The sequence below is a fragment of the Antechinus flavipes genome, chromosome 2 (assembly GCF_016432865.1).
Source record: "Antechinus flavipes isolate AdamAnt ecotype Samford, QLD, Australia chromosome 2, AdamAnt_v2, whole genome shotgun sequence".
Lineage (NCBI taxonomy): Eukaryota > Metazoa > Chordata > Mammalia > Dasyuromorphia > Dasyuridae > Antechinus > Antechinus flavipes.
The window spans coordinates 536,164,002-536,308,180 of NC_067399.1; the positions used below are offsets into that span (position 1 = coordinate 536,164,002).

The window sequence follows — 144,179 nt, forward strand, 5'->3', positions numbered from 1 at the left end:
GGCTCTGCGTGGGTCACTTGTCTACCTGTCTTATTGAGCTGTATGAAACTGTACTGAGACATTCCACACTCACCTCAGGTGTCTCTCCCCACATCCATCCGCCCTCCGAACCAATCGCTGTCAAAATGGCAAACATTAAACGCCTCCTGAATTCGAGGCGCGGGGCTCGGCGCCGGGGTAGGCCAAGAAAAGCTGGACAAGAGCCCCCGGGCTAATGGGGGACAACGTGCAAACTACGGACTGATATAACGCAGACAGCACAAATTGGAGAGCATTGATAGAGGCCCTAGCATGAAGGGGGGCGGGAAAAGCTTATGGGAGAAGCTTATAACTGGGAAGCCAAGAAGCTGAGCTGCTCTTTCTTTCTTTCCCTCAGGAAGAGCATTCTAGTCATGGGGGATAGTCAGAGAAAATGCCCAGAGCCCAAAGATAGAGGATCGTGGTGGAGACGGGGTCAGATAGACAGCAGAGGGGCAAGGGGAGTGTGAGGTTGAAGAAGACTGGGGTAGGGAGCATGTTGTGAAGGAGGTTTTCTATTTGGTCTTGAGCTGCGGGCCTCACGGAGACACTTGCATTTTAGGAAAATCATTTTACCGCTGAATGGAGGATGAACTGGAGTGGGGAGAGCCCCACTAGCAGGCTACTGCATAATGGAGGAGTGAAGGGATGTCTTCACCGAGGTGATGGCAGTGTCAGAGGAAAGAAAAGGGCCTATGTTGAGGTGACACCGGAAGTGCGGGCAGTAATAGGGAAGTCAAGAAGAGGGCAGGTTTGGGGGCAAAGATGATTTTGGACAAGTTGAGATGTAAGATGTCTGTTGCTCATTCAGTGAGGTGCCCAGTAAGCAGTTGGAGATGAGAATAAAAGTGGTCAGAGGTTGGAGCTAGATAAGTAGAACTGATATCATCAGTAGAAAGATGGCAATTAAATCCAGGGGAGCTAATGAGATCACCAAGTGAAGTAGTGTAGATAGAGCAAAGCTTCTTAGACTGTGGGTGGAAACTGCATTTGGGGTCACATAACTGAATGGGAAGTCAAGAAAATTTATCAACAGCCAAAATTTCTGAATGCAATGACCAAAAATTAATTCAAAATCAACACATAATGAATCCAAGTTATTTCTGTCAGTTCTTGCCTGTGTTGCCTCACTACAGACTTGGTTCTGAACATACCACATAAACACTGCATTGCTCTTGCATAAATGCTGTCAGAAACACCTTCACTCAGATTCAAGATAGGGTCATTTAAGTTTTTCTCAGTGAAAAGGAGTCGAGGTGAAAAAAGTTTTAAAAGCCCTGGTTTAGGGAGGAGGAAAAAAAGAGACCCAGAACAGAGCCCTAGGCCCATTCAAGAAGAATAACAGGAGTGACCTGGATAAAGATCAAGTAATGGAGATTGAAAAGGAGATCAGATAGGAGAACCAGGAGAGGGTGGTGCCACAAGAGCCCAAAGAGAAGAAAATGACTGATAATGTCACAGGACTGAGAAGTTTGAAATTGATTGAGAAAGAACCATTCTAATTGGCAATTAAGAAATCGTTGGTAACTTTAGATAGACCAATTTCACTTGGATGATAAGGTCAGAAACCAGTCTACAGAGAATTAAGGAAATTGGTCAATAAACACTAAATATTACGTGTCTACTGTGTTCCAAGTACGGTGCTAAATCCTAGGGATAGATAATCCCTGCTCTCAAGGAGCTAATAATTTATTGGGAGAGGATTACACATAAAAAGGGGAAGGAGAGGCAGCAATTTAGAGCAGTAGATAGAACACTGATGCTGGTCAGGAGAATCTGGGTTCAAATCTGAGGTCAGACACTTAATAATTCCTAACACTGTGACCCTGAGCAGATCACTTAACCCTAATTACCTCAGCAAAAAAAAAAGGGGAAATGGGAGGAAATGATAAATTGACTGTGGCCTTGGACACTCCCTTCAAATAGAGACTCTGAGAAGAGCTCTCTAATATCTACCCTCCAATTCTCTCCATTCAGTGGCTGTGTGGAGCCCCAGGGGCAGGGGGCCTGAGGAGATGGAGGCTCCAGAATTGATGTGATCTTTCAGGATAATGAATTTCTGGAAACCACATCCAGGAAAGCAGACTAGTAAAGTCAGGTAGGAAATGATGAAATGGATGCCCTGGGGACCTTTAAATGGTCCCCATGGATTGCTTAAGCAAAGATTTTTTGAAGACAAGATAGACTAGAACATGTTTGATACTAGGAGGGAAGCAGCCAGTAGAAAGAGATTGAAGACAATAAAAAGGGTTAATCTGTTGGAGAAGATGGGATGGAATGGGGTTACTTATTCAAGTAGAAGGGCTAATCTTGGCAAGGATAAAGGCCAACTTTTCATATGAAATGTGAAAGATTGAAGACTTTTTAGTGATATGAGATGAAGCGGAGCAAATAGCTTACCGCTAATGGCTTCAACTTTTTCAATAAAGTAGGAGGTAAGATTCTCAGCCAAGAGAGTGAGGGACTAGAGAGCCAAGGAAGGTTTGAGAAGGTATGAAAAGGTTTGGAAGAGCCATCCTTTGTTGTGAGAGGGATAGTAAATTAGTTAAGAAGCTTTTATACCTCCTAAACCTTGAAGCAGTGAGGGCCAAGTTGGGATGGTATAACCTACCATGTTGTAGTTCCAGCTTTCTGATTTACTATCCTTGTGACTTTGGGCAAGTTCCTTAATCTCTATAGGCCTCAGTTTCCTAATCTATAAAATGAAGAGATTATAAAAATGAGCATGCTGAGATTAATAAATCCTGATTTAGAGGGAAAGAAGAAGGCCAGGACAGAGCCCTGGAGATCACCCATGAGTACCAGGAAGAACCTGGATAAAAATCCAATAAAGGAGACTAAGAAGGAAATGTTAGAGAAGAGGAGAATCAGGAGATAATGCTGCCCCAAAAACCCAGGGAGAAGAGGGTATCAAGGAAAAAAGGGGGATTGACAGTGTCACAGAATTGAGAGGTGTTTTATAGAAGGGAAATTGTTTCACATGAATGTACATAATGTCTGAGTGAGGACCAGGCTTTGTCATGAAAGGTATATTTCTCAGACACATTTTCTACTTTCTATTACATTTTCAATGTCAGTTAACTATGTAATGGAGATAGTATTGTCCCTAGTACCTCTTGCTTATGACTGTTATAAGGAAGGCAATGAGGGGCTACAGCAGGTAAAATACTGGCCTTCAAAATAGAAAGGCCTGAAGCCAAATCTTGTCCTAGACATTTAATAACTGGAATCTTGAGCAAGTGACATAACTTCTCTTAGCTTCAATTTTCTCAGCTATTAAATGGGAATAATAGTAGCTACTTCACAAGGTTGTGAGATTCAAATGATGGAATAGCTATGTAAATGCTAGCAAATATGTGCAATATGATGCAAATGGGAAGCATACTAGATTGAGAATCAGAGTCTGGGTTCAGACACAAGTTCTGTATGCTCTTAAACATTCTCTCTGCAGCTCTTTACATCCTCTAGATCCCTTCTAGCTCCAACTCTATGATCTGTCTCATTCAGTAAGTATTATCAATCACCTTCTATGTACAAGGAACTGGAAAGTTCTTGGTGGTCCAGATTTGTGATTTCTTTGGTATAGGAAATCTCCATGTGAAAACTTCCTCCACTGATGTAGATGTCTAGCTGTATTACTTAAGAGAGTATCCTGAGAAGTTGCCTAAGAGGTTAATTTAAGTAGTAAGTATCAGACACAGTATGTGAATGTAGCTCTCCTTAACACCAAAGGAAAGCCATTATTTTATGCTGATAATATATGGAAAAAAACTGACAGTTTCTGTCCTCAAAGAGAGTATATTTCACCAGAAGGAAGAGAATATGTACAGTTTTGAAGGCACAGTAGAGATCTAAAATTCCAAGAAAATTTGAGGAAGGACATATAAACTATATATAAATGAAAATCATCTTCATTCCTAACATCTTTTATGTTAGGGTCATTTTGTCTTACTAGAGCAGAAGCTCTAGTTTTTAAGTGTGTGTGTGTGTGGTATTGTAAAAGAAACAAATTGTATTGAAATAGATTTTTTTTAAGTTTATAAATCCCAGGTTAAGAAAACCACAATCTATATGTAAACTGGTAGTGTATCTTTAATCTAAACTTTGCATGTCACCCACAACTACCATATTCTCCACACTATAGATTTCATAAATGTTCAATGGATAGAAATAAGTTATAACAGCCTTGAAACTTCTCCCTTGTTTTCTATAATTGCAGCATTTTAATTTTCCTTTCTCTTTAAAACTATCCCCTCATCCTCTAGTCTTTTCTCCAAATCACAAATTTTCCATCTCCCAACTTGGACCTGACCTCTAGACAGGTATTTCTGCAAAGATAGTAAGGAAGGAACAGTTTCTTCTTCGCCACCTAATTGTCCAAAGCAACATTTAAGTTCTTTATGCAGAGCCTGGAACTGGGTATTCAAATTAGATAAGATATGCTTTGGGATACTGACAATCTTAATAGAGGAGAAAGATCAAAATGTAAGTATACAGATACATCTTTATGATATAGAGAAGGGAAAAGAGCATCAGATTGGGAATCAAGTTCTAGTTCTGCCTCAGCTTTTATATATATATATAAACTTTGAACAAATTATTAAATCTCTGGGACCAAAGGTTCTTCAACCCCTTATGGGTGAATATTGCTCAAAACTTCTCCTGGCCTTCTCTCTCTACTCTCTCTTCTTGATCTCATCTGCTCCCATCATTTTAATTCCTAAGGGTTTAATACTAATAGTATAATGAAACTGAAGGAGCACTGACTCAAGAACCTGAGTTCAACCTGCTACTTAATGGTAATTTGGACTATATTCAGAAGTAGACTTAAGTCTATGTGGAAAATGAGGGGGTTGAACTACATGACTTCTAAAGTGTGTTCTAGATTTAGAGCTCTGAACTGTGTGTTTTTTCATTTAATTCAATCTGTAAACATTTATTAAGTGATTAATTAATACAGTCTATTCCAAGTAGAATGTCAGTTCTTATTAAAAACAGTATATTCAAGGATGTCACCCAGTGATAAGGATTAGGTACTAAAAACTGGGAGATCAAGACAGAGTTTTTGAGGGAGGTAAAGAGGTAGTACATGAACTAAAAATTTTTTTTTAAATTATCAAAGCGTTTAATTTTCAAAACATATACATGGATGATTTTTCAACAATGACTCTTGTAAAACAAATTTTCTTCTCTTCCCGTCATCCCTTCCCCTAGAGATGGCAAGTAATCCAATATATGTTAAACATGGTAAAAAATATATATTAAATCCAATATATGTATACATAATTATCTTGCTGCAAAAGAAAAAATCAGATCAAAAAGAAAAAAAGATAAGAAAACAAAATGCAAGCAAACAACAAAAAAAGTGAAAATGCAATGCTGTGATCCACACTCAGTTCCCAACAGTCCTCTCTCCGGATGTAGATGACTCTCTTCATCACAAGATCATTGGAACTGGCCTCAGTCATCACTGAGTCACATCTATCAGAATTGATCATCGTATAATCTTCTTGTTGCTGTGTACAATGATCTCCTGGTTCTGCTCATTTCACTTAGCATCAGTTCATGTAAGTTTGAGCTGAATTTCAAAGGGAATTGTGGAGAGAGGTGGAAAAAAAAAAAAAAAAGGCATCGAGGCAACAGAGAAAGCCAGTACATAAATGCTATATACCACAAAGGGAATAACAAGGAGTCCAGTTTGACTGGAACATAAAGTACATGGGGAAAATAATGTGTAATTTTACTGGAAAAATAGGCTGGGCCAGATTGTTAAGGGCTTTAAATGCCAGTATCGGAGTACACATTTTAATCTAAGGCATTGGGCTACCAGGGAAACTTTTTGAGTGGAGAATGATACCAGACAGGGGAAGAGTATCCTGAAGGAAGGGTGGGTCAACAGAGTTAAAGGCTGCAGAAAATTCAAGGAAGATAAGGACTGAGAAAAGGTTATTGAAGCCAGCAGAAAAGAGCAGTTGCCAAACCAAAAGAAGCTGAGAGAGTTTGTCTGTTTTTTTCCTCTAGTGTCTATATGTATATTCACCTCTGGTCTTTCTCCTGAATTCTATACCTACATGTCTACTTGGACTTCCCATTAGTATCTCAAATACTATATTTCCAAAATAGAAATCATCTTTCCCTCTAAATTCAAACATCCTCCAATTTCCTATTTTTTTTGAGGGTATCAAGATTTACAATTTCAGGGTAATTTTTTATTCTTTTCTCTCCTTTCCTCCAACATCCAGTAAGTTGTAAAGTCTACTTCTGGAACACCTCTAACATCTGACCCTCATTGTCCAATCACAATATATCCATTCATGCTTTGTAATTGGTCTACTTTTAGCCTCTCCTTTTTTCAATTCATCCTTCACATAGAAGGTGTCAGATTGACAAAAGTTACTTCCTAGCTCTCTAAAAAGTGTTTCCAGACTAAAAAGTAGCTAACTCTGACAGAACTGAATGTGAAGCAGGTTTTCTTTTTTCCTTTTTGTCTTTTTAGGTCTTAATTTAAACATAAAAAAGAAAAAAAAATTAAGAATGGCAGAACACAAAAAGGGTTCTACATAAAGCTATGGATCCCTATATTTCATACAGCTTCTTTTATATGTGTGTGTGTGTGTGTGTGTGTGTATAAATTCTACATATTACTTAAAACTATCCTGCTTGTCCATGATTTCTTCTGAACTTCCTTCTGTTCTATTTATTTTTTTAAATGTTTCACTGATCTTCTTATTTGGGAATCACTAATTTTTTTGTCTACCAACTCTCCATAACTTCTCTCCCCCTTTGAAAAACAGGAAGGAAAAAAAAATCTGTGACACAAGCATGGCAAAACAAAATAAATTCACAGTACCTTGTCCAAAAATATGTCTTTTTGCACCCCTGTCCTGAAGAGGAAAAAGTTTCTTCATAGATCTTTTGGACATGTGGTTGATCATTGCTTTGATCAGACTTAAGTCTTTAAGTCTTTCAAAGTTTTTTTTTTTTTTTTAAACAATGTTGTTACCCCTATATAAACGGGTGGTCTGATATTTCTCACAGGATTCTCTGATAGCTCTTTCACAATTTCTTAAGGCACAATATTTCATTACATTATCAGTTTTTTTGGCCATTCCCTAATTGTCCATCTTAAAGACCATCTTAAAAAGCACCCTCTTATATTGTAGTTCTTTGCTTTCCTTTTTCATTTCAGGATCAAGAATTTTGTTTTGCTTAGGACTGTTCACATCTTGATGTTATTTTCCCTCTTAAACTTCACTCCCCCATCCCCAGCCCTATTTTCTATACTAAATTTGGTTTATATATATACAATATGTATTCCACTCTCTTTTGTTCATTTCAGATAACGTGCCTATGCCTCTCATCTCTTCTTCCATGTTTGCATATTCTTTCATGTTCCCCCATTATAAGTCATTTCATACCCTTCTTTATCCTTTCCATGTTAGTAATATCTCCTTTTTAAAAAACCATCTCTTCCCTTCTTCAAACTCTCAGAATAGAGGCAATTCATGTTCTATCCTAACCACTCTATCTTCACTTCCACTTTTCTCCCTCATACCTTCTAAAAAGATTAAGATTATAGAGGGACATTTGTTTCTTTGTTTCTACCTTAGTATCATCATTCAGCTCCTTCTGGTTGCTCAAATAAATTGACCTTTCCAGATTTCTCTGAACTGTTAGTACTTCAAAGTTCTTAATCAGCTCACTCAACTCTGGGCTTTTTCATCAAAAATACTTGAAAAATTTCTGTTTTGTTGCAGGTTCTTTTTTTTTTTTCTTTGTAAGATTATATTCTCAGATTTACGGAGTAATTTATTTTTGTTTGTAAACCTAGATTGTTTGCCTTTTGGAACATTGTATTCCAAGATCTCTCCTATGTATAGTAAAAGTTGCAAGGTCTTATGTGATCCTGACTGTAGTTCCTCATTACTTGGAATTATGTGTGGAACCTTGTATTTTTTTTTTCTTTTCCCGGGAGCTTTTGGATTTTAACTGTGATTTTAACTAAGACTTATTTTTGGGGTTTCTTTCAGGAGATGATTAGGAGGTTCTATTTTTATTTTGGCCTCAGTTATAACAGAACTGGATAGTTTTCATTTATAATTTTTTAAAGCATAATATCCAGAATTGAATAAATAAGTATAGGCAATGAGGAAACAAAATGATCACTTTTTTACATAATATGATGGTTTACCTAGAGAAAACTAGAAAGTCAACTAAAAAAGTAATCAAAACAATTAATAATTTCATCAAAGTTTCAGGATATAAAATAAAACCAATGCAAATCATTAATCTTTCTATATATTACCAACAAAATCCTGAAATAGAGAAATAAATAGAGAAATTCTATTTAAAATAACAGACACTATAAAATACTTGAGAGTCTACCTGCCAAGATGAGATGGAACAACTATATAAAAATACAGTTTTAAAAAATTATTCACACAGTATTCATTGTTCATGAGTAGACTAAATCAGTATAAAAATGACAATATTATCTAAATTAATTTATTTAGTGTCATAATCATTAAACTACCAAAGAAATACTTTATAAAACTAGAAAAAATATTAAAATTCATCTGGAAGAACAAAAAAGTCAAGACTATAAAGGGAATCAATGAAAAAAATGGCAAAAAGTATCACATATCAATTATATTGTAAAGCTGTAATTATCAGAACAGTTAGGTACCAGGGTAAGAAATAGAGAGGTTGATTGGTGAAACAGATTAGGTATACAATATACAGAAGAAAATGAATATGGTAACATTGTGTCTGATAAATCCAAAGATCCCAGTAATTAGAGAGAAGAATTTACTATTTGACAAAAACTTTTGGAAAAACAGGAACGTAGTCTAGCAGAAAACTGGCACAGTGTAACATTTCATACTATCTATCCAAGATAAGCTCAAAATGAATGCATAATTTGGAAATAAAGGATGCTAGCATAAGCAAATTAGCATACCAGGGAAGAAATTTCCTGTGAGATCTATGAATACGGGAAAGGTTCATGACCAAAGAACAAATAGAGAGGTTGCTCACAGGAGGTAAAATAGATAATTTTAAATATCGGTAATGTATGTTTTGCCCAAATAAAAGCAATGCAGCCATAATTAGAAGTAAAACACGCAACTGGGGAAAATATTTGCAGCAAGTTTCTCTGTCAAAGATCTCATATGTCTAAAGTACATAGGGAATTGAATTAAATGTACAATAGTTGAAGCCATTCCCCAGTTGCTAAATGGTTAAAGGATATGAATAGGCAGTATTCTAAATCACTAATAGAAATATGCAAATTAAAACATTTCTGAGGTATCACACTTTGTTGGCCAGAACTTGAAACAATGTGCTAAGTCGCTGGAATTAATAGAGGCAATGCTGATGTACTTAGTTCACACCTTTAGAGTTCACACCTTTAAGAGAGCATATATAAGGAGGAGCCCACTAAAAGACAAGCTTACTAGCGACTCTGGAAGATTCACAAGTCAGAAACCCACAAGCCCACTCTCTGGAAGGCAGAGTCAATTCATTCCATTTTCCACCTTTGTGCTGGCTGGAAGTTTTGATTCAGAGAGAGCTAGAAGCTGAAGCTGGAAGAGACAAAAGACAAGCGGCAAGAGCTCTCGGAATCAAGGAGAGAGACAGGCCTCTAAGAAGGCTAACCAGGCTATTTTGAAGGGGACAATACAGGATCTGGACTTTAACTCCTAGCTGCATGTGAGGTGATTATTATTTTGAACTGAAACTAAGACTGCTTCCAGAAACAAAAAAGGAGAAGAAGAAATCTGCTCCCAGAGAATGATTATATTTTAGAGAAGAGAACATTGCAACATTTCATACCCATTATTTTCGTTAAGATGAGAAAAAGGGAAAAATGCAATTAGTGAAATTCTGAAGCAGTCTAACCATTCTGGAAAGCAATTGAGAATTGTACCTAAAAGGCTAATAAACTGCATATCCTTTGACCCAACACTATCACTACTAAGTCTATACTTCAAAAAGATCAAAGAGGACAAATATATATACATTTAGTATCTCTTTTTGTGATGGGCAAAGAATTGAAAACTGAAGTGTTACCCATTGGGGAATGGCTGAAAAAGTTATGTATGTGATGAATACTATTGAACTATAACAAATGATTACAGGAATGGTTTCAAAACCTTTATGAACTGATATAAAATGAAGTGGTAACAGGAGAACAGTCCACACAGTAACAACAATATCATAAAGATAATTATCTTAGTAATTTATCTTAGTAACTCTGATCAAAACATTAACAATCTACCATTATTCCAAAGGACTCATCCTGTCCACCTCCAGAGAGAATATTGATGGACTTAGAGTGAATTTTTTTCTTGCTTTTCAGTGGGAAAGGAAGGGAGGCATGACTAATGTATAATTTTGTTTTGCATGACTACATATATTTGTAATAGGTTTTACTTTTCATGCCTTCTTGTCAGGTGAGAGGGGAGAAAAAGAATTCAGAAGTAAAAAAATAATTGTCTTTGTACTTTAAAAAAATTATAGTGTTTTAGGATTTTATTTTTAAGAATGTGGTTTTCATTAAGTCCAATAATTCTTAAATTATCTCCCCTAGACTTATTTTCCAGGTCAGTTGGTATTATCAAATATCTTTCCTTTTTAAAAACATTTTTGATTTTGTTCTAATATTTCTTAACATCTCATGGAGTCACTGAATTATTTTTGGTTTATTCTAGTTTCCATTTTTTGGATAAAGTTTATCACATTCTCTTCTAAGTTATTTAACATCCTTTTGATTTTTTGCTCCAGAGATTTTATTTCAATTTTTTTAAATGTTTTCCTTCATTTTTTCTATGTATTTATAAAATCCCTGTAGAAAAATCAATTTATTTTCCTTAGTGCCTCTACTTGCAGCTGTTAGAGTTACTTATTTCTTCATTTGGGGAGATCTCTAGATCTACAATAATTTTTGATATTGATTCATGTTTTCTTTGATTTACTCATTTCTCCAGCTTTAATTACTGAATTGACTGGGGGAAGAGGAGGATGGGGATGGGGTACCAGTGACAATCTTTATTCTCCAAAATGCTTTTTTGCACAGTGATTGGCCCTCTTTGGTCTTTTTCTTGGTTATTTGTATTCTAGTAGTAATCTTCACTTTCCGGGATTAAGAACTCCTGGATCTTTGAGGTCCTGAGCACTGGATCTTTAGGGCCCTCTCTGGCATTTCATAGCGGTATGTTAGGGGCCTCTGAGTCTCTGGACCTGAGATGCTTTGGTCTCTGGTTCCAGTGACTTCTGACGCCTAAGCTTTTTATCCCTGGGCCTTTCTATGACCACTCTGAGGCTGTATAAGGGGAGACTTTTGCTCTGGACACAGAGCCTTTTGGAATACATTATCCTTAGCCCATCTCTAGGGACTCTAGCAAATGCTGATCTGTTTGCATTAAGTTTATGCTAATGTAGCTGCTAAGACCCCTTATTGCCCAGGTTTTTCCTGTTGACTTCTTGTGCTATTTTGGCTTGGAAGAATTATAGTAGTTTCTCATTTTATTTCCTGACCATTATTTGATCTAAAGTGAACATAAGTATTTTAAAGGAGTAGATATGCCTAAATAAGGTTTGCAAAAAGAGGAAGGATGTTTGATATAGAAAAGATGGACAACCATTCCAAATTGGAACAGTGGCATATGTATCTAAACTGAAATAATAGACAAAAAAAAAAAATGTTCTTTTTTTGTTGGAAAGCACTTACTAAGTAGTTGAATAAAGCTTATCCAAATTCATGCCAGATTGACACAATAAGGCTGTATTGGCATTTTATTTTTTCTCTTTAGGAAGAATTTTGATATGACATTTCTAAAAGGAAAACCACCAAGGTGGGTGACTATCATCAATTTTCTTAAATAAATGTACTAAGTGATATTAATCTATACAGTAACCTATTTTAAGTACATGTGTGAAGTGATTAAAAATGACCAAAATCATGGGGCAAAGAATTTGTTATAATAAATAAATTTTATTTTACATGTTAAGAATAAGCACATATAATGAGCACAATTTGAAAAAAAAATTTCTTATTTAGACAGGAGGCTCAATTGATTTTATCTTTTCATTAAAAATCTATATTTGGTAAGAAACTTCAACATTCAACTAATTCATACTTATGGTTCTCTCATCGTAGGCCAGATATTATTCATACAATTTTTGTAGTCACATAGTCATTTTAGGTCTTCAAATTATAATATTATCAGTAACCATCAATTCATTTATTCAGAAAAGAGATGTTACATAGCTACTGGAAGTATTTACTGTCCCTTTTCAGATACAGATCTAAAGTGATCTGTGTGATTTCACCATTAGTTGACTTCTTCCAAATGTATTTTACCTTAATTACAATGTTAGAAAAATTGAATTTAACAATATTCAACATATGCAACAATAACAACATATATTGGCTATAATATCAGTGAACTACTTGCTATCCCTTCAACTTCCCACCAGTACCTAACCATAATGGCACATCATATATATGTTACTTTTCCTACTTTTTTTTTTTTATCTCCTCTACTTCTCTTCAAAAAAGTGTGTGGGGGGAATAAAAATAAGAGGAGGAGAGAGGGTGGGAAGAATCACTATGACAGCTAGCTGGCCCCCAAATCGGCAAGTCTATGTTCAGGTCCTGTTTCTCACATCTGTTGAATTTATGATCCCACACAAGTCATTTAACCTTTCAAAACTCTGTTTGTAAGCAAACATGATGATAAATTGCAGAGAACAAATGGTCCTTTACTTGTAGAAAGTCCCTTCATCTATAAATACTCTATATTAGTAAATTCACAGGTCTAGTCTTTTTCCCTAGTGAAAAATAACTGATATTTTTGGAATGTAAGTAATTCTTAATTCACTTTAGAAGAAATCTTCTAAAATTCATGTCTTGTAAATTATCTTATATCTTTGATCATAAACTTTATTGGAAAAGTTTATATATTATACCTCTACCAAGGTATAATATACCCAAGCTTAGAAAGTTTTGAAAAATTTGATAGTTTATTCTGTCCATTTTAATAAGGTCACAAGATGAAAGATAAATCCCATACATCTATAACATAAAAATGTAATAATTATACTCATTAATCATTTCTGATCCAATTCTTAAACAAATTATCACTACTATGCAACCATATTTAATAAAAATAACATTGCAGTCATCAGTATGATGTCTTTTGCATAAATAGAAAAAAGCATTTCAAATTTGCATCATTGGACATTTTCATCACAGATTTAAAATTACAGTAATAGTGTGTTGGGCTAATAAAGGTCTAATATCTCTAATGTACAAATATTCCAATATCACATTCTCCAATGTAGTCTATAATAAAGTACCAAAAACTTATCAACCCATATAATTTTATTTTGCTAGTCTACCCTTATCCATAGGAAGTAAGCTGTTAATATGCTGAAATTACATTTCTTGACTATGCATCTAAAATAAACATGAATGAATGGACACAAGATTATTCTGGGATCTTGACTAGTTTTATTTCAAGAGCAGTATTTAGGATGTTCATGAATGAGAAAAAGTTATACTGTAATGTGATCTGAAATAAGAGTTTATAAGTGGTCTATCGTAAATTATCTCACCATTTCTACACTTTCTGCAAATACAAAGTAATCCTATGAAAGCAATTCTATTGGAACAGATAGTGAATACCAGCACTTTTAACCTTATTTAGAAGTGGAAACCATCTGAACCAAAGTGGGAAAATCCTTAAAAACTGAAATGTTGACTAAACTGATATTAAGATATTTCCTATGGGCAGATTCTTCATATATTCTATAGCACATCTTACATTCTTTTTCTTTGGCTATTAGCATTCTTGGCACACTAACATTAATCCTGCAGTATATTTAAAATTGAGGCAATATTAAATATAGGAAGGAGAAAAACCTCTTTTTATCAGAAATAATCCTCTTCCCCTCTACAGTTTTCACATCAAATCTCTTTATCCTTTACTAGTTTCTCTTCTTCCTTTGGTGATGACACCTTTGGAGAAACAAAAGACAAAACTTCCATCCCATTCCCTTGGGTGGACACTTAGAAATGAGGCAATTCTGAGTCATCCAGAATCTTGTTGATTAAATAACATTAACTGTTCTCCAATTCCTTGAGCCTCAGTTTAAAAATCTTTCAGATGGGGAGAATACTCAACAATCCCCAGCATATTAACTTTGAAAGGTTAAAAGCTCTTTATAAATGTGAAAAAGTAATAGTCTTAATGTCTCCATGAGGGCATCTAAGTGGGGTTCTGAATCTTGGTTCCTGGACTCAAACTAAAAACTGTTGTTGAGCTGCCAGGAAAGAGATAGGCTCTAAGGCACTAAGGCTCCTCTCTCTCCTACAGTTTTTGCATGCAAATTCAAGCTTTTTCCTCTAGGTAAAAGTACATACATGCTTGAATATGTTTCCTCTTGTAGAATTTTGCCCTATTTTTTAGCTGAAGAGAGAGGAGGAGGAGGAAGAAGAAAGAGGAGAAGGAGAGAAAGAAAGAAGGAGGAGAAAGAGGAGGAGGAAAGAGGAAGGAAGAGGAGGAGGGAGGGAGGAGGAAGAAGAAAGAGGAGAAGGAGAGAAAGAAAGAAGGAGGAGAAAGAGGAGGAGGAAGGAGAAGGAGAAAGGAGGAGGAGGAGAAGGAGGAAGAGGAGGAAGGAGAAGAAGTAAGAAAGAAAAAAGAAAAAAAAAGAAAGAAAGGAAGGAAGGAAGGAAGGAAGGAAGGAAAGAAGGAAGGAAGGAAGAGAAGAAAAGAGGAGGAGGAAGGGAGAAAGAAAACAAGAAAAAGAAGGAGGGAGAAGAGAAGGAGGGAGAGAGAGGAGGAGGAGAGAAGAAGAGAATAGAAGAGAGATCTGACAGTAAAACAAAGACTATTTATCCAACCTGCAAAAGAAATTAATCAGACCCAGAACAATTCAGTACTTGTGATTTGGGATCCAACTACCAAGTTTGCAATATCAAGCACTTTATTTAGGGCTCAATTTCCTCCTCTATAAAATGAAAAGTTTAGACTAAATGATTTTTCTAAGTAACTCCCAACTCTGACTTTTTATTATTCTAAAAAATATATGTGTAGAGGCAGCTAGGTGGTGCAGTGGATAGAGCACCAACCCTGAAGTCAGGAGGACCTGAGTTCAAATCTGTTCTTAAGACAATTAACACTTCCTAGCTGTGTGACCCTGGGCAAGTCACTGAACCCCAATTGTCTCAGAAAAAAAAAAAATGTGTGTGTGTGTGTGTGTGTGTGTGTGTGTGTGTGTGTGTGTGTGTGTTTAATGCAGTGGAAAAACCCAACAATCACAGTTTTAATATTTGGTCACCAAAAGTTCATTAAATACTTCATGTCCATTACATCTTGTATTCTTGTATCCCATTGGCATTAGGGAAATATTACATAGCCTACAATAGTAGGTGATTGGTATAGGATTCTAAGAACATACTTCTAAAACCCAGATCTTATCAAATCCATAATGATTTAGATAGGACCTGCCACTTTGAAGACTAAATGAAATTGTAGATAAAGAGAAAACACTCTTCATCCATGTCCCCAGAAAGAAGAAAGGAAGTTGACCAATGGAGAAGGGAATGGAGTCTTCCATTGTTCTACAGGTTTCATTTCCACCTCAACCCCTATAGTTACTTGGTACTCTTTTCTTTTTTACTTCTTTCTTTTAGAAGAACTAGAAGACGGAAGTCAAAGGAAATGTTGGCAGATGATACAATGTGAATCTTACTATAGAATAATTCTTCAAAAATTATAGTGTAAAAGCAGATTAATGATATGCTTAATCTTTAGCATGTAATTCAAGTTGAAAAATTGATCAAAATGAATTTAAACTTCATAAATTATTATTTATCTGGTCTCGTAGAAGTCTTATTCTAACTTCTCTCCATCTTTTAACAAATTATATACAAAATCAGTGCAAATTAAGCCATTTCACCCACTTAAATGTCTCCTATCACACCAGCTTACTCACAAATCCAGTATGAATACCATAGCATTTTATCAGAAGTACTGTGCCACTTTTCAGTGGTAACATAGTTAAAACATAATTGCATTATCCTACACATTTAAAAAGCTCATAAGGCTGGATCATGTTTCTTTTTTTGATAATTCTGGCTCTGGAGTCTGATACAGAGAAACTGAGAAGTAAATGATATTAAGGAGTGTGAAGATGATGCACAGACATATTGCCCCAGCTGTTTGAGAGAAAGAGGGAAGTATTGAAGTAGCTAGAAGCCAGTCTTTTCTCAACGTCATGTCCAGAAATATGGCTTCCATCTGTAAGTGAGTTGCTAAGATGACACACACATGAAAAAGCTGGTGACTGTGACCTACAATAAAGAAACCAACAAAATTTTAGCAAGCAACATTATTTTTCTAAAAGATCTTTAACTTCTCCATCAGGCATTAAACTCCATTTGGGGGTCTCAGAACTTGGCCATAAATTACCAACTGACAGCCAGAGCCTTGTAATCTGGAGCCAGTACTTTAGTGTACAAAATTTTTCTGCTCCATAGTCAACCATATTTTCCATTGGAATTTCATCCAGGGTCTTGGCATTGGCCAGTCATTTCAACATAATTTAAATGTTCTGAATTGTAAGTCATTTTCATCTGATGAACTGCTGAATTATAGCTTAACTGATTTTGTTGTTCCTAATAAATACTGCAGAAATAGAAGGAACAGGAAATTAAAGAGGTACAATTTTCAATATACAGGTCTTATACCACTGGTCATTAGTAACACTTTCAAAGGACAGCTAGGAACATAGCTTTAAGGTGAGACTGTTAGTCAGCCCTGCTTGGAGAGAGGAGGAGAAGGTATTAGAATACCAGGAGCAATGAGGAAAAAGTTGTGTCATCTTTTTTAAAAAGATTTTTAAAAAGAACAAGTACACAAGTAAACCAAACCAACCCTTCTATCTGCCCAGTTAATTAATAATTTTATTTTCTTTATTTCCTATTCAGCAGAAGCAGTCATAAATAGATCAGTGGTGAAATGAAGAGTTGTAATTACTAACTTTAAACCTTATCTTTCAATGCAGAGAGAGCTCTAGTTTCTAGATTAGGAACTCCACATTTAGTATTTCTAACCTCTACCAGATCAAATGGTTGCCCAAACAAGATGCCTATGGAAAAAACTTACCCTGTGCCTACTCTAGTCTAACTAATAAATGAATGGCTTGCTATTATTTTCCCGTGTTTAATAAGTCCTGATGGTTTTTCACATAACAGAGAGTAATGATTCTTACTGTATTAGCAGAACTGAACAGGAGAAAATAGCTTTGTTCATCCTGTCCATCTACTTGTTGGGTATAGTCCAATGCTATCACAGCTGTCATAAAGTAGCATGAAAGAGGCAATCAATATTTGACATATCTGAACTATGATTATGTTATGATAAGTAATTACAACTTTATAGGCTCTAATAGTGACAATCTCAGCATTAACAAAAACATTATCTGTGTAGAATGAAAAGCAACAAGCTGATAAGTACTCTGAAGAAAGTGGCAGTAGAAAAGGAAATCTGTTTTCTAGATGCATTTTTTTTAAGATGTGAAAAGTCTCCAGATATCTTCTTTAGGTATCTGAAGTGAGAGAGTGAAGTACGTGTAGGAGGAATAAAATTCTTTCCAAAATCCTTTCTCTGTTCAACACCAATAGGGAAGTGGCATAAATTCTTAAGTAAATAAATATGTTACTAATAAAATATCCAAGAGTTGGCCTTTATGAGGCAAAGGGCTGTCTCTCCGTTAGTCCCTGTGCCTTCCTCCCTTCCCTGCTTTCATAAATAAAAATGGCTAATTAATGATGATGGGCTTCTCCTCTGCTTCACTATCTTTTTTTTTTTTTTTGGCCGAGGTATTGGGGATTAAATGGCTTGCCCAGGGTCACACAGGAAGTGTTAAGTGTCTGAGACCAGATTTGAACTGAGGTCTTTCTGATTCAGGACTGGTGCCTCTCTCCACTGCACCACCTAGCTGCCCCCACTAATTTTTTTTAAGCAGCCCCTTAGTCATTTTGTTCTTTTCTTATCATTATACCAAAGGAGGATATTAAGAAAAAAGTGAAGTGGAAGCAGAGACCATGTAGCACAAAGGAAAGTGCTAGATTTGGAGACTAAGTCTTTTCTCTGCCTGCTACCTTGGGTAATCCACTTAGCCTCACATTTAAGCCTTAGTTTTCTATTTGTAAAGTGAGGAAATTAGACTCAATGTGTTCTGAGGATCCTCTGAGATCTAAGTCTGGTAGTGTGTTCTGAGGAAAATCATAAATCAGACTAATGTTGCTGATTGATCAAAGCTCTTAGATAAGGGAGTGAGATAGTTGTTTTAACCAAAGTCATTTTTCCAGATTCAATTAAAATCAATATTGTTAAACACCTACTCTGTGGGCAAGGTATTTCTAGGTGCTATATTCTATGTAGAACTTAAATGGTATCATTTGGTGACAATGGATGGTCAAGATGTTGCTATAATGACCATGGAGACAATAGAGCAATGGAGAGAGTGTTAGCCTAGAGTCAGGAAGACCTGAGTTCAAATTTTACCTCAGCTACTTGCTGTGTGACCCTTCGCAAGTCACTTAACCCTATTCTTGTCTTAGTTCCCTTATCTATAAAGTGAAGTGGAGAAGAAAATGGCCAACTACTCCAGTATCTTTGTCCAAAAAAACCAAATGGGGTCACAAAGAGTCAGACATGACTTAACATTAACAACAAATAATGATCATACCTTGACTTACATAATACTTTTAAGAAATTGTTTTGTAACCATTTTTTATGTTTCATTTTTTTTTCTTTTTGCTTTTTGCTGAGGCAATTTAGGGTTAAGTGACTTGCCCAAGGCCATACAGCTAGGATGTGTTACATATCTGAGGCCAAATTTGAACTCAGGTCCTTCTGATTTCAGGGCTGATGCTTTATCTACTGTGCCACCTAGCTGCCCCATGTTTAAAATTTATAAAGCACTTTTCATCACAGAAACATCATGGAAGAGATATCATCCCATTTTTCAGATGAGGAAAGCTGAGGTCCAGAGTTTATTTCAGCATTTTATTAAGTTCTTACTCTATGTCAGGTAATATTTATAGCTGGGCTAATGCTGCGCTGCGCCTCAGTGTTACCTAATTTTTATTTCAGCCAACATGGAAATCCTTGCCTTTGAAAGGTCAGCCTTCTGCTACTCTATCCCATATAATCCCTAGTAGGCCATTATTCAGGGAGACAACAGCATGAAGAAGGAAGTAGCTCCTACCAACTGGTGCTACACAGACACACACATAGTGCCAAGATTCTTAGACCTACAATCAGTTTTAATTTCTACTACTACTACTACTACTCTACTACTACTACCTACTACTACTACTACTACTACTACTACTAGCTAACATTTATGTAGTGCTTACTACATGACAGGCATTTAAAACCATCTTATTTGATCTTCACAACAACTCTGGGAGACAAGTATTATTATTATCCTCATTTTATCCTCAGGAAACTGAGGCAAATGGAAGTGTTAAATGGCTTGTCCAGGACTACAAATGTATCTGAACTTCCTGACTCCAGGCCCAATGCTTTGCCTCTACTACCTAACCACCTAAATCACGAAGCTCACCAGAGGCCTCCTCCTCACTTCCATATACTCCCTTACGATGTGGCTCTGTGATCTTTGGGGTTGCCCACTTGTTATTCTTATATTAAAATGTTTTCTGGAGAGAAGCAATGTTGCCTACTCTTAACTCCACAATCTACACTAAAGACTGCCCTGGCTATTCGCATCTTGTCCTGTACCATCTTTCAGTCTTTCCTAGACAATACTCTTGTGTCCAGAGACCTTGGGGACCAGACAACTTGAAATATCCGCACAAGGCAACAGCCCAAAGTCATCATTCTTGATTGTTATTTCTCTTCCCTAATGGACACATGCATTAACTTCTAGAATATTTCAACCCTTTCAAAGAGAGAAAGAAAGTTAAAAATTCCTGTTTCCCACTACTTACCTATGTAGTCAAAGAGTCCAGGGGCAAGCCTCTCAGGTAAGTGTGCAGCATAGAGAAAACAAGCCAAGATGGCAATAACCGTGTGCTTCTGGTGATAGGGGTTTGCAGCCTCCCCAGAAATCTCTTCTGATGATGAGAATAGCTGTGGATATTTAATGGAAACATCATACCTAGACATTGTTCATAAGTAAGATGAGTGACTGGAGAAGAAGGGGTAAGGGAGGGATGATGGCCTTCATTTCTACCTACACCACAGACTCACAATAACTCTGAAATCCTTATATGCCACGGTGTATACATATATACATATGCTAGACACTAATATTGTTATCTCATTGTATATGTGGCTTTCAACTTTGAAACTAAGGAAATCTGTAGACAAACTGCTGAAACTGATAAGGACTTTTATACAAAGTGAGCTTGAAGCAAATGGTAGTGGTGGCATTTAGTTTTAGTTTTAATCATGTCCAACTTTTTGTAGCCCTATTTGTGATTTTCTTGGACTGGTTTGCCATTTCCTCCTCCAGTTCATTTTACAGAGGAAGAAACTGAGACAAATAGGTTTATGTGATTTATGCACACAGGTTTACATGATTTACACACAGCTGGATTTGCATTCAGATCTTTGTAAATCTAGATCTAGCACTCTTCCCCACTATATCACCTCCCTGCCATATTTAGTGTATCATGGACATATAAGAACATCTTCATTTAACTGTTCAAATATTACATATTCTATTCATGTTAAAAAATTAAAAACTAAATACTAACCCAACATCTAGAAGCAGAAAACTCTATTACTAGACCTTTGAGCACATCTTCATAAGGGTAATTTGTAAGTACTTAAAGTGCTACCAAAATCAGATTTCAATTATGCTCAGTATTGTCCTAGGCAAGGACAATAACAAATGCATTTTATTGTACTCTGATTCTTTGAATTGGCAATATATGTGGAGCATAATCTATAAAACAAAAATATATTTGACTAACCATTGTACTCCTGGGTCATTGTGAATAAAGTTTATATTTTTAAAATATAACTAGATGACACCCAATTTTATACAAAATGATGTCCTATTTGTTGTTATTGTTGCAATCTTATTTTCTCAGATGGATTAGAAGCACTAAATAGGAGTACTAGAACAGGCATTTTGTCATACTATTATTCCCACATCTCCTATAGGGCTGAACATAACCCTGGGCAAATTGTCAGTACCTTCCCTTTCTTCCATTTTGCCAAGTTTCCCTCTCACAACAGTCTGTTATGCTCACAGAATCAACTGTTATCTTTCAAATAATCATATACATTCCTGCCTCTAAGGCTTTTTCATGCTATTCCTCTTGCCTAGAATATGCTCCCTCTTATTCTGAGCTTATTTAAAATGGCCCTCATCCTTCAAGATCCAATTCAAGTTTCAACCATCCAATCCATGGTGGTCTCTTGCTCAAATCATGACTTCTTTACTGCCTGTAACCCTCATGTGGCACTCAGTTCATATACTTGTATTGTTAATTATCTTCTGAGTATCTGTCCAATTTAAAGATACAATGTGTAATTAATACATTTTTGTTTCCTCTCCAGTGCCTTACACCTGTCAACATCTCAGTAAATATTTGTTGATTGAATACATCTTATTAGGGGGCTTATATAAAAACATAACTGAGCCATCATACCCTGCAAATGATGGGGACAGTGTCCCAGGCATAGGGATATGCAAAGGCCAGGATACGTAATAGCTTACAGAGCTTGGGCTTCTGGATTTCGAGAAACCTGGAGAAGATTAGAAGAAAGGAAGCAGAGAGAAAAAAACATTTTCAGGAAAAATGTCAAAATACATTAGGGTCATAGATATATTAAAGCAGTTTTATATAAATGTTTCCGTTTACATACAAACTTTAACACCCTCATTTTCAGTTTGACAAAAGTGACTCCATCTCAATACTATCAGATGAAAAAAAATAAAAGGTGTCCCAATAACTTGACAAGAAACAAATGAAACAAGATTGGAGGGGAGACCAGCCAAGTCACGGAGAAATGATGAGAGGGAAAAAGACAGAGGGTCATGTCATTCAATTTCCAAAGAGCCTTTTAAAATTCAAATAAGACATGAAATACAATGGCCATATGTTCACTAGCAGAAGGGAGGAGGGAAGCTGAGTGAAACAGGTCAGTTAACATTATTCTTTTGCCTTCTTTATGTTTTTGTGAAGGTTACGATGTACTGTAATCAGTCAGAACCTCATCAGGCTATCACCATTAAGCTCAGTGGCTCAATTAGGCATTTAATTACTTTGGGAGGATTTTTGAAATATTTAATACATCTTCAGCCCAAGTCTTAAGGAGAGGGAATTAATATGAATCCATTATTTCTTCCCCCCTACTCCCTCCAAATCTTAAGATAAACGGAACATTAAAATAAATGATGATGATGACCAAAAGGGAAAGCAGACAAAAGCAAGGCACAGTCAACAATACTGCACACAGAAATAGGCTGCATTCCCGAAGCTTGAATAAATGAGTTGATAGCACAGAGCAACTGTCCAGAGAGGACACGAGGGCAATTATGAGTAATAAAATGGGTTGTTGCAGCAAGGTGGATACCAAAGTATCTGTTGGTAAGCCTGTCTGCAGAGCTGTGCTGACCAGCTCTTAAGATAACCTCACAAATTCAAATGAAGCTAATGGATTCAGAATGTTAGAGACAAACAGAAAACCCCACTCTTGGATATGCTGTATCTAATAATTTATCAGTGCTTTGTTGCTGCCTAAAAAGTTGGAAAGACAAGACTATCTGATGGAAATGGGGAAATTTTCAGATTTATTAAGTGCCTAACTGAAAAACAAAGCATTCTTGGCCCTCTCAATACTAGAAAAAAATTTTGTACCCATCAATATTTAGGATCCTGTTCCTACTTCTGCACTTTTGTCCTTATGTTCTACCACTTTTATTCTTTTTACAAGCCTAAAGCTTCTTTTCTATCAAGCAAATTTTCAAACAATTGTTTGAGAAATTATTTTCAAAATTTATGCTTATGTGTCCCTTTTGCAACTCTCAAAGTATTTTCAAAACATTCAATTCTTTGATCTTATGAGAATTATTCCTGTTTTACAAAACAGGAAAAATAAGGGTCAGAACAATTCCTAGTTATCCAACTTTATATCTCTAGTTAAGTTCCAGGTCTGAGAGGAGAGCCAAGATTTTTTGATTTATATACTTCCATATATATATATATATATTTACTATATCAGAGTGTGAGTTTTAAGATACTAGGATAAATGACTTGCCACAAATAACTATGTGTTATGTTGCAAAACCAGTATTAGAACCTTTATCCTCTCATTTTAAATGCAAGGCTTTTATCAGTACATCATAACTTTATATCCCACTAATTGTAATTATAATTGTAAACATTATAAAAGAAGAGGAAAAAAACAGAAAGAAAGAAAAAATAAGAGGAGGGGGAGTGTTGATAATTCACAAAAGCTAAAGTCCAAATCCTCCAATTTTTAAAAAAATTACTATACATTTGGCCTGAAACTTTAGGATAACTAGCTTTACTGAAGAGTGGGAAATAATGGGAATTCCTAATAGTGAGGGAATTATCCTTATAATCTAAATCATTAAATTGGTCCTTTTATCTAATAATCCCAAACATCAGATAAAGAACCACAGTAATTCTAGCTTGTAATTTTAACACTTCATGAAATCCTGATGCCATCTTTTAATTCACTAGTCCCTAACCAAAGTATTTTTATGCCATTTGGAAAATATCTGGTTCACAAGAATAGCCATTCTCTTTAAAATCCCATTCGATTTCTTTTCATGCTAGAGAGGCAATTCTTGGTCTTTGAAGGTTATGTCTGCAGAAAGTAAGACCCTAATGTTAGGATTTTAGCAAGGCTTAATGATAGACTTCATGTCTATTATCAGAGATTCAGATACATAAAGTGAAGAAATTCCCAATAGACTATGTTCAGCCATTAGCTCTCAATAGAACATCTAACAAGTTGTGGTCTGCATTGATGGAGAGAATTCCCACACTGATGAAGTCATAGGTTATATATAAGTACAATAATTGGTAGTATCCTAGAATTGAAAAGGACTTCAGAGATAATCTAATCCAACTAATGGCTAAACAAGAATTCATGCCTTCTACAACAAACACCACAGAAGTGCTGTCATTGCTTTGAAGACCCCTAAAGAAGAGAAACCCACCGGATCTCCAGAGGCAAGTCATTCCACTTTGGGATATCTAACTGTGGGGATATTTTTCCTTACCATCAAGTTTAAGACAGATTCATTAAAATTGCTACTAATTGTTCATAGTTCTGTCCTTTGGCACGAAGTGGGAAAACAAAGTCTCATCAATATGACATTCCTTTAACTATATGAAGAGAAATATTCCCTTCTCTAGGAAGAAATTAGGTGGCCCAGTCGAAAGAGCACTGAGCCTGGAGTCAGGAAGATCTAATTCAAATTCAGCCTCAGATATTAGCAATGTAACGTTAGGCAAATCAGCAAACCTCTGCCTCAGTTTCCTCACCTGTAAAGTGGAAATAATAGCACCTACTTATTTTGAAGATCAAATATTTGTAAAGCATTTAACATAGTACCTGCCAAATAGTTAGTACTTAACAAATACTTGTTCCTATTTCATCCTTTCCTCCTAGACCCAAATCTATGGGTCTAGGGATCATCAAAATCATATGTGCTCTTTGGGTATAACAATTCAAGCAGTTTCATAACCAGTTTCAAATTATGCTCTCCTCTTGCCCCATGTTCTTCATCTTTTCCACACAAAGATGTAGTCAGATGCTTTGCAATATCTCTGGATAAACGCTCAATATTCAGCTGAATCTGTTAAGTCATCAATTTACCTTAGGTCTGATCATCACCCATCCACACCTGTCCATCTTATGAAATTCAGTCATGTCCTCCAAAAGTTCACCAAAGTGTCTTCCAAGATGCTAGAGGTCTCCCTTACTAGGAGGCTTCCCTTGACATCAGTAAGGGACCAATGGAACACTTGTTATCCCTCACCCTTGCCATGTGGCCAGTCCATGTCCTTATCATTTTTATACTTGTATTTCCAGTGCCTGGCATAATGCTGACATATTGTATCAATACTTGATTCAAATGACCATACATGTCCTTGACAAAATCTTTTATTCCTTTCTTCAAGGCTTTTCATTGGTTACATGTTGCAGGCTGTTTATATCCTACATGCATTCTTCTGTAATCCTCCATGTAATATTCATTTTTAATTCTCTGGAGACATTTATATTTCATGCCTTTTATATTCTACTGCCATATGGCAACACTGATAGATGTTGGTTTTAAAAAGATGGGCCTTTATTTTGATATTTTGCAATCCAGTCTTCTTCTTGTTCAAGTTTGGGTCCAACTTATCCATCTGTACTGTCTATTCCAGATGTTTATGTGTACATATTGACAGACAAGTTCTATAGTTTATCCATTCAAGTGTTTATCATGATCTAGACAACAATCAATAAAAGGCAATAAAATCCAAGTGTAAAATTCTTCTGCTTGCTCTTTCCTATATGATCAGGTCTCAACCTTTTGATGCCCAAGAATCTCTTCCATGAGGCTTAATGCAACCAGCACAATGCCATACACAAACAAGCAAAACTATAGGACCTCACCATTCACCAAAAATATCTCTTCAATTTGGATTCAAATACTTTTTTTTATAGATCTCTTTTCCATTTTAATCCTATTAATTGTCCTGTTTTCATACTTGAAACACAGAAGATGATACTAGTAACATATAATTAAAGAATTCTAATGTTCTAGAAACCTTTTCAGGAGTTACTAGACATTTTTATAGCATCTCTAATTTTGCAAAGTATTTTTTTCCAGCAAACTCTGTGAATACAAATATTGTTATTGCAATTTTACAGATGAAAAAGTTGAATCTCATAAAGGATGATTTTTCTAGGGTTATGGGGTAATAAATGTTGGTAAAAGATGTTACATGATATAGAATCATAAATCTTTAGCTAAAAGGAGTCTGAGTCTCAGAAGCTGCCTGGTCTAACTTTATTTTTACAGATGAATAAATTGAGATCCAGGGAAGTTACATGATTTGCCCAATATCCTCTGACTTCTGTCATTGTACCATATCTACCATGGTACCTAAAGAACACAGATCTAGGTCGATTATATTGCCAAGATCATTTTTTACATTCAATAATGCAGATTTTCTCCTGGGAAGCAATGCTGCTTCTGTCATCCCTGAGGAGGGATGGATGTCTTTCATCACCCTCATGTTTAAGAAAATATTAATCAGTTAATATTTACAAACTACCACAAAAGTTAGTCATATGACTTTCAATGGATTCAAATTGGGTTATATTATTTTGAAACCTGACTAGCATTAGATTCTAAAATACTTGCCATTAGATTTGCCAACCCATAATAGATTCATAAAACTATATTTGGCACATAGAAGTCATGAATGTCAGAATTTGAGGAGATCTTAGTCATCTAGTTGAATCCACTCATTTTACAGATGAAGAAACTGGAATCCAGAGAGGTGACTTTGCCTATCATCATGCTAGTTAATGGAACTAGAACACAGATCTCCTAATTCCTAGTTCAATCCTTTTTCTTTTGTGCTAGAATCTCAGGCTTACAAAGGACCATCAAAACCATCATGTTCAATCGATAGCTAATCAGCAATTCCCTCTATAATATTCCTTCAAGTGGTTATTTAGCATTCTAATTCACAGTCAGCTAGTAAGTGTGTAAAGGCCAAATTTGAACTCAGGAGGGAATTATCTGACTCGGGTTCTCATGCTCTTTCTATTGTGCCACCTGGCTGCCCCAAAGAGCTATGTCTTGCCACTGGACCTAGATGGCTCTGGAGAATAGAATGAAGCTCTTGATTTTGAACAGCCCTGCTTCATTTAAATCCAATTCATTTGCAAGTCAATATCTTCCTGATGTCATTGGTCCTCTTTGAGAACAAAACCCAATAATTTAGCATTCACTTAAAGGAGGAGCCATTACCCAAAGATTTTTTTTTTAACCCATTTGACTTTTAGATACTTCTAACAGCTAGATGATTTTCCTTACATGGAACTAAAATTTGCCTCAGCAAACTTCATCAACTGATTCCAGTTGACCCCAGTTAGGACCAAGTAGAATAAATCTATCCTTGTTCCATGTGGCAGTCCTCTGTAAAGAGAACTATCATAGCTGTACCCCAATTTTCTCTAACTTAAACAACATCCACATTTCCTTCAGATGATCTTGTTAAAGTTTTTTTCACCATCCTGGTTATCTATTGCCTCTGTCAGGTGGGACCTGACACTAAATTCTGCACCTTCTACATTGGGAAAATAATTCAAATGCTGATAATCTCTTCTCTGTCACCCAAATCAATACACATGCTTCTTTGCTTTCAAGCATAGTTAACCTAACTAATAACTAGAAATCTACTCTATTTTCTCCCCTTGCCCTGCCAAAACTCATATTTTTAAGGTGACAAAATCATAAAATCAGTCAGGGAAAAAAAAAGCTCTTATGTTATTTTCAGTGGTTCCTGCCCCTTCACTGCTGGAACAGAATGGTGACTTGGCCACTTACACAGAAAGAAAGAGCTCTGGTGGCCATTCACAAAACTATGGATTTCCTGGGGTTTTAATATTGCGCCCGTTGTGGAAGGGTTCCTCGATTAAGTGCTTCTGTAAAGGTGAGTAGAATGATGGTCTTCAGCTGCAAAGCTGAACCTAAAAGGAAAGAAAAAGAGGAAAGAGACAGCAATAGAAGAAAGAAGGAGAAGAGGTAGAAGCTGGGCAGAGAAAAATACTAAATAACTGCATTGCAAATCTCAAAGAAGCTACTTCTGTCTCCTTTCTGAGGAGGTAGGGAAGAGTTATAGAATGATCAAGACAGGGCTGGGAGAGGAGACGGGGGTCTCTCTTTACAACCTGTTTTGTCATCAGAGAACATCAGACCTGAAAGAGACACTAAGAACCACCTATTTCAGCCTCCTTGTTTATAGAAGCAGCTGGGGCCCTAATGTTAGCAAAGTAGCAGAATGTCTAAGGGCCGATTTCAGGACAGCAAAATAACTCTATGACCATGATGGGACTGGTGATCTAAAGAAACACAGAATTCCTCCCCTCCCCCCCCAAAAAGCTTCTCTTTGTCCTCAAGAAAGTATAGAGAAGTTCCAAAAAGTCAGCTTTACCTTTAGGAATCCCATTGTTAAATTAAGCTGTGGGTAAAATCTTATGACAGTGAATCCCATCTTGTTATAATGGAATTTTAGAATGTGAAATCACACTCCTTGAAATATGTGGGTCACTAAATCTTTGGGGAAAAAAAAAAAACTCTTTTGTCCCTTGGAGATCGTTGTTGTTTACTGATAGCATTTCCTTTTAATTAATACTATTCTAAGGACAGGACTTACATAAAGAGATTTTTATTTCAGTTTCCAACAGATAGCTTATAGGAACAATGCTTTGTTGCTCTCATTAACAATAATGTACCCTATAAAACAATTTTTTCCTGGCCCCAGTCCATGTAGCATTCATACTCTATAAAAGACAGAATTGTAGATCATAACTTTAAAGTTAGAAGAGATGGTCGATGTTATTTAATCCAAATCCTTATATTACAGAATCAGAAAACTAAGGCCTAGAGAAATTAAGAATCTTGTTCAAAGTCCCAGAGTCATAGAAAGCTTTGCAATTAGGTCCTTTGACTCCAAATCCAGCACTCTTTCATGCCTTTTGCACTATCAGTATCTAAAAGAGAGAGAAAAGATGAGCTTGATAACTAGTTCTTTAAGTTGGATTTTTTTTGGGGGGGGGGGCAGAATTCATCTTTAAACAGAAATTCTTTTAACTTTTTTTGACCTCATTAGCCCCTAAAAACATCCAAGTCACCCACTAAAACAAAATATAATACACACTCAAAACACAAAATAATCAAGTTAAAAAAGGAAAATGGTTAAGAGTAATGAATGTGGGGCAGCTATGTGGTACAATGGACAGAGCACTAGCCCTGAAGTCAGGAGGATCTGAGTTCAAATGTGATCTCAGACACTTAACATTGCCTGGCTATGTGATCCTAGGCAAGTCACTTAACCCCAGTTGCCTCAGCAAAAAAAGAAAAAAAGAGTGATGAATGTATGACCCCTTTCTTTCCCTTACTAGCTCCAAAGTTGGTTCTTTTTAGTTAGTCATTTCCTAGCAGAGAGGAATAATTTGGTTTTCTTTCATTAGAGGACTATAAATTTAAACTTGTAAAGGATGCTATCTCCCACTTTGAAGATTAGGAAACTGAGGGCTAAAAGTGGCTCAGTGATTTGTTAAATTATCATATAGAAACTGAGTCACAGAACTAGGACTAAACTTTAACTATATTTACTGTAATAGGATAACTTATTCTTTTTTTTTTTTTGATTTGCTAATAAGTAGACTTTTCATAGTTGAATAATTTTCTTTGCTTGTTTTATTTTATTCTGAATATAACAAAATGAGTATTTTCATATACATTGTAGAAAAGAGGATAAAACATAAATTGCAATTGTGTACAATTTGCTTTTCTTTTAAAATATATAATAAATTCAACATGTACTTTTCAAAGATCTTTAATTGTTTCTGGCCTTCTGTTCAGTCTCTTCTACATATACTTAAAAATACTTTAACTGTTTTTTGTTGTTGTTGTTGTTGTTGTTGTTGTGGGGAAGATATCCTATCCCAATCCTTTACCATTCTTAAATTGAAAAAAAAAAACATATAGAAAAGCCTTGTAATATATATGCATAGCTAAGCCAAATAAATCCCCATATTAGCTATGTCCAAAAATACATCAGAGGACCATCACTTTTTTGACAGGAAGTAGAGAGCATATTTTATTATCAGTTCTTTGAAATCATGATTGCAAATTGAATTGATCAGAATTCTTAAGTCTTTCAAGGTTGTTTCTCTTTACAATGTTGTTTATTGAAGAAGTCCTTCTAGTTCATATAGGTCTTCCTTATATTTTTAAAAACTTTCCTTTTCATGTTATAATGCAATATTCTATTACCTATTTATTACCTCATTTGATGATCTCATCAGCTCCCATCTCTCTGCTGATGATTCTTAAATCTACCCATCCTGCCTCAGTCTCTCTGTTACCCTCCAGTGTTAAATCTCCAGCCATCTTTCAGACATCTTGAACTAGATTTCCAGTATGCTTCTTAATCTAAACATGTCTAAAACAAAATTCATTTTCTTTTTTCCCTAAACCTATCCTCTTTTCCTAACATAATTCTCTATTTTGCAGAGGGTTACACCATCCTCCTAATCCTACAAGCTAGCAACTCAGGAGTTATTCTCAATACACACACCACCACCACCCAATCCACTATCCAATCTTTTGCTCAAATCTTGATTCCATCTTTGCGACAGCTTTTGAATATGCCCTCCTTTCTCCTCTGACATTGCTACCACTTTGATGCAGGCCCTTCATCACTTCAGATTCTGATTATTGTGAGAGCCTGCTGATGGATTTGCTTGCTTCAAAACTCTCCCTACGCTACTATATCCTCCATTCAGCCATTAAAATGCTTTTCCTAAAGAGCAGGTTCAATCATGTCATATATATATATATACACATACACGGAGAGAGGGAAAGGGACAGAAGGTCAGAGAGAAAGAGAGAGAGAGAGGGACAGCGAGAGTGACAGAGACAGACACACAGAGAGAGACAGAGAAACAGAAAGAGACAGAGAGAAAAAGACAAAGACAGAAAGAGACAGAGTAAATTCTAATGAGCCCTTTGTCACCTCCAGGATCAAATTCAAAATCTTCTGTTTGACATTCAAAACTCTTCATATCTTTCCAGCCTTCTTACACCTTACTTCCTGACAGGTACTCTTCAATCCAGGGGTACTGGTATTCTGACTATTCCATGAATAAGACTATTCCATATCTTGACTCCATCAATAATTTTTATCTGGATGTCTTCCATGCCTGGCATACTTTTCAGTTCTATCTACTGCCTTCTCTGATTCCTTAAATTTCAACTAAAATTCCATCTTTTACAGGAACTCTTTCCCAACTCCTCTTAATTCCAATGCTTTCTCTCCATTAATTATTGCCTATTTATCCTGTATATAACTTGTTTGTAATTTATACTGTGAGCTGAGCTCTTTGAGAGCAGGGACTATCTTTTGCCCTTTTTGTGTCCTTAGTAGGTGCCTGTCACATAGTAGGTACTTAATTTTATTGATTGATGGGTTATATTGATTTATCATAATTTGTTCAATTATTCCCCAACTGAAGGGTTTTTCCCCTTCATTTTTAGTACTTTTCTATAACAAAAAGAGCTACTATATTCTTGAATATATGTCTTTTTCTTCTTTGATCCCTATGAGCTAAGTGTTATCACTTATCAAAAGATAAGCATAGTTGAGTAACTTTGGGGGTATAACTCTGAATTATTTTTTACAATGATTGGACTTAATTTACAATTCTAACACTGTGTTGTGCCCATTTTCCCACAGATCCCTCCAATTAATGCATTTTCCTGCTATGAAATGAAACCTGAAACTTGCATCTCTCTGTCAACGATTTAGGGTGGTTTTAAGATACTGAGTTGTTGTTGTTGTTGTTGTTTTAATAACTTGGACTTCTTGGACTTCTTCCTTTGAAAACTGGCAAGATTTTAATAATTTGAAGAGGAAAAAAATGATACAATTTTCTATTCCTTTCAGGGAAGGTGAAGATAGTATCTCAAACTACAGTTGACCACTTTGTAAATAGAAAGCTGAGCAATTGTAAGATTGGAAGAGGAAGATCGTATGAAAGGGTAAAGTTGAGTAAAAAGTCTTTGACAAACATTAGAATCTAAGTATGTTAGAGCTAGAAGGGATCTGAGTCCTCTAAGTCACCTGCCTCCTTTTACAGGATAAGCTGGAGTGGGTCACTGTATCTCCCTCTGTCTCAGTTCACTCCTCCACAAGATGAGGAGGTGGCTCTGTCAGAGTTCACTGACTTCTAATCTTACTATTCTTTTCACCAATACACCTTTCATGGGCTTTACTTGATATTCTCTCTCAGTCCCAGAAAAAAAAAGAAAAGAAAAAAGGAGAAAATGATAATTTAAAGGGAAGGAAAAGAAATTTGGAAAAAACCAAGGACAGTCTAAAACAAAAAATAAACTCCTTGCTTGAATCCCAAGAATATTCAAATCCTTGAAAGATCACGAAATCATGGTTTTGCAGACCTATTTTATTTCTCAGATCTTCTTTGCTGTCACTTTTGGCCCAAATCCCTAAATAAGAAGTCCACTTTTTTCTAAGCCAGTCTGGCTTCTTCTGTTGCTTAAAAGAAAAAAGAAGTAGAGCAATGCAGGTAAGCTGAGGCTGCTGGGATGGATCTGCCCAGTATGTAAATAGAACTATTCTATTCCATATGACTTAAGGATATTTATAGAAAACACAAGCTCTCAAGAGAATACCTGGGCTGCACACCAAACCACCTTTGCCAAGCACTGTTTTTGCAAAGATATTGACAGGTCAAATCAAACTCTCCTCCAAAAAAAAAAAAAGTTTTGACAGCTGAAGGCCAATTGACCATTTCCTGTTAGAATAAAAATGGAAATAATCCAACCTGGTGATTTGTTGCTGAATTATAAAAAGTCTTCAAAACTTTTTTTTTTATTTTTGGAAAGTTAAAATTTCATATTATGCAGTTTCAAGGGACAGTAGTGCTCAGTCATTAACTTAATAAATCAAACCTTCCCCCTATCTTTTTCCACCTCCATGGAGCATTCCTTGAACATTCCCAGCCTAGAAATGATCTTGTTCTTCTCTGAATTTTGAAAATGATATATAATGTAAAAGGCATTTTAGAAAGAACTTAGTTCAATTTCCTCATTTACAAATGAGGAAACTGAAGCCCAGTTTTATGGTCTGAGATGGGACTAGAAGCCTGTCTTTCAACTCTCAGTCTCATGTTCCTTGGATTATACTACACTGTGTCACTCATTTGATATTAATCATATATTGTTTTGGTGACATCTCTTATTTGTTAATATTTTTGTTAACTAATTTTTTTGGTATTTTTATCTTTATAACTAAACTGTAAGTTTCTTGAGGGAAAGTTATTCCCATGTCTTAGCTAACATAGCACCTATTTCTATTTAATTTGTATATTTTTACTTATCCTTAAGTGACTACAGATTATTTTCCCCCATAAAGACCCTGCTTTGAGGGCAGGGACTATTTATTTTGTTGGGATGAGAAAATTGATGCTATCCAAAATCCAAAGTGCTTTTCCCAAAGTAGGCACCTTCTGTGTAAACCAATAAGGTTTAATTTGTCATCTTTATCATGGGTTTATCTAGGGTCACAGAGGTAGTATATACCAGAAACAGAATCTGAATCCCGCTCTTCTGACTCCAGGGTCCATCATAGATCCTATCCTAGTGCTAGACGAGCCCTGAAAGGTCATCTCGTTCAGTCCCATCATTTTACAGTGAAGAAAATGAGATACAGAGAGAGAAAGTGATTTTTTTCCCCTAAGCTCACATATGATAAAGGACAGGGCTGAGATTTGAAATCAGATCTAGTGACCTCAAATTCAGTACAGGCTGCCAAGTGCAATACTATTTCCACTGCATCAGACTTCCTCTCCCTGGAAAATAAAGTTTCATGCTGAAAATTTTTTTTTTTTTTAAAGACAGGAAATCCCCCCTTACAATTTTGTACAAAGTCCTATATAATAATGTAGAGAATGATACACAAATATTCAAATGTCTCTGGGGAACTCCCTGAGATGTAATTACACATATAATTAGTCTGTGACTTACTAAATAATTACTAGAGAGTTACCTAAAGAATACCATAGGTTGATTTGCCCAGGATCACTTAGCTGGTAAATGTCAAAGGCAAGATTTGAAGCCAAGTTTTCATGATTCCAAGGCCAGTAGCCTACCTACTATACCCCTGATGCTGCTTCCTCATGATACTGGAGGCAAAAGAAAAGATTCTTGCATGAAATTCCAGAGCTATGCTGGGCAACTGGATTACTAAGTAGAGAACAGAGCAAGATGGGGCGCTGGAAATGAATGGAAGACTAATTCAACTGGGACATTAGTTTGCCATGTTCAAGTTAGGTAGAACTGCTGTTTGACTTTAGACCTTTACTTGCCATTATAGACTTTCAGAAGTTTAACTTCTTTATTTTGCAGATAAGGAAACCGAGCTCCAGAGAAGTGCCTTCATACTCAAGAATATAGGCAGAAAGGAAGGAAGATGAAATTTAAACTCAAGTCCTCCAGCTCCAAATCTTACTCTACTTTTCCACTTAAGATTCTCAATATGCCTTGTCCTCCATGGTTGTAGTACCAATTGTACCAATTTAGTCATTCCCCAAGAGAGACCTACTATCTGTTTCTCCTTCTTTTGCTCTTTTTTCAAACCATCTGAACAGTTAATGGCTATAAAGCAGCCAATGCCCCCCAGAGAAAAAGGATACTAGGTATACCTGGAGTAGCAGGAAAGTCCGATGCTCAATATGGTATTCAGCACAGCCAGGGACACAAAGTAGTGATGGAAGGTGGTACGAACCAACGTGGCAGGGAATGTGTATGCAGAGTAGGCTATGGCAGAACCTGTTGATGTAAGTGGTAAGTAGTTGGATGAGTCCAGTGAAGGAGTTATTTTTGGAAAGGGAAAAATTCATATTATGCAATTTCATAGGAAAGTAGCACTCTCTCACTAACTTAATGAATCAATTCTTCTTTCCACCTCCATGAAACAGTGCTTGACATCCCTCTAGCCTACAGTGATGTTTCAATTCTCTGAATTCTAAGAATGATATAGACTGTTAAAGGGATCTTAGATCTTGGATTGGTGGGATCTGATTCCCTACGATTTTTGTATAGAGGATATAGAATTCAATACCACTTGAACATGTCCTAGTTATTCCGACCACTTGTACCTTTTCCACATATTCTTCAGTCTCCTAAAGTGTCTTTCCCCCACTCTTTCACGTCCTAGAAAACCCATCTGTACTATTCCTAAGTTACTTTTCACACAATGCCTCGTATTGCTAATTTTTCCATATACAGTAACTTTCTACCAATCCCTTGCCTCCAACCTCATTCCCGCTTAACCAAAGATTCCTTGAGGGTAATGATCTTTTCATGTGCTTCTTTAAACTCCTCATAACACATAGCAGCATACTGCCTTAAACACAGTAGTTGCTCAATACATTTTAGTTTAATATATATCTTTCCCCTGAAACTTAGAGGACTACTTTAAGCCACAAGGAACTCTTCTTCCTAATTCACAAAGATGAATCTTCCTGATTTCAAGCCCAGGTGTATCTATTGCATCATCTATTTGTTGATAAACTGAATTACAACATTATAAAGACCCATGGGATAATAGATTTGATTTAGGAAGTATCTCCAAAATCAGCTCGTCCAAGGTTCTTAAGTTGAGGTCTATGAACCTGTTTTTAAAAAATATTCTGATAATTGTATTTTAACATACTTCATTTCTTTGTAATCCTATATATTTTATTTGATGCATCATGATAACAGGAACTTCTACTATGATTTATCAGGCTGCCAAAGAAACCTATGACACAAAAAAGCTCATAATTCCTGGTTCTTGTTTGACTGTTGATGCAACAGAGGCATAAGAGTGATATATACACACAAGGTAATGCAGATAGTACCAAATCAGGATTTGAACCCAAATCAAATCCAGTACACTCTTTATATACTATCTGAATGTATGAAGGTTAGCTTTAGGGCAGGAACTTTTAAAAGGTGTGCAGAGGTTGTTACATACACCTGGCAAAGAACTTTGTGTATTCTCATTTACTGAAACTTTTATTTCACTTTTTTTACTTTATTTACTTTTACTTTACTATTCATTTACTTATGATTAATCTCTTTCTAATATGCTACATCCTATTTATGGTAACTTGGGGAACTTAAATAATAGGATTTTGCCAGCTTTGCTTCTTAGATACAGATTAAAAAAAAAAAAAAACCTTTAATCCAGATTCTGTCCTGTATAACACTGGTATCAAACTCCAATAAAAACCCAATAAAAAACCCACACACAAACATCATCTGTATTATATTGCATTTTTATTTATTTTGTTAAATATTTTCCAAAAACATTTTAATCTGGTTTGGGCCTTACTTGGGGGTGTTGAGGGTAGCATTCTGTTCAACACTTCTGTTGTATAGGTCAGTTTGACTACTCTGAGCCAGCTTGGGCTAAGATCCAAGTTATTTTTTGAAGGACTTTCAGTTCCTTAAAATCCCATGTCATGGAGCTGAAAGGTTAACAGCTTTAGAATTAGAAAGGACTTTGGGGGTCATTTAAGTACAACCCTCTTTTTTTTTTTTTAACAATTGAAGAAATTAAGGTCCAGAGAAGGTAAATAAATTTTTCCCAAGCTCACATAGGTAGTGAGGACCCTTAGGAAAGTTTTAGACCCTTTGAGCAACTTAGGCTTCCTTGCTTGCTAATGGGGACAACAGAAAAGTTGAAACAACTAATTACTTAAGTTAGAGCTAAAAGGGCACTTGGAGATCATCTAGTCCAATCCAACCCCATGCTTTACAGAGAAGGAAACTGAGACTCCAAGAGGTCAAGTGATTTGCCTAAGATGACACTATGGTAGTGAGAAGCAAAACTAGGATTACAGACCCAAGTCTTCTCACTTGTCATTACACCAAGCTGTGGAATGACCACAGACCCCTTGCTTCCACACATGGTGCCCTCTCCAAAACCCTCATGAAATTTCATCCTATCATTCCCTATTCTATGGAAGAACATTAAGTTCTCCTCCCATTTAGGTGCTATTAGTAGATTTTCAGGGCTACATTCATTCATTCAACACATCTTTTATCAAGCAATTGCAATATGTCATTAATGAAATAAAATGGGAGGTTCAATATTTGCTGCTTTAAACCTTGCAAAATGCTTTCCCCAGAAATAACTCTCACCAGGTAGGTAATGTATGATCTCTCAATTTTATAGAAGAGGAAGCTGGAATCAGGGATGTGAAATCTTGGAACTAGGTTTTCTTATTCCCACTCCAGTGCTTTTTTCACAGTCCTTGCCCTTACAGTCTCCAATAGGGATGATAATGATCATATGTGTTTGGTATGACACCAATAAACATAATGCTAAATAATACAAGTATGCAAGTTAGTTATCCAGACTGCACCATAAAAAAAAAAAAAAAGAAATATAAAGGAAAGACAACACAGGACCAAGAATCAAAAAGGTTCCAAATTCTAGACCTGGCAACTCTAGGAGAGGCAAAATAATAGTGGCAACAATGACAATGATGATAATAATGTCAGTATCACTGAGGATGATGATGATGATGATGATGATAACTGGCAATATATACTGATAATTTTGCTAATCAAACAACTGATATTTATATGCATTTTAAAGTTTGCCAAATACTTTATATACATTATCTCAGTGGAATCTCACAACTCTGTGAGAGAGATGCTACAGGTATTAACTATTTTACAGATGAGGAAACTAAGGCAGCTCTAAACTGTATGAACTCTGCCAGCACCCAAGATGTGTGACTTTTCTACTAGCTATTTCACCCCTTTGTGGGACTCTCCAAGGTTCCTCATGTATCACATAGAAAAGTCTTGTGGTGAGGACCTGATAATATACTGAAAGCACTTTGTAACATATAATGGATTTAAAGGCACTTTGCAAAGGATAAATAAAGAATTAATGCAAATGTAAGGGGTTATTATTCCCATCTTTGCCATAGCATGGGTGGAGGGAAAACATTATCATGCCCTTATTCTAAGAGAAGAGACTAAGAGAAGTTGAAGAACTTTGTTCATCACAGGACAGGAGGGAAACCAGGAATGGAAGGGAGGGCCCACTTACCCAAGCTGAAGAGATTGACTGCACCATAATCCAGGAAGTAACATATGTGTCTGGCATTCTTGGACATGGAGCTGAAGGTGTGGGCACAGCTGGAGGCAAAAGGGTATATGAAGCTGGTACTTAGGTAGACAAGCAGAGGCCAGGAGTAGCTGTCATTCCAGAAATCAACCATGTACAGGGTATCCATAAACCTCCACATGAAGTACCTGAAACACACGCAGTGTTCCTCCATGTTAAGCCAAGATGATGCAAGGCCACCTTTCCAATTACCTTTTCTATGGTTAGGACAAAAGGTGATTTTTTTCAATTTTTTTTTTTTCCCTTTTGTAATTTCCACTGACGACTATACAAAGTACCTCACCGGAAATAGAAAAGTGCTTGGAAAAGAAGTCAGAAATAGAAGCAGTTTTTAGAATTTAAAATACCTCTGATATACAAAGATAATATGGACAGATGCATACATATATCACCTTATACCTGTTTGACCTTGGACAAAGCTTTGGAGAACCTTTCTAATGTTCATTTTTCTCATCAATAATAATAATAACGAGTTAAAGAAGGAAAATGGTTAAACTGGATAATTAGACTAATTAGAAGTCCCTTCTAATTCTAAATCAATAATTATTGGATCCTAGGATCCAAGAATGGCAAGACACTCTAATGATACCAATCAGCTTAACCCTTTTAGCTATTTCCTTATCGATGAAGTAAAGAATTTAGATTAGAGGATTCTTAAGAGCCCTTCTAGTTCAAGAATTCTTCTATCCCCTATTTATAGAGACCTCCTTAAAACATTCTCCAGAAGTTGTCTCCCCTTTAAAATCTCTAGGGAAAGAAAGATAATTAACAGGCCCTTTTGGAAATGATGTTTTCTAGGGTTTTATAGTTCTAGGAAATCTACCACATTTCCTAACCCAAATGTTTTTGTTTGTACTTTTAAGCCTGTTTTTACCTTGAGCCATACTTTGAGACTTTCATAGAGATAATATTTTAGATTTAGAAGAAGTCTTAATGGCTGTTAAATTCAAATCATCCCTGAAATCAGAATTCCCAATCAAGCACGTGGTTATCCAGCTTTGCTTGATGAGCTCCAAAGCTCACCATTCAGCATTCCAGAACTGAGAAGCCCCATTCTTCTTTGGGATAGTTCTAAATTTTAGAAAGTTGGAGTTGTTTTTTGTTTTTTCCCCCTCTTCCAACATCTTCCACTTAATTCTGCCCTCTAAGGCTCAACAGAATGAAGCTAATCCCTCTTTAAGAAGAACAGTCCTTCAGACTCTCCTTTCTCCCCTTAAATCTTCTCTGCTTCATATCCTTCTCCTTTCCTCTTAATAATGCAGCCTTAATTCATGATAAAACTTATAGTTCATTCTCAGGATCATTTCCTCTATCTCTGGTCTGCTCTTTGTAAAATCAGATATATGTCTTTGTAAGATGCTTGGCAATTAGCCCAATGAACTACCCTATAGAAATTCCTCAAGTTTATATTTATTCACTTCTCCATTTTAAACGTGAGTTCTCTAAATTGGGGAAGCACATGATTATACCCACCACTGACAAGTTTATTGATCACTGTGACTCAATTCCACCCCCTTATTCAAAAGACAAATCCTTTAATCAATGCAAACACAGATAAGTAGAATAGTAAATAGTGTGAGTCATGAAAATTATGGATCCAGATCTTTTCTAGCAGATCAGACTTCATTGCCTCATCTGTACAATGGGTATGTTAAAAGCCCCTACCCCATGGTGGAATATTGTATGGATTAAAATGAGATAATACATTTAAAGTGCTATATAGACCTTTAAACTTCCACCCACATGTTAGCTATTAATGCTAGCTCCTATTATAAAAGGAAAAGATTATCTAACCCAATTCCTTCATTTTAAAGAAGAGAAAACTGAGACCCAGAAAGGGGAAGTGAGTTAATGTTACACAGATAGTTAGCAGCACATTCTATACTATTAACCAAGATCATCCTGACTAGTTCTCATGCTCTTTCTAGAATTTTCTACTGTCTCTTCTGAAGGTAAATAAAGGAGAAATTTCTCTTTTCCAAACTCTTGTCCCTGGATCTTTGAGCCTTCCCGCCTCTGTGTCTTCTCTGGCAATACTTCTTGCCTTCATCCTGCTCCTTGCTATCCACCTATAGACTGGTACAAATGTATAATTGAGCTTCTTGACAGATCAAATTCTTTGATACACATTATGTATAGCAGAGCATTTAGCCCAGTGCATTATATATAGTATAGATTTAATACATATTTGTTGAACTGAACTACTGATTTTTTCATTAGGTTTGATTCATAAACATCAATTAACTTGGTTCAGGGTTAGAATATTTAAAAGCTCCTTCCAGGTGATCCCTGTTGTCATCTCCTAATCCATTCTACCAACATGGGGATTATTTTATTTTTTATTAGCAATTCTCTACTCCTATATCCCCCCAGATCTAAGCTGGGCTTTTTCAGCCCTTGTGTTCCTAGAGAAAGCAAAACATTTTCTAGCTGGCCACCAGGCTCATAAGCTCACAAATCCAGAGTTGCGAGGAACTTTAGGGATCATCTAGTCCTATCTCCCATTTTATAGATGAGGAAACTGGGGGTGGGGTAAGAGAGTTGAACTATCTTGCCCAAAGTTCAACATAGAAAATAAAAAAATAGAAAAGAGATTTGAACCTACATTCTCAGAATTCAAGTTCAGTATTCTTTCCACTATATAATAAAACACACAGAAGTAACATTTCAAACTTTATCCCCCCAAAAAACACTTTTCTTGCAACATTCCAATAAGGTAGATAACAAGAGTTTTATTGTTGCCATTTTTAGATACAGAAATCGAGACTCAAAGATATCAAAGGAACATATTTTTTACAAATTGAGGAAACTGAGTCCCAGGGAGATGAAGTGACTAATTTTCCCAAGGTCATGCAAGTAAACAATAAGGAATAGTGCCATCTGATTCCAAATTCCCTGCTTTTCCTACAATATCTCTCGACTCAACTAGGCCAGTGTCTCCTCAGGTTTAGCTCAGAGGTAGTCTCTGATAAGCATTTCTCCTCTGTATTTAGATCTTGTCTTTCCTAATTTCCAAGCATTTCTTAGGTGCTATTATCATTTGAGTCCATCTCTGTTCTTTTCTGAATTGCAAGTATTCTGAAGGAAAGAACCCCAGGCTGAGAATCACGCGGAGAATACCTTATCCTTTAGCCCCGAGTCTGCAATTAATTAGTCAATTATATAACTTTAAGCAGTACACTTCTTTAAGATTGTTTCCTCACCTATAAAATGAGGTGACGGGAGTGATTCCCTGGGCTCTTATCCAGCTCTAAATTTTAGGAATCTCAAGTTCTACTACTATCTGTTGCTGCTAATGCTGTTTCCACCCTTCATAATCGACGTTGGGCAAAAACCAAAAGAGCAAAACCCCTATAAATTCCAAAGATTTGTCTTTGGCACTTACTCTCCTGCTTTCTGACACAAACTCTCTCATATACTTATATCCTGTGTTCCACTGATAAACAGGCTTTGCTTGGAGTTGGTAGTTATTAGCCTCACTAAAGTGTCAGTTATTTAATACATACCGATTCTCCATAAATTATCTGTTCTGTAAGAGGGAACTCTTGCTGCCTAAAAACTATCCAAGACCCAGAGGAATGAATATCTCTGTTGTTCAGCATTCAAATCATATGTAAACCACTACCTAAGGTAAGGCTGACACTGCCTTCTACTGGCAAACAATAACAAAAAAGTTCTTCTTCTCCCATCTCCCACCCCCACTCCCCATCATCTTGAATTAATTTCTGCTTTTAAAGAGCTGAGGATAAGAGGCTGGAAAATACCAGGAGGGGAGCAAGTGTGTCCAGATGTTGAGGGTTTCATTGGTCATTTGGAAAAGGCTGAGGACGCAGGCAGTGGCGGAACTCTGAGGATGCCGATAGCCAAAAATTATGCCCCGTTCATGGAACACCTGCAGAGAGAGGAAAAGAATAATATTTCATTCTGTTTACTTACTGTTGGAAGTCCCAGGATGCCTTAAAAACTTGGGGCACATATTGAAACCAGGAAATTATTTTGTTCTAAGCTGTGATATGTGTAGGAAAACTTCTTCCCAATCCCTGAACCCACAAAACCATTATCCTCTTCCCTCTCTCCTTCCCTTCCTTCCCTCCCATTCCAAGAAACCTTCCCAATCTTGATGGAAAAGTGGCAAGTCTGCCCTAACTTTGCAAATAACCTACAATGAAGTTACCCTTTTTATGTACATAGCACAAACACTTTTGACTTTCTGTCCAAGTTTGTGTCCTTAATGCTGTTATGCAGTCACCCTCATGGCCCCATTTGCCTTCATAAGTATTTGTGTCTTGGTATATAAGCCCCAGATGGCATGGGCTATGGGAGATTCTATCTAGGTAGTAAGTTTTTCAGTTCAGTAATAAACATAGCAGGGCACTTCACAAAGGCCTTTTGATGATGGTAATAGTGATGAATGGATGATGGAGGTGATAGTGATGATGATCAACATGTTGGAAACCAAGCACTTCAAGACAGGCTCAATCCTAGTCACTATCTTCAATTAATTCAGCTTCAACCCTTGCTTAAAAAGATAAATCAGCTCTTTCAACATAATTGAGACAATTTTCCAAGAGTTGTAGGGCAAACAGAGTGGAAATAAATAGATAAACTCTAGAAGTATTTAGATTTTATCTGAACTCAGATTAAGACCAAGGAAGAATTAGAACCAATTAAAATGTCTGCTTAGTTCAGCCTTCTGTTTGGAAATTATTTTGATGTTCTCATGCAAGAGCTTTAGAAAAAAATTAAGAAACTTAGAATTACTTTATTAGAAGGCCCTCAAAGGTCATTTAGCCCAACATGCCTAAAACATGAAACTCCTTCATCACATTCAAAATAAGTAGTTTAGTGACAGAAAACTGACTCTTGCTTCCAACTTCTTCTAACTTTAGAGATTTCTAAGAAGTTTTTCCTTATTTAGAACTAAAATCTACCTATGTATAACTTAGTTCTCTTCTATAAAGCTACAAGAAAAAAATCTAGTTTTTTCATGACAGTTACTTGAGAACATTTTTTCTATCCCAGGCTAATATCTCCAATTCCTCCAACCAAGTATCATGCTCCATGATTCTGGGAGTCTCACTGCCCTGGATGCATTCCAAGTTATCCATTTTCCTCTTAAAATATGGCTAACACCTTCCAAGCAGATTAGCAAAGATGACAAAAATGGGAAATAGAAATCATTGGAAGAGTTGTAGAAAGATAGTCACACTTTTGGTGGATCTGTGAATTGATCGGATCATTCTAAAATGCAATTTGGAACTATTATCTCCAAAGTCACTAAATTTTGTATCCTTTGACCCAGCAATTATTTGGTTATGTACACTATGTAAATTATTTGACATGTACATCAAGAATGACAAAAACAGAAAGAAAGGACTCAAATATATATAAGAATATTTGTAGCAGGACTAAAATGTTCAGCAAAGAACTGGAAACAAAACAGGAACCTGCCAATTGGGAAATGGCTGAATATGGATGTAATAGAGTTTTATTGTGCTCTAGGAAATAATTATGATGTATCAAAGAAGTATGGAAATACCTATATGAATGTGTACAGAGTGAAATAAGCAGAACTAGGAAAACAATTCACTCAATAAAATAAAAACAACTTTGAAAGACTATGAACTCTAATCAAAGAGGCAAAAAAAATGACATAAAAAAGATATCATGAAATACACTTTCTGGAGATGATGGACTAGATATAAAGAATTAGACACATATACTCAGACATGTCCAATATGTTGATTTGTTTTGTATGACTATAGCTATTCACTACAAGTCTTTTATTTTGGGCACTGAGGGAAGGGGGAAGATAAAGTAGTTACAGACATGGAAAAAAGCATGAATCAAACATTTTTGATATATGCAGAAGGAAAAAAGTATAGAGGGTAACACAAATAGAATAATTTTGTCATACTTTGTTAAATTTCATATGTTTTACATATATGTATATTTAAACATAAAACTGTTTAACAGTTCATAGTTTCATATACAATCCCTTTTCTTGGTTTTTTTTTTTTTTTTTTTTTTTTTGGTATCTTGAAATGCTTATGTTTGTTAATGGTTATTAAGTTCACAGAAAAAGAAAAAGATTTTAATGTGATACCCAGATCTGAACACTGTTCCAAATGTAGTCTGACTAGTGCAGTGACCATTATCTCCTTGAAAAGGTTCACTTCTGGTGGAAACTACTTTAACAAAGATAATAAAAGCAGAAAATCACAATTGTTGGAGGGTGTAAGAGGTTAGACATAGTAAAACACTGTTTGTGGATCTGTTCTAGAATAATTGTAGTTAACAAGCCATTAAACTGCCTATACCCTCTGACCCAGTATGTTATTAGCCATTTATAAAGGAGAGAAATATCTATGAAATTATTTATAGAACTCATAAACCTAATTTTCCCTCAAGACAAGAATAATAGTCCCTTACATTTGCATAGTAATTTATGTTTATTAAAATGCTTTTACATCTATCATCTCAATTTATCCTCATGATAAATTTGTGAAAAAGGCAGGATAGAGTTTACCATCCTCATTTGGCAGATAAGTAAACAAGCCCAGAAAAGTCAAATAACAACCCCAAGACTGAATACATGGAATCAGATTCTAAGTCTCGGGATGGAGAGAAGAGAGGACAAGAAAGGGAGAAGCTACATCCCTGATCTCATAAGACTTCCTTACATTCTCTTGCCCAGAAATTCAACAAGAAGAAGCACTTATTATACATCTGCTAAATGCCAGGTTCTGTGCTAGGTTGTTTGAGACACAAAGTCAAATGAAAATAGCTTTTGTCCTCCAGTATTTTGCTTTCTGTTGAACACAGATGGGTAAACACAAAATATATACTCCATAATTTGGAGTAGTAAAGTACAAACCACTTAAGAATCAGACAGTTCTGCTATAAAGAGCAGACGCTAATATTGTACTTTATATGGTGAAATACACTTTTAACTTGCAAAATTTCTTTTCCAAGTGACTGCAATCTGCTTATTTGCTCTTAAAAGAAACCTAAGCATTCTCTGTTTCTAAATAGTGCCTATTGCCATCACTATAAAGTGGCTTATATATAAATAAATGAAAGAAAGAAAGAATGAAAAAAATGTTTATTAAGTGTTTGCTATATGCAAAGTACTATACTAACTGCTGGGGATACAATTATAAATGCAGGACAGTCTGTGCTTGCAAGGAGTTGGCATTTTCATAGGGAGAAGCAATGCATTTAGGAGGATTTGGCTGCAGGGCTCTGAAGGTGCAGCAGCCTTGTAGATGGTAATATATCCTCTTTAATGTCATTTCATAATCTATTGAATCTATGGTGGTAAAAGGGACTTTAGTGGTGAGAACTTTTGTTCCCTTTTGTTTCTTCAATAGCTATGGATGGCTGTGGAGGAGGTCAGAGCCGTAGCACCTGTAGAGGTAGCTGTCAGGTCAGCAGTTCCATGAGGGAGTAACTCCTGGACAATGGCTTCAGGAGACTGCGCTGGAAGGAGAGCCAGTGGTTTGAGGGGTGCCAGTGCTCCCGGCAGTCTGGGGTTCAGGGTTCTGGGATATGTCCACCAGGATCTGGGGGGGAGGGGGGAAGGGGGGTTTTTATCACTGTGGTTTGAGCCACTTGGCACCTGCTGCTGCCTCAGGCCAGCCTCCCTGCCCCCTTGGTGGCAGTTGGTCATCTGTAATGGGTAGCCTCTCCTGGATGAGGATTAGAGGTGGTGGTCTGAGAAGAGCTGAATGGTCCAAGCTCTTGGGCTTACCAAGATGAGATTCAATGTGAAACAAATCAAACAGCAGATGAGAGGGTGACCTAAAAATGTTATTTACCCATGAACCCCTATTACACATGAAAAGTTATCTTCCTTAATTTGGTGACTTTATAACTCATTTAACCCCAGAAGAACAGTGAGAAGATAAAAAGTGCCCTTACTGAAGGGCATTTCTACTTTCTGTCCAAAAAGCACAAGCTTTTGTTTTTTCTACAGCTTATTTTTATTGCATCATCTTTGCACGCCAGCAGAAATCATAGATCCTTCTCATTATCTATTCTCTACTCCTAAAAAGGGTTGTGGGTCCTTCTCACAATTCTTTTATTTCCTGCTGTTCAACTCTCTTCCAGCAGATAGTGCTAGTTTCTTCCTGTCTGAGTACAATCTCAAGCAACTGGACTATTCTAGTGATTAGTCTGAAGTTTCATCAGACATTAAGTGCCTTCAATCTATTGGAAACTGCTTTGTCAGGGCCAAGTCTCCACACAAAGGCATTCTTCAGGTGGCTGAGGTAGTATCAGGTCCTGCTTGGACCATTCAAATTGGTCTCTGTTTTCTGCAGTGGCTAAGTTATAGAGTCTCTCCCAGAAACCCGGTGGTTTGCCACCTACTCCTATAGGCACTTCCCACTAAGTCCTATGGAGTCCAGGGAGGCAGTCCTGCTTTGCTTCTGTTTATCTTGCCTTCTGCAGTCTTTCTCCAAAGCTGCTAAGCCAGCCTCAAAAGGGAAAGGAAAGGAACATACCTGGACCCAGAGCAGAAACCTCTGACATAGAGGGAGAGAAACAATGTCTCCATACACTTCTAATATTAGTTGCAACTATGAAACTAATTCCATGACAACTCTTTTTCAAGAGTTCTCCCCATAATGGTCACCCTCTTTGGGACATATTCCAGCTGTTCATTGTGGCGTCCAGATCTAAAGAAAGTATTACAATATTTGTCTCCTGGCTGTAATGGATACAGATACTGTAAAACTATAACAGTGTTTCCATTTGATTTTGTGTGTGTGTGTCTTGCTGTCAGCCAAAGAAGACATTTGCATCTTTAATGGGTAGTCCTACTGTATAAATTGTAAAATTCAGATCTGGAATTTCCTGTCATTGGTATCTCATAGCCTCTAGTTTGCCAAAAACACAAGAGAAGTGTACATAAGTTTACAGCTAGGACAGCAATAGGTAATTGTGGCTTTTGTAGGAATCCTGACTCATTTTGTAATAGGCCAATGGCCTTCAGTGTTTCCTGTACTCACTCCAATCTGAAAACCAAATTTCTCTGCACATTTTAAGAGTATTTTCAACATCTTACCTGGAATCAAATAGCTTCATCAGCTTTTAGGGAGAGAGTTTGGCATTTTGCCTCATCTGATCTCCCATCCTTAGAGGAGAATTCATTTAGAAACTCATTTTTTTTTCCTGGAGAAAGTCATAAATCATTGGCAATCACCATAATGAAATCTCTGCTTGGATCTCTTTATAATATCCTCCACCATGAAAGTCAACAACCCATTCTTTGTCCTTCGTGAAGCAGCAGTCAGACCAATTCCTTATTGAACTCAGCAGAAATGGACACAAACACAGGAATGAAGGGAAACAACAGTTTCTTTGTCATTAAAGGTAGGTACATGAATTCATGGAAGAGCTTTTATGTGGATTGAGCTAATCTAAACTTTATGAAGGGACTGAATGGAAACCACTGGAGAATCTTTCATGGAGGCATTTTCCAGCCAAGAAGTCCATTAAATTCCTGTGAAACTTTAAATTACAATCCACAATTCTAAATCGAAGAAGCATTAAGATACGCCAGAAATAGCATCACCTCTGAAGTCAATAGACCTATATTCAATTCTTTCCTCTGATGCTAATTGGACAAGTCACTCACCTTCCCTCTTCTTCAGTTTCTTCAGCTGTAAAATAAGGGGTTTGAGCTAGATATTTTTCGAGGTTCCCACAAGCTATAAATCTATGATCCTGTAGGCAATCTGTTTTATGATGTAAGATAGCCCTGGTGGCCACACTTCATCCTAGGAGTGCCTAAGGAACATAGAGTCATAGGCTTTTTACTCTGGAAAGGATCTCACAGATCATTTAGGCCAATTATCTCATTTTCTTAACTCAGACTTAGGGAGCAATTAGGAAAATATAGTAAAACCACATTCATAAAGTGATCCAATGTCTCATTTCAGGGGAGGTAAAAGAAAGTTTTATTCAAAGAAATTCTTCCCCATCTATAGGCTGACAGATTCCTCCATTCGAGTTTCCTAGCCTTGCAAAGTTGAGCCCAGTTAAATTTTAAATTCTCCCAGGAGTTGGGGAAGTCCTATTTAGAGCTGTTGTCAGTCATTTGCACTTCCATGTAGAAAAAGATTGAGGACAGGTTTTGATGGCAGGAAGAAAAGAAAATATGAGAACAATGAGCAGCTAAGGGGAAAAATGGGAAGGGAGCCAACCCAGGCAAAGGGTAGAAGAGAAGATAGTAGGAGAAGGACCCATAAGCAGACTTCACTAACTGCACTAATAGCCCACCCTCACCAAATCTAGTGCAGGGCTCCAACCTGATTCCCCCCAAATCCTGCAGCCAACCTTTTTGGATAAAATAAGGGTCACTTACCTGGGGCACTTGATCTATGCTGAACAACTTGGGCAGCTTTAGGCTCAACATCCTGGGTTGGTACCAGCCTCTCCTCCTCAGGATCTTCTGATCAATATTCTAACATGACCCAGAGCAATGTACTTTCTTCCTCAATCTCTTTGGGCTCTTCTGCCAGGTTCTGATTCCAAAGCCCCTAATGCTTTCTTGCTGGGGAGAGAAAACAAGGGGAGACTATGAAAACAACCTGTTCTTGTCTTACCTTTTTTTAAACTTATGTTGTTTTGTCTTGGCAACCAGATAATGCAGGAGCTAGAATGCAAGAGATGCCCCTTGACTTCTGTCTGTCTCAGTTTCTCCAACTGTAAGGGGGGGAGATAATAATAGCACCTATCTCATAGGATTGTTGTCAGAATCAGATGAGATATTTTTAATTCAATGTCTGGCACAAACCTAAATGTTACTCCAGGATAAACCAGACAAATAGCTAAAACTAGAATCTTATAGTTAACAAGTGATGTATAATATGGAAGGAATAACATGGGTTTGTTTTTGGTGATATTATTGTGACTTAACTTTTACAAAGAAACTCAAGGAATTTTTGCTTTGTTCTATTGCTTTGATATAATAATTGAACTAATACAAATGTCTATGAGAATTGAGATAGCCTTGCTTTTCTATAGTATAATGCCCAGCACATAGTAGGTACTTAAATAAATGCTATTGCTTCATTGATGGTATGATTTCTATGCCTAAACTACTTCTTTTCTATCCAAACGAGGTACCACTAATGAATTGGTAGTAGTGATTAGATCAAGGAACATCAAACTTTTGTTCTCAGTATCTTGATATCATTAAAAATTATCAAGAAGCAAGGGCAGCTGTTTGGCGTAGTGGATAGAGTATGAAACCTGAAGTCAGGAGGACCTGCATTCAAATCTGATCTCAGACACTTAACACTTCCTGGCTGTGTGACCCTGAGTAAATTACTTAATCCCAACTGCCTCAGGGGAAAAATGATTGAGGATTTTTTCCAAAAGTTTTTGTTTATGTGGTTTTATTTATAGATATTTAACATAATAGAAATAAAAACTAATTTTTAATTTGTAGACCCCCTGAAAGGGTTTCAGCATTCCCCCAGAATTCTCTGGGTCACACTTGAAGAACCATTGTCATAAATAACTAAACAGCTTCTTTAAGGAAGATCCTAAAATCTCAGAGGGAGAATAAGCAATGATGCTTGGGAGAGGCTGCTGTTCAATCACCTCACCTAATTTAGTCATTGCTTTGTGTGGCACCAAGAAAAATTAATAAGGCTACCGCATAGTGTTCTGCCACTTGTTCTAAACACAGATCATTGAACTTCCTCATCAGCGATCCAGATCTTTGCTTCCTCCAAGACAACACCCATCAAACCTTACTTTTCCTGTTATCTCATTTCCCTAAGGCACTGCTCTTTGCCAGGTGGTGAGCTACTAATCTGAAAAAGTAATCACTGATAACAGTTAAAATTTATCCCTTCCCATAATTATGCACACCTAGAGATGCAATGCTTTACTCAGAAGGAACATGACTATTTGGAATCTCAGGTACTTTAGCACATTGATAGAGAGCATATTATTTTGGAATATGTTTAGAATATGATCTTAGAATAAGGTCCCAAATACTCTGCTTACATGTAGCACAAGCTTTCCCATTCTTCCTCCAAAGAGATCCGAATACGAACACCCATGAACCTATGAACATGAACACACCCCCAGTGGGTACAAAAAGCAGCCAGAAAGAAAGATTGCAAGTTGATAAGAGAAAGATCAGAACCTCCTCTAGAAGAAGACACCAAAAGACAGAAGGTACTTCGACTCCCTGATAATAACAACAATAATGATGCCATCTTTCCAATCTTGTTACACTTTATTCACTCTTTCTCTGCTCTAAGACACTTTCCTGTACAATTCTTTCATTGCCCAATGGCATGCAAAAGCACAATCTGACCCCCAGGCCTGGAATACCTTTTGTCCTTCTCTCTCTCTCTAAGGATGTCTGGATTCCTTCAAAACTCAATTTAATTCTATTTTTTACAGGGAGTCTATTCTGTCCAACTCCACCTCAACCTATTCTATTCTTCTTTACAGTTACCTTTTACATAAGTATCTATGTAACTATTGTCTCTCGTATTAGAATGAAAGTTTTTGGTCATTACCCAAATAGATAAATGAGAAAAAAATACAAACAGGCCATTTTCAAAGGAAGAAATGCAAACTATCAATTGTCCCAGTGGGAAAAATCATTCAAATCACTAATAATCAAAGAAATGCAAATTAAAGCAACTCTGAGGTCATATCATTACTCCCATCAGATTGACAGAGATGATAAAAATGGAAAATAACAAATGTTGGAGGGGATATAGGGAAATAGGTATTATTGGAAGTTCATTGATCTGGTCTTTCTAGAAAATAATTTGGAATCATATCCCAAAAGTCATTAAACTGTGCATTTGCTTGACTCCAAAGTGAGGCTCCAAAGAGATAAAAGAAAACAAGGTCCTACATGTATAAAATTATTGATTGCACCTCTTTTTGCTGTAGCAAAGATCTGAAACTAAGGGGGTATCCTTCCATTGGAAATGACTAATTTGTTTAGTGTATGAATGTAATAAAATATTATTGTGCCATAAGAAATGATGAAACTGTTTCAGAAAAACCTGGGGACAATTATGATCCCTTAACAGCTCTATAAAGACAAATTGCTTTGAAAGAACTCTGATCAATGCAATGATCAACTACACTTCTAGAAAAAATATGTTACCCACCTCTTGATAGAGAAGTGATGGACTTAAGATGCAGATTGAGACACACAGCTTTGGACATGGACAATATGGGAATTTGTTTGACTTTTCATGTTTTGTTTTTGTTTTTGTTTATTTATTTATTTTTACAAAGGCTTCATTTTTGAGTGGGAAACATGGGAAACATTTTTCAGGAGGGTAAAAAAAATAATTCTTGCAAGTAATTTTAGAGAGTAGCCTGTTTTGATCTTTTTTTATTATTATTCTTAACATAATATTTGATACCTGGAAAGTATTTAATAAGTGACTGCTGACTGATTATGATAATTGACATTTTCAAATGTCTCCTTACATACATGATCTCATTTAAGCCCCTACAAAAATCAGGTCAGCAAGAAAGCTATTTTTATCTCTACTTTACACATGAAGAAACTGAAATTTATCAAGGTAAATTGATTTAGTAGGAGGCTTTAGGTAGCTAGATGATACAGTGGATAAAGTAATGGGTCTTGAATTTGGAAGGCCAGCCTCAGACACTTCATAGCTGTGTGACCCTGGGCAATTCACTTCATTCTGTCTGCCTCAGGTTCCTCATCTGTCAAATGAACTGGAGAAAGAAATGGCAAACCGCTCCAGTACCTTTGCCAAGAAAATCCCAAATAGGATCATGAAGAGTCAGACAAGACTGAGTACAACATCAGAAAGATTAGTCTCAGTTTAAATACCACTTCAAGACACTTATCAACTGTGTGATCTCAGACAAGTCATTCAATATCTCCAAGCCTCAGTTTCCTCATCTTTAAATAGGGATAATACCAGTAACTATCTCAAATGAGATAATATAAAGGAAATGTTTTATGAATCTTAATCTCAGGCAAGTCACTCAACATCTCCAAGCCTCAGTTTCCTTATCTTTAAATGGGGATAAAACCAGAAACTACCTTACAGGATTGTTGTGAAGATCAAATGAGATAATACAAAGGAAATATTTTATGAACCTTAAAGCTGTGAGAATTCTGAAAAGTCAGATTTCCACAGTGTTTCAAACTTTGAGGTAGTGTGAGATACTGGTACCACTGACCAAGAGATTTTCAGAAGGTGAGAGGTTAAGGAAGATTAAGATTCACAGAACACGTAAGTGATCAATAGAAGCCTTGAGCAAACAAGGAATTGGAGGGCTAGGAAGGCACAGGTGAATTCAGCAAATCAGAAAGAGTCTTGTGATTTTGAGAAAACCACAGACTTCAGCTAATAACTGATCCAGCCTAAACTAGCTGGGGTCAATGACCTGACTTGACTAAATCATTACTGAACCTGCTTAATAGGCTAATCGAATATTAAACAATATATCTGTAGGAGGAGTTTTCTGCCATTTTTGAATATGGATGTATGAGGAGGGAAGGGGAACATATTTATGCATATTTGGAGGGAAACATACAGTGGGATTATCAGAAAGATTGTCATCCAGAAGAAAACTAAGTAATCCGGTCTCTGAAGGGAGAGATTGTGCCAGACTAGCAAGTAAAAAGTTTCTCCCACATCTGTGCTCAGGGAACATCAAGATTCTTCTTTAATAATAAATTTTCCTTGATATCTGATTTTCAGTGTCAAGAGTGTATTTTAAACATCACAAAAAGCACTGTCGTAGAGCTCCACTCAGAGCTACAGTGACCTGTGTTCAAGTCGTACCTGTAACATCCCCTCCACCCCGCAGATGCCACTAGAAAGTCTTTTAGCCTCTCAGTGCCCCCCAGTGGCAGGGAAGGTGCTGATTGCATAGGGAGAAGGAATGTTCCACACCAATGAAATCAGAGATCCGAGCTCCACCCTATGACATTCTCAGTCTTCCCTCCCACAGAGCAGCTAGAGGTATCAGGTCTGGTTCTGTCTGAGCAGTCACTTCTCACCTGTCTAGTGCTTGACAGCATAAATTGTCAAATAGATAAACGATGGCACCTGAGTCGTGACTTGTACAGAAGGCATGCACACAGTCATTCCTAAGTCACATACCTCTTTTGCTCCCTGCAGGTATTTTGGGATGTTCAAAGGCTTTTTTTTTTTTTTTTTTTTTTTTTTTTAACAGATCTACTTGGGCCCTGAGGCCCACGGAGTTAATTAGGCAGGGCTAGTTAGTGTCTGAGCTAGGTTCAGAACCCAGGCAGCCCAGTGTTCTTTCCAGTGTACACAAACCCACACCATAGGTAGAAATGCACATGAAAGGTATGTCCTGAAGGAAAACGAACGATACATGACAGTGAGGCAGTTGCAGGGGATAAAAGGCAGTAAAACTATATCAGGCACAAGATGACTGATTCAGAAAAAAAAAAACAAAATCACTTTCTACATATCTGAGAGATGGGAAAGCCCAAGGCCCCGGGAAGAAAACCCTCAGGGTGTCGTCTTATCAACTAAGGAATCAATCAATTTATTCTTACTTCCTCAATTCCCCTCCCCCTTTTAAAATGGGCCCAAATTACCACAGAGAAAATTAGTTTTAGAGTTAGGGACAGTTAGAGTTAGAGACGAGGAAAGAAAAAAATAGAAAGGGAGTGAGGGAGAAAAGCCAATTTTTAACACAGATAAAGTTAGTATTTGCAATTACAGTCTCCACGTGAACTTATCTGAAGAATGTGGGTCTATGGGAACCATGCTGCCAAATGGGCTCTCAGGCACCTATAACCTTGGGGATTAGGGAGTGAAAGTGACCAAAGGCCACTCTGATCCTCAGTCTCCCCTAACTGCTAGTGCCTCTCCATTGAAATTGATTGTAAATCGAATTATATATGTGTATATATGTATAATTTTAAATCTAATTATATATGTGTATGTATATATATGATTTTAAATAGATTTATATGTGTGTGTAAACATAAATGACTTAAATATATTTATGTGTGTATATATACATACATGATTTTAAATTATTTATATATGTATATGTATATAATTTTAAATCTATACATGTACATATACAGACATGATTTTAAATCTATTTATATATGGATATATGTGATTTAAGATCTATATGTATGTACACATATATAATTTGAAATCTTTTTCTATTATGTGTAGGCATACATATATAATTTCAAATATGTTCACATATGTGTGTATAGATATATAAATACATATGTATATATATGCATATATAAAAAGTATATCCAAATATGATAATATACTCACAAAATAAAACATGTATATGCAAAAATTTTAATATCTTTATATATGCACTATATAATGTGCATATGTGTAGACAAAATAAAAGATATATAAATTATTTTAAAATATGCTTATATAAGTTTATGTATACATATAGAAAAATGTGTATGTACATAGAGAGAAAAGAATGCAAGTTTCTTGAGGGCAGGGCCATCCGTTCCTGCTTATCTCTACTTAGGAAACCTTACTGTGAAGGAAAAGGAAAATATGTAGGGAAACTCTTGAACCACAGGATTTAAAGCTCAAAAAGACCAAATCCTCCTAATTATGCAGAAGAGAAAACTAAGGCCCAGAAAAACATAATGACTTGCACATGTTGTTAAAACAACAGAGACAGGATTTGAATCAGGCCTTAAAATCAATGACTTTTCCCACTGACCCATGCTGACTTGGTTAAAGATAGTAAAAGATGTGCATTTCCTTTGGTCTGGGTCAGTGGGTATGAGGATCTGAGCAGGACAGCGTTGAGAACAAATCACTGCCTCACCTCCCCCCTCTACCATCTGGATACAGGTAAGATCAAGCTAAAGTAAACACTTAGGGCAGTCTGGAATAGGGGAAAAGTCACAAAAAGAGCAACATTAAGCCTGAGGGTGGAGCAGGGCAGGGTGAGGCAGGCAGTAAGTCAGCCATAACAAGCTAATCATCTGCAGCCCAGGCTTTTCTTCAGTACTGGCAGGTAGAGTTCCCTCCCTCCAGTCCCCCTAGTCCAGATGTTATTAACATGGGGCCTAAAAACTTGTTTTTAAATAATCTGTGATGACTCTATTTCGATATAACTGATTTCTTTGGATCTCCTGTCTATTTTATTTTGTTCATTTAAGAACATTATGCTGAGAAGGGGTTAGGAGACTGCCAGTGAGATACCAATACAAAAAAGGTGAAGAAACCCTTCTTGAGTCCCGTCCCTCATTTTATATATTAGGAGACTGCATATTTGGGATAATGACAGCTATAAAAATATTCTTCTCCATCTTATTGTGAATACATACAATGTCTGGAAGATTATGAGCAGTGGTTCAGTCTCTGATAATGGCCCAGTTCTAGTACAGTTTATTGGTTGAATTTCCATGGGGATTTTGAATTTGTATTCATGTACAAGAATTTACCATGGGATTATCCAGGAAAGATTGTTAGTTTCTGCTGTATAATTTGTAGCTAACACATAGTTTATACATAGTATAAAATATCTATCTCATAGGTGCTAAACTTTTCAGTTTAGATAGTGATTCATCCTTTATTTTTCAGAGGACCAATGACATCATGTGGTAATGTCTCAACTTGTATATAAAATGGATTTAAATGAGGCAGGATTGCACAAAGTCATCAGCCTCACTAAGTCAGAGTCATTGAAGTCCAACAACAAGACAAAGTCAGGAGGGCTGGTGATGGCCCGGGATGCAGTGGATGGCTTTGGTTATCTTCCATGTCTGACCAATCTCCAAATGCTCCACAGCACCTGCTTCAGCCATGCTCATGGCCTTGGGAAGAAATTGTTCTCATTCACCATTCCACCAGAGGAAGTCTTCACATGCTTGGAGTAGATATCCTTCTAACTCATGGATAAGTCTGAGCACTGTGGGTTACCTCAACCTGGTTTGGCCTGTCCGCCAAAAGGTTTACCAAGAGAGGTGAGCACTAAATAACTACGTACAGCTTCTTGGAGCCACAGGTGAGAGTTAGATGGATGAGCAGCCTTGGAAAGGGCTCAGCAAGCCCTGACATCAAGGAGCTAATCCTTCTGAACACCCCCACCAAGTGCACAAGAAAGAGAAATGTGGAACAAGTTTGAAAGATAAGTTGGAGCCAAATTGTGGAGAAGTTTTAATTCTGGGATAAGGAATTTGTATTTTATCCCAAAGGAAGGTGCCTCAGGCTTGAGTTTATTTTCCCCTTATTCACACAACTATTATTCTATAGATCTTCATCCAAATGAGTTTGACCTCTGGTTCCTGGATTTCTTCATAGAAGTATGTCTGTCTTCTTAGATAATCAATGTTACCCCATCTCACCTCCTTTTTACCTATCCTTTTTCTTTTTAATCAAGAATATCCTTCTAGACCCATATTTTCATTGTCAGAACCAAATTCCTAGGAAAGCTGCCTTTAATCATTGCTTTTATTTTCTTCTCTCATTCATTTTTCAGTCCCTTGAAATTTGACTTGCTCCTAATAACTTGTCCCTGGAAGTATTCTCTCCTAGTTTACCACTTATCTGTAAATTATAAACAGCCCTCATCTTTTTTCACATTTTTGTAGCTTTTAACTTTCCTTGAGGGTTCTCTTTTACCTTATTTTCTGTAACATTCATTTCTCCTGGTTCTCCTCCTACTTATCTAACAACTCCTTCTAAGTCTCTTTTGTTTTATTACTATCAATCCTGCCCTCTAACAGTAGGTGTCCTCTGAAGTTCTGTTCTGACATCTCTTCTATTTTCTCTCTGCAACTTCTCTCTTGCTGACCTTATCAGCTCAAAAAGGTTCACTAATGACTCTCAAATCTATCTATCCAACTCTGATCTTTCTCTTGAAATCCAGCCCTAGATCTCCAACTGCCAAAATATCTCATACTTGACATGTCTAAAATAGAACCCATTTTCATTTTGTCTAAGTCTACCCCCTCCTTCAAATTTACCTAAGAATAATATTTCCAACTGGTAAGTGACCAAAAAGAAGAAATTCAAATTATCAATTGTTATATATAAAAATATTCCAAATCACTAGAAGTTAGAGAAATGAAAATTAAAACTACTTTGAAGTTTCTTATTTTCACCAGATTAGCAAAACTACCAAAAAAACAAAGAAACAAACCCAATGTATGTCGGAAGGACTATGGAAAAACAGGTACTAATTCATGTTAGTGAAACTGAATTGATTCAATCATTCTGGAAAGTAATTAGGAACTATACTTCAAAAGTTATTAAACAGTATATATCCTTCGCTCCATTTGTGCAACTACTAGGTTTACAATCCAAAGAGACTTAAAAAAAGAAGAAAGTATTCTTTACATACAAAAATTATTAATAACAACTTTTTTTGCTTCAGCAAAGAACTGGAAAGCAAGGGTAAGCCCATTAATAAGGGAATGACCGAACAAACTATAGTAAAAGAATGTAATGGAATACTATTGTATGATGATAATGATAAGAAATTAATAAGAGACACCAAGGAAGGCATTTATGAAATAATGGAAGAGTTAAGCAAGCACAACCAGAAAATAGTTTCTATTATAACTACATTGTAACTATTATAACAACATGAACAACTGAAAGACTTAAGAAACTCTGATCAACACAATGATCAATCACAATCTCTAGCCCTTGGCTTCTTCAACTATAAAATAAGGGGAGTTGGACTTAATAACTAGAGAACTTCCATCTCTAAAACTAAAACTATGATACTAGAGCTACCAAAGTAGCACAGCAATTATTTATTTTACACAATATTTTATTGTATGTTTAATATTTGTATGTTATAAAATGGTAAATTATTTATTTTTATTTGAATATACTATTAGATAAGAACATTATTTGTATAGGTTGTTTTAAGAAAAGTGGGGAGAAAACAATTTTGTTTTTGTTTAAAATAAAAAGTGGGAAGTCTTTATATATATATGTATATATTACATATATACATATATATATATATATGTATATATATTTATGAATAAAGTTCAGAAGCTACTGCCCTAATTGGTCTCTCTACTTCCAGCCCTCCCCTCTCCAAGACACCCTCAATACAGCTGCCAAAATAATCTCCCTAAAGGCCCAGGTCTCATCGTGTCACTCCCCAGCTCAAACAGCTTAATGACCTCCACATTTGCTTCCAAGACAAAGGCAAATTCCTTGCCTTGACCTTTATAACTCTCCACAATCTGGTTCAAGCTTAACTTTCCTAACTAATTTCATACTGCTCCTTTCCATGTATCCTCGATGTTCTAGTTCCATTGACCTCTGAACCCATCATTTGACTGCACCTGCTTTCCCTAAATTTATCAAGGCTCTTTAAACTGCTACATATGTCACTCATTTCTTGCTGTTCCTTAAACTCAAAATTCCATTTCCTGCTTTGGTAGCTTACACAGGCTGTCCCCTGACCTGGAATGCTTTCTCTCCCTGCCAAAACCTCCATGAGAATCCAGAGTCATTCAGGGCTTCTTCCAGGGCCAGGTCTTTCCTTATTTCTTGCCCTCCTTCAATTGTTGTACCTACTCTGTTCTTAAGTTGTCCTGCATTTATTTATGGGCACGTGTTATTGATTCCAATAAGAATGCAAGCTTCCCCAAGGCAGAGACTGTTTTGTTTTGTTTTCCTTTTTTAATTTTTATCCTGATGTACCAGTATCTAATAATAGCGTCTTGCACCTAGTACACATTTCAACCAATCAAACGAAGCATTCCCTAAAAATAAAACAATCCTTTATATTCTATAGGAGAAGATAATCTGTACATAAGTAAATATTAATAAATAATTGGAAGGGAGGTGCTAGCAGCTGAGGTATCCAGCTGTGCTGGATTTACTCCTAAATCCATCATGTGCTGGATTTACTCCTAAAGGTCATAAGGAAGAGTTGTTGGAATTTTTTGAGCAGGGAAATGATGTGGACAGACCTGAGATTTCCAAATATCACTTTAGCAATGGTAGGGAAGATGGCTTGGAGACTTGATTCAGTACCTACTATGAGTCGGGCACCATGCTAAATATTGGGGATACAAAAAAAAACAAAAACAAAAAACAATCCCTTTCCTCAAGGATTTCACAATCTATTGGGGAGAGACAACAGGCAAACACATATTGATGAGCAAGATACATCCCATATAAATGGAAAATCACTAAGGCCCAAGAATTAAGAGGCATTAGGAAAATATGTCTGTAGAAAATGGATTTCAATTAGGACTTAAAGGAAATCAGATAAAACAGTAGGTAGGAATGAGCAGGGAGAACATTTCAGGGAGGGAAATGATCAGAAAAAATGCTTGTAGCCAAGAGATGTTGAGTTTTGTTTGTGGAACAACTAGAAGGCCATGTCACTAGGTTGAAGTTCACAGGAGTATCTGTAAGAAGACTGGAAAGATAAGAGGGAGCTAGATTATGAAGGGCTTTGAATACCAAAGAAAAGATTTTGTGTTTGATCTGGAGGTAATTGGGAGCCTCTGGAATTTATTGAATATGGGGAGATGATGTGGTTGCACATGCACTTTAGGAAAATCACTTTGGTGGTTGATTGGAGGATGGATTAGAGTGGGGAGAGATCAGAGGCAGAGAGACCCACGGGCAGGTTATTTATTACTGTGGTCTAGGCATGAGGCACTGAGGCTCTGAAGGGCAGCAGCTTCAGAGGAGAGGAGGAGGTTTGTCTGGGAGATGTTGCAAGGATGAAATTAAGATTTGACAACAGATAGGTATTGGGGTTAGAGGGAGTAAGAAGCTGAAAGTAACATCTGGGGTTGCCTTCTGTAGAAATAGGGAGGTAGGAGAGGAGGAAGTCCTGAGGGGGAAAAGAATGAGTTCAGTTTTGGACATGTTTTGTTTGAGATGTCTACTGGCTATCAGTCTGAGGCATCTGAAAGGAAGATGAGAACGCAGGTCAGCAGAAAGAATGGTCCAGGAGAGACAGGTATGATAATCATCAGCTAGAAGAGCAAGACCTACCAGTCTTATAGCTCCAAGGCAAGAGGTGACAAAGCATGAAGGAGGTCAGGGGCCACCAGTAAAGAGGAAGATATGGAGTTCAGGAGGATTCTGAGGTTTCTGATCTGACACCTAGAAAGATGAGGGCCCTTGACAGAAATAGGGAAATTCAGAAGACAGATGGATTTGGATTGGGGGGGATTGACTATGTTCAGTTTGAGATGTTCATGGAACAACCAATTCTAAGTGTTTAATAGATGGTAGGCAATATGGGAATGAGCTCAGGAGAGAGACCAGGGCTGGATAAATTGGCAGCTAGCACTGACCCTAGCATCAGGAAGATCTATGTTCAAATCCTGCCCCAGACTCTTACTAGTTGTGCAATCCTGAAGAAGTCACTTAACCTCTTTTTTCCTCTATTTTCTCTAAAAATGGGGATAGTGATAATACCCATCTCATAGGATTGCTGGGAATATCAAAATGATATTGGTAAAGTACTTAGAATAGCACCTGGCATATAGTAGGTACTATATAAATATTTATTCCCTTCTCTTTCCTTTCCCATTTATGTAGCTATGGGGTCATCTTATCCAAAGATCCTTTGGATGTTTGTGGATCCCAGGCTAAGATCTCCTGCCCTAGAAAATTGACTGGGATGCTGAGAAGCCAAGCTACTTTTTTATGTTTACACAGCTAGTATGCACTGAATTCTGGACTTTCACCAAGATCTTCGTAATTCAAGATTGATATTCTAGATCCTGTGTCATGCTGCATTTAAATTTGCAGATAGTACTTAATAAGTGCTGGTTGAATCTTATTTCTTTCTAAAGATCGAAGTCTTTCTGTTCGATTTAATGTTTCTTTTGCCAAATGTCTACTATGAACCTTTCTTCATGCTTGGCACTCTAGAAGAAATAGAAAAATATCTGACTTAATTTCTTTTCTCAAGAACTTCATGGTTTCACTGGAGGGACTATATGTATATATGTAAAAACTTATTTGTTTCTTTTGAGAAAAATATGAAACATTATATTCCCACAGTAAGAGCATCAAGACATCAATAAGGTCATGAGTGTCAAGCAAAGACTTAGAGGAGGCAAAATAAATTGGGGCCTTGAAAAATTCAGTTCAAGCATTTATGAAGTGCTTACTATGTGTAAGGCTCCATGGATATACAAAGATAAATGTAGCTTCTTATCACCAAGGAAGCTGATAGGAAATCTAGTTGTAGCTGTTCCCTCTTAAAGAAAGAATGAGAGGATCATAGGAAGCAGAAGCTTCTAGGAATAGGGAAAGCCTGTTGGAGCCCTGGAGATTGTAGGATGGGTAAAGGTTCACTGGGTCAATGAAGAGCCCATTGGAAAAAAAGGATACTCCTACCCCAAACTTAATATAATCGTGTGTACTTGAAGCCTTGTGTGAATGTGACCTGCTTAAAGGAATGGCCTCCTGGAGTAGAATGTGCTGCTGCACTGGCACCTGGAGAACTGATCCTTTCTCCTCTCCCTTCCCTCATCTGCTGCTTTGTGCCTGTGTGTCTCTGGAAACCAAAGACAGAAACTCCCTAAATAAAACATAATTCCTACTATTTGTGGTCATATGAAAAGGTGCTCCAAATCACTCAGAGAAATGCAAATTAAGAGAACTCTGAGATACCACTACACACCTGTCAGACTGGTTAGAATGACCAGGAAAGATAATGGTGAATGTTGGAGGGGATGTGGGAAAACTGGGACACTGATGCATTGTTGGTGGAACTGTGAACACATCCAGCCATTCTGGAGAGCAATTTGGAACTATGCTCAAAAAGTTATCAAACTGTGCATACCCTTTGATCCAGCAGTGTTGCTACTGGGCTTATACCCCAAAGAGATATTAAAGAAGGGAAAGAAACCTGTATGTGCTAAAATGTTTGTGGCAGGTCTCTTTGTAGGGGGTAAGAAACTGGAAACTGAGTAAATGCCCATCATGGAGAAAGGCTGAATAAATTGTGGCATATGAATGTTAATGAATGTTATGGAATATTGTTGTTCTGTAAGAAATTATCAGCAGGATGATTTCTGACAGGGCTGGAGAGACTTATAGGAACTGACACTGAGTGAAATGAGCAGAACCAGGAGATCATTATACAGGGCGACAACTATATAATGATCAATTCTGATGGATGTGGCCATCTCCAGCAATGAGATGATTCAAATCAGTTCCAATTGTTCACTGAAGAAGAACGTCATCTACACCCAGAGAGAGGCCTGTGCGAAATGAGTGTGGACCCCAACATAGGATTCTCACTCTTTCTGTTGTTGTTTGTTTGCATTTTGTTTCCTTTCTCAGTTTTTTCCCTTCTTGATACGATTTTTTTCTTGTGCAGCAAGATAACCATCTAAATATGTATACATATATTATATTTAACATATACTTTAACATATTTAACATGTATGGGACTACCTGCCATTTAGAGGAGGGGGTGGGAAGAAGGAGGGAAAAAGTTGGAACAGAAGGTTTTGCAAGGGTCAATGCTGAAAAATTACCCATGCATATGTTTTGTATATAAAAAACTTTAATAAAAAAAAAACTATAATTCCTCTTCTCAAGGAGTTTACAATGTAATTATGGGATCAAACATAGACAAATAACTATAAAATGTGATGAAGAGGGAGGAGGATATGAAGAAGTCCAAGTGACCAAAGGGAGACCTATGGGTGGAGGGGAGAGGCTGGGAAACAAAGGAGAGGAGAGGAGGATGTTGACCTACTTGTGTTTACTTTGAGAGGAATATAATGCAAATTATCATGTAAGGGTGGTGGATAATGTAGGTGTCAGAGGATTAAGATTTCTCTTTGGGATCCTTTATGGTTCTATTCTGATCGTCAAAAAGGATAAAGAAAGCTAGGGTGACACAGTGAATAAAGCACAAAGGGAATTGGGGAGACCTGATATCAAATCTGGCCTTAGGCACTTAACTAACTATGGGATCCTGAGCAAGGCACTCAGGCACAGTTTGCCTTAGTTTCCCCAACTGTGAAATAGGGATAATAACAGCACCTCTATCTCAGGGTTGTTGTGAGTATCAAATGAGATGTTTGTAAAGTGTTTGCCACAGTTTCTGGCACATAGTAGCAGCTATTTAAATAATTATTTACTTTCTTTCCCTTCTTCATCCCTCCAAACTCCTTCTGATACACATTTCTATGTACAGTAGACCGGCCCATTGTGAGATTATTTATCCCTGGATGTGCCAAACAGTAAAAAGTTAGTCATAGTAAACCCACTTAAATTCATAGGATCAACCCCTGTTAATCATTCATTCCCCAGACTTAATGTGAATGACAAAGGGAGGAAGTGTTAAAGTATAATGTGGATGGGTAAGCCATTCCAACATAATTATTACCAAAACCAGCCCAAGGCACTTGAGAGTGGAGAAAAATACTCTGCAGAAGAGACTGCGCATATCAGTGAGAGCAGCAAGGGAAAGTCAGGATCATGCCTTTCAGTTGGGAGGAAGAAACTGGAGCAAAATCTAGAAGCAGCGTTTAGTCCAAATGCCTCATTTTCCACAGAAAGTAACCCAGACACAGAAAGTGAGAAGACCTTCCTAAGATTAGTGACATATTAGTGATAGAACAAAACTAAGTGACAGTCCCCTAACCATTGTTTAGTGTAGACTACTTGTTCCTTTGGCATGCCAAAGACCATTTATATGTACCAGAAAATTATTCCCGTTCTCCTGCATAAGACAATATTTCCCCTGCTATCTGAACAGGCATAAGTAACATATTTCAAAATATTTGAACACAGCAGCAGCCCCATCATCAAAATGTGACATAGGGGTCATTATGCTAGCATTATTAATAAGTGGTTTAAAAAAACTGAGTGAAGGCCAAATGCATTATTCAAAAACCTAAGAAAAATGGAACTAATGGTCACTATAAATCAGCTCCATGGAATATAGAGTTAGATCCTATTCTCAATCACAACTGGGAAGCAGGTAAACAAAAGTCCTTTTATACCTTTACAGCCAGATCATAAAATGTTATGAACTGAACTGGACCTTTTAGCTCATCTGATCTTATTTTATGGATGAGGAATCTAAGACCTAAAGATAGGACATGACTTGTCCCAAGGTGACACAAATAGTAAGTGTCAGAGTTGGAGTTCAAACCCATGTCCACTGGCTCCAGATTCAAGGTTCTTCCCACTGTTCCTGGGAGCCATAAGCACCCAGGAAATTTGTGGACACTGCTTCCTGTTTGAGGATGCTCACACTCCAGCTGAAAATTTTTTCACTGGTAATTTACATGTTTATGCATCCTATAATCCATCCATACAAAATTCCTACATCTATTTTACATGTTGCTTCTGTCTATAAGTGATACCATGAAACCCCAGTAACCAAAGCATTAATTCATCCCAATAATATCCTGGTAAATATTTAACAATCAGCTTTCCCCCACCAAAATAATAAAAAAAAAATAAAATTACATTATGACACAATTTTATGTTTAATTTTTACCACTACATTTTCTCCATCACTTCTTGTTATCTAGGTAATCAACTAATCGAGCCCTATCCTATAAACTTGACTGATTTCTGAAGTATAAATGCTCATACTGAACATTTAGCAATCAGCTGCCACAAGCTAGTATGGACTGGTTGCAGGACTCTCCTACTTCCACCTCAGAAAGATTGTTATTGATCGTAAAACTGATTGGCAGTAGAGAAAGTAGAATTCTCTCTGAATATTAGGAAACAGAAAAGTATATTAGAAAGGCACTGAACTAATAGCTGAAATCTCAGCTCTAATTCATTCCGGTTCCATGGCCTCAATTTCCTCCCTTGTAATAAAGGAGTTGGACTAGATTGGGGCTTCCTCATCTTTTTTGCCTTGACAATCTGGTGAAACCTAAAGACCCCCTTTCAGAATAATGTTTACAAAATATATCACCTAGACAACATAGAATTACAAAGAAACCAATTGCATTGAAATAGTTATCAAAATGTTAAAAAAAAAAAAAGGGTACACAGACCCCAGGTTAAGAACCCCCTAAACTACATGATCTCTGGAGTTTCTTCCAACTTTTCCTCTTTCTTCAAGCTCTAGGGGCAAGTCAATGACAAACAAATCCCCAAATCAGCTTTACCTTTGCTCCTTTCAGAGCAATTCTGGCATAGATTAATCCACTTTACCCCAGGAGGGAATAAGACAGGTAGAAGGGAGGGCTTTGTGCTTTGTGTGCAAAGTGAAAAAGGAAAAAAAAAAGCATTTCTTGTGATAAGAAACATTTTCCCAAACACTGTTCCCTAAACTTTGTGTACCTAAGGTGTAGTTGGAGAATATATCTAATAGAACAGTCTCCAGTCCTTGGATTATTTAAGTCACAATCTCATCTCCCATTCCCATTTCAAGGCATGGTATAGTTTGAGAAGACAGTAGGTGCCAAATATCCTCCTATTTTGCTAACTAATGCCCCATCAGACATTCATTCATTCCTTCAGTTCTTAAAGTTCCTGGATTTTCACCAGTGCTCCATGGAAATGTGATTACTCCTGGGAGTACAAAAACACCTTGTAGGGAGAGCTTGCTAGAACAAAATGAAGGCAAGAGAACTAAGAAGGAAAGAGATGCTGAAAGATAGTCTGGGTACACAAAGACAATCTTTCTTGATTTTAGACTTTTTCAGTGGAAATCATAAGATCATAGATTTAGAGCCAGAAGGGAAATCAGAGGTCAACTCCATTTCATAGACCCTAATCTGAAGCTCACCAGAGAAAGAAATTGACCTGTTCAGGGGTCACCCAGCTACTAACTATCACTACTGACATTTGTACCCAACTCTGGTGAATGAGAATCACTTTTTACTTTCAGAGTTGGTAGAGTGCATTTTATGAGAGTAATTTCAGGTTAGGCATCCTCTTTTTATTCTTGAGATAAGTTTTAAGAGGGATAAAAGCAGAAGTTATGAAGATTTTAAGGATTGTAAAGTAATTTTGGATGCTCAGACTATTTGTGGATAATATGCCTTTACTCAAAAGCAAAAGACATCCCACTACCAGGAGAACAGATTCTGTCTCTAGTGGACTTTGGACAACAAAACCTACACTGACTACTATAGTTTTAAAATAATAATAATAATGATAGCAGTAAAGTCCCCCAAACATAAAGAAAAGAGATCAGAAGAATGTATTATTGTTATCATCCTGATAATATATTTATTTATTTATATTATATATTATATTATATTATATTATATATTATAATTTGGCATATATGGTTTCATATATGCTTATTTTCAATTCAATATTTATTGAGCACTTACTGTTGGAATCCTTACTAACTGCTAAGTAGTTAGAGTTGATCTAATCTTACAAGAAGATGTTTTGGGCAGAACCTGAAACAAGGTACTAAGTAGAACTACCCATAATCCCTCTCTCTGGAAGGAGCATAAATAGGCCAATGGGCCAGTCAGAGAGCTCGGGGGAGAGAGGAAGACGCTACAAGTGGAGATTTCACCGGAATGACATGAAGAATGGTGCTGGCTCTGGAGGCTGAAGAAAGCAGAGGCAGAAGCAAAGGACAAAGTGGCAAGAGCTCTTGGAACCAAGCAGAGAGATAGGCCTCTAAGCTAACCGGGCTATATTGGGATAATAAAAGATCTGAACTTTTATCACCTGGCTGTGTTTTGAGAAGAAAAAGATCACAACATTTTGGCGCCCGAACAGGGACTCTCCCCCTTTCTTTTGTTTTAAAACATAGGGGGTTCCTGAGGGGGTACACATAAATCCATCAATATGGGCCAGAACTTTGTAACAGATATACATGGTATACATAAATCCATCAATATGGGAGGCATTATACATAATTTACAAAAGCACACAGCAATATAACACAGGCTAGTGGTAATGTAACAAATAACATGAATCAACATGAAAATTTAACTACTGCAAAAGTCTCATCAACAATCTTTCATCTCAAGAAATCCAATGATTCTTGCAATTGCTTAAAATACATAAGCACATAGTAATATAACACAGGCTAGTAGTAATGTAACAACATAAATCGACCTGAAAATTTACAAATGTCCATAAGTCCTAGAAATAGTCCATAAGGAATCCATTGTTCATTAGTTCATGCGCCAGGAATCTAATAATTCCTGTAAGATCTGAAGTACTGCAAAAAGTCTCATCAACAATTTTTCATCTCAGGGAATCCAGTGATTCTTGCTGGTTTTTCAGGAACTGAAAGCTGAAGATTTTAAAGTTCTTTTGACAGTCTCATTGTTAGACATCTGATTCCTTTTCCACTTGTGGAAATATAAGCAGATCCTCTTCCCCAAGCAGTTAACCTATCTAATTCTCTTCTGTTTACTACTTTTGGGATTTCTCCTCATCATCTGGTAATTACATTGGAGCTGTTTGCATTGGATATTGTCTTGTTGTCTTAAAAGGCCTGTATTCTTCCCAACTGTAATCCTGATTGCTTTTCTGTTGGTTGATGACATCAGAGTTCTGAATTTCTAAAGTCTCTCTGGGTGTAACCTCAGCTGCTATCATGCCCCACCTATCCTTTGATTGATACTTTAGAGCTGGGTCCTGCCTCTCCTTCCTCTGGGTCAATATACATTTAGAGGCCCAATGAAAGCCTCGGTTACATTTTGGACATGGGGTTTTGGGTTTTCTCTCACCCTGTCTTCTCACTCTGTCTCCATTTCTACATTGAGCTCTCAAATGTCCAACTTTTCCACACTGAAAACATCGACGAGTTTCTCTAGAATTCCTCTGCCAAGAAGGACCTTGTCTTTCCATGTTCATCATAGTCTGGGCATAATAAGCATTTGTGCCCACTGTGGCACAGCGTCTTATGATTTCTTCTAAAGGAGCATCTTTGTCTAGCCCCCATATAATTCTTTTGCAAACCTCATTGGCATTTTCCTTAGCCAAATGTTTAGTCATTATTTCTGTTGCTGCATTGTCTCCAATGGTTCTTATTACAGCTGTTTGTAAACGTCCCACAAAATCTGCAAAAGGTTCATTGGGACCTTGCTCTATTTTTGTGAAAGCATTATTTCCATCTTTCTGTCCAGGGAGAGAATTCCAAGCTTTTATTGCAGCCTTAGAAATTTGCTCATACACTGTTATGGGATAATAAATCTGTTCTGAACTCTCTGCATACTGACCTTCACCAGCTAGTTGGTCAAAAGCAACTTGTACAATAGCTCTTGTTTGCCTATTGCGTTGGGCTTGAATCCTACATAATTCATGAAACTCTGAAAGCCACAATAAATTTTGTCCCGGTTCTAGACAAGTTTTTGTTATGGATTTCCAGTCATTCGGGGTTAGGATTTCATAAGACAAATTATCTAGTAACATCTTCACATAAGATGATGTAGCCCCATAAAGAGTGCAACCCTTTTTCAAATCTTTAATTTTTTTCCAAATTAAAAGGAGTGTATCTTCTCCCTTTCTGACCTGAGGAGTTGAGCTCTTCAATCACAGGATATGCATTTATAAAATCAGATATATCTTCTCCTTCATTTTTTGCTTTAATTAATGCTTTTTCTAATCTCGTCAAATTCTGCTTTACAGGAGAAGCTGACTGTGTTTCTGTCTCTCTCCCTCCCCCTTGTTCCACCCATGAAGGGTTAACTGCGGGGGGAGGGTCATGAGATGTAGAATCACCTAATTCCTCCTGCTGTGAAGTATCATACTCAGAATTGTAATTAACTCCATTCTCATCTGATTCGTCCTCCTTTTCACCTAGTAAAGTTGGCAATTCTTCCTCCTGTACTTTCCTTTTCATCATTCTATCACTTAAATAACTTCTTATAGCCAATTGTATTACATTATATGTATTAATTATTGAGTTAGGCCCATTTTTATCATAGAATTGACAAAGATCCTCTCCAACCAATTTCCATTCATTTAGATCTAATTCCTTATCAAGAGAGAAACAAGGACATATGTCCTTTACAGTTTGTAAAAGTTCAGTGATTTGCTGTAAACTTATAATTAAACCTTGGCTTTCCATAATTTTGACAATGCTCTCTAAACATTTTCCTTGAATAGAAACAGGCTGTTTTCTAAATATCTGTCCCATCTTAGCTGAAATTCTACTTTAACTCTTCTAACAAAATTTCTTTGTTGCACTCACCCTAATTTCTGGGTTGAAGTCTTTTCCACTGGATCAGGATCAGAGGCTTTTCCACTTGAATCAGGATCGGAGCTTTTCCACTGAAATCCACTGAGGGGGTCTGTTTGCCCCACGTTCAGGGCGCCAAAATGTTGGTGAGCTTTTTCTTCTTAAAACGCAGCCAGGTGATAAAAGTTCAGATCTTTTATTATCCCAATATAGCCCGGTTAGCTTAGAGGCCTATCTCTCTGCTTGGTTCCAAGAGCTCTTGCCACTTTGTCCTTTGCTTCTGCCTCTGCTTTCTTCAGCCTCCAGAGCCAGCACCATTCTTCATGTCATTCCGGTGAAATCTCCACTTGTAGCGTCTTCCTCTCTCCCCCGAGCTCTCTGACTGGCCCATTGGCCTATTTATGCTCCTTCCAGAGAGAGGGATTATGGGTAGTTCTACTTAGTACCTTGTTTCAGGTTCTGCCCAAAACATCTTCTTGTAAGATTAGATCAACTCTAACTACTTAGCAGTTAGTAAGGATTCCAACAACTTACCATATGCAAGGTACTTTGCTGGTATTTAGAATGCAAAGATTAAAGAAAACATTTTGCTTTCAAGAAATTGCACTGAAATTAGGAAAGGATGGAAGGGTGAGGGGGGGATATATTATGCATTCAAAGAAAAATATAAGGTAAGGAGTAAGGATGGAAAAGAAGAGATACCTACAAAGAACTTGTGGGAATAACTGAAAATGGGAGTTTGTAGTTGTAGTGCAGAGGATGAGGGGAGGCTATGTGGAGGAGTAGCAATCTGAGCTAAGCCTTGAGGGGGGGAAAAGAATATTGAAAGACTAAGATTACTCTAATAAATTCACGGTAGCATGGTAAGTAGCAGTGTAGAAAATCAAGAAATGTCATATGTTGAACTCATAAAATAGTTAGCCATTCAGTTGGGCTAAAATATAGTGTTCATGAAGAGGAATAAGTAAAATAACTGTGACAAGGAGGCTTGATACAGGAATATGGAAGGCTTTACATGCCAACCTAAAGAGGTCACTACTAAAGGTGATAAGGAATCATTGAAGGTTTTTGGGTAGGAGAAGATAATGGTCAGAGAAAATTACTTTGGTAGTTGAATAGAAATAAGTGGGAGACAAAAATGAAAGACAGGAAGCAAAGAGACCAATTAAGAGCAATTAAAATAGTCTAGATGAGAGAGCTAATAACACCCTAAGATAAGAATTCACTATTTGACAAAAATTGCTGGGAAAACTGAAAAATAGCATGGCAGAAAGTAGACACTGACCAGCATCTAACAACAAAATAAGGTGGAAATGAGTTCATGATTCATGACATTAAGGGTGATGTTATAAGCAAATTAAGAGAACAAAGGATAGTTTACCTTTGAGATCTGAATCTCAGATACCTCCCTGAAAAGTGAGAATGTTATGAAATACAAAATGGATAATTTTGATCATATTAAATTTAAAAATTTTTGCACAAACAAAACCAATGCAGTCAATTAGACAAGAGTAGAAAGCTGGGAAAATTTTTTACAGCCAGTGTTTCTGATAAAGATCTCATTTCTAAAATATATAGAGAATTATCTCAAATTTATAAGAACACTAGCCATTCCTTAATTAATAAATGGTCAAAGGATATGAACAGACAATTTTCAGACAAAGAAATTAAAGCCATTTCTAGTCATATGAAAAAATGCTCTAAATCATATTGATTAGAGAAATATAAATTAAGAGAACTCTGAGGTACCATTTCCTACCTCTCAGATTGGCTAAGATGACAAGAAAAGATAATGATGAATGTTGGAGGGGATGTGGGAAAAGTGGACATTAGTAAATAGTTGGTGGATTTGTGAAATGATCCAATCATTCTGGAAAGCAATTTGGAACTATAGCCAAAGGCCTATCAAACTCTGCATGCCCTTTGATCCAGCAGTGATTGTAAAAGAGATCATAAAAGAGGAAGAGGACCCACATGTGCAAAATTGTTTGTAGAAGCCTTTTTTGTAGTGGCGAATAACTGGAATTGAATGGATACGTATCAATTGGGGAATGGCTGAATAACTTATAGTATATGAATGTAATGGTATTAATGAATGTATTGTTCTCTAAGAAATGATGACCAAGCTGATTTCAGAAAGGCCTGATTCTGTGTGAAGTGAGCAGAACCAAAAGAATATTACATACAGTAACAACAAGATTGTAGAATGATCAACTCTGATGGACTCTTTCAGCAACGAGGTGATTGAAGGCAAGCCTAATAGCCTTGTGATACAAAGAGCCATCCACATCCAGAGAGAGAACTATGGAAATTGAATGTGGATCAAATCCTTGTATTTTCACTTTTTTGTTGTTTTTGTTTGTTTGTTTGTTTTCTGTTTCTTATGCCTTTTCCCTTTTGATTTGATTTTTTTTGCTCAGCATGACAAGTATGAAAATATGATTAGAAGAACTGCACATGTTTAACCTATATTGGGTTGCTGTCTTGGGGAAAGGGGAGAGAGAATAGAGGTGGAAAAATTTAGAACACAAGGTTTTGCAAAGATGAATGTTGAAAACTATTTGGAAAATAAAATACTATAAAAAATAACTCCCTGAACTGGGTATATATGGACAAAGAGAAGGGAATAGATGTGACATAGAAGCATAAAGGAACAATCAGCAGGACATGCTAACTGACAGTAAAAGGAATAAGAGAGGGAAGAGTCAAAGATGATTCTGAGGTTATAGACTTGGGTGACTGAGACAATGATGATATACTTAAAAGAAATCAGAATTTAAAGAAGGGATAGGATTAGAAGGCAAGTTAATGAATTCCATTTTGGATTCATTGAGTTTGAGGTGTTTTCAGGATAAGCCCATTAAGCAGTTGTTGATATAAGGCTGAAGTTTAGAAAAGAAATTAGGGTAAGAGATGTAGATTTAGAAATCTGTTGTTTGGACATGAAGTAGATGAAATCAGTAAGGGAGAGACTGAAGAAAGAAAAGAGAATATGTCTTGAGGGACATCCAAACTTGGAAGAGAGAGAAGGATGATGACTCACAATGGAATCTATGCTCTTTGAAAGCAGGAGGTGTCTCATTTTTACTTTTGCATATGCCCAGTGCCTATTTAATAAATGCTCATTGGTTGGTTAACTGATGGATTAACCTAGTAAATTACCCCGAAATAGAGTAGTCATGGGGATAATAATAAGACCTACCTCCCAATAATGTTGTATCAAATGAGATAAAATTTGTGTGTGGCACATAGTGGGTGTTACTTTAATAAAAATGCTTGTTCACTTCAGAGGAGAACAATGTGATGGAAATCAATAGAAGAGAGACTATCCAGAAAGAGGCCATGTCAAGAACTCCAGAAAGGACAAAAAAAGGATGAAGCCTGAGAAAAGATCATTTAAGAGAGAATTTAGAGTAGAAAGGTGGAGTTTACATACAGATTGATTGTAAGAAGTAAAGGAGTATATGAGTGATAAAGAAATAAAAACAAGCAGTGTAGGCTACTTGGTCTAGAAATTTCAGAAAGAAAAGGAAGAATTATATGGAACAATAAATTTGATCTACGAGATGGGTTGGGATTTGTATTATTACTGTTTTTAAGATGACCTGAGCAGGTCTATCTTTCTACTCTTCTTATGCACAATCTCTTCCACACAATCCAAGACCCAGTTATCATGGTCTATTTGTGTAACATCCCGTATCTCCCATCTGTGTAGAGATGTCTTTCTTGACTGGAAAGCTCTCCCTCTTTACTTCTTCCTTCCTGAGCTTCCTTCTATAAATAGGAATAGATAGCAGAGCAGAAAGGCAGCTTGGTTTGGTGGAGAATGGTGATAGTCTCAATCACAAAACCCTAATTTGAAGTTATCATTTCTTAGCTTTGTGATGCTAATCAAGTCAGATAGTAAATTAGTCAACAAAGATTTAAAGGTTTCCATGTTCCAAGCACTGTGCTATTATTTGGGGATACAAAGTAAGACAAAAGTTTTTGCCCTCAAGGAAGTCATATTCTAGCAAAGGAGACAATATTATAAATAATTATGTACACAATATATACATATATGTTGTGTGCATGTATGCATATATTTACATATAAATAACTATGTATATAGTATATACATGTGTATTATAGGAATGTATGGGTATACTGTATTTATGTACTGTGTTTCCCTGATAATAAGACCTATCCTGAAAATAAGCCCTCCCTTTACTGTGTAAGATTCCTCTAAAATAAGCCCTCCCCCGAAAATAAGCCCTATTGAGATTGCTACTGTAGTGAAGGTGATCCCCTGCACTACACGCTACATTATGGTACCCTCTGTATGCACCATACATACGGGAGTGAGGGGGCATGATGGAGGATAAAAGGGGCATGATGGAGGATAAAAGAAGAACTCAGGGGGCATGATGGAGGATAAAAGAAGAACTCAGCCAGCACTCACTGCGCTAAAGAAATGAAGAACTTCCTTGCAGAGAGAAGAATAGATCAAGTAATGATTCCTGCAGGAATGACTGCCTATCTCCTCACCCTTGATATTGCAATAAACAAGCCATTCAAGGACCATTTGCGCATGGAAGTCAATGACTACATTGAAAATAGAATGGAAAGAAATCAGCGTGGAAACTTTGTGAAGCCCTGTCTGCAAGAAGTCGTGACTTGGGTGAAGAAGTCATGGGATAAAATTACTGACAGCTTGTCGCCAAGGCACTACGAGCAAGTTACATGGACAAGACATGTTCATTTAAAGAGAGCTATATTGCTGGACATGACAGATTAGGTCCACTTCTTCTGAAGGAAATAGAGGCGCAAGACATCCAGGACGGAATTCAGGGTACAGACACTTAGGACAATGTTGTTGAAGAAGATGACATGATCATTATTGAATAAAGGTACTTTTTTTTGTTCACATTTACCTGTTTAATTAAAATTGCTGTCAATGTTCATTAAAATAAGCCCTCCCCTGAAAATAAGCCCTCTGGTGGTTTTCTGTCCAAAAAATAATAAGACAGTGTCTTATTATCAGGGAAACACGGTATGTACTATATTCTCAGGACAATAGGCAAGTAATTTTCTCACCTGTAAACTGGCAACATTTTTATTATCCACCTCTGAGGATGTTTGTGAAGAAACTTAGATTACTACATAATTGTGAAGTATTATGAGTTACTATTACTATGAAAGAGATGAGGCACTTCCCAAAGGGAAGAAGGAAGGATAAGTCAGCCTTAACAAGGACTACTTGATCCTCTGAGACAGAAGGAAAAGAGGAGAAAATGGGCAAACTTATAAATATGGAGCATAAAAAATAGGGAAGTTTAGAACTTACAGCCTAATTTTTTTTTTTTATCAGAAGAAGAAGAAGGTAAGGAAACAAGGAATTCTTAAATACTTACTATGTGACAGGCACTGTGCACTTTACAAATATCTTATTTGATCCTTATAACATTCCTAGGAGGTAGGTCATATTATTTCCCCCATTTTATAGTTGAGGAAACAGGCAGACAGAATGACTTTCCAAGGGTCCCACTAGAGAGTATCTGAGGTAAATTTAAACTTGAGTGTTCCTGACTCCAGCCTCAAAGCTCTAGCTGCTTCTACAGTTATGAGGAACAGTAGAGTAGAAAGGATAGCCAAAATAAGTTGGTTTCTAGAAAAGGACTGTTCAGTTTTATAAGCAATAGCAAATGCTTTTGCAGTTTAAGGGCATTTCATCTATCCCATTCATCTGAAAGATGAGGAAACTCAGACCCAGAGGGATGACTTGATTTGTCTCTCTTGGCTATTTAGTGAGGGACTTACATACAAGAAACTTGAATCTTTGTTCTGGTTCTTAATGGTTCTGGTGTCAAACTAATGTCCTTGTGAAGCACCTAGCACAGACTGCCTTATCCTTTAATTATTTTTGTTTGGCATTTCCCCTATCAGACATTAAGCAGAGAAAGGTTATGAGTAGATGCTTGATAAATATTTGTTTAATCAACGAAAATGGATGAATGACCAAATATTGTACAGGCAGATAATTATTTCTTACCATGTTTATAAAGAGTCTGAAATAAGAATCTCATCTTCCAGTTATCAGGGGAGAAATTAAAGTCGACAATCAACAAACATTTATTAAGTGGTTACCATGTATCAGATACTATGCTAAAAGGCTTCAAAAATATATAAAAACAATAGCTTATCTCAAAAACCTCACATTCTAATAAAGGAGGGATGCAGTGGGCATCTAGGGGGATGGGGAAAGGTCTCTTGTAGAATGTGGGTTTTGAGCTGAGCCCTGAACGAATCCAGGCAAGGTAAGAGGAGCAAGTGAAGAGGGCTGTCCAGGCAAGGAAGACATCCCTAAATGGATGGGAAATATGGGGTGTTATGCAAATAGGCTATGGTAATGGACTTGGATTTTGTGGAAGGTACTGTGCATAATAAAACTAGAAAGGTAGGAAGAGTTTTAAATGCCAGTCAGAGGATTTTATATTTGATCCTGGAAATAATAGGGGGCCACTGGAATATGAAGTGCGGGTGGGGGAAGTTGCCTAATCTTTGCTTTAGATCACCACTCTGGCAGCATTGTGGAGTACTGATTGGAGAGGAGAGAAGTTTGAAGCCGAGACCAATTTAGAAAGCTATTGCATTAGTAGTCTAGGTAAGAGATAGGAAGGGCTTCTATTAGAATAGATATTGAAATGTAGAAATGAGAAAATTTGGCAACTGAATGGATATGTGAGGTGAATGAGGAGTTGAGAACGATGCTAAAGTTGTAACTGGATGATTCAGAGGCTGACAGTAATTGGAAAGGTGGAAGAAAAAAGGGTTTTTAAAGAACAGGGCTTTTAAAATTCTTTGTCTTTGTGTCTCTTTGTCTCTCACTGTGTCTGTCTGTCTCTCTCTTTTCTCTCTATCTTTCTCTTCTCTCTCTCTCTCTTCTCTCTCTCTCTCTCTCTCTCTCTCTCCTCTCTCTCTCTCTCTCTCTCTCTCCTCTCTCTCTCTCCTCTCTCTCTTTTCTCTCTTTTTTCTCTTTGTCTCTCCTCTCTCTCTCTCTCTCTCTCTCTCTCTCTTTTCTCTCTCTCTCTTCTCTCTCTCTCTGTCTTTCTCTCTCTCTCTTTTCTCTCTCTCTCTCTCTCTCTCTCTCTCTCTCTCTCTCTCTCTCTCTCTCTCTTTCTCACTGTGTGTTTCTCTGTCTCCGTTTCTCTGTCTTTCTCTGTCTCCCCATCTCTGTCTCTGTCTCTATCTCTGCCTCTCTGTGTCTCTCTCCTCTCTCTGTGTGTCTCTTTCTGTCATTATGTTCTCTGTCTCTCTATCTCTCTGCCTCTGTCTGTCTGTCTTTCTGTCTCTCTCTGCTTCTCTGCCTGCATTTCAGCATCTCTGCCTCTGCCTTTGCCTCGGCCTCCTTCCCTCCCTCTTCTCTCCTTCCTCTTCCTCCCCCACTTCTTCCCCCCCTCCCCCCCCCCCCCCCCCCCCTCCCTTCATCCTCCTCTCATATCATAGACTCCCTTTGGCAGTCTGATAAAAGCCTATGGCAACTTTATCAGAATGATGCTTTGTTTCTTATATTCAAAACTGGGAGAAATGTTAAATTTCAAGTTAAAGGTTAGTGAAAATAAAGATGTAATTTTCCCCCATACAAAGTCATAGATTCTTGCCAAAATCTATACATGGACTCCTACCTGGACCCCTAGGTTAAGAACCCTTGGTTCTGCTTTGGACTTGTTATTCTTGATATGGGACATCCAATCCAAAATGTCATGATAGGAACTAGAGCTCAGGAGATAGACCAAGACTGGATATACATTTTTTTCCTTGTGGTTTTTCCCTTTTGTTCTGATTTTTCTCTCCCAACACGATTCATAAAAAAAATACATATTAAAATTATATTATTAATTAATAAATATGTTAATATACATACATAACCAGAAAAAATAAAAATTAATTTTTTAAAAAATACTGAATATACAGCTCTGGATAAGGATGATAATTGAGGCCACAGAAGTTTGTGAGATTCTATAAAAGAAAAAAAGAAGAGGTACCAAACATGAATTAATACCAGAAAAGGAGCCTGAAGAGGGGTGATCAGAAAGGTGGAGGTAGAACCTTTCAGTATTAGAAAAGTGATTAGTTCTAAGTAACTTCTGAAGCAGAGCACACAGTGGGACAGATGGAACATCATCAACAACATTGAGTAAAGATGGGGTGAATTTTCCTTCAAATTCAGAGCAGTTCAGGGGCTTTGGTCTAACTGTATTTCCTTTCTCTTTTTCATTATTTCAATATGCTTCAAAATGTTTTTTTGTTTGTTTGTTTGTTTTTTGTTTTTTGTTTTTTTTAATCATTGAAGCACTAGAGAATGGAAAAATAATATATTAGGCAATGAAAATGGGCATTAGGAAGAATATTTAATTTTAATGCTTAAAAGGTCTGGAATCTCATTGATAAGGACACTGTATCCATTCTGATTGCAGCCTTGGTATAACTTACTCTTTGAAAGTTATTGTAGCCAAATTCACCAGCTTGGTAAGGATTCTCCCGGATCGAGACAACACTGGGCTGACGTCCATTCTTGAAGACTAACTGGGCTAATACAAATAAAAGTCCTCTTCTGTTGCCTTAATGAAACATGAAACGAACAGTACCCAGGTTTCTCTACAGAATTTGCCCTCATTGCTACAATTACTATTAATTGTGGGGAATATGTTAGAGAAGCAATAGGAGATGAATAAACAAATTACAAGCAGTAGTGAAGGGCCACACAGAGCTCAGTGGAACAGTGGGTGAGGCCAAATCTGGAGTCAAAAAGTCTCCTCTTCCTGAGTTCGAATCTAGTTTCAGACACTTACTAGCTAGGTGATCCTGAGTAAGTCCCTTAACCCTGTAACTCAGTTTCTTCCTCTGTAAAATTAACTGGAGAAGGAAATGGCAAACCATTCCAGTAAATTTTCCAAGAAAACTCCAATTGGGGCCATAAAGAGTTGGTCACAACTGAAGCACATGAAGTGAAAGTCCAGTTGAGGTTAGATAGTAAAAATTTGCTGGGGACACAATCAATGTAATTCCATTTCCTGCTGTTCTGTTCAGTAGCTCAGGAGTAGCCTCAGAGGCACCTACAATGCTGAATGGCAGTGACCCATGCATTATGATCTACAGGATGTAGATTTTGAAAGGCCAAAGGAGCCACAGAAATTTAAATTGTGCACACTTATGTGACGGTTTCTCTTGTATGGATTTTTTTTTTTTTTTTTAGATTTTAAAAAATGGATTAGAAAAAATAAAAAGAGAACCACCATTCTTACCACCATTCATCCATAACATTGGAATTGCCATAGGAACAGCTGACAATATAGTTTTTTGATCAGAGTAGCTGAGAAGGAAAAGTCGTAGAAGATCACTTCTGCTTTGAAAGTAAAATCTGGAATTAACTTAATGCCATTTTCATCCTAGAGTATAGGAAGCTCTGATTAGCAGTGCCAAACCAAACTTCTCTTTCCCTACCTTTCCACATCTGAGATAGCAGCCCTAAAGAGCTCCATTGGGGAGAATGTTGGACTAAAAACCAAAATAATCACAACTAGGAACACTTATGTTAGGTGGTTCAGTGGATAGAGCACCAGGCCTAGAGTCTGGAAGAACTGAGTTCAAATCTAGCCTCAGACCCTTACTGGGCTGTGTGACCCTGAACAAGTCATTTAACCCTGCTTGCCTCAGTTTTCTTTCATGGGTATTCTTGTCTACCTAATGACCATCAGTCAGCAGAGACAACTAGGAAATCAAGAAATGACTGGCTCAAGGTCTCACACCCGGAAAGAGTCCCAAAGAGCAGAGATTAGAAGTCTGATCTGACTCACAGGCCCAGAACCATCCTGTCCTAACCTGGCCTTGGTGAACTTCTGAGAATGCCTTTGGAGGCCGAGTGCCAAGTTTATATTAAACCAAAGTAGGTCAAGGCAGAGTGGAAGAAGAGTTTGGGTAGAGACAGTAAATGTAAGCCCTTAGGAGCAAAGATTGGTTTTTGTTTGGCTGTTCTGTCCTTGTACCTTCAGCACCTAGCCCAGGGCCTATTAATTAAGTACTTAAATGCTTATTATTGAATAGAGGAAAATTAGCCAGGCATTTGGCTTTTGTTTAATTAAAAAAAATCCTTTATTCTTTTTTCCCAATTTAATAATTTAGGCAAATTAAATCAATAGTAGAGGGTATGAGAACTAGGAATACTGAAAAAAATAAGTATTTTGGATTTGGGTTGTTGTTTTTTCTTAGAACAAAATCAAAATTAAAAAAAATTATTTGTTGACCACCTTTTCCAAATTGTGGGGGAATGCTCCCTGAGGGGAAGAAAGTTGTAAAGCAATGGTCAAAATTATTGACTATCAGTAATGTCAGCTTTTTTTTTTTCTTCTTTGAAAATAAAGACAAGACAGTCAAAGACAAGAGCCAGGTAGGGGCAGGAAGCAGGGGAGAAGCATTCTCATGTCCCAGGGTTTTGGGGGGTAAGACTTGCAGCCTACCCTACCTCACCTCTCTCCCACATGGTCAAGTGCCATAATTTATGGCAATGATGCACCATAATGCCAATCCAGGGTTTTTTCATCAGTCCTACACTTTGGTGAGTAATGCAATAGCTCATTCTATCCCCTCTGGACTCCCTAGGAGTTTGTGATATACTGCTGTTCAAACATGGGCTCCAGTAAAGACACTTGATGTACTCAATTTCAAGCCACATGTTTAAAGAAGGTTCAGGTTGGGCAAGGGATGTCATAAGGTCAAGGACTCATTCTACCTGAGGCTTAAGTTAAGCAGGGAGATCACTCTATGTCCTCCTTTCAATTCTGGTTCCAGGCACTTTTAGGCTTAAAGATTTGGAGGGCACTCACATTCATTATGGTTTTTCCCCTTTGGTTTTAGAAGGCAAAATAGAACATTGGGAATTCAAATTTCAATTCTACTATTCAATCTTAAAATAAACCCAAAGATCACTGAAACTAGAAGAGATTTGATTACATTCAATCTATCAAGTTTATATTAAGATTCCACAATGCTGGGAATTCAAAGTGCAAAACCAGCCCTTGTCCTCAAGAGGCTTCCATCCTGGCATCAAAGGATTCAAGCTCTGCTACTTGTAGCGCTTGTGCACATCCTTCATTAATTTCTCTGGATCTCAGTTTATATATGGATAAAATTAGGCATTTAAATTTGACTTGTTAGGTTCCTCATCTATAAAATAAGAGAGCAGAAGGTGATCTCTTATGGCAGCTAGGTGGTTCATTGGATAGAATGCTGGCCAGGAGTCAGGAAGATATGAGTTCAAATCCAGCCTCAGACACTTACTAGCTGTGTGACTCTGGGTCACAATTAACTACTGCTTGCCTTACTCCATTGAAAAAAAAAAGAAATGGCAAAATCATTCTAGTATCTTTGCCAGAAAAAATCCAGTTTCGTAGTGCTATGGTTCATAACACTGTGGTTCAGTTGGACGTGACTGAATGACTGAACAACAAAGGTAATATCTAGATCCTTTCCAGCAGTTAACACTTAAGCAAGTCATTGATAGGATGAAACACGGACTCCCTGGATATCTCAGCAAAGGCTTAGAGAGCCAGGAAGAAGACCATAATGGACATGTAGGACTGGACTGATCCAGTCTGTCCTTATTTAGACATTTCACAAGCATAACCTTTAGCTCCCTTGATAACTGGAGTCATCTCCAGGTAGAGGAGGTGGTAGATAGTAAAACGAATAGATCAGTATCTATATTTTTAGAGAGACAAGTGGTATAATGGAAAGAGAGCTGAGTCATAGTCGAAATTCCAGCTCTGCTTTTCATAGGCTATGTATGCTTTACCTCTTCTGGGCCTTAGTTTCCTGCTATGTAAAAAAATGAGAGGATTGACTTAGAATAGAGATTTTTAACCTTTTTGTGTGTGTCATGAACTCCCTTGATGTTTGTTCCATAAGCTTATGGACTCCCAAATTCATAAATGAAGAAATGATCCATTTTAGTTAAAAGTTAGTGAAAATAAAGATATCGATTTTTTCCCATTCAAGTTTTCTGACTTTCTGGAATCTATACATAAAGGAGCCCTAAGTTAAAAACCCCTGGATTTGATTTCTTAACATTCCTTCTAAGTTTCTTTCCTGCTCTAACCTAAGCTTCATCTTCTCCCATACTCCAGGGGGCAAGTGAATGGCGATCAAACCCCAAAGTCACCTTTCCCTTTGCCCACTAGTGAACAACTCCAGCAGAGCTGAATTCACTTTGTTCCAGGAGGGAATTTGGGTGGGAAGAGGCAAGGCTTTGAGCTTGGTGGAGAAAGTGAAAAGAAAAATAAAACTGTACACACAGAATTTTTTTTTTTAAATACCATTTCAAAACACCAGAAAGAAGTCAAAATACCCACCCAATTTTATCTAACTTTACTGGTATCTCTGTACTCAGTATAAACCCTCTGCACCAGAGGCAGCTAGGTGGCACAGTGGATAGAGCACTGCTTCTGGAGTAGGAAGTTCAAATCTTTATTCAGATACTAGCAGTGTGATTCCAGGCAAGTCATTTAATTTCTGTTGCCTCAGTTTCCCCAAATATAAAATGGGAATAATAGCAACAAAACAGAGTTGTTGTGAGGATCAAAGGATAGCAGATGTTACAAAAGCATTGCCTCAGCTTCTCCAACTATAAAATGGAAATAATAGAGTTGTTGCCCGGCATATAGTAGGTAATCTATATACATGCATACATATATTATATAAATATATGTGTATAGTATGTGTGTGTTTGTGTGTGTGTGCATGTGAATAAACCAGCCACCATGCCCTAATTTCCCATCCCCACTTCTATTCTGGAATATCTTTCCTAGTGGACAATAAAGAAACTAGATCAGAACTTAAGTTCTAATTTGGCTTTGCTATTGCCTGCCTATGAGGTTTTTGACAGTTCACTTCAACTTGAGGTAGACTGGGGTTCTCTCTGAGTTAAGGTCCCTTCTAGCTCTAAAATCTCAGACTTTCTGGGCCCACTTCAGGTCCCAGCTCCTTTGTGAGCCTTTCCTGACACCCCCCTTGCTTGCAGGGCAAGCTCTTCTGAGCCTCCTCCAGCCTCAACTTTTGCCCAGAGTGCTGATGGAAAGTGTTCGTACTTTTTCCACAAGGCTGTCCTCTCCCCATCACCCACCTAATGATTTGCCCTTACCCCTTTGGATGGTCTTTGTCATTGGCTTCTGGGTTTCTTTTCCCCAGAATGTGCTTTGCCCTTTATTTTACCCCCTTCTCTGGCTTATTATCAGCTGTGCTACAAGGAAAAGGCATTGCTTCTCTCCCATCCAACTTTACTCCTTTGTGTCCTTTGTGCCTCAGGGGTCCCTGTCATCCCTGGGAAGTGGAGGAACATTCCCAGGCTCATTCCTATCCTTGGGAATTCTGTCCTAGATCTTTTGTCACCTCCTCATAGGACTTTATGTTGTGAGTTGCAAGCTTTTTTTTTTTTTTTTCCAGATCACAGGACTGAGGATCAAAACTGTTAGGGGCCATAGAACCCATTAAATTCAACTCCTAGCAAGAAGGGGAAACTGAGGCTCAAAGACTTCAAGTGATTTGCACCATGGTCACACGGTCACTGTGTCTGACACTGAAGTCACTGAGGAGGGGGTTGAACTTCTTAACTCCAAGTGCAGCACACCGGCCACTGTGTCACCTAGTTGCTCCCCTGACCCTCCAACATCATCATTTAGCCGCACTTAGACCATGTACCAAAATTCTTAGGAATAGCTCTGATTTCCTCATGATAACCAGAATACAAACTCCTTGATGCAGGAACTATTTCTTTTATTATTATTTTTTCTATTCTATGGTGCCTTATGTAGGAGCCTGAAAAAAATAATGATTAATTCATTAATCCCAACATTGGTTGGTAAAGTCGTGGGAGGGGGGGAGATAGAAAGAGGGTATTTGCCATCAGAGGGCAAAGTATTATGAATTTAGATGGCTCTATTGAGCCTAAGATTTAAGATGACTTGTTTTTAGGTATTGTGTCACACATTTAACTTTTCAGTGCCATAGACCAGTCATGTTCAATTTAAATGACATCCCTGTAGGCCTGATATTGACTTAAAAAACAAAACAAAAATGAATATTATCTGTGCTGTATTTTATGCAAGGCTGATAATTCTGTCCTAGGCAATTTGCTAGATCCATAAACTTAAATAAATGAATAAATAAAAGTGCTCACATACTTTGGTAAAGGGACTCACAACTTAGAATCTCCTATATCATTGCACCACAACAGGTCCAGTCCTTGTTCCCTATGGTAGGGATTCTTTTTTTTCTCTTAATGGTATTTAATTTTTCCAATTACATGTAAAAATAGTTTTCAACACTCATTTTTATTAGACTTTTGAGTTCCTGTTTTTTCTCCCTCCTGTCTCTTCAAGACAGCAAGCAATCTGATATAGATTATACATGTGCAATCATTTTAACCATTTCCATATTAGTTATGTTGTAAAAGAAAAATCAGAACAAAAGGGAAAAATCATGAGAAAAGAAAAACAACAAAAAAGTGAAAATAGTATGTTTTGGTCTTCATTCAGGCTCCATAGTTCTTTCTCTGGATGTGGATGGCATTTTCTATCACAAGTCTTTTGGAATTGTCTTGCATCATTGTACTGCTGAGAAGAGCAAAGTCAGTCATAGTTGATCATCACATAATCTTGATGTTATCATGTACAATGTTCTCCTGGTTCTTTTCACTTCACTCAGCATCAGTTTATATATATCTTTCCTGGTTTTTCTGAAATCCACCTGCTCAGCATTTCTTATAGATCAATAGTATTCCCTTACATTTATATACCACAACTTATTCAGCCATTCTCCAATTGATGGGCATCCCCTTGATTTCTAATTCCTTATATGGCAGGGATTCTTAATCTGAGGTTCAAAAATTTATCTTTAAAAATATTTGATAATTTTAAATATAATTGTCCTTTTTGATAATCACATGCATTTTGTTTTATGCATTTTAAAATGTTATTCTGAGAATGGGTCCACAGGCTTCACCAGAACATTGAGGGTTAAGAATCTTTTTTTTGTGTGGGGTCCACAAAGACCCTGCATTGAAACCCCAAATCACAGTCATTCTCCAAAACAGGAACAGAGAAGCAAAATTTTATTTATCGACTTCGCAAAGTCCTTTTTCTGTTCTGGAAAAATTCAGTGTCCTTACCATGCCTGCCTCCCTCATAAATAGATATTTCTCCTCTTTCTTTTCCCTCCAAGGTCAGAAGCAGATCTCTGTAAATGAAGTTAATAAACAGCTAACTCCAGAGGAATAAACAAATGGAGCAGCCGAGTTGGTGTAAACATCCAGCCCACCCCCTAACACTCCCCTTTGGAAATAATGTGGCCGAGCAGGGTGATCCAGCTTTTGGCAGGACCAGGTGCCCCTCTTAGCCCCTCCCATTCCAAACAGAGAGGAGGGCAAAAAGCCCTCCTGGCTTGGTAGCCTTCTAAAGTGGCTGCTTTATCTCTTGGGCTAAGCTTGAGTCAGGGTGGGGGTTGTGTTGAAAATCCTGACGACCTCTGTAGGAAATCTAAGGTCCATGGGGCAAGGATATGGCTCTGATGGTATGATTATTAGGAAGAACAATTAGTCCCTTGGTACCTGTTAGTAAATCATAGATGCTTTCATAGCTTCTTTCCCTCCAGCAGCAACTCCACATCTGAAGGATTATTTATTCTTCCTCATTTTATAATTTATCTCCAAAACAACTGAGATGCATATTATACTTAAGCTCTTTGATAACCCTTAGGCTTATTTTGCCTAATTTTATGCAAATTTTATTATAAAGCTAGCTATTGTTTAAATAAGGTAACTGAAGAGAGGCCTGTGCTGTCCATGGTCACATAGTTAGTTAATTTTTAATTCAGGATTTTAAATATGAAAGGTGGAAACTTCCTCAAAAGAATGTATATTCTTTTAGGAATAGGACTCTCATTTTGTCATAATATCCACAAGGCTTAACACAGTGCCTGGCTCATAGTAAACACCTAATAATTGCTTGTTGATCGATGAACTGATCTTTCTCTTCATTTAACATATGAGGAAAACGAGGCCAGAAAGTGAAATAATTTTGCTTAAGATCACACAGAAGTGTCAGAGCTGCGATTTAAATCCATGCTCTTCATATTGTCCTGCCTTGTAGCTATCATTCTAATAAGTGACTAGATCACTAATTAATCATATTTTTACTACTATACTAGATTACTTCAGAATAATACTCTCCTATTCTCTCCACAGTAACAACATATCAGTACCCAAACCAAGTTGCCAGGATCCACTTCCAAGAATTCCAGGGCCCCATTATTTATGAAATACTGAGTCACAGCATGTGGCAATAGGTACTTTTCCATGAACCAAATAACAATAATAATAGTGAATGCAAGGCAAGAGCAGGCATTCTGAAAATTTTATCTCAGATCAGGGTCTCTTAATCTGAAGGAGAAAGGGTGCTGGTTCCTTAACTCCCAGGAATTTGGAGGAAGGAAAAGCTGAGTAAGATTAATACAAAACACTAAAAAGTAGTGGTCACCAGTGGGGTGTACCTGGAAGGTCCTAATGCATAATGTCTGAGATTTCCACCTTTACTGAACAATTTAAGTATAAACACAGAGCAGGTAGATGGCTCAGTGGATAGAATACTGGCCCTGGATTCTTCATCCAGACTCAGACACTTGATACTCACAAGATGAGTGACCATGAGCACTGAGTTTATGAGAGCTGAGAGGACCTGAAACATTTATATTTACTATATGGATGTATGAATAGTCATTTAAACCCTTAGCTTCTTTCTGCACCTGTAAAATAGAGATCAGTAGGACTTGCCTCCCTCCCCTACAGACACATTAACCACCATGGTATATATGATGAGAGCTGTTATTATTGTTTTCACACTGCTTGCGTGACCTTGGACAGCCCCCTCTAGTTTTCTGGGCCTTGGTTTCCCAATTATAAAATGACCCCTAAAATCCTCTCTCATCTATGATCCCATGACTCTCATCTAGGCTTCCCTGCTGATTCATCTTCACAGGGCTTTGTCTCCCAAAGCCATAAAAACCTCTTTCCTCTGGAAACTTCCAGCCCCCCTGGACTATCTGACTTCTCACAATGGAAGTATTCCCCATCACAGAAGTCTCACCTTCTAACTGGCTAGTTCTTCCCCAAACCTTCAATTTAAGAAGGAGATTTGGGCCAAAGATCTCTTCATCCTCTGCCAGGCTGCTCCTCTGACACATTTCCATAAGACTTTCTCTACAGTGTCCTGGACTAGATCCATCCTAGTAAGCTCCTTGAGGGCAGGGTCTGTGTTTCTTTCTACTTCTATTTGTGTTCCCAGAACGTAGCATAATAACTGGCACATATTAAGAGTTTAATAAATGCTGGCTAACTGATCTATGACTGAATCTTTTTTTCTCTTTAAAATAAGGGATTTTTAAAATAAAATAAAACATAATGAGGGAATTGGACTTATTTACCTCTAAGGTTTCTTCCTATGATAAATTAAGACCTAATGGTCCAAGAGAAGGGGATAGGAAGCAGGGACTTATATAAGAAATGAATCCTTTATTCTGAAGGGAAAAAGTACAAAAGTTAGCTCACTATACTAATAAAACACCTTACTTCTCTTCTCCCACTTGTAGAAGGGGCAGGAGAATGGTTTTCTTCCTTATTTGATAGAATCCCTTGAATGTCTATGTCACTTTTAATTCCCAAAATGCTGTCACGCTTTATTTAATTTTAGTCTCTCTTTTTTTTTTTTTTTTTGAGAAATAAGTAAGGGTAATATTGATTGAAGTTGAGATCCCAGAGGTCAGAACTAGGGGCAGAGTCAAAGTTGCAAAGACATAGAATAACTCTGGATATAAGGAAATAATTCCCAACATTTAAAGCTATCTACAAAATGAAATGGGCTCTCTCCAGGGAGTGGACTCCCTCTCCAGGGTTCCTTACACAGAAGATGGATGCTGGGATATGTAGATTCTTATAAGGTAGAAGCTGGATAAATGGCCTCTGAGGTCCCTTCAGCTTTTGGGATTCTACAGTTCTCTGGAAGGTCTGTAAGATGATTTGTTTGAGATCACCCAGTTTAGAATGGCACCCAGAGAGGTCAAGGACATGAGGAACACTGGTTCTCACCCACCTGCAATACTTTGTAAACCTTGAAGTGCCAGAAAAATGTAATTTGTTAGCCCTTTAACATTTACAAAATTCCTTCTTAAAAACAATTTTGGGAGGTAGATACTGCAATGATTATTGCCCCCATTTTGCAGAAGAAAAATAAATGAGACTAAGAGTTTAAGTCAATTTCTCATCATCATACAGCTGTGTCAGTTTAAGTCAATTGTCCATCTTCATACAGCCATATCAGAGTTCAGGACACCTGATTCCTTTAGGTTACTGGGCACAGAGGAAACCCTTCTGTTTATCCTCAGGGCAGACAGATATGTGATGTGCTCTTAGAGTGCTGTGGGTTTTTTTTTTTTTAATTTAAAAATCAACAGCTAAGATAGAGCTGATTCCAAATGAAGGGAAACCAGGGCATGGACTCTTCTTGGAGGCTAAGAAGAACCTGTAGAGCAAGTTTTACTTGAGTGATAATATTCCCTAGAGGGAGGGGAGCAGGCCATCCCTGATGGAAAACGCTGAGATCTCTGTTGCTATGTGGTTTCCTGCCCAGGTTGTATGTGTGTGTGTGTGTGTGTGTGTGTGTGTGTGTGTGTGTGTGAGAGAGAGAGAGAGAGAGAAGGAAAAAAAAAGACATTCAAGATATCTGCACAGAGAATAAATCCTAGCAACAGTACTGGTAGCCTTGGATACCAACCATGTGAGTGTTAGGGGATAGATGGTATTTAGAAGGTTCCTAAAGTCCCTTCCAGCTTTAAAACTTTCTGATTGATTTTGGAAAACACACTAGATAAACAAGATATATAAGCAAAGGAATACAACAGTCCAAAGCAAAGAAATACCATGTAGGATGAACCTAAAAACACACATCAGGGAAAGGACTGTGGCTCTTGTTCATTTATTTCAGTGGTATCCAATTCTTTGTGACCCCATTCAGGGTTTTGGCAATGATACTGGATTGATTTTCCATTTCTTTCTCCAGCGCATATGATGGATAAAGAAACTGAGGCAGGCAGAGTCATGTGACTTGTCCAGAGTCACCCATTTAGTAAGTGTCTAGGGCCAAATTTGAACCCAAAATGAGGTCTCCTGACTCCCTGACTAGCATTCTATTTACTGAGCCATATAGTTGTGCCAATTTAGGACTGACTTCAACAAAAACTTCTGGGAAAACTGGAAAGTAGCTTAGTGGTACCATGGAAACAGACATAGTGAGTTCAACAATGTAAATGGAAAGAATAACAAAAGCAAAAATTAAAACTGATTGTTGTAAAATTATATAATGATCAATATTGGCCATAATAATAATAATAATAACTAACATTTATAAAACATATACTATATGTCAGGCACTGTGCTAAGTGCTTTATAATTACTTCATTTGTGTAGTGCTATTATTATTCCCATTTTACAGATGAGGAAAAATGAAGCAGACAAAAGTTAGGTTACTTGCTCGTGGTCACACAGTTAGTAAAATGTCCAGCCAAAAAGGCTAGATTTGAACTCAGAGCTTCCTGACTCCAGGTCTCATTTTCTATACACAGTGCTGCCTACTTGACCCAAAGAGCAGATATGCACCTCCCTTACTTGTTTGCAGAGGTGGAGGACAATAAGAGTAAAAAACTACATATAATAGCAGTATTAATATAACAATACATGTAATATAATATGGTAATTCATTCTTTTAGATGATTTTTCCCTTTTCTTTTTATTCTTTCTTACAAAGATAGGCTCTCTAGCAGGGTAATATATAAAAAAATAAAGGTGATATAAAAAAGGAATCAATAAAATATATATTTTTAAAATAATTACTATGGAGAATAGAAGCCTGGGAAATTTTACATGAACTAATATAGAGGGAAGTAAACAAGAACCCAGAAAAATCATATGTACAATAATATACACAATGATGACCCAAAAAACAGAACACCATCAGCACTAACATTGAATTTCTGTGAAATTATGACCCAGTTTGCCCCCAAAGGAGACATATGAGAACACACCTCCAAACCTTTGAAGAGGTATAAGACCATGGGATGGAATACTTCATATCTTATTGGACTTGGTTTAACTATAGGCTGATTTCATTGAATTGTTTTTGTTTTTCTCTTTTGTTACTTTTTAAAAAAATATATAAAGGATGGCTCTTTGGTAGGGGGAAACATATATTGAGAAATTAAGATGATCTAGAAACAAAAACAAGAAAAAATCAGAAAGCTGAATAAGACCATCCCATGATGATAAGGAAAGAACTTAAAGATCCTTTCATCTTAATTTCTCATTTTATAGGCATGGGAACTGAGATGCAGCTCACATGACTTACTTGCCCCTAAGCTCTTACAGAGGGCAAGAAACATTTGTCCTGACTCCAAATCCCACATTCTTTTCAGCATCATATGCTCTCCTCTCTCTCAAAGGTCTCTTTTAGTTTTTAACATTTTTGAAATCAATAAACCTGGCTTTATAACCTTTGTTTTCCTCAAGTCCCCCAAACCATTTTCTTTATGAAGATGACTTTGCCTCCTACTTTACTGAGAAAAATCAAGGCCATCTTTGGCCAGCTCCCTTCCTCTCTTTTATTCCACCACCTCCCATAACTTTTACAACCTCACTCATCTTTTTCTATTTTGGTGCAATCTTGTTGGAAGGGTGGCCCCTCTTCTTACCAAGGCAAACCACTTGTTCCCTCAATTCCATGTCCTCCTATTTCCCCCACAAAAGTACTTTCTCAGACATTCCCTATTTCTCTCTTCCCTTCAAGGCTCTGCCTATCGGCTTTTCTCCCAACAGCTATAAACATGCTCAGATCTCCCCCATCCTTAAAAACAAAAATCGATCACCTGCCCCTCCTATCCTCTCAAGCAATCTTCCTATAGGCTTGTTCCTTTTCCTGCAAACTTTTCTGAAGTTATCCAGATTGGCTGCCTCTACTTCCCCAACCCACTCATTGCTCAACTTTGTGCAGTCTAACTTGAAGTCCCACCATTCTACTAAAATTATTTTCTTGAAAGTTAACAATTATCTGTGATCTGTTAAATTTTTCCTTTTTTCTTTTGTGGTTGTTTTTCAATTGTATTTGACTTTTCATCAACCCATTTGGGGTTTTCTTGGTAAATATACTGGGATGTTTTGCCATTTCCTTCTCCAGCTCATTTTACAGATGAGAAAACTGAGGCGAATAGGGCAAGTGACTTTCCCAGAGCCACAAAGCTAGTAAGCATTTGAGGTCAGTTTTGAACTCATGAAGATGATTTTTCTTCACTCCAAGCCTACCTATTTGTCTCTCCTTTGACTTCTCTGCAATTTTTGGCACATAGGTTTCTTGACTTGAATGACACTCTTTTCTAGTTCTGTTTCTCATTCTCCATCTATTATCCCCTAATCCTGAATATTCCCAGAACTATCCTGTGCTCTGTTCCCTGACTTATTTTAGTGATTTCCTATTATTCTCTTGAATTCAATGAACATTTCTAATTTAGATCAAGAGTCCAAAAATGATGGCCACAGAGCCAAATCCAATCTCTTTACTGTTTTTATAAGAATGATTTTATATTTTTAAATACAATAAAAATATTTTTTAAATGAAAGAACCATTCTTATCTTAAGGACCTATGTATTCAGCTCATATATTTAGATTAAAATGTATTTAAACCATGCCCAAAGTTTGGTCATAGTTTGCAGATCTAGATGATTCCCAAATATCCAGTTTTATTCTCTTTTCTGAAAACCACTCTTATACCAGTAGCTGCTAGTTTATTCACTTCCTCTTAGATGTTCTATCTGTGTCTCAAACTCAACAAGTTCCCAAACTAACTAACCTAACCTGCTTGCCCCTAAATCTGACATTTTTCCTATTGATTATACCACTATTTTTTTCTATCACCGCGATTTAGAACATCAATCTCAACTCTTCATTCTTCCTTGATTCAGTTAATTGCCAAATCTAATTCATTCTACCTCCACAATATCTCTCATTCCCTTTCTTTCTACTTGCATGATGTAGAAATGCAATATCTTACTTCAGACCCTCCTTAACTTCTTTATGGATTATTGTATTTGTTTTTAGTCTTTCCCCCTTTCCAAGTCATCTTCCACATAGCTGCCAAAATAGTTCTTTTTAAAGTACGTTCCTGACCATGACACTCCCTTATTCAATGCTTTCAGTGCTTCTGTAGCATAAAATATCAACTCCTCAGTTTGGCATTTAGGGTTTGCCAGAATTTGGCTTTGATTTTCCTTTCCAATTTATTTAATATCATTTCCCTTTATATATGTGATATAGTTCATCTGACCTACTAACTGTCCCATTAACTCAACAATCTATCATATGCCTAGATGTAGTTTTCCCAGAAGTCCCTCATCACTGGAACACACTAACTTAGTGTTATTGTTCAGAATCTACACCTTCCTTCTAGGTCAGGTGCTATTACCTCTGGGAAACTTTTCCTAATACTTGACATCTTGCATCCCCTTTCTTTTCTGCCCATGGTTACTATTCTTTCCCTCCTCAAATTATCTTGTATTAATTGATCAGTGTATATAGATAAGGTAAGATTCCTAACTTCAGAGATTGATTCATTGTTGTTGCTGTATCCAAATGTCTGAGCCAAAGCTTCTTAAACTTTTCCTACTTGTGATCCCTTTTTTCCCAAGAAAGTTTTATGTGACTATATAGGTTTATAAAGTGGGTATACAAATCAAACATTTACTGATAATAAATCATGATTTCATAATAAATAAAAATTTAGTTATGCAACCCCAGATGGTATCACCACCCACATTTTAAGGAGCTTTGTAATAGTCAATAAATAACTGTTATATGACTCAGAGTTCTAGATCTGATACTTAGTGGCTGTGTGACCTTGGTCAAATAATTTAATATCTCTTGACTTCAATTTTTCAGTGGTAAAATAGGGGGATGTAGGGAATAACATATAGAAATTACTTTGTGGTAGTAAAATTTTACATAAATGTAACTGCATCATTTACCTGCAAGAAAGATTTTGCAGGAGAATGTGGCTTGGTTATCTATGCCTCAGCCCAGGAACTAAGGGATAGTACATCATCCTAAATTTTTCATTTTCTATTCCTGTCCTTTTAGGAGTAGGGCTCATCAGGGTCACTTGTGAGATTAAGCACTATAGTGGAGCTAAGTGGAAAAAATAATTTAGGATCAGGCTACAGAAATCAAAAACACCCAGTTATCTCAATTATTCAGGATAGTAAAGGGAAGTGGTATCATAGAGGAATAGACCCCAGGATCTCCTGGGAAATTCTGGCATTATTGAAACAGATCTTTAAACATGTGTGCATGCGTTATGTATATAATATTGAATAAAAACAAAATATCTTGTATATAAAATATGTTATATCTATGTACTACATATTATATTATATATACACTCTTACATATGTATACATACACATATAGATACATTATACATATATGTATACACATATACATATATCAAGTATTGTCATTTTTATTTTTATTCAACTAGATCTTCCATAAACTGAATAAATCTCTCACACATTTAATTTCCAAAATATGTTTAGATTCTCTTATAAAGAATAACATATAAATGTATCAGCAAGCACTGCTGAGTTCTTGATAGCTTTGTGTCATCATGTATTTTACTCATTCAAGCTCTGGCAGGTCTTCCCAAGTTGGAGAGGTTTCAAGTATGAGTGTGATGACAGACTATGTTTGTCATCCAAAGAAGGACCAGTCTAGTGAGTTTCAGAGAGGTTTATCACCAGTAATATCCACAAAGAATGATTAATTTTGTGGGTTCCTTTTTACAACTTGCTACATTACTGGTTACTTTTTCAATTTTTTTCATTGTATCACTAGAATTCTCTAAGTAACCTATCTATTTTCTACAAATAGTCATAATCTACTTCCTTTCAGTTTAGACTTATTCCCTCAATTTCTTTTTCTTGTCATTGCTATAAATAACATTTCTAGAACTATAGTATATCAAAATAGAGGAAACAGACATCCTTGCTTTTCCCTTATCTTACTGGAAAGGCTTTTAATGTTTTTCTGATAAAAATAAAAATAATACTCTTAGTTCCAGGTGTTATTTATGATATTGAGGAAAAGTACATTTATTCTTATTTGGTTTACTGTTTTTAAAGGGATTTTTGTAGTCTGCAGAATCTTCATGATCTTCTATTAAGTCAGGATTTGCACTTGTCTGAACTGATGAAATCCTAAGTCATTGAAGCATTTAATCAATCAATGGATACTTCTGGTACAACTACTATCTTGCTGGGATGTCTTCACATCTTAAAAATATTGGGAATTACAGTATTATAGGATTATTAGCCCACAACTAATATTGAATTCTATCTTAATCATTGGTCCATTGGACCTTTGAATTTTTAAAAAGTACTTATTGAAATCTTTTATTTTTACATTATCTACATTTTTAAATATTTTCTTCCTCTAACAAAATAGTTTAGCAAAACAACCACTACAATGAAAAAAAATCTGACATTATATACAATGTCCTACTTCCACAATCTCCCACCTGGCTTGCTTTTTAAATAGAAATAACTCTGGGAGGTCTTCTTATCTATGGAGGCAGGAAACTATGCTGAAGAAATAAAATGCACTACCTTGGAGAATTATCCACACTCCCTTCCATCCCACTTGCACCCCTGAGTAATCAAGAGCTAGCCAAGTTCAGTACAAATTCACTGATTGTGGCAAGGAAGAATGCCATAAGAAGTCTAGCTGAAGTGTGGGTAGGTGAAGAATAAAAGGGAAAAGGAAGGAAGAAAAATTAATGCTAACTCACATTTAGATGGCAAAGCATTTCTCTCATAACCATGTTGTAAGATAATACAACAGATGTTGTATTATGTTACAGATGAGGAAAGTAAGGCTTAGATAAAATGGACAGCCCATAGTTTTATAACTTGAACTTAAACTTAAGTTTTTCCATTTGGGAGCCCAGTACATATCAGAAAGACCATTCAAAGGCCCACCTTCACCATCTAGCCCTCTCCTGTGACTGCAAACTGAATCAGTAGCCATTCCAGGGAAGTCACAGATCAGTCTACTCAAGAATCTTCTTTCTTGTCCAAATGCCCCTAGATCTCCACGATGCTACACCTCAAGAGTGCATACCCTCACCTGGTTTAACTATATTGGTATCATGGAAACAATTTTTCCCCATCTGTTCTTACACATTTCAAAATCCAGCATTAAGGGTCAAATTTCACCATAATGAAGATAATCAGGGATTACATAACCACTGCTCATTCCTTTGAGACTCAAGGATACTCACTTATCCTACCTTGATAAGATTTAAAGCTGGGTGAGGGAGACCAGGATCAAAATAATCCTCTCCTTCAAGGTGCTTACGTTCTACTGGGTTTGGGGGAAAGGATAACAACATCTAGCCACAGAAGAAAATATAAGTAGATATCAATACGGGGAGGACATCAACAACCCTGTAATGGGGAGAAAGAAGCGGGAATGGTGTAGAATAAGGATTTAGCCATCATTCTTCAACAAATATTTGGTTAGTTCTCCCATGGCCCTAGTCTGCCCATGCTGCTCTGGATCTTGCCAGTCCCAGAAAAATGAGGATCTAGTCAATTCATGCTCACTTAAATGTTAGGACTTTTCGTTAGTGGCACCCTTTCAAGGAGAGTAGGGGAAAAATATAGTTTCCAGGGCATCTACTTCATATTTGTCTAAAAGGAATTTTAGCTAGACTTTTAAGAAAACAGGCTGATAAGGGGAAATAGGTAATCCAAGAATGGGTGGGTCTGCAGAGAAAGCGTAGAGTTAACTCTTCTATCAGGTTGTATTTATTGTAGATATTGTAAGATGAAATGAACAAAAATGAATACTACCTCCCCTGCTCCTCCTCCTCCACCACCAAAAAACAAAAAACAAAAACCACCACAATAATAAACTGGCTCTGCTCTAAGGTTTCTTATACTAAATAAATTAAATCCAACTTTGGCCTTATGTGCCCCACGAAAAGGGTCTAGGGCTCACTGCACCACAACTTTGTCCAGTCTCGGACTCCCTCCAACGCAACAGGAAACTGCCCTGCTCACCTTTTGTGAGTAAAGAATAGGAGGAAAAGCATAGGTTAAAAAAAAAAAAAAAAAAAAAAGGGCAGTAGAAATCTGAGCCCCTGGACAGTGCTTGTTATCCAAATTCAATCACTGAATAAATCAATCATTCAACCAGCATTATAGGCACTATGCTAAGCAGTAAATGTACTTAAAACCTGCCTCTACTCTCATGGAGCTTATATTTTAATGAAGAGTTTTCTCCTTCATTAGAATGTGAGCACCCCAAAGTAGGGACTGTCTATTTTTCTATTTATATTCCTAGTGTTTATAGCACAGTGCTCTGTATATACACAGTGCTTCATTCAATTCATCCATAATACAGTTAGTTGATGCAATAGACAAGGAGCTGGGAAGACCCAAGTTCAAATTTGCCCTCAGGCTCATTCTACCAGTGTTATCCTGGCCAAATCACTTAACCTCTGTCTGCTTCATTTTCCTCAACTGGAAAATGGACATAATAACAGCATCTTCTGAAATAATATTTATAAATGTCTTAGCACAGTGTTTGTTCATAGTGGATATAATATAAATATCTAATTCCTTCCCTTTTGTATAAGTAAATACCACATATACAAAATAAATACAAGACAGTTTGGGAGGGGGCAGTGGGTTCTCAGATATAAGAATCAGGGAAGGCTTCATGTAGGTGTCCCTTGAGCTAAGCCTTAAAGAAAACGAGAGATCCCAAGAGGTAGCAGTGAAAAGGGAGTGCAATCTAGGTATGGGAACTGCAAATACAAAGCCCTGAAGGTGAGAAATGGAGGGCTGGCTGTGTAGGTTATGGGGCTGGATCACGGAGTATATGGAAGGGAGAAATTATAAGAAGGCTATGTTATCTAAAGGTAGGAAATAAAAGGAGGCGCAAGGTTTTTCAGGTCTAATTGAACATTTGGTATTATATACTTAAAGGCAGTGTAATAGAAAGATATTTGACTTAGTGTCAGAAGGCCTGCCTGAATCTTGGCTCTTATCACTTAATGATCCATTGTGGGGAAGTCACTCATCCTCTCTAAATCTGTTTCCTTAACTATACTGTGGGAATAATAATACTTACTAGTTTATCTGTGAGAAAAATATTCTCTAAACAAAAGCACTTCATAGGTTTTAGTGGTTATTAGTAAAGGTAGATTCTTCAATTTACCCATCACAGCCACTCAAGAGAGAAGTGTTCCTATTTCAGGCTGATACCTGCAATAGCTCCCAGCACTTATCAGAAGACAACTTAATCTGCTCTTCACAGTGCCCCCTATCATCTTCCTCTGACACTCTGATGGCCCAGTCTAGTAAAACTGCCACTGAGGTTTCCCTTTGCATTTCCTGGAGGTCACTTGTAAATGTTGATGATAGAACCTTCTTTTAAGAACTTTATCACTCCATCTTTTCTGAGAGTGGAGTGTACAAAATATAAACTCAACTTCTCCAATAGTCTTGGTAGATAGGTAATCAACTATTGGAAGTACAGGTAGACTGTCAGGAAACCACAGGGATTTTTATTGTTCTGGATTTACTGTAAATGTTGGAGGATACAATTGCAACAATTGGCACAGCAATTTCTCTTCCCTTGGGGATAATAATTCAGGCTATCAACAAGGATTATGAATCAGGAAATTTTAGTGCTCAGCATAGTGCTGGGTGCTGTGAAATAAATAAGACAAATAAATAAGTAAAATATGGTACTGGGATAAAATGGAAAGGGTCCTAAAATTGGAATGAAAGGATCTAGGTTCAAAGCCTGGTTCTGTCATTCAGTCTTTGTGACTTTGAACAAGATGCCTCACTTCTCTGAAAAAATGAGCAGATTGGATTACAAGTTAACCTATAAAGTCTATTCCAGCTCTAAATGTTTGATGCTCTTCCACTATTTCCTAGGATATTAAACTAGATTGTAGTCAGGGTAGCAATCATGATCTCAGACAAAACAAAAGCAAAAATAGAGCTAATTAAAAGAGATGATCAGAGAAAGTATGCTAAAAGTTACTGATTTTAATGAAATGATATAAACAATTTTGTAGCAAGTTTCTTTGATAAAAACCTAATTTTTAAAATATACAAAGAAGATAGAATTGAGTCAAATTTATAAGAATTCAAGTCATTCCCCAATTGATAAATGGTCTAAGCAGATGAATATGCAGTTTTCAAAGAAATTAATCAAAGCTACCTATAGTCATATGAAAAAATGCTCTAGATTATAATTGACTAAAGAATTGCAAATTAAAACAACCCTGAAGTACTACCTCATACATACATAAAAATGACAAATGCTAAGGAGATGAGTGAAAATAGCTTATACTGATGATTATTATAGAATAATGAACTGGTCCAACTATTCTGGAGAACAATTTGGAACCATGCTTAAGAAGACTATAAAGCTATAAACCCTTTGACCCAGAAATACTTTGACTAGGTCTGTACCCCCAAAAAGATTAAAAAAAGGAAAAGGATCTCAAACACACACACACACACACACACACACATCACAGTTCTTTTTGTGTGGTGGCAAAGAACTAGAAATCAATTGAGGAATGGCTGAACAAGTTATGGCATGATTGTGATGGAAGACCACTATGCTATAAAAAATAACGAGGAAAACGGTTTCAAAAAAACAAGGCAAGAACTATATGGACTGATGTCAAATGAAATGAAAAGAACTGGGATCTCATTGTATAATATAACAGCAGTATTGTAATGATGATCGATTGTGAAAGACTACTCTAATCAATACAAAATTCCAAGACAATTCTAAAGGATTCATGACATGTTATTCACCTCCAAAGAGAGAACTAGTGAATTCTGAGTGCAAATTAATGTATAATTTTCTACTTCGTCACACTTAAAAAAATATTGATACCTGTTTTGCATGATTTCACATGTCTAATTGATATCATATTGCTTTGCCTTCTTAGTAGGTGTGGAAGGGTGTAGGAGGGAGAAAGACAATTTGGAATTCAAAACTAAAATAAATAAATAAATAAATAAATTGCAACATTAAAACAAAAATTGTAAGCTCCTTGAGAATGGGAACTATATCTAACTTTGTATCCATCTTTCTGACTCCAGGACCTGGACTTTTGTTTTGTTTTGTTTTTCTCCTTTTTTTAAAAATTGTTTTTAATTTTTGACATTTATAAGATTTTGATTTCCATTTTTTCTCTCTTCCTCCTCACCTCTCCCCAAGATGGCAATCAATCTCATATAGGTTATCCAGGTGCAATCATATTAAACATTTCCACATTAGTCATGTTGTAAAAGAAAAATCAGAACAGAAGGGGAAAACCATTAGGAAGAAAAAACAACAAAAAATGAAAATAGTATGCTTCAATCTTTATTCAGATTCCATAATTCTTTCTCTGGCATGGCATTTTCCATCTTTTAGAAGATTATTAGAAGTCTTAGATTATTGTATTACTAAGAAGAGCAAAGTTGATCAAAGTTGATCAATCATATAATGTTTTTATTAGTATGTACAATGTTCTCTTGATTGTTCCCACTTCCCTGCATTAGTTCATATTAGTCTTTCCAGGTGTTTCTGAAATCAGTCTGCTCATCATTTCTTATAGACCAGTAGTATTCCATTATATTCATGTACCACAATTTGTTCAGCCATTTCCCAGCTGATGGGCATCCCCTCAATTTCCAATTTTTTGCCACCATAAAAGAACTGTTATAAATATTTTTGTACATGTGGGTCCTTTTCCATTTTTTATAATCTCTCTGGGATACAGACCTAAAATTGCTGGATTAAAGGGTTTTATAATTTTACATCTTTTTGGCTCTAAATAAATCTAAATTATTCTCTAGAATGGTTGGATCAGTTCACAACTCAGAAAAAGTTTGTTGAATTAAGAGGTATTAACTGAAATCATTCAAAAGGAAAGCATTATATCTTTAAGAATGAATAGGATATGGATAAGTGGAAAGGCAAGATGTCCCTAATACTCTTGTCTTTTCTAGTACCTTCTCAAGACTGACTTCAGAGCTACTGACTGGATGGCTTTGACTACATTTCAATTCCCTGAATTTCAGCAATAAATACCCTTGCCTGTTCTCAAAAAAGATGGCTTGGGGCAGCTAGGTGGCGCAGTGGATAAGAGCACCCCGAAGTCAGGAGGACCTGAGTTCAAATGTGACCTCAGACACTTAACACTTCCTAGCTGTGTGACCCTGGGCAAGTCACTTAACCTCAATTGCCTAAGCAAAAAAAGAAAAAAAAAAGATGACTTGAGGATAAAATGTAATAAGATGTGAAGAAACTGACACTAATCAGGAAAAAACCTGTCCCACAAGTACTCCTGCAAGTGGGAAAAAATGTTAAAAGTGCTCATTGGTGCAGTTAGCATTTTTTTTTTTTTTTTTTTTGCATTTAGATCGTTCAGTAAGTAGCTGAAACCCTGAGTCAGAAAATCTTAGTTCAAATCTCCTCTCAGGCACTTATTGGCTCTGTGAACCTGAGCAAGTCACTTAATTTATCAGCCTTTCTTTACTCACTGGTAAAATGGGGATCGATAATAGCGCCTGACTCCCAGGATTATTATGAGGATCAAATGAGAAAGTAATTGTAAAGTGCTTAGCATAGTGCGTAGCACATAAATAGGTGCTTAATAAATGCTTCTTATTTTTCCTTCCCCTTCACTTTATCAAAACCAAAGACATATTTTTTCATCAAAGATCCTATTTGTGAACCTACCATAGAATTATAGGCCTTAGAACTAGAAAAGAAATCAGAGATCAGCTAGTCCAAATCCCTAATTTTTTGGGGAAGGAAACTGACATTCCCAGGATTGCTACTGTTGTTGTTCCTCACAACTCTCAAGTGGTAAAGCTCTTCTGACTCAGACCAGGTCTTCTGACTCCAAATCCCATGTTCTCCCAACTGCAGCAAGGAATAAGGTCTAGGAAAGAATCACAAGGATTCTCAGGTTCTAATTCTAGTAGAAAAGCCATGCCTCCTCCAAAGCTAAACAGAAAAGATCCACTGATTTCAGTCAAAAGGAAGTGATTTAAACCAGCTTCTAATACTTACTAGTTATTTAGCCTCTTGGAGACTCAGTTTCTTGTTTTGAAAAATGAGACAATATTTGCACTGCCTACCTCTAAAGTTATAAGGAAAATACTTTCTAGATTTTGAGGCAGTATGGAAATAAGTCTTGGAACATATACTCTGTATGTTCTACAACTCTAACAAATGACAATCTCTCAGGGCCCTCAACAACTTTCTGAGGCTAGAAGTTGCAGAAAAGTTGTTGATCTTCCTCAGTAGAAGGGATTTCCTCACTTGGAGTTCCCTGAAATCATGAAATCACAGCTTCAGACCATTATTTTTAAATGCCAGTGAGTACTCATTTATGAAGCATCTGAATCATTGTGCTAAGTGCTAGGAAGACAAAAAAAAAAAAAGTCAAAAGGTAGTCCCCATTCTCAGGGTACTCTCAAATAATACAACTTTGTACAAGCAAGCTATCAAGAGGCTGAATAGCAAATAATGGAGGGAAGGTACTGAAATTTAGGGGGATCAGAAAAGATGAAAGTGGAGAAGATAGGATCTTCATATGACTTTAAGGAAGCTGGAAAAACCAGTAGGGGAGCAGAGGAAGGGTATATCTACTCTCAAATGGGAAGGAGATTTAACAGAAATCAAGAAGAATCTGGGGAAAAAAAACCAGCACTTAAGACTCAATCTTCCCTACAAGTTCCCCTTCTCTTTCCTTCTCCTTTCTGTGGCTTAAAAGACCATTTATGTGACCGATTTTTTCCTATCTCTCCCCAATTTAATCTGAAGTATAGAGGATAAAAAGCAGCCTTAAAACTAGATAGACCTAGTTGAAGTCCAAACTCTGACACATACTGGCTGTGATGCTACCTAAATTGTGGAGAAGCTGCCATTACAGTGGCAAAAGGGTCCTTCTCGTAGATTAGTGAAATCACAGGTGCAGCCTCTGTCTCTCTTCCCCTACCCAACTTGGAAAGGCTCAAAGCCTTTCATTCCATTCTATACAACTTCGTAATTTACTGATACCGTGACTTTCTGCAAGAAACTTGACTTTTCTAAATCCTAATTTCTTTATCGGCAAAATGGAATCATAATATTTGCACTATCCACCTGACCAAGTTGTTGATCTGATTAGGTGAGAATGTGTATAAGCATAAATAGCTCTAGTCGGCAATTATCAAATTCAGCTTATCTGATCCCTACATTGTCCCTTCTCTCAAAGAAATCACAAATCCACGGATAAACAGTTAAAACTTCAATTAGTCTCTGGACTAAGGCTCTAATCAGCATTAGTTCCCTTTGGGACCAAGATTCCCTCCTCTCCAGAGTGTAGTGGCTCCCCAGTCAGAGTCCTAGGGAAAATCTATCAATCTTGCGTAGACTTTTATTGGATGTCTGAACTAAATTGAAGCAGAAAACAAACACAAAAACATCGCCTAAGGAAAAAAAATCTGTCATCTCTCAAAGATACAAAGCTAGGGGAAATGGGGAGGGGGATTAGCGACTGGGGGTTGATACAGATTTAAAAAAAAACGAATTCAAAGAAACTGTGAAAATTCTCCCTGTTGTCCGAGAAAGCCGCTGCACTGTAGGGCTCCGCGGGTAGGCAGGATGAAGGGAATGGAAAGAAGTGGGGTCCTGGGCAGAACTTAGATGGGATAGGTAAGTTTTGGAAAGTCTGTGCAGCGAGAACTCATAGGTTCCAAGAGCCCGTGCAGCCAGAATGGGGAGCATGGGGAGTTCAGGGCGCAGTAGAGGGAGCTCAGGTGCGTGGAGAGGGTGAGGGGGCACAGGTGGTGTGCAGTTAGAAGGCAGAGAGGAAGGTACGCGCGTGGCCAGGCGAGAGGTCGCGTGTGGCGGGGAGCGCCGGGTGTGTTTAGACTGCAGGAGTAGGAAGGGATCTTAGAGATCGAATATGTACACCAGCGCTTTGTGACAGAGGAACAAACCGAGGCCCAGAAAGCTATAGAGAGGAGAAAGAGAAGGGGAGTACGCGGAGCCAGGCGCAAGAAGGAAGGAGAGCCGCAGCCCAGCGCGGAGAGGGGCCGGGAGGAGAGGAGGGCGTCCCTGCTGCTGCTCCCTTACCTGGGCTCCGCGGGGCGCTGGGGTGGGAAGCAGAGCGACGGGCCAGAGGCCAGGGCTGCTTAGGAGTCCACACCCCTCCCCCGATTACCGACAGCCACGGTAACAGCCTGACCTCCCCGATCCTGGACAGACTGCGCGGCACCTGGCCCAGCCCGGGCGGGCTGCTCAAGCCCGGTCCGTCTCCGCCCCCGCCGGTCGAGGGAGGAGCTGAGCCGGGGCGGGCCGGCCAGGGATCGGGAAGGTCCAGCTCTCCGTTTTTCCCGAGGCCGCTCCAGGATTGGGAGTCGGGGAGGCAAGAAGCATTGGCATTGACCTTGCGGGATATTGTCCCTATCCTGACAAGGACCCTCCAAAAGGTGATTTCCTTCCTCCCTCAGCAGTTAACCAGACCAGCATCCAAGCCGCAGCTCCCACCTGCTAAGTCTCTCCTGGCCTACGGGGAGTAGAGACCTACAGCTAAACTTACATCTTATTTCTTTTCCGAGATTTAGGGCCCCTGGACCCCTGGGGATGGACAGAAAGAGACGTGTTTAGATTGAGGTGGGGTACAGTGAAAAATGGACAAATCTTGGGATGAGGGGAGCTGGATTCAAATTCCACCCACACACCACATTACTTTAGACAACTCTCAACTTTGCCATTCAGCCGTTTTTCATTTGTGTCCCACTCTTCATTATCCCTTTTGGGGTTTCCTGACAAAGACACTGGAACAGTTTTTTTTTTTTTTTAAGTAATAATTTTTAAAGTGCTTTGTTTTGTTTTTAAAAGAGTGTTGAATGAGATAGTTTCTGAAGTCTTTCAGTTTTAGATTAAGGACCCCAGAGGAGGGGTGGGGTGAACTGTGAACTATAGGATGTGGCTCATAGGATGGATGTCGATCTCTCCAAATACAGGCCATCTCCCAAACCCTAAAACCAAAGGAGAATATATCCATTTTTTCATGTTTAGTCGTGGTGGACCAACTGTCAATGAAGGTTTTTTTGGCAGAGATAACAGAGTCATTTACAATTTCCTTCTCCAGCTCCTTTTACAGAGGAGGAAACTGAGGCAAATAGGGTTAAGTTACTTGCCCAACTAGTCAGATTTAAACTCTGATCTTTCTGACTCCAAGCCTGGCACGATATCCACTGCTAGATTCACAATTTCCTTCTAGCACACAGTCTACAATTGATCCCTGCCTTCTTAAGTTAGTCTTCTTCAAGTCTGTCCATAAATCCTTCATTGAGATGATTTTTTCCAAGGAATGAGATCAAGGTTTCCTAATCAGGAGCCCTCAAAGATTGTTTTTTTAAAAAAATTATTATTATTATTATTAAAATGCATTGATTTTTAATGTAATGGTTTCCTAATAATTCCACAGATTTTATTTAAAAACATATTCTGAGAAGGCATCCCTAGGTTTCACCAAATTATTAAAGGGTTCCTGAACCCCAAAATTGTGGTTAAAAACTGTTCTAGGTCTTACAACATCCTGCAAGTACCTATGTAATTGCATTTTTTATTACAAGGCTGTTTTTTCTGTCCCCTTTTGAGTTTCCTAACCCTTTTATAAAAGCCAAATTGAGGAAATTATGGCCTTAATTCTGAATAATATGATAATAGGGTGAAAAAGGGGAGAACTTAAATGTGATTCAGAAAGCAAAAAAGCCTGTGGGGTTTGGGAAGTTTGCCTTCTTATCTCCTATTCTCTAGCAGGAAAACAGAATTCTTAGTATCAGGAAAGTGGTAAATAAAGCAGATCTGGTGTTCGAAGGTGCCCCAGAAGTGTGCCATTTATCACATTCCTTTAAAAAAAAAAATAAAGTACCTGCATACTTACTCCATTCAGCAATAACAGGGTTTCCCATTTTTGGAGCTTCTGAAGTCTGAATCATAAGAGAAGACCAGGAGTACCAGTATTCTATTTGGTCTATTAACTCCTTAGAGAGGAAGGACAGAGTTTTTGAAAGCGAAATGAAGTCTCTTCTTTTTAGGACTCATCCACTTAGAAGTGGCCTTCCTAGCTTCAGGTCTTGGTTTAAAAGATTAGAAATTCTCCCGTTTTCTTCCTGGTGAACTCTCAGATATTCTGGAAAAGAAAACTTCCAAGTTTTGTTTAAAAAAAAAAAAAGCCACGTCTAGGGATCAGGGATTACTGTGGTGAGAGTGGAGGGATCTTCTTGGTTGCTGACCCCCATAAGCAGAGAGATCTGGAGTCCATCCCTGACAGGGAATTTCCTGCCTTAGGAGATAAAGATGGATTGGCTTCATACCTCCCTTCACCTTCCATTAACAACTAAAATTAGTGAAAATACATTCATAAAAAATTTAAGTCAAAGAAACAACCACCAATACCTAGCTTCTATGAAATAATTTTTAAGCCATCAACCTCCTGACCCTTCCCTCTTAAAAAACAAACACTTGTTTTCTCAATCTCACTGTTCCTCCTAGTTTGTTCTCTGGAGACCCTCCTTATCCACCTCTTTGTCAACTTCAGTGCTTAGGAAAGTCAGGATGAAGAGGGAGGGAACTATTCCCTTTACCAAAGTTGTGTTCCCTTTAAGAAACTGTATTTCCTTTTGATCTGTGATCCCTTTAGAGTCCCAGCCCCTCCTGGGGAATGCATATCCCCCCAGATAAATTATCTTTCCAGGATACCAGAGCCTTTGATTCAATTAGAAATCCTGGTCAAAAAGCACCCCTTTGAAGTGTTGTTAATTCCAATAGCAGATCCGGACTGAAAACTGATGAGAATTTAAGCCTGGGAATCTTGGCTCCTGAAGCCCCAAGACTCCTTTAAAAGGGCAGTGTCTGGATTCATTTTTTGTAGAAGATCTAAGGTAGCTTGCTCAGTTGCTAGGACTCTTCTGGCCGCTGCATTCTCAGCACCAAATTCCATTTCCCTAATAGGTCTTTGCCACTATAGAAGTCAGTCCCTTAGCAAACTGATTTCTATACAACAATAAACTTTCATCTTCAATTAATAATTCGGGAATAAGTGAATTCTTTCACTTTTAAACTTGCAGCCGATTAAAGGGGATTTTAACAGCTCTCTTATTGCCACTAACCTCATGACCACCAGGAATTGAGGGCTCATCATAGAGACCAAGTTTCTGTCTTAGTCTTCTTCTGTCTTCTGTCTTCTTCTCCTAACTTTGGGCATGTCCATTTTTCTGAGCCTCAGTTTCCTTATCTGTAAGATAAGGGACAGGAGATTAAATCTCTACTTCAAGTCTAATGACATTTAGGAACACTAGGATCCTAGATTTAAAGACCTTAGAATCCAATCTTCTCATTTCACAGATAAAAAAATTTGAGGCCCTGAGAAAAATGTGACTTGCTCAGGATACTACAGGCAGAGCTGAAATTGCTGTTTGTGTGATTCCCTCTCTCCAGACCTCAGTTTTTATTATTTGTAAAACAGAAAGGTGGACTAGATGACTGTAGAATTTCTTTCATCTTTAATACCCCTTGATCCTATGAGTATTATCTGTTGGAGCTTTATTTATAAGTATTGTCTTGTGCCTTTGTATACTCTATATATTTGTTCAGGCCAATGCGATCTTTTATATCTAAAGGGCTGGGGATAGAGACTGCTGTGAATTACTTCATAAAGATTCTAATCTGAATAGTTATTTAATAAAATATACTGGTAATCTGGAGACCTGAGTTCTAATCTCGACACTACCACCCAATTCCTGGGTTGCCTATAGCATGCCAATTCTTTTCTGTAACATTCAAGCTTCTCTTTAGCAGAATGAGGATAAAAATGAATGCCTGCCTTGCCCATCCCACTGGGGTGTACTGAAGTTCAGATAAGATAATAGCTTTGAAAGCCCTTTGAAAGAGAAAATGTAATTGTTATCATGATATATTTTGATGATAATTATGATGAATGGTTTTAAAAGGCATAATCTTCCCACAGAATGTTCACCAGGAAATAAACCCAAACACAATTCCATCCTCCCCACCCTGTTCAAGCTACAGAACAGACTGCCTAGGAATCTAACCCCCACCCCCCAAAAAAATCTCTACTCCATTTCATGACAGCCAAAATAAACAGTGACTCTTGTGCCCCACCTAGAAACACTAACACTCTCCAACTCCCATCTGCAAGCTTATTTTTATGCTCATGTTGTAAATGGAAAGATTCATTCATTCATTCACTCATTCATTCATTCATCCATCCTCCATTCATTTATCTATCTATGTATCTATCTATGTTTCATCTATCTCTCTTTGGATTTGTGATGTCTTTAATGTAGAGAATCTCACTGGAGGAAACTGCTATCACTAATACAGATAGATACTTGTTTGGCAGCTCACAGAGGGTTGGTTGTGGCTGGGGCATTGAGAGTTTAAATGTTTTGCCAAGGTTCACTCTGACAGTATATGTCAAAGGAGGGCGTGAATTTCAGATCTTCTAGACTCTTAGCTCTGCTTCCTACAAAGTTAAAGGAGGTTTAAAGGCAGAAGGGAAGTAGGTGGATAGAGTGCCAGGCCTGCAGTCAGGAAGACTCATTTTTTTTTTTTATTATTTGAAAACTGGCCTCAGACACTTACTAGCTGTGTGACCCTGGACAAGTCACTTACCCCTGTTTGCCTCAGTTTCCTCATCTGTAAAATGAGCTGGAGAAGGAAATGGTTATCTCTGCCAAGAAAACCCCAAATGGAACCACAAAGAGTTGGACACAGCTGAAAACATAGATATCAGCCAATGTTGGGCCATAAATTATCGATCAGGCAGCCTTCATGGAGCACCTTTTACATTCCCAACTTTATACTAGGCAATGGTACAAAATAATATATAAAATATGGTCCCTGCTCTCAACTTGCTAAGTTAGAGTCTAGAGGAAGAAATGAGACTAAAATATAGGAAATAGAACAATACAGTATAGAATCTACTATATGCAGGTATAGAATCTAGTGTATACAATATAGAATCAAGAATACAGTATAGAATCTAAATTTTGTGATATATTACTGGAATTCAGAAAAGGGAGAGATCAATGAGTGGTCAGGAAAATTTTCATGTAGAAAGTGGGACCTAAGCTAAATCTTAAAGGATGGGCAGGATTGGGTAAGCAAAAAGTCAAGGAAACATCAATCCCAGGCAAGGGAAATAGCTTGAGTAAAGTCACAGGGAATTTTAAACAATAACTTTACATTTTAAAATAAGTAAATTTTAATTTTTAATTTTAAAATAAAATTTAAAAACATCTAATAAGTATCAACTATGCATACAACATCGTATCAGACACTACTAACACAAAGAAGAAGAAAAAAATAATTCTTTGTTCTTAAGGAACTTAAAACCTAATGGGAAAGAAGCATACAGCATACATGCAAATGAGTCCGGTGTAAAGTAGAATGGGATAAAGGCAAAGATATTCCCAAGTACAAAATTATAATTATGTTCCACTTGACAAATGGTTGCTGTCTTTAGGGTTAACCCCATCCATAAAAATGAAACCAAATGAAAAGAGTTCCAAACTAACCTAAGGCAGAAATGGTATAAGATGCCAGGAGTTGGTACAAAATAAATATTGGAGGAAAAGCAAAGGGAAGATGCCAATGGAGACAGGCAGAATCTCTTGCCTGCCCGTGATTCTTCTCCACTATTCCATTAATGATGAATAGTGATTGATCAGAGGCTTAAACAATTTAGCAGATGAGCCAGTCATGCTGAAAAACAACTAGGGGGAAGAATCAGAAGGTTTCTGATTAGTTTGTTTTTTGCCCATGACAGAAATGCAATTGGGAAAGCCATGGAATTGGGGGCTGATCCCATTTCCTTGTGCTTCCTCATGGACCCTATAGTTAGTACTGGGAATGTTGATTAGCTCTTTGTGGGAGTAGTTGTCGGGAAACAGCTGTCCAGGCATTTCTCTGTTTCAAAAACTCCACACTGATTATGGCTATCTAGGTCTGAGAAGTGCCTTAGTCATATAACCAGGGTGGTGGTTGCTTTAATATACTTTGATTTTATTATTTCTTTTGAGTCTATGAGGATAAATAAGGCTATACTGAATTAAACCAATCTTCTGTTATTGATTTCAATATACCATGTTCATATGATTAGGGTACATCAAAGATAAAATGAAGGAAGGTAAAATTTTCTTAGGCTGTGGGGGGCTCAAATCAAGGGTTAACCCACACCTCTAACCTAACAAGGTGGTTGCCAACAATTACAAGAGGAGAAATAGAGGTAGTACCTCTCTGAGAACCATAGAGTGCTTGGTATTTCCTGAAAGTATCCCTAGTGCTGAATCAATTTGTTGTTGTTCAGTCATTTCAATTGTATCTAATTCTGACCCCTTTTGAAAGTTTTTCAGCAAAGGCACTGAAGTGGTTTGCTTATTTTACAGATAGGGTAACTGAGTCACAAAGGGTTAAGTGGCTTGCCCACGGTCACACAGGTAGTAAGTGTCTCAGGCCAAATTTGTTCACTAAGATGAGTCTTTCTGACTCCAGGCCCAGCACTCTATCCACTGAGCCACTTAACTGCCCTGAGTCAATCAATAGATAATCATTCATTAAGCATCCATTATATGTCAGACACAAGTAATACAATGATTACAAAAATGCAAAAGTCTTTGTTCTACATTCTTCTATCCAATGCAAAACCACATGGGTGAGCATGGACCTTTCTAGTGCCTTTCTGTATTGGTGAATAGTATCAAGCTAATGGCCAGTAGTTTCCCCTGATAGATTAAACAAAAGTGTTCTAGAGAATAAAATCTGATGCTAGAGAGATTGCTTTTAACTGGGAGATCAGGGAAGGCTGCATAGAGGAAGTGGCCGTTGATCTGGTATTTGAAGGCTAAGCAGATCGATATGTTTTTTCTAAATATGGGGATAGCCTGTGAGAATGCTCAGAGATGGCAGGTGCAGTTATGAGAGTCAGGGATCAGCCGGCAGTCAGTCTAGTGTGATTGGAACAAAGAGCTCTTAATGAGGAATAATATGAAAAAATGGGCCAGTTGGGACCAGATTTTGGAGGTTAGAAACCCAGAAGAAGCAATTTGTAGTTTATCCTCCACACAGAAAGGAGTTACTAAAAGTTTTTAAGCGGAGGGGTACAATGTGGCAAGAACTGGATATTAAGAAGATTATTTTATCAGCTGTGTGAAAGATCATTCAATCAAATTCCAGTTAAGTGTATCCTACTATGTGCCAGATGCTGTGCCTACCAGTATAAAGAATGAAATAATCTCTCTTTGTGAAGAATTTATATTCTAATAGACAACAAATACAGAAAATATATAAGGTGGGGGAAAAAACAAACAAAAGAAAATGAATGAGAAGGATTGCACTTGTGATTTCATGAATATAGGCAACTCCCCTATGAGGAAACTCCCTCTACTAATACAGGTTAGCATTTTCTCTGTGACTAATAAGAAGTTCAGTATCTTATCCAGCTTGCAATCAATCTGTGCCATAAGCCAGACTTAAACCTAGATCTTTTTTTTTTTTTTTTTGAGGCAATCAGGGTGACCTGCCCAGGGTCACATAGTTTCTAAGTGACTGAGACTTCTCTCGCCTCCAGGACTGGTACTTTCTAACTACTATGCCACCTAGCTGCCTCAAATCTAGTTCTTTTCAAGGAAAGCTTCCTGTCCAATATGCTGTGTACCTTCTTTCTCTATGTACATATAACATAAGAACAAAGTTGTTAAATACAGAATGGTTGGGAAGGAGATTACTAACTGTTGCAAGGACCAGAATTAGATGGATTCAAGAGGGAAGAGAGTGGTCAGGGTGATTAGATGAGAGAAGTGAAGGACCAGGATACTGGCATTTTTTTCATGGAAAACAAGAGTCTTTGGGACACAATGTGGAATTGGAAATGGGAGGATTTGGTAACTAATTAAATTGAGGGGCTGAGGGAGAAACAAGAGTCTAGGAACTGGAAGTTTTGAGTCTGGAGGATCCTTATTTGTACAGTAAGGGAAAATGGACAAGTTGGGAAGAGAAGCTGGTTTAGGGGATAAGATGATGGGCTGACTTGGGACATCCAGGTAGGGATGTTGTAGCCAGCAGAGGGATATGTATGACTGAAACCAGACTGCTCCTGGCCACAATGACCAGGATTTGTTCTGATGAGGAAAAGGGCTATGGAGGAGCATTACCTTCTTTTGAATCCCACTCAGACCTTGTTTCATATAATAATAGTATATATAATTTTATTATGTGAACATTCTTTATTCACTTTCATGTGTGAGGATAAAATGACATAATATTTGTTAAAGTGCTTCTCTTTTAAAAAAAGTTATTTCCCCCAATTACATGTAAAAACTACATTTTTATTATTCATGTATGTTCAATTTTTTTTTTTACATATTTGCTTATGAGTATTGGGAGAGAAAAATCAAGACAAAAAGGAAATTCCATGAGAGAATAAAAATAGAGTTTCTCAAAACTTAAAATTCTATATTCAATCATGTTTGACCTTTTATGACCCAATTTGGTGTTTTCTAGGCAAAGATACTGATATGGTTTGCTATTTTCTTCTTCAGCTCATTTTACAGATGAGGAAACTGAGGCAAACAAGGTTAAGGGACTTGCCCACAGTTGTACAGCTAACAAATATTTGAAGCAGAATTTGAACTCACAAAGAGGAGCCTTCCTGATTTCAGACTTCCACTCTAGCCCCAGTGCCACCTAACTGCCCTAAAACTCTATATACACAAGCTATTATTATCTGAGTCTCTTAAGCCCCTTGAAAGCAAAAACAGGATTTCGACTTACCTCCTTCTTTTGTATAAGAATTATTACTCACATTTCTGCAGTACTCACAACTGCTCTGCAAGGCAGAATGTATCTTATTCCCATTTTACAGTTTCAGAAACTGAAACCCAGAGAAGTTACTGACTTGCTTAAAGTCACATAGCTAGATTCTAGCCCAGGTCCTACAGCTCCAAGAGCAGTGACCATTTCATGTCATCATAGTTACTCCCTTTGCCTTCTTCCATCATGTCCACTGGGAGTTTTCTGCACTTAAATAAGGCCAGCTGAGGAAATGCTAACTTTCAAAAACTTTTTAAAAATATCACTGCTAGCATTGCATAATAGCAAGACCTTAAATATGGATAGTGCTTTATATACTTTCAAACCCTCTCACATCAATTATTTCATATGATCCTGACAACACCCATAAGAGATAGGCAGATGATCATTTTACAGATGATCAGACTGAAGCCCAAAGACATAGTGATTCTTTGTGTGTGTGTGTGTGTGTGTGTGAGTGAGTGATAGAACCCTTTAGCAATCTGGTGAAGCATTATGTTTTTAAATCAGAAAAAAGTTTTTAAATAATTGAAGGAAATACTAAATTTCAGTTGAAGGTTTATGAAAATAAAGGTGTAAATTTTCCCATTCAAGCTCACAGACCCCGATATCTTTCCTTGGAATCCTTGGGATTCTGTGAAGCCCATACCAAGAACCACTGTGTTAGTTTAACCTGTAACAGAGAAGGAATCTTGGGGTTCTCTCCAGAGTCAGCTCAAAATCCCCTCCCTCACATGCATGAGGTCAGTTCTGGGCTGGTATTCTATCCACAAAATCACCTACTGCTTATTCCTTATAACTCTCTGAGGTTGGGAAGTATAAGTGGTGTTATTCCCATTTTACAGCTGAGAAAAACTGGCAGGCACAAGTCACAGGACTACAGGTCTAACACTGATTCCATTACTCTTTATTCATTGTCCACAACAAAAAGTCGTCGTGCCTCCATTTCAGCCTTAGAGATGTGGAGCTCCCAACCTTGTCCCATTCCATTCCCCTTTGGGACAGCTCTAATTCAGTCAGCCAGGGGTGGAGGAGGTGGTTGCCCGTCATTCTTAAAGAGGGCCCCAATCACATCATTATGTCAGATCAAGTTTTAGCATGAACAATGATGGTAATCAGACCAATTCTAGCTCCAAATTTTTTTTTACCATAATCCACATGAACATTGGGGACGGAATCTCCAGATTTTCACATCTCACATCTCACCTTTCTTCTCAACTACTGCAATTCTGAGTAGAATCAGCTTTGCAGAAATTGTGTGTGTGTGTGTGTGTGCACTTTAACCACAGACAGGATCCTGCCCGCTGCTAAGGCCAAGGTTGGGTAAGTAGACAATTTTTAGGCACCTTTTCTAGCCCCTCCCTCACACCGTGAGATGAGCAGTGCAGGCTTTAAAGGGCTGCTCAAACGCCCAAGGGGCTGCCACATCCCACTGCTGTTTCCAGTGAGAAGACCACTCTATGGCCGAGCTGCCTCTGTGCAAGGGGATGACTCCCAACGTGTTTGCACCTGCTTCTTCATCACTAGCCTGTCACAAGACATGGTAAATGGTAAAATGGTATGGGAGATGTTTTTTGATTAGTACATAAATTGAATTTAAGTGAGGCTTCTAGAATCTCCCCCCAAATCATCTCAGTCCAATGGCAAGACAGAGTCAAGCTGACTGGTGATGGCTGGGGATGCGGTGGGTGATCCTGGTGTCTTTGACATGTAACCAAGTAAGCGCTAAGCGCTCACAGTGCCTCCTACTGCTGCCTTCAATTCCTTGAGAACAAATTGTTCTCATTTACCCATCCCACCAGGGGAACTCTTCACATGCTTGGAGGAGACAACTCCTAACTCACTGACAGGTTGGGGACTCTGGTTACTTTTGGTTAAACAACCTAGTTTAGCCCATTTGCTGAAAGTTTACCAGGATGTGGCCATTGTGCCTACTAGCTTCTTAGGGCCACAAGTGAGAGTTGGGTGACACCAAATGTAGATGAGTAGTCCTGAAAAAGGGCTCAGCAATCCTCACACAAGAAGTACTAGTCTTCCCTGAACACACCCTACAATTAATCAATAATTGTTAATTAAGTGCCTACCATATGGCACTATGCCAGGTGCTGGAAGAACAAAGACAAAAAGGAAACAGTCCCTGCCCTTAAGGATCTTACCTTCTAATGAGTGAGATTCTCCCTTCCTCCCTTCCTTCCTTCCTCCCTTCCTCCCTTCCTCCCTCTCTCCCTTCCTCTATCTCTGTCTCTGTCTCTGTCTCTCTCTCTCTCCCTTCCTCTCTCTCTCTCTCTCTCTCTCTCTCTGTTTCTCTGTTTCTCTGTCTCTGTCTCTCCTGTCTCTCTCTCTCTCTCTCTCTCTCTCTCTCTCTCTCTCTGTCTCTCCTATCTCTCTCTCTCTCTCTCTCTCCATCCTAATGGGTAAGATTTTATATGTAATAAACATATATACGTAAATGATTCATTAAAAGTATTTACACAATAACCTTAGAGAAGGAGATTCTAGCAGGTGATGGGACTGGGAAAGGTTTTCTACAAAAAGTGGAACATAAGCTGAGACTTAAAGGAAACCAAGAATTCCAAGAAGTGAAGGTAAGGAGCAAGAGCATTCCAGGCATAAAGAAAAAAGTAAAAAAGGGCTGGAGATGGAGCATAGTATTTGAACAGCACATAGGCAAATGTAGTTAGTTTGTGGAGTCTATGGAGGAGAGTACTACACTGGAACACTAGAAAGGTAGGAAGGAATGGGCTATGAATAGCTTTGAATGCCAAAAATAAAAATTTCTACTTCATCTTCCAGGTAATAGGGAACCACTGGAGTTTGTTGAATAGGGTAGCAACATGGTCAGACTTGATCTTTAGGGAAGCCATGTTGGGAGCTATGAAAAGCATATATTAGAGTGAGGGGAAGCATGAAGTAGGGAGTACTATGAGGAAGCTGCTGCAATATTCTAGGTAAGAGATGAGGAAGACCTAGATTGGGGAGGTGACTGTATGACTGAAGAGATGGAGATACATATAAAAAATATGGAGATAGAATGAGGTTTGTCAACTACCTAGACCTATGGTGTAGGTTAGAGTGAGGAATCAAGGATAATAATAACCCTGAAAAAAGGCTTGATAACCTTCACCTCAGAAGTACTAGTCTTCTGTGAAGATCAGTGATGCCCTTGACAGATATAGTGACGTTCAGAAGATGGGTAGGTTTTAGGGAAGAGATCATGAGCTCTCTTTTGGACATAATGAGTTTGAAATGCCCATGAAACATTCAGCTCAAAAGGACTAATAGGTAGTTCATGATAGGGGGCCGGAGCTAAGAAGAGAGACTAGGGACAGATAGTCATACAGATGATATTTGAGCCTATAGAAATTAATGATCTCACCAAGTAATAGTGAAGAGAGAAGAAAATCAAGGAAAAATCCTTGGATGTACACCCATAGTATGATATGGATGAAAAGGTATGAGGCCTCAGATTGGTAGGAGAATATAGAAGAGAGAATCATGTCACAAAAATTCTAAGCAGAGAAGGTATTCGTGGGGAGAGAATGGTCAATGGTGGCAAATGTTGTAAAAAGGTCAGGAAGGATAGAGATTAAGGAAAAGTCATTGGGTTTGATAATTAAAAGATCTCTAGTACCTTGGAGAAGGCAGTTTCAGCTGAATGATGACATCAGAAGACAAAATGAATAAGGAGTAGATGAGAATATGAGAAGAGGAAGATTATTGAAAACAATTTCAAGGGGATTAACTGAGAAAGAAGGAGAAATATGGTATGATAGCAGGGATGGTTGATCCCATACATTGGTGAATTTTTTTCTTCCCTCTAAGAATATGAAGACTTGGATTCATTCATAAGCAGTAGAGAAGACACTAGTAGAGATGGGGTGATTAAAGATTAAAATTAGAGGGGATAATGATGGATGCAAAATGTTAGAGAAAATGAGAAAGGATGAATTCAAGATATGCATGGGATTGGTCTTTTCAAGAATGGCCACTTTGTCATCAGAGACTAAAGTAAAAGAAGAGATAGTAGGTAGTACTGTCATAATGATACAATAAGAAGAGAGGTAGAAGAGAGGGAGCTTGTGGCTATTGGCTTCAGTTTTCTCAGTAAAATATGAGACAAACTCTTCAGCTCAGATGTGCTGTGGGAATGGTGTGGAATGGAGATTTAGAACAACTATTATGGTAAATGAAACAAAGAATCAATAAGGGAAAAACATGATCATCTTTCAATAGTGAGAACTCATTTGAGATTATATAGGATGAATTTATAGTAAATTTGATTTTCTTCAGAATTTATAGTTAGCATGATTTTTCCTATAACTATTCTCCAGCAAGCAAATAGGTACAGAGAAGGCAGATAATTTGTATTTGGCAAGACTTGAGAGAAGATAGTATTATGGAAGAAAAGGTTCAAAGGCAAGGTGTGGATATAAAGTGGAAATGATTGATTAACGTGTTGGAATTGGAACGTCTATCCAGAGATTGGAGGTTGGAGAGTATATGTAGAGCAGGAGTGGAAAAAAAAATACTGAGGATGGAAAGATCATAGATTATAGTAAGAATGAAAGTTTAGAAGTAGTAAATCATAGGGAGAAGTGAAATCATAGAATATTATGATCAGATAGAGAAATTTAGAATTCTTAAACAATTTAAGATTGGGAGATAAATGATTATCTCATAGACCACAAGCTCCGACTTAATTTTTTGTCTTTGTTTTCAGGTCCTAACACAGTGCCTAGCACACACAATTAGTCATAGAATCAAAGATCCAGAGCTAAAAATTTCCAATCCTCTCAAATCATAGAAAAGTTACTAAGATTAATAGATGATAAGTGTATATCTGAAGGTTGGATTGACTAATGCAGCCTCTCGGCCCTAGCATGATGGGTAATGGGGTAAGGGAGCAGCATGAGCTTAGGTGACAATTCATTTTTTTAAAACATCCTTTCAGGTTCCAAAAGAACTTGGAAATTTGGATATTGTGCCTTCTTTTAGGTTCTAGTTATCCTGCATGATGGAGAAAGCCAAAGTTGCTTTGTCTTTGACATATAATTTCTGTTTTGGAGAGGTTTGAGAGGTCATGAGATCAGAGAAAATGTCTAGTCCTCCATCATGATGATCACATGACCTGAAAGTCTCTTCCAAATCCTAGCTTTTGACCACAACCTATATAACTCCAGAATCCTTCCTCTATAACCTGCTGGCCCTAAATGCTTTGTTGAATTCAATTGAATTTCTAAAGGTCCTAACAACCTTTATAACCCATGATTTTTTAGACCAAACATCTACAATTCATAAGAGCTTTCTTTGTTGAATGTCATAGTTTCCAGGATATTTGAAGGGAAAAAATATTCCAATTTGACTGAGGCAAGGAGTAGATGGCAGAGACATCAACAAATGAGAATGTATCCATCGGAGGGTGACTATGAATGAAACAGTCATCAGCCATACTCTATGAAGATGACGGAAGGAAGTATAGATATTTAACCTGAAGAAGAAAGGACCTGAAGGAGAACATGGTAGCTATCTTCAACTGAAGTTACTGAGGCAAGTTGTAAATAGACAGAGGGTGGAAGAGATAAAGTGGCTTGGTTGGGGGTGAGATAGAATGGCAGGTAATGACCTATTAGCTAGTATTTATGGAGCACTTTAAGATTTACAAAGTACTTTTGCATATCATGCCATTTGGTCCTTACAATGACTCTTTCAGGTAGGTATTAATCTTATCCCTGATTTCAATGATGACACTGAAACTTAGGAAGGTCACATAATTTGCTCAGAGTCAAATAAGACTATCAGATAGGAATTGAATTCAGGCTTTCCTGACTTCAGGCCCAGTCCTCTCTCTAATACCCCTATCTGCCCAACATCAGAATAAAGAAAACAGGGCATAAGGAATGGCGGGAGGGAAGAAGAAAGTACAATATTTTGTGTAATGTTAAGAGTGTGACCCAGATTGGGCATTTACTCAGGTCACTTAAGATGGAGGCACCAATGAGGCTGATAATAGGGACTTGCTTCTGAGAGAAGACATTATTCTCAGATCATATGGATATAAACTCTTTCTTTCCATTTGCTGCAGAGCTAAAGTGGTCTACATCTTTGAAACTCACAGCAAGGGATAATATTGTAAAAAATTATCCTGGCATGGGTTCTGTCAATAAAAAGTTATTTAAAAAAATAAAAATTTAAATTAAAAAGAAAGAAACTCACAGCTGGCACGCTGGGCAGGGTTGTGGGCTCTGTTCCCCACAGCATGGGCACCATGCACTAAACTGGGATGGAGGAAGGAAGCGGGGGAGAACATCTGCTTGTCCCTTCTCCTTAGGCTGTGTGGAATGAGAGACGGACTTGAGGTTTTGGTCTGTCTCAGTCCTGGGGACAAGTGGTGGAGTCCTGGACCTAGAAGTTAAACGACGACTTTGGCGTCATCCCAGATGTTTCTGCCAGCTAAGCAAGTCCTGGGAGGCCATTTGTGTGCAAGTGCAGGGAGTTTTGGACTTGCACCTTGGTGAGACCATGTCTCTGAGAACCTAGCTAAATTATGAACCTGCTCTTCTTCTCTTCCCCAGAGACACAAAAGAAATGGAGAAAGGGGGATTGTGTCCCCAAGGTGTTAGGTGTGGAAGGTTTGAATCTTTGTTCTTGTTATATCTTTGAAGTCAATGTTCATTAGTAAAAATTAATCTGACTGTTAAATGGGACTGTGGTACGGTATCCCTCAAATTAGGGGGGGACACAGGAGCTTGAACTAATGGCAGGGACAGAGATAATTACCTCCAACTCTTATAGATGCTGCTGGAAAACCCTGGGGGTAGAGGTGAAATGTCATCCACTGCACTAAAGATTCCATAAAAATCAAAGTTGTAGACAGAGGCCAAGGGACAATAAACATGGCATCATTGTAAGTGATAAATTCTTTATTGTGACATTAGGGGGAAATTTTTTTCTGACTCCTAAATTGATGGGCTGGCTCCTGGATCCAAAATTCCTTGTAAAAAGTGGACCATATGCTTCATCATGGACCACCAAAGGGGTCCATGACACACCAAAAAGGTAAGAAGACTTATGCTGGATTAAAACTATGTGTTTTTCCACTTTTCAGAGTAGGGGGATTTTGGAGCAAGCATTCAGTAAATACTTGTTAAAGGTTAAATGAACCCTTTGGTCCACCAAGATCTGTACTAAGCCTGGGAACACCCAGAGAAGAATCAACAATTTCTTTTATCATTACTCTTTCATTATCAAGACCTTCTTCTGTATCTGATTGTCCCATGGCACTATGCTCACTTTTTGCTTTACAGAGAGAACTACATAAGCTATTTCTGCCCTCAAGGACTTTATAATCTAAGATATCCAAGTTTATCCATTATGGTGACCCTCAATTTTGCCTGAGGGTAAAAGTTGGGAAAGATTTAAATTCCAAATAGAGGGTTTCATGTTTTTATCTATAGCCACTAGAGTTTGTTCTATTTTTTTCTGTAGAAGGAAGTAGACAAGTGGTTAGGAAAATCACTTGGGCAAAAAAAAAAAACCTTTTTTGGCTCTCATTAGATATAGTAATATTATTAATTGATAATACACTGATATTTATACTGAGAGTAATGTGACTAAATGTTCTGTTATTTTTGAAAATGCTGCTTTAACACTTTGCAGCACAGAGATTTGAAAGTGTACTTCTAACTTCTGTTTATTTACTTAATTTTAATAATGGTCATAGCAGAATAGAGACCTCACAAAGATCCACAGATGCAAATGGAAGTACATCATTGGTTGTATTTGCTAAGTCACGACACTCATTTTTTAATACTATCCACCAGTTTTGCAAAGGTCTCATTGCAAAAACTAGGAAATTTCCATCTTCCCTGAAGACAATCATTTGTTTTTATAGACTAATTGGAAAGCATTGCATTTTTAAAAAATAATTCTTTACAAACAGACAAAGTCCACTGAAGCTCTTTATTTGGAAGATTTTTAAACAGGTTGGAAAATTTGGTTTCCAAGTTTTTAAAAGCATGTGAATATGCATTTTTGTTTTGACATTGTTTTTGACAGCAAAAGCTTAATCTTACATGTCTTTGTAATGATGATGACATTATACTATCACTGACTAAAATCTCAATGAGTAATATGTAGGTAAGGTGGGAAATAATAAATAGGTTAGATAATTAGGTGGTGCAGTGGATAGTATGGCAAGCCTGGGATCACAGAGTTCAAATCAAGTTTCATACACTTAGTTGCTGTGTGACTCCGGATACACCCTGCCTCAGTTTCCTCATCTGTAAAAAATGAATTGAAGAAGGAAATGGTAAACCCTCCAGCATCTTTGCCAAGAAAATCCCACATGGGGTCATGAAGTCAGATAAAACTGAACAATAACAACAACAACAAGATGGGGTTCGTTGTTAATGATAATGCATTGGTATAAAAGTCCAGGTTTCAAAAAATTATCTTGATAACTTGGAATTTAAGGGGTCAACTTTTTATCAAATCTAACTAATTGCTATTATTGTTGTTATCTCATGTGGCTGACAAAGGACTTGCATTAATAGTTCCTGTCTTGAAGTGGCTGATGAAGATTAATACAATCTTCAAACTGATTTTCTTGTAGGAATCTTTTATAGCCAATGGTTCATTTTTATGAAAGTTAGTTTAATTAAAACTAGATCATATAATCTGCAAATCTACTTCATAGAGTTCATGCAAACTGCAGTACATTATGTCACAATCTGCTGAAAGCTATGGAATGAGCGAGGGCACCTTTACATTGTAGAACTCCCACTCTTCCCTCAGGACACCCCACCTTTCATATATGGCACATGCATGGTGAAAATGTTGATCCATATACAGGATAACAATAAAAGTTAATTTACAATTATTTGCATAAAAATGAAATAATACTATTTCCCCATATTTAAATGGATCATCTTAGGTAAGCACAACGTATTTTGTGGCCAATGGAATAAATGACTTAAAGTTTAATAATGACCTTTCACTATATAGCCAGGTAGTGTGCTAGCTAGAGTGCTGGACCCAGAGTTAGGAAAATCTGAGTTCAAATCTAGCTTCAGACACTAAGTGTGAACTTGAGCAAGTTATTTAACCTCTGTCTGCTTCCGTTTCCTCTTCGTAAAAAGGGGACAATAAAAGCATTTACTTTATTAGTGTGTGGGAGGGGCAAATAATATAATATATTGTTGTATTTTGTAGACTTTAAAGGGATACATAAATGTTAATTATTGTAATCATATTGTTTGCATTTTAATAGGAAGCAAAAATCTAGATATGGTAGAGTTTCAATTACCATAGGCCATTGAGAAAAGGACCGTGTGTTTGTGTGTTTGTGTTTGTGTGTGTGTATGTGTGTGTGTGTATGTGTGTGTGTATGTGTGTGTGTGTGATAAGCAGATCTTGAAACCATTCAATTCATAAGGACACTTCCTCACAGAATCTCCAACTTGGAGAGGGGTCTCAAAGATAAATGGGACCAGGTGAAGATTTCTCAGGCTGTAGGACCTAGATTTCAGGAAGTCACATGATCCTTACTCTCAAAATTGTAGGATAAAAAAGGTCAAACGCTAGGTCTAAGCTTCAGGAAATTATGTAACCCCTAAGGAACTTTTTTTTTTTTTTTTTGGCTATATAATCCGTTGCCTGTTTCCACCATGGCCACATCCTATGCTGGATTTGATCCATTTGCTATGCCTAGATCTCTTCTTGCAAGGACTAAATAAATGCTTTGTCTCTAGAGCTGCCTTTGAGTAACCCCCTTTGTGTAAGGGGGAGGAGGGAGTAGCACCCATCCTACACAGTTTATGGGGGCTCATCCAGGATCTGTGACTTCCCAGAAAAAAGACTGGGAATCTGATACAAGACAGGTTCTGGGTTGAGTTTTCTGCAACTTTCCTGGTGGTCAGGGTCCCACCCTCCCTCCCTATGGAGTATGGGCACTGGATAAAAATAGAAAGCAGAAGGAAAGTTTCTGAAGAAGCTCAAGGGTGAGAGAGCGGTCAGGTAACTTGTATGCATAATCAAGAGGTAAGAGCACTGCCTGTACTCTTGGGCTGTCTTTAGGCTGAAGGGGACCCTGGGATCATCTAAGTGATACAAGGAAAGGGGTGACGCCTAGTAAGCCGGAAGGATAAATGGCCAGAGCAAGGGGCACCCTGTATGACTGATGGAGGGCGGGGGAGGGCGCGATGTCTCCCAGCTTGGGGATCCGAGCTGAAAGGTCAGCTCTGTGTGTTACAGGATCACATGCCATGAGAGTGGAGCTGGTCTCCCCAGAAGAGCAGTCCAAACCAAATCTTCAGAGCAAAAAACCTAAAATAGCACCAGAAGGTGCACTTGATGAGATATTGTTGTTTTGTGTGGGGAAGAGATGGTCCTCTTCCAAGTAATTTTTGTTTGTCATGTCTGTTCTGTGAGTTAGATATTGTTATTTGGAAAGATTTAAAATGCAGCCAGCAAGAAGAAAAACCTCTATGCTGTAGTTAGAACACTGGGAAAGATTTCTTAATATCCTTGACTCCCACCTTAGAAGAAAAAAAAAAGCCTGACTTTTTCCTATGGACCCCAGCTCTAGCCAAACTGAAGGCTACAGAAATAAAATTAGCTAATTTTTGAGAGCAATGACTGGGGAGTTTGGCAATTGGTCATTTCAAGAAATACTGCAAAAGTGCTTAGCATAAAACAAATGCTATATGAAATTGTTATATTGTATATAATTGTTTCATATTTGATAACTTTAATGGGTTTTTAAATGTAAGCAACATACAATGTTGAGATAAATGATTGTGTGTGTGTGTGTGTGTGTGTGTGTGTGTGTGTGTGTGTAAAGTAATTTGGTATAAAATTCAACTAAATTCAAAATAGTGCATAGAGTAAAGAAAGTCTCTTTCTTTTTCTATCCCCTTCCCCCATTCCCTAACTGCATCAGGGATGCATGGACAAAGGGGTGAGAGGGAAAGAAAAATAATATACTCACTGAGTTCAGTGAAATTTGTTATTTGAGATATGATAGTAAAAACAGTTTTAAAAGACTTTAATCAAAGCCCACTAAAGGGATATGTTAATGGTAATCTCTGCACTGACTGTTAACAGAAGATTTAAGATTATGGGAATTTGAGGGAAAACTGAAAAGCAATTGGCTATCAGGCACATAGCCTTTTCTGATTCACAGAGGAAAGAGAAAAAGATTTGTGTGAACTGGCAAAAATGATAAAAAAGATAATGGTTTCTTTCTAAAATTGTAGAACTGAAATTTGGCTTGTAACTAAAAATTTGTATATGGGGGGGGGCGGGGGAAGCAAATCTTAGCTGGATCATCTTTGCACTTTAAAAGCCTAGAGACTTGAGAGTATGCAGCTCTAAAGAAAGAAGATGTCAATCAAAGAAAGTAAACAGACAGGAAGTGAAGGACAGTCTTTTTCTGGAATTCCTCTTAATTGTAAGTTTGTTGGGTTTCTTAAAACTATCTTGTGAGTAAGTTTGTTATTCCTGAGAAATAATTTGTTTGAGTTACATAGGTCTCAATGAAGGAATGAGTTTATTGATAATCAACAACTTTGTTAAATGGGAACAATTTCTAATGATTGGCCTTTACACCAGGAATATTGGCTTAAAGCTACTTCCTTAGATATCAATATGAGTTGTAAATTTCATATGATGAATCTCTTACTATTACAATTATATGAGACTCACTATTAACTGTTAATATGCTAGAATTATGAATTTGTTTACTTTAAGCCCAAGATCTTAGAAATTTGTATGCAAACATTGAAACATTATTACTGGAAATTTAAATCTGTATTTGATTTGATTTTAAGTTTAAAAAATAGGTTATTAAAACAAAGTTCTGGTAACTTACTTTAAGAGGTCACATATTTATATCCCCTAATTAGATGAAATATGTTGCTTTCTAAAATGTATATAATTTGTAAAAATTATGAGCTATGCTTTAAAATTTTGTCAGCTCCGCTGGATATATTTATAAGGTTTATGAAATTTGGTCCAAAGTTATTTGGATATGAGCTATATTGTGAATTTTAAAGTTTTTTTAAGTGATTTTAAAAACAAGGGATAAGAAAGATTGATTTGCAAATAGTTTGATAGTTTGAATGGAACATCCAGTTAGAATATCACAAGGTAAAGTATTGATTTTTAAAATAACTTTTTTCAATTGGTGTGTATATTAAAATTGGAAACAACTGTAAATTACATGAGATTCCTATCCATTTTTGTGATAGGTTATGTTTATTTGGCTATCATTTATGAAAATTATGAAATTGCTAATTAAGAGCTATTATCATTATCACTTATTATTATTATTTTAAATAAATATATATTTATTAATAAAATTGTCAAGGATTGTAATGTTCTATGGTTCAGGTTTCTCGGGGACTTCTGGAAGCAGCCTTTGTTTCAGTTCAATAATCACCTGAAGGAGGAGAGCCTGCCACCATGAAGAGAATGAATCTCTCTGAGTCTAAAGGTTTGCGCTTCAGCCTCCAGCCACCACAAAGGTGGACAATGGAATGAATCTGTCTCAGCCTTTGCTGGCTGTTATATACTTCATTATCATAGGTGTGAATTTTGTGGAATTATATTAAGTACTAAGTACATGTAATGAACTAGACAACTATTAAGTTAATTCTACTGACTTAATACTTTATAAGAATCCTTGTTTCAGAGTGCTGGCCCATAACAAAGGATTATTGATATCACAGGTTGTTAGAGAAAGAGGGAGACAATATGTTAGAGAGACAGACAGAAAACAGACAGACAGACAGAAGATGTGAAGGCACAAAGAAGAACAGGAAAGTTTGGCTGGTATCAAAGAGTGGGTTCTAGGACCCCAAAATGGAGGGATAAAATAAAACCAGGAATGGTTAATATGAAATAGAGTGGGAGAGCAGAGAAAAGGGTTGTAATAATTAATGATGGAAAGAAAGAGCAAGTTCTTTAGTGGAGCTTGCCATTTGCTAGGAGAAAGGAAACAACCCATGAGTTGGCACATGCCTTTAGCTGGCAGGTTAAATCCTGAGAGAGATTTAGCATCCTAAAAGAGTTTGCTATAAGGAGAAGAAGTGGAGTTGGAAAGCTTAGTGGAGTTAGGAATGGCATAGGGGAAGGGAAAGACACCATATGGTGAAGTGAAGCCTTGGTGGGCTGACCCCGGGAAGAACAGCAGCCATGGAGGGGTCCATGGGTAGATTTTGTGGAAAGAATTTGGCCCTAGGGACATGACTGGGATTTCTGGTGGGGCATGGCAGGGTGAGACTGCTCCTTTGCAGAGGGTGAGGTCTCAGAACTTTGACATAACTTGGATTTCAGACTGCACTACCTCCCCCAAAAATGGGACCATGGAGTTGAACTGATCTCTTATCTGTGGCTTCTCCTTGCCTGCCTAGAGGACTCTGAGGTGGGGCTGGACAGGCAGGGAAGTAGACTTCAGCCCCTGCTCTAGGGTCCATTCCCCTGCTTTCTGAACTTGCTGGGTTTAGAAAAAACTTGGGTTGAGAGTTCCAGTTTCTTCACCTTTAGGTTTCTTGAGGTTTTTGATTGGGATTTTGGGTAGTTAATCTAAAATTTAGGATTGAAAACTGTATACTGATTATTTGCCTGATCTGTTGACTTGGGACGAGAAAGCTTAATCCACCTTTCCCTCACTGGGTGTGACTGCTTCTTAGAAGTGAGAAAACAAACCCACTGCTAGAACTTACTGCTCCCACCACCACCAATTAATTGCTTCTATTGTTTAATGGAATAGTTTACATTTACAATGTTAATAACTTAATTTTTTTTATTCTTCAAGTTTATGGTTGCTTTAAGGCCAAGTCATTTTTGATGCTGTATCAAAGATTAGCAATGCAAGAAACTTTTAAGAGATTTGTTAGAATTGCAAGTTCTCTGAAAATGACTATTTCTACTAAGGTTTCCATCTGTCTTCAGCAAAATTATTTAATATTTATTGAGTGCATAATGGTCTCCTTGTTTAATGAATATGATAACAAATACAATATAGCTTTCTTGAAGTACCTAGAGCAGAATTTTAACCTGATATCCTTGCACTAGTTTTGACTGTGTCTTGCAGGTGTACATAAGTTATGCACAATGCTCCATAAGTTTTCAGCTTTTTTTTTTTTAAAATATAAACCTTTAACCTCTGATCAGTGAACCTTGTTTTTGAGATGAAATCTCTTGGGACTGTAACTAATATTGTTTTGATTTTCGAATCTGAATATGATCCTGATGGATCATTAAATCCGTAACCCACCATTTGGGAGAAACACCATAAGTTATTTAGAGAGATGCCTTCCTGAACTGTTACAGATGGATGTCTTATCTGGACAAGAGTGGAGAGGACAACCTTGGCCTCTGCTTAAGATGGGATCCTTCTGACCCAATTTCCCAGTTGTGTTTCTCTGAATAAGAACCATCTGATTATTCTGAGTCTAGCTATGAGGTAGGAGTGTTACTGCATGATTGCTTGTCAGAGCTAAGAACACTTTATCCTGTATTTATGTGTTCTCAGGCTGAGGCCCTGAAGGACCAGTTTTAAGGCTATTACAATCATGTCCCTGCTTTTTCCTCTTATAGCAAATTTCTATAATCAGAGCAAGTGTCCATAGAAGCTATGAGCACAGTACAAGTATGTGGATGATATCTTGATCTGCAGGCCCAGTCCTGGAGGCTTTTCTGTTCCTGCCATAAAAATCTAACTTTCTGGCTTCCTGGGACAAGTATTAACAGGGTCTGATCCCAGACTCCTTGCTTACTTCTCAAAGAAACTGTAGGATGACCCTCCTGCCTTGGAGCAGTGGCTCCTCAAGGAAGTCTCTAAGCTCATCCTAGACCAACCACTGGAGAGTCTAATTCCCCACCAGGTTCAGAACCAGAGTTTTAGAATTGGGGAAAGGAATGTGAGTGAACATCTGTACTGACTCCAGATACCTTTCATGCCTTTCATGTTTTGCATGCTCTTGGGAGCTCTATGGAGAGAAAGGGGATTTATTTATTTATTTATTTTGCCAGAAACATCCCCCCATTAAGTATGCTGACCATGGACCTAGAAAGGTTTCTGTTATTTTTGTAAAGGATACCAGAAGGGGGACTCACTTCAGGCCAAGGGAAACAGGCTTGCAGACTCAGCTCCCCATGATGCTGTCTGTTTGCCTCTGACCATGGCCCCTTTCACTCCCCAACCCCAACTCCTACACTCTCCTGTAGCTCCCAGACAAATAAATTATGAAAGGCAGTTAAACTGCCCATTCTGAAGCCTATGTGGAGGAGGGATACATACTTAGGGAAGGACTGGCACATGGATTTTGCACATATGCCCCTAGCAGGGATTTCAAACTGCTTTTGGGTTTTGTTGACATCTGTACTAATTGGGTAAAAGCCTTCCCTTGTAAGACTGAAAAGGTCCAAAGGTTTTTGCTAAAGGAGATCATACTTACTTAAGGTCACACCATTCCACCCATTGCCCTTACTCCTTTGAGGAAACAAAAACAGGAATTTAGGGGAAATGTTCTTTGGTATTTATGCTAGAGAAAGCTGTTTGAATGAGACATTCATGATAGCCTCATCTCCTTCTCTCCCCTTCCCCAGTCTTCCTCTGGGTGGGGTCCCTGGTCACTGTCCCTAGTAATCTCCAAATTAACTCTGCTCTTGTTTATTCTTTTTCTTTTGGTCATATTTAGTCCTTGTATTTTTAGTCTAATTGTGAGAATTGCTTCTTCTAGACTCCAAGCCATGAAATTCCAACTACTTGGTCAACCTGAAATCACCAGATTCTGACTCTCAGCACTGGACACTGCTGCCACCTCCTACAAAGCAATTGTCTCCCCTCTCAGTCCGGATCCCACTGGGCAGGGCCAGCTCCATGCCCCTTGCCAGCCTGAAGCAGCTCCAGAAGATGATGAGACCATTGTCCCTTTGTCCCAGATGAGACTGCATCTGGACTGCTTGAGGTGGGGATGATGGGACAATGACCCTGAGGCCCCGGACCTCCAGTGCTGGAGTTCTATGGCTGCCAGAGGTCAATCTGTTGGTCTGTGATACTGGGTTTCCAAGACAGGAAGTCGGGTCTGATTCCTGCTCACTGCTTTAAGCAGTGTTCTCCTATTACCCACTTGCTTATTAGGACAGTTCGAGATTCCTTAGCTAAAATGTTCTCAGTAAAAGCTTCCACTGATGTGCGGGTGTTGGTTCTGGATGATAGAGGGTGGATTACTGTTAGTTCTGAAGAGAGGGACGAGCCTGAAGGCCCAGGCCACAAAGATGCCCCAGTGGAAGAAACATGTCAGGGCTGGCGTGAGAAATCTTCAAAGGTTTGAGATATAGAGGGGGCAGTGAATGGGACCCAGGGCAGATTCCTCAGAGGCTGTAAAACCTTAGACCTAAGTTTCAGGAAGTCATGTGATCCTTATTCTCAGGACTGTAGGACAGAAAAGGTCAGACCCTAGGTCTAAGCTTCAGGAATTCACGTCATCCCCAGGAAGTAGACAACGTGTCTGACCATTGGTCAGTGGTTACTTCCTTTTCAGAAAAAATGAATTTAAAATCAACAGGAAGGAGAGTTGTGCTCAAGTCGTCTGTCTCTCCGTCTCTGTCTCTGTCTCTGTCTCTGTGTGTATATACATATACATATATATATATATATATATATATATATATATATATATATATCCATTTTCTATTTCCTCCACGGGCCACACACCAGGCTGGCCTGTCCAGTTGATGTGCTGGGGGAGGGATTAAAAAGATGGAGATAATATTCCATCAGCTAGAATGTTAAAACTGTGTGACCACCCAGCGAAGTTCCAAGGGCATGCTTGATATGGCCCTTAACTTGGGATAAAGTGATAATGGGATAAAGGGATAACTGGGGATAATCTTGGAGCTGTATTTAAAACATAGATATTAAGAGGCAGGTGATCCAATGGTTAGAATGCTGGACTGGGAGTCAAAAAAATATGTGCATAATTGCACACCTAATGCCTAACAGTTGTATAAATACTGTCAAGTCCTAACTTTTCTGAATCTTTTTTTCTTTATCTGTGAAATGGGGATAATAATACCTCTAATGCTTATCTTATGCAGTCATTAACTTATTAACTTATGGGAGCAGCTTTATTTGGAGATATCCAGTTTTTAAATCACAGGATCCCTGATACATAGTAGTTACATTCTTTCTTTAAAGAATTCAGGATGGGGTTAGAGGTGGAGACTTAATTACTTTATGGTCTTTAGTTTCTGAAATAGTAAGACAATCTTCCTTTGCTATAGTTCTTTTGCAGCTGTTATCTTTTGTACTTTAGCTTCTGCTTTGTGTCTTATTTGTATATGTAGCCATTGTCAGAATAGAACACTACCCATTGCAGCCATTTTAGAGATGACTGGAAGGCATCTTCTCTTTCTTTTTCTCAACAATTGTTCCCCCCAATATTGCCCTCATCTACTCACTGATACCTTCAGCAACCACAATACAGAACCAGACTCTTCTCTTTATAGTCATGCCTTGGGTTTTGTTGTTGTTATTAGTTTTATTGCTCTTCTTTCCTTTTTTTTTTTTTTTAAAAACCAGAAATCATATTCCTCAGCGTGGCCACAAGGGAGGATTTTAGATGTTTCTAAAATTTAGATCTCTCTTCAGAAGATGTACTCACTTGTAAATTCATCTGGACTAGGGTTTTTCCTCCCTTTGATGATTCACTTATGACTTGCATGATTGTTCTTCCTAACAATCACTTAAGATCACTATTTCTGATTTTGCTGGTTGGGGTGTTTTACATTATACTTCTTTTAGTTTCTCATTAGTCTTTTTTATTTCTAACTTCATCTACGCTGATTTTCAGATTTTCTTCTTTCATGCTTAGGTTTGTTAATTAATTGGTTTTCTAGGATTTTGAAGAATTGTATGCTCAAGTCATTAATCTTCTCTTTTAAAATAATTTTATTAACATATTTTCAGACATAAATTTTCTTCTGAGAACTTCTTTAGTAGCATCTCATAAATTGTGATAAATTGTGTCATTATTTTAATTCCCTGAGAAATAGACATTTCTTGTTTTATGATTTGTTCTTTGACCCACTCATTATTTGGGAGGTTGGAACTTAGTCTTCATTTAGAGTGATCTGGAATGGAAGGAGAGGAAATAAAACTTTGAATCTCTATTATGTTGATTTGGCTTTTCTTTTTAATATATAATAAATTCATGTAACTTGAAAACTGCCCTGCTTGTCTGTTTCATTCTGGCCTGCCTTTCTGTGAGAAATGGATAGGCATTTGATTTCCAGTTATGAAAATTAAATTGAAGAAATGAAACTTAAATTAAAAAACTAAAATCCACAAAGACATCAAAGAATAATCAAGACTAGAGATGACTTCTCCCAGCCCCCCCAACCCCCCAAAGAATGCAAGCCTTGGGGACAGGGATTGACTTTTGTAATCAGGGTTGGTAGCCTGAGATTTAAAAAGAATCTTTTGTTCTTTGCCCTTAGTCCTCCTCTGTAATTTTCCCTCTTCTAGAATGTAAGTTCCTTGGGAGCAGTGACTGACTATGTAATAAGGGCTAGAGATTCATGTCGTGTAACTTTTGTAACATCCAATTCATGGGAAATCAGGGGAGGGACTTGTGCTTCAGGATAAGAAATAAAATGCTGTCTTTGGGGTTTCAAAGTTGTGTTTACTCACCTAGGTACCCATTCTTTTTATTTTTAATTTTTTTCTTTATTAAAGCTTTTTATTTTTCAAAACATATGCGTGGACAATTCTTCAACATTAGCCATTGCAAAACCTTGTGTTTCAATTTTTCCCTCCCTTCCCCTATATCCTCCCCTAGATGGCAAGTAGTCCAATATATGTTAAACATGGTACAAATATATGTTAAATCCAATATATGCATACATATTTATACAATTATCTTACAGCACAAGAAAAATCAAATCAAACCAGAAAAAAAGAGAAGCAAAATAAAATGCAAGCAAACAACAAAAAGTGAAAATGCTATGTTGTGAGCCACATTTATTTCCCATAGTTCTCTCTCTGGGTGTAGATGGCTTTCTTCATCAATAAACAATTGGAACTGGTTTGAATCAACTCATTGATGATGATGATGAAGAGAGCCACATCCATCAGAATTGATTATTGTGTAATCTTGTTGCTATGTATAATGATCTCTAGGCACCCATTCTTAAAAGAATATAAAATAAATCTTTCCTGCATTCATCTGTGATCGAGTGGAGTTCTTGTAAGATATTTTGTTTATTACATTTTGTTCTCTTGTCATTTACCAGGAAGGTGTGGTGGTACAATCCTATCCTTAGGCTTTTTCTTCCTCTATTCTTTTCTCCCTCAAATTGGGGGAAAATGGGGGAGAAGAGAGAGAGGAGAAAAAAAACATTAAAACAAATTTTCATAGTTAAGCAAAGCAAATTCCTATATTGCCAATGTCCAAATGTATGTTTCATTCTGCATTTCAGGTCCATCATCTGTCCTTTAAGAGGTGGATAACATGTTTCAGAAACATTATCTCTTCACTCTATCTTCAGGATTAATTTCCATCATTTTTAGAGAGCTCGTGTATTCTTCTATTCGCATTACCCTTTTATTTATTTTAATTTAGTTGATTTTCTTCTGACTCTGAATATGTGAATTTCATATTCTTCAATCTCTTTTTCAGGGAATCTAGTCTTTTGAAAGGGTTAGTTATCACTTGATCTCAGTTCTTTACTCTTTTTTTTTTTTTTAAATCTTTTTGACTTCAGTTTTTAAATTTGTTTTTATTTTATTTTATTTTTGCTGAGGCAATTGGGGTTAAATGAGTTGCCCAGGGTCACACAGCTAGGAAGTGTTAAGTGTCTGAGATCAGATTTGAACTCAGGTCCTCCTGACTTCAGGGCCAGTGCTCTACCCACTGTGCAACCTAGCTGCCCCTTGATTTCATTTTTGAGAGCTCTAATTTTCATCCTTATTTCCAAACTTCTTTTGTTCCTTTTTATAAATTTTTAAGTTGTTCTCTTGAATTATTCTGAACATTTGTTTAATTGTTCTGTTATCATTTCAGGGGTTATAGAGGATTCTTTTGTATGTTTGTTCAATATTTTCTTTGAAAACTTTGAAATGCCATATAAATGTTATTATTATTGCCAGTAATCACAATAAAAGAAATTACACACAGAATTTGGGAAATTGGTTATAGAGGCATGAAATCATAGGGAGCTATAAAAGCATATTGAACAAATCTCAGTTTTCAGTCAAACTTCAATGTACTAATAGAGAGGGGAAGAAGGAACTGCTGAACAGGGAACTAAATCATTTTGTTCTGAGAATTGTAACAATAGGTACCGAAACTATTTAGAAGTTTCAGCAGTTAAGCCTCCTCATCAGAGTGTCTTTGAGATTATCAATCAGTCAATCAATAAATATTTATGAAGTATCTAGGATAGCCATGAATAAATCACTGGGACAAGCAATAATCTTTATAAGATTTCATTTTATGACAGAAACATAAGGGTTGTATGTTTTTATTGCCACTTTGCTAACTCAGAATATCTCACTTTGACTAGACAAAAATGGTTTCCCTACCTTAGATTGTATTCTATCAGCGAAATGTTGGATTTCCTGCCTTCATCACAAAATGTGCTTCATTGCAAAATACTCACTTTGTAATCACAACCATAATTGTAAATGGAATGAACTCTCCCATAAATCTCGAAGCAGATAGCAGAATAGATCAAAAACCAGAATCCAAAATATGTTGTTTACAAGAAACACATTTGAAACAGAATGACACACATAATAAGTAAGAGGCTGAAGCAGAATCTATTATACTTCAGCTGAAGTAAAGAAAAAAAGCTAGTAATCCTGATCTCAGAAAAAGTAAAAGCAAAAATAGATATGATACAAAGAGATAAGGAAAGTAACTACATCTTACTAAAAGGTGCCATTGGCAATGAAGCAATATCAATACTAAATATATATGCACCAAATGGTATAGCATCCAAATTTTTAAAAAAGTTAAGCGAGTTACAGGAAGAAATAGAGAGCAAAACTATACTAATAAGGGCTTTCAGCTGTCCCCTCTCAGAATTTGACAAATTCAAGCAAAAAATAAACAAGAAAGAACTCAATAGGTAAAGAGAATATTAGAAAACCTTTGGGGAAAAAAACTGAATAGGAACAGAAAAGAATATACCTTTTTCTCAATAGCATATGACACTTACCCAAAAATTGACTGTGTATTAGGGCATAAAAACCTCCAAATCAAATGTAGAAAAGCAGAAATAATAAATGTATTCTTTTCATATCATAATGAAATAAAAATTACATTCCACAAGAGGCAGGGGAAAGTTAGATTAAAAATTAACTAGAAATTAAATAATCTAATCTTAAAGAATAAGAGGATCCAAGAAAAATCATAGAAACAATTAATAATTTCATTAAAGAGAATGACAACAATAGGACAACATATCAAAATTTGTGGGATGCAACCAAAGCAACATTTAAGGGGAAATTTATTTCTCTAAATTCTTACATCAACAAAATAGAAAAAGAAGAGGTGAATTAATTGGGTATGCAACTTAAAAAATCCCCAATTGAGCATCAAACGGGAAATTCTGAAAATCAAAGATGACATCATTAAGACTGAAAGAAAAAAAAATTATTAAACTAATAAATAAATCTAGGATCCAGCTTTATAAGAAACCAATAAAACAGATAAGCCATTGGCTAATTTGATTAAAAAAAGAAAATCAAATATTTAGCATCAAAAAAATTAAAAGGATGACATTACTACCAATGAAGAAGAAATTAAAATAATCATTAGAAAATATTTTGTCCAATTATATTTCAATAAATCTGACAGTGTGAATGAAATCAATAAATATTTTTGAAAATATAAATTCCCTAGGTTAACAGATCAGAAAATAGAATGCCTGAATAATTCCAATCTTAAAAAAAATAAATTGAACAAACCATTAATGAATTTCTTGAGAAAAAAATCCAGGGCCAGATGGGTTTACAAGTGAATTCTACCAAACATTTAAAGAACAACTAATTCCAATACTATATAAATTATTAGGGAAAAGAGCTGAAGAAGAACTTTTTCATGATGCAAATATGGTACTAATATTTAAACTAGGAAGAACTAAAACAGAGAAAGAAAATTATGCGCCAATTTCCATAATGAATATTGATGCAAATTTTTTGAACAAAATACTAGCAATATATCATAAATAGCAATATATCATAAAGATTATACATTTATGACCAACTACCAAAGAATTATTTGATAGAATTAGGAAAAACAAAGCCACAAAATTCATTTGAAAGAACAAAAAGTGAAGAATATCAAGGCAATTAATAAAAAATACAAAGAAAGGTAGATTTCAAACTAAAACAATAATCATCAAAACTATTTAATACTGGCTAAGAATAGATTAGGTACATAAGATAAAGAAGTCAATGACCCTTGTAATCTAGTATTTGATAAACCAAAGACCCCAGTCTTTGAGATACAAACTCAATATTTGCAAAAACCTCTGGGAAAACTGGAAAACAATAGAACACAAACTAGGTATGGACCAACATTTTACACTATCCAAGGTAAGGTCAAAATGAGTACATGATTTACACATAAAAGGTGACATCATAAGCAAATTAAAAAAAACAAAGGATAGATGAGTTCAGAAAGGCCTGGAAAGACTTGTATGAACTGATGCTGAGTGAAATGAGCAGGCCAGGAGAGCATTATATACTTCAACAACAATACTATATGATGATCAATTCTGATGGACGTGGCTATCTCCAGCAATGAGATGAACCAAATCAGTTCCATTTGTTCAATAATGAATAGGCTGGGGGAGGGGGTGGGAAGAAGGAGGGGAAAAATCGGAACAAAAGGTTTTGCAATTGTCAATGCTGAAAAATTACCCATGTGTATATCTTGTAAATAAAAAACTATAATAAAAAACAAAACAAAACACAAAACAAAACACAAAACAAAAGATAATCTGTTTCAGAACTATGGGGAAGGAAAAAATCCATAATTAGACAGAATTTTGAAATGTAAATTAAATAATTTTGATTATATTAAAATAAAAAGCTTTTATACAAACAAAACCAATCCAATCAAGATTAGAAGGAAAGCAAAAAACTCAGAAACAATCTTTACAGCAAATGTTTGATAAAAGCCTAATTTCTTTTTTTTTTTTAATAACTTTTTATTGACAGAACCCATGCCAGGGTAATTTTTTTTACAGCATTATCCCTTGCATTCACTTCTGTTCTGATTTTTCCCCTCCCTCCCTCCACCCCCTCCCCCAGATGGCAAGCAGTCCTTTACATGTTGAATAGGTTGCAGTATGCAGAACCGAACAGTTTTCTTGTTGCACAGGGAGAATTGAATTCAGAAGGTATAAATAATCTGGGAAGAAAAATAAACAAACAAAAAACCCAGTTTAGATTCATTTTCCAGTGTTCTTTCTTTGGGTGTAGCTGCTTCTGTCCATCCTTGATCAATTGAAACTGAATTAGCTCTCTTTATTGAAGAGATCCACTTCCATCAAAATACATCCTCAAACAGTATTGTTGTTGAGGTATATAATGATCTCCTGGTTCTGCTCATTTCACTTAGCATCAGTTCATGTAAGTCTCGCCAGTCCTCTCTGTAGTCATCCTGCTGGTCATTCCTTACAGAACAATAATATTCCATAACGTTCATATACTACAATTTACTCAACCATTCTCCAATTGATGGGCATCCATTCATTTTCCAGCTTCTAGCCACTACAAACAGGGCTGCCACAAACATTTTGGCACATACAGGTCCCTTTCCTTTCTTTAGTATCCCTTTGGGGTATAAACCCAGTAGAAACACTGCTTGGATTAAAGGGTATACACAGTTTGATAGCTTTTTGAGCATAGTTCCAAATTGCTCTCCAGAATGGCTGGATGTGTTCACAATTCCACCAACAATGTATCAGTGTCCCTGTTTTCCCACTTCCCCTCCAACATTCCACATTATCTTTTCCTGTCACTCTAGTCAATCTGACAGGTGTGTAGTGATATCTCAGAGTTATCCTAATTTGCATTTCTCTGATTAATAATGATTTGAAGCATATTTTCATATGTCTATAAATAGTTTCAATTTCTTCATGTGAGAATTGTCTGTTCATATCCTTTGACCATTTATCAATTGGAGAATGGTTTGATTTCTTATAAATCAGAGTCAATTTTCTATATATTTTGGAAATGAGGCCTTTATCAGAACCTTTGACTGTAAAAATGTTTTCCCAGTTTATTGCTTCCCTTCTAATCTTGTCTGCATTTGTTTTGTTTGTACAAAAACTTTTCAATTTGATATAATCAAAATTTTCTATTTTGTGGCCAATAGTGATCTCTAGTTCTTCTTTGGTTATAAATTCCTCCCTCTTCCACAGGTCTGAGAGGTAAACTATCCTATGCTCTTCCAATTTAATAAAAGCCTAATTTCTCAAATATATAGAGAACTGAGTCAAATTTATAAGAATACATGCTTATATTTATATGAATACATTCCTCAGTTGATAAATGTTCAAAGGATATGAACAAGCAATTTTCAGATAAAGAAACCAAAGCTATTTATGTAGATTTCTGAAAAAGTGCTCTAAATTTCTTTTGATTATAGAAATGCAAATTTAAACAACTTTGAGGTACCAATTCACATCTATCAGATTGTCCAATATGACAAAAGAAAAAAAGAAAAAAAATGATAAATGTTGGAGAGGATGTGGGAAAAATGGGACATTAATGCACTGTTGGTATTGTGAATTGATCCAACTATTCTGGAAAACAATTTGGAACTATGCCCAAAGGATAGCCAAAATGTATTTATTCTTATAAGATTGTTCATACCCTTTGATTCACCAGTACTACTATTACGTCTGTATCCCAAAGAGATCATTAAAAAGGTGAAAGGACCTACATGTGCAAAAGCATTTATGGCAGCCCTTTTCATGGGGGCAAAAATATGGGAAATTGAGGGCATGCCCATCAATTGAGGAATGGATGAACAAGCTGTAGGATGTGAATGTGGTTGAATACAATTGTGCAATAAGAAATGATGAACTGTCAGATTTCAAAAAAAATCTGCAAAAACTTGTACAAATTGATGCAAAGTAAAGTGAACAGAACCAAGAAAACATTGTACAAAATATCAGGAACATTGTGTGATGATCAGTGACTCAACTCTTCTCAGCAACACAATGATCCAACACAAGTACAAAGGACTCATGAAGAAAAATGTTATTTACAGCCAGATGAAGGACTGATGGACTCTGAATGCAGATCAAAGCATTTTTTTCCACTTTTTTTTTTCTACTTAACTTTTTTCCCTGGTTTTTTCCTTTTGATCTGTTTCTTCATTTATAATTGTGATTATTATGGAAATATGTTTTACATTATGTGTATAACCTATGTATATACATGTATATAACCCGTGTCAAATTGTACATATGTGATATATCAAATATGTATAACTATACACATGTATAACCTATATTAAATTACCTAAAATTTTCAGAATAGGGGAGGGAAGAGAAGGAGGAAGAAAAGTTTGGAATTCTAAATCTTGGGAAAATATATTCTAAAAATTATGTTGGCATATAATTGGGAAAAATAGTATTTAAAAAAAAGAAAATTTATAGGCTATAATCAAAATTGAACTTGGAAAAAATGGGCAAATTATCAAAAGTACACTTTAAATGTATTTTTAAGTATAGCCAATATACTAAAAGTGTAGTTTCATGTTGAAAAAGTTAAAAAATATAAGGCAACATTTTGTGAATTCATGACATTATGTAAAAAAGTTGTAGCAAAAGGACATTGCATATTAAAATTTTAAAAGATGTTAAATTATATGAATTAATTTTATAGGTCTAATTATATAAGTCAATAAATGTAATAATTTTACATTATCCCAGTTTATATATCACTGAATATGCTATGTCCTGTCCTAGTAACAATATGAAAAACCATTGCATTTACTTCCTTGACATAATAATTTTACCCTTGTAACATTTTATAAAAAGACATATGGTAATAAATGCCTACGCTAATTTTTAGATATTTGATCTTGTCTTTTTCTTGATTTTGCCTTAATGATATTATGATTCTTCAGAGGTAGAAGAACCAGTGAAGGGAAATCTATTCTCATTTTGATTCTCTACATTGGAAAGAACTGGTTGTGGGTGTGATAATGCTGAGAATTTTGTGGGGAAATGATAATTCAGTTTTAAAAGTCATGATAGAGAAGGAAAGAGAAGCCAAATATATTCTGAAATAAGCCTAAATTTTGGAATGGCAAAGTCAACAAAAGGTTGGGGTGACAACTAAGGCAACATAGGAGGTTGGCAGGAGAAGTATGTGATGGGGGTGGGGCTCAACCAAAGCACAGTTTCAAAAGCTTTCAACCCAGAAGAGGTTCAGGACCTGGCACTGTTTGGTAATTCTACTGCATATACACAGTTCTCTGTCATAGTTCCTGGGTACAGGGGAGCATTTGTGGCCAATCACAAGGGAGTAGGGGTGCTAGTCTTGGTCAGAGGTGCATTGGCACTTGCAGCTACATAAACCAAGCATAGACTGAGCATAGACCAAGACAGCAGTGACCACACCTCTCTCTATATCACACCACCTTGAAGCACTGAAAATCTGCAGACCTCTAGAAGCAGCTCAAAATAACAGCATGAAAAAGCCTGAGTCTTGGGATGGTTTCTCCCCTACTTCCAGAATCCAATTTTAATATAAAGTTTGAAGTAAAGAAATAGGCTGGAAGAATGAGCAAACAACAACAAAAAAGAATTTAATAACAATTACTGTGGCAGGTAGGACCAAGACATAGACTCAGAAGAAGACCATAATGTGAAAAGAGCCACAAGCAAAGTCTCAAAAATTCTAATTGGATAAAAACTCAAAAAGAATTCCTGGAATAGTTTTTTTTTAAAGATATTACTGATATAGGAAAAATTGAGAAAAAAAATGAGTGATACCAGAAAATTATGAAAATAGAACAAACATGTTGAAAAATGAGGTTTGAACAATTCTCAGGGGAAGAAATTGAAACTATTTCTAGCCACATGAAAGATGGTCCAAGTCATTATTAATCAGAGAAATGCAAATTAAGACAACTCTGAGACACCACTACCCACCTGTCAGATTGGCTAGAATGTCAGGGAAAGATAATGTGGAATGTTGGAGGGGATGTGGGAAAACCGGGACACTGATGCATTGTTGATGGAATTGTGAATACATCCAATCATTTTGGAGAGCGATTTGGAACTATGCTCAAAAAATTATCAGACTGTGCATACCCTTTGATATAGCAGTATTACTATTGGAATTATATCCCAAAGAGATCTTAAAGAAGGGAATGGGATTCACATGTGCAAAAATGTTTGTGGCAGCCCTGTTTGTAGTAGCAAGAAACTGGAAATTGAGTGATGCTCATCAATTGGAGAATGGCTGAATAAATTGTGGTATATGAATGTTATGGAATATTATTGTTCTGTAAGAAATGACCAGCGGGATGAATACAGAGAGGCTTGGAGAGACCTACATGGACTGATGCTGAGTGAAATGAGCAGGACCAGGAGATCATTATATACTTCAACAACAAGACTATATGACGATCAATTATGATGGACCTGACCCTCTTCAACAATGAGATGAACCAAATCAGTTCCAACAGAGCAGTAATGAATTGAACCAGCTACACCCAGCGAAAGAACTCTCGGAAATGAGTATGAACCACTTCATAGAATTCCCAATCCCTCTATTTTTGTCTGCCTGCATTTTTTATTTCCTTCACAGGCTAATTGTACATTATTTCAAGTCAGATTCTTTTTGTACAGCAAAATACTGTTTGGACATGTATACATATATTGTATTTAAATTATACTTTAACATATTTAACATGTATTGGTCAACCTGCCATTTGGGAAGGGGAAAGGGGGAAGAAGGGGAAAGGGGGAAGAAGGGGAAAAATCGGAACAAAAGGTTTTGCAATTGTCAATGCTGAAAAATTACCCATGCATATATCTTGTAAATAAAAAGCTATAATAAAAAAATGAGGCTTGAAAAATGTTAAGGGAAAAAACAGTTTTTTGGATTAAAAAAAGAGAACTAGCCTAATGGTAAAAGAAATACAAAAAATTCATTGAGGAAAAGAACTTCTTAAAAACCAGAATAGACCAAATAGAAAAGGAAGTACACAAATTCACTGAAGGAAAAAACTCCTTAAAAAACAGAATTGACCAAATGAAAAAAAGTACAAAAGTAGACTGAAGAACATAATTCCTTAAAAATTAGAATTGGGCAAATGGAAACTAATGACTTCATGAGACATCAAGAAGCAAAAATAAATAAATAAATAAATGAAAACAATGAAAAAAGAAAGAAAATGTAAAATATCTCATTAGAAAAATAACTGAATTGGAAAATTGATCAAGGAGAGAAAAACTTAAGGATTATTGGACTGTATGAAAGCCACGATAAAAAAAAAAGAGCTTAGTTATAATATTTTGAGAAATTATGAAGAAAAATTGTCCTGATACCTTAGATCCAGATAGCAAAATGGAAATTTCTAAAAGAAATAATTAAATTTAAACTCCCAAGAATATTATAGCCAATATAGAGTTTTCAAGTCAAGGAGAAAATTTGGCAAGCAGCCAAAAAAAAAAAAAAAAAAACATTTAAATAACATAAAGCCACAGTTAGGATCACACTAGGTAGTTTTAACAACTTTCATATTAAAAGAGAATAGGGCCCGGAATATGATATTCTGGAAATTAAAGGAGATTGGGTTATAACCAAGAATAACCAACAGGAAAAAATTGATATGTTGGGGGAAATGAATATTTAATGAAATAGAAGGCTTTCAAGCATTTCTGTTTAAAAAACAGATCTGAATAGAAAATTTGACATTCAAACACAATTCTCAAAAGATGCATAAAAAGGTAAACATGAAATCAAGAGATTCAATAAAGTTAAACTGTTTGCTTTCCTATATGAGAAGGTGATATATGGAATTTCTGAGAACTTTACCAATATTAAAGTGGTTAGAAGACTATTAAAGACAGCATAGGTGTGAGTCAATTATGTTTTGATGATCTCCCCCAAAATGAAGGGATGAGAAAAAGGGATGTATTAAGAGAAAGGGTAGGAGAGAGGTAGAATTGGAAAAATCTTCTTACATAAAAGAGGGGCAAAAGAAAGAGCTTTTACAATGGAAGGGAAGTTGGAGGAGGGTAACAGGCAATGCTTGAACTGCACTCTTATAATTGTTTCAAAAAGGGAAGAACACACACATTGTTGGGTATGGAAATATTATGTTAGCCAACAGGAAAATAGAAGGGAAGGAAGATAAAAGACAGGGTAAGAAGATGACAGAAAAGGAGGACAGATTAAGGGAGGCAGTGGTCAGAAGTGAATGAAATGTTTTGCTTGATTTCATGCAAATTTCATGGTATATATATATATATACACCATATTGTTTGTTTGGTCAGAGGATAAGAAAAAGGGAAAGATTTGGAACTAAAAATTTAAAAACTGCTAAAATTGAAAAAATAATGTGTTTCTTTAAATAAGTATTCATTCAGAAGACAAGTAAAAGAAAGTGTAATGTTAAAAAATGACAAATTAGGAGGAAGATTGTTTTGTTTAACAGAATATGCATTTTATCATTTTTTTCCCTCAACAGCATTCCATTTTTTCCATCTACATGTAAAGATAGTTATCAACATTCACCCCTTTAAGATCTTAAGTTCCAAACTTTCTCTCTCTTCCCCCTTATTCCAATAAAGCAAGCAATCTAATATAGGCCATACATGTACAATTATTTTAAGCATATTGCCATATTTTTCATGTTGTGAAAGAAAAATCAGAACAAAAGAGAAAAACGGGAAAGAAAAAGCAAACAAAAAAGGTGAAAATAGTATGCTTCTATTCATATTCAGTCTCTAATTTTCTCTCTGGTCTATTGGAATTGCCTTGGATCTCTGTGTTGTTGAGAAGAGTTAAGTCTATTATGGTTGATCATCACATAATCTTGCTATTATTGTAAAAAATGTTCTCTTGGTTTTGCTCACTTCACTTAGCATCAGTTCATACAAGTCTCTCCAGGCCTCTCTGAAATCATCTTGTTGGTCATTTCTTATAGAACAATAATATTCCATAACATTCATATACCATAACTTATTCAATCATTCCTCAATTTGGGGGATTTCCACTCTTTTACCACTACAAAAAGAGATGCTGCAAACATTTTTGTACCTGTGGATTCTCTTTATGGAGGGAGATTGGTAAAAAGAATTAATAGTTTGGAACAACCAGGTAGTAAAATTTCCTTAAGAATTGAATTCCCTGAAAATTAGAATGAGTCGGAGAAAAAGCAATGACTAGAGGAAGCAATCAAAGGTTACAAAACAAAATTGGCAGATTTTTTTTAAAAAGAAAAAGTATATATTTGTAAATATATACCATTAAAAATTGACTTAAAGCATGTAAATCAATAGTTCTCATTAATTAATTTCAGACTATTAACAAGCATTTGAGAAAATTATCTATATCAAGAATAAAAATAGAAATGTAAATTAAACCAGGCTTGAGTATCACTTCACAACCAGCAAATTGGCAAAAATAAGAAAAGTCAATGCTGGAGGAGTTCTGACCTCATTAGTGTTTTATTGCTGGAGCTGTGAATTGGCACAAACACTTTGGAAAACAATTTGGAATTGTGCAAATAAAGTGACTAAATATCTATACCCTGAGACTCAGAGATTCTACTGTTAGACCTGTCTCCCAAAGAGGACATTGATTTCTTGAAATCTTTCAAAATTGCTTTTCTTTATAATATTGTCATTGTATAAATTATTCTTTTAGTTCTTCTCACTTCAGTCTGCCTCATTTTATAGAGGTCTTTCCACTAATTTCTGAAATTGTCCATTTTGTCATTTTCTAATGTACACCAAAATATTTATGCTACCATTGTATGTGAGTATGTGTGTGTGACACACATGTGGATGTGTAGGTAAAGAAATGGGTAAATACTCTTTAATTGGGAGATGACTAAACAAATTGTAGTACATGAATATAAAAGAATATTACTTTGCTACAAGACATGCTGAATGTAATGATAAGAAAGAAGCATGTAAAGACCCACATGAACTGATGAAAAGTGAAATAAGTAATGTCAAGAAAACAATATACACAATGACTATAACTATGTAAATAGAAAAAAAATTGCAAAGGAATATTAGGAAAATACAAAAGGGATTACTTCAAATAAAATTTGAGAAATAAGGAAGAAATTATCTTTTAAATCTATTGAACATGAGGAATTCATGATCAAAAAGTAGTAGTCATATGAAATAAAAAGGCCTATTTTAGTTATATAAATTAAAAAAACTTTTATACAAACAAATTTAATAAAAATCAAAAGGAAAATTAGTAATTGGAAGAAAAATCTTTACAGCAAGTTTCTCTAATAAAAGTCTCAGATATAAGATATATAGTAACAGAGTCAAATTGATAAAACTAAGAACCATTTCTACAAGATCAAAACATATGAAGAAGCAGTTTTCAAAAGAAAAAATAAAAACTATGCAGTTCTAGATCTCTCTATGTCTCTCTTTGTCCCTGTCTCTACTTCTCTATCTCTTTTGATACATATATATAGAGAGACATATTTTCAACATGTTTTTTTGCAAAAGTGTCCTGTTTTTTGTGCCATAAAAAATGACAAAATGGACAATTTCAGAGATTAATGGTCAGACCTCTATAAACTGAGGCAGACTTAAGTGAGAACTAAAAGAACAATTTTGCAATAACAACATTAAAAAGAAAAACAATTTTGAAATACTTTAAAAGAATTTTCATCAATGCATTAATAAACCATGAGTTCAAAAGAATGAAGAAACATCACTCACTTTTTTAAAGAAGGTGATGAACTTAAAATACAAAAAGAGATATATAATTTTGGATGTAGTGATATGGGAATTTATTTTGCTGGACTATGCAGCAATGTATTAAAGGCTTTTTTTTTTGTCCAGTTTCTTATTTTTAGCTGCTAAGTTGGAGGGATGTGTGTGTGTGTGTGTGTGTGTGTGTGTGTGTGTGTGTGTGTGTGTAGAGGGTTCAGTACAAGGAAGAACAGATAAAATATAGTTTTAAAAAAGAAATTACAAACAAGTTTGGCCCTCAAGAAGAAATAGAAGAAATTTCCACCAATTCTTTATAGACGGGTGTTAGGGGATGGGGAGATAGTCTGTGAGAGTGGAACATTGTATATTTACTCAGATTTTTTTTTTTTTAACACTTTGATCAGTTTTGCTGAATCATCTTCCTCCCCTTTTATGAGCTAGCTTTCTAGCTGGGAGAGGGGGTAGGTGAAATACAAGGGAATTTTAGAATGTATATAAAAACAAAAACTTCAATAAAAATTTTGTTGAAAAAGGAAAAAGTAACAAATGGAAAAGCAGAATAAGAAGACCTGTCAAGACCATACCAACAAGAACTAAGCTTCAAATCATTATACCACCTGAAAATCATGACCACTACAAAAGTCTGAATACCACATTTCAAAAAATCACAAACAAAAGCTGCCCAGAGGTGTTAAAACTAGAGGGCAGAGTGAAAATAGAAAGAATCCACTGGTCATTCACCTCCTGAAAGAAACTCCACAGTGAAAACTCTCAGGAATGTCAAAGCCAAAACTCAGAGCTTCCAAATCAAAGAAAAAAATATTATGAAAAGCTTGTTTTTCTTTTTAAGTACATAATAAAATCAACATGTTATTTTCAAAGCTGTCATGTTTTTTGTAACCTTTGTTGTCCTCTTTTCTCTGCTTTTTACAGATGCTTCATTGATT

At 36.9% G+C, this 144,179-nt stretch overlaps 1 protein-coding gene across 2 annotated transcripts; it reads right to left on the reverse strand.

Annotated features, from left to right (window-relative positions):
- Positions 1-16,028: 16,028 nt before the first annotated feature.
- On the reverse strand, positions 16,029-102,623 carry PAQR5 (progestin and adipoQ receptor family member 5). Of its 2 annotated transcripts, XM_051980774.1 has the most exons (8): positions 102,499-102,623; positions 48,423-48,611; positions 41,815-41,942; positions 37,973-38,178; positions 34,563-34,689; positions 21,722-21,818; positions 20,048-20,189; positions 16,029-16,378 (listed from the first exon to the last, which is right to left on the reverse strand). In XM_051980774.1, the coding sequence occupies exons 2-8, from the start codon at positions 48,471-48,473 to the stop codon at positions 16,137-16,139; spliced, it is 993 nt and encodes a 330-aa protein (XP_051836734.1). In that variant the 5' UTR covers positions 48,474-48,611; positions 102,499-102,623; the 3' UTR covers positions 16,029-16,136. The 2 variants fall into 2 exon arrangements, with proteins under 2 accessions (XP_051836734.1, XP_051836735.1); XM_051980775.1 differs by lacking the exons at positions 48,423-48,611; positions 102,499-102,623 and adding an exon at positions 42,225-42,342.
- Between the last annotated feature and the right edge of the window lie 41,556 nt (positions 102,624-144,179).

Bases quoted from the DNA above. Each gene is read 5' to 3' on its own strand.
- PAQR5 (XM_051980774.1), bottom strand. From the start codon at position 48,473: ATGTTGAGCCTAAAGCTGCCCAAGTTGTTCAGCATAGATCAAGTGCCC. The intron at 41,943-48,422 runs GTAAGTGACCCT...CTCTCTCTGCAG, and splicing joins GCATAGATCAAGTGCCCCAG to GTGTTCCATGAACGGGGCAT. The intron at 21,819-34,562 runs GTATACCTAGTA...AATCTTCTCCAG, and splicing joins GGACTTTCCTGCTACTCCAG to GTTTCTCGAAATCCAGAAGC.